General features: G+C 33.7%; 9 protein-coding genes and 1 pseudogene across 11 annotated transcripts; 1 reads left to right on the forward strand and 9 right to left on the reverse strand.

Moving 5' to 3' along the window:
* Positions 1-2,699: 2,699 nt before the first annotated feature.
* Positions 2,700-4,456, reverse strand: LOC114762858 (cytochrome P450 94C1-like). Its single transcript, XM_028952455.1, has one exon. It carries the CDS (start codon positions 4,400-4,402, stop codon positions 2,912-2,914), a length of 1,491 nt encoding a protein of 496 aa, XP_028808288.1. The 5' UTR covers positions 4,403-4,456; the 3' UTR covers positions 2,700-2,911.
* Positions 4,457-16,844: 12,388 nt separating this feature from the next.
* On the reverse strand, positions 16,845-29,561 carry LOC114762825 (fatty acyl-CoA reductase 1-like). The gene is made up of 10 exons (XM_028952419.1): positions 29,433-29,561; positions 28,916-28,970; positions 25,893-25,996; positions 25,580-25,779; positions 24,709-24,809; positions 24,358-24,562; positions 24,087-24,248; positions 23,626-23,707; positions 17,075-17,291; positions 16,845-16,939 (listed from the first exon to the last, which is right to left on the reverse strand). The coding sequence occupies exons 1-10, from the start codon at positions 29,559-29,561 to the stop codon at positions 16,845-16,847; spliced, it is 1,350 nt and encodes a 449-aa protein (XP_028808252.1).
* A 10,034-nt stretch (positions 29,562-39,595) lies between these two features.
* LOC114762827 (probable fatty acyl-CoA reductase 4) lies at positions 39,596-41,171 on the reverse strand. Its single transcript, XM_028952420.1, has 5 exons — positions 41,029-41,171; positions 40,768-40,929; positions 40,562-40,643; positions 39,845-39,972; positions 39,596-39,725 (listed from the first exon to the last, which is right to left on the reverse strand). The coding sequence occupies exons 1-5, from the start codon at positions 41,169-41,171 to the stop codon at positions 39,596-39,598; spliced, it is 645 nt and encodes a 214-aa protein (XP_028808253.1).
* Positions 41,172-48,505: 7,334 nt separating this feature from the next.
* Positions 48,506-60,566, reverse strand: LOC114762816 (fatty acyl-CoA reductase 1-like). 2 transcript variants are annotated; one of them, XM_028952408.1, is made up of 10 exons: positions 60,513-60,566; positions 52,233-52,336; positions 51,925-52,124; positions 51,096-51,196; positions 50,748-50,952; positions 50,477-50,638; positions 50,048-50,129; positions 49,412-49,675; positions 49,169-49,296; positions 48,506-49,050 (listed from the first exon to the last, which is right to left on the reverse strand). In XM_028952408.1, exons 2-10 carry the CDS (start codon positions 52,242-52,244, stop codon positions 48,870-48,872), a joined length of 1,335 nt encoding a protein of 444 aa, XP_028808241.1. In that variant the 5' UTR covers positions 52,245-52,336; positions 60,513-60,566; the 3' UTR covers positions 48,506-48,869. The 2 variants fall into 2 exon arrangements, with proteins under 2 accessions (XP_028808241.1, XP_028808240.1); XM_028952407.1 differs by lacking the exon at positions 60,513-60,566 and adding an exon at positions 52,451-52,541.
* A 2,257-nt stretch (positions 60,567-62,823) lies between these two features.
* Positions 62,824-67,003, reverse strand: LOC114762819 (probable fatty acyl-CoA reductase 4). The gene is made up of 10 exons (XM_028952410.1): positions 66,905-67,003; positions 66,705-66,808; positions 66,388-66,587; positions 65,393-65,493; positions 64,344-64,545; positions 64,082-64,243; positions 63,876-63,957; positions 63,457-63,726; positions 63,164-63,291; positions 62,824-63,044 (listed from the first exon to the last, which is right to left on the reverse strand). Exons 1-10 carry the CDS (start codon positions 66,975-66,977, stop codon positions 62,915-62,917), a joined length of 1,452 nt encoding a protein of 483 aa, XP_028808243.1. The 5' UTR covers positions 66,978-67,003; the 3' UTR covers positions 62,824-62,914.
* Positions 67,004-73,879: 6,876 nt separating this feature from the next.
* Positions 73,880-77,963, reverse strand: LOC114762828 (probable fatty acyl-CoA reductase 4). The gene is made up of 10 exons (XM_028952421.1): positions 77,865-77,963; positions 77,665-77,768; positions 77,348-77,547; positions 76,354-76,454; positions 75,304-75,505; positions 75,042-75,203; positions 74,836-74,917; positions 74,417-74,533; positions 74,130-74,257; positions 73,880-74,009 (listed from the first exon to the last, which is right to left on the reverse strand). Exons 1-10 carry the CDS (start codon positions 77,935-77,937, stop codon positions 73,880-73,882), a joined length of 1,299 nt encoding a protein of 432 aa, XP_028808254.1. The 5' UTR covers positions 77,938-77,963.
* Positions 77,964-80,978: 3,015 nt separating this feature from the next.
* On the reverse strand, positions 80,979-86,869 carry LOC114762817 (fatty acyl-CoA reductase 3). The gene is made up of 10 exons (XM_028952409.1): positions 86,646-86,869; positions 86,417-86,520; positions 85,951-86,153; positions 85,740-85,840; positions 85,085-85,277; positions 82,525-82,686; positions 82,324-82,405; positions 81,961-82,236; positions 81,737-81,864; positions 80,979-81,369 (listed from the first exon to the last, which is right to left on the reverse strand). The coding sequence occupies exons 1-10, from the start codon at positions 86,722-86,724 to the stop codon at positions 81,216-81,218; spliced, it is 1,482 nt and encodes a 493-aa protein (XP_028808242.1). The 5' UTR covers positions 86,725-86,869; the 3' UTR covers positions 80,979-81,215.
* An 8,042-nt stretch (positions 86,870-94,911) lies between these two features.
* On the reverse strand, positions 94,912-102,615 carry LOC114762813 (protein HIRA). The gene is made up of 10 exons (XM_028952401.1): positions 102,359-102,615; positions 100,931-101,206; positions 100,479-100,730; positions 100,006-100,403; positions 98,901-99,900; positions 98,031-98,241; positions 97,605-97,845; positions 96,657-96,779; positions 96,124-96,241; positions 94,912-95,725 (listed from the first exon to the last, which is right to left on the reverse strand). The coding sequence occupies exons 1-10, from the start codon at positions 102,464-102,466 to the stop codon at positions 95,330-95,332; spliced, it is 3,123 nt and encodes a 1,040-aa protein (XP_028808234.1). The 5' UTR covers positions 102,467-102,615; the 3' UTR covers positions 94,912-95,329.
* A 1,728-nt stretch (positions 102,616-104,343) lies between these two features.
* Positions 104,344-108,262, reverse strand: LOC114762829 (subtilisin-like protease SBT5.3; annotated as a pseudogene).
* A 2,080-nt stretch (positions 108,263-110,342) lies between these two features.
* On the forward strand, positions 110,343-111,471 carry LOC114762815 (zinc finger A20 and AN1 domain-containing stress-associated protein 3). Of its 2 annotated transcripts, none has more exons than XM_028952406.1 (2): positions 110,343-110,471; positions 110,693-111,471. In XM_028952406.1, the coding sequence occupies exon 2, from the start codon at positions 110,739-110,741 to the stop codon at positions 111,231-111,233; it is 495 nt and encodes a 164-aa protein (XP_028808239.1). In that variant the 5' UTR covers positions 110,343-110,471; positions 110,693-110,738; the 3' UTR covers positions 111,234-111,471. The 2 variants fall into 2 exon arrangements, with proteins under 2 accessions (XP_028808239.1, XP_028808238.1); XM_028952405.1 differs by lacking the exon at positions 110,343-110,471 and adding an exon at positions 110,483-110,582.
* The last annotated feature ends 1,914 nt before the right edge of the window (positions 111,472-113,385 follow it).

The raw sequence follows: 113,385 nt of genomic DNA on the forward strand, positions 1-113,385 counted from the left end.
CTAATTTAAACAGGTTAAGAAAATTTGTTGAGTTTGTTATTTGTAATAAATAAGAGTTATCTTTCTAAAAATACTATTGTCAATCTTGTGTATTGACTAGAATTACCATTTAATGAAATTTTTTACATCTACAATTACTACAAAGACTTAAAAAAAAAAAAAGAGAAACAAAGTGAATTGATATCTTATATTTAGAACCAAATTGAAAATCAAACTAACTATCCGAAAGTTTTATATATATATATATATATATATCTCAACAATTCAATTGCTTCATTACTAAATATTTATGCCAGGTAGATCAACAGGCATCATATATGTACTTAACAAAAAATGTTATGATTGATAATCAATGCTTAAGATGGCTTTAGTTCCATACGTGCAGGTAAATCTTTAACAATTGAAGTAATTAACATACAAATTATCAGATTGATTTCAAATGTAGTATTGCAGTCAAGATATATGGATCTAAATTGAGCACAAATATTGCCGATCTTCTCACAATAGTAATAATTGAAAAAAATTCAGCTGAACTTCACATCTTCGTTTGCAAAAATGCTTAAATTAATGCAGACCTATGATACATTTCGACCCCAAAAAAATAACGCAGATCATGTGTTTTGTATGAAATTTTGGGGGCAAGCCACATTGACTGTGGTTTACGAATAATATAGTATAAAAAATATAATTAGCCTTAAGGTGTGGCTGAATATTCATTTAGGAACAAGCGATTTTGTGGATAAACTTATAATAACACGAGCTTTTGCGGTGCTAATTCTCGGGGAACTCAAACTTTTGCTGGAGCTTGATATATAATCTCGATAATTTTTTCTAATCACTTGGATATCGTTAAGTATTAGATTGGAGTTAGCTTCGCAGTATTGAGATCCGGATCATGTTGGATTAAAAACCCAGTGAATTGGCCATGGATGATCAGTTAAGAGAATGAGACGAATTGCCTTGAAAAAACAAAGGGTGGACAACTGATCAAAACATTAAAAACCGATGGTGTAGCCGGGCAGTTCAAACTGGTCATTTATTTTAAAAATTTCGATTCAAACCATATTTTTAAGTTGCGTGCTTTATGCACACTTTTTTATTTACAATACAAGTGACTTTAACTGCTTCATTAATGTGACTTGTTAAATCCGTCTGACACTGAATTTTTTTTTTCAACTTTATCATATTAAATGAGGCCGTGAATGAGAGAGAGGAAAACATAAGAAATTATATTTAAACATTAATTACAAAAGTAAAATATATAAATATTAATCTCATCAAGTCCATTCTTCCAATCCAAAGGCAATCCACACCGAGACAGGCATGCAGCTGCTAACTGGACAACCGAATGAACATTAAATTGTGAATTTTAACTCCATCGATTTAATGATGGCTCAAGTTTCAATATACGGGCTCGGTTGATTAATACTGAGCGCATTAATTTAATGGACATGATAATTTTTAAAAAGGATAAAGGAATCGAAAAAAAGAAGGAGAAGCAGCTGGGCAGAGCTTTGAAATGGGCGCCGTTACTTGACGGGGGGAGGTGAGCAACACGTGGAGATAATACAGGAGGACACGTAGTCATTCTTCCCCTCGGCCTTTAAAGCTCATCCTTTGGAATTTGGACTATTGGGATTTGGGCGTGGCTTCCACATCAACAACATGGATGCAACTCTCCTTTTTTTCTTCATTATCAATCCTCCAATCAAATCTAACCTAACATTTCCCCAAATAGTCAACCCATCCCCCACCCTCAGCTATACTCTCTCTTATCTTTATCCTCTCTTTATGAATTATTGTTTTGGTCCTATTTATAGAAGTGACTTTCAACATGTTTTGCATAGGTTAAAAAAAAGATATTATATCTTATATAAATAAAATCAACACAACAATAAATAAAAAATAAAATTATATATTTATATAAAAAAATTCTGTCAGTGTCCTGTAAATACAGTAAAAAAACTTTTTTTTTTCTTCTTATAGATAGGATTAGAAGAGTAGGTTATAGGGAGATTTTGCCCTGTAATATCCTACCTTTAACAAAATTTTCATGTCATTAGGTTAATTGCAAGGTTATTGCCCTTCTCTTTATTCTATGCTGCTTAATTATAACAATTTCGTGTATCTTAAAAAATTGTTAAGCATCGAATTAAGCGTAATGTGCGAGGCAAGTCTCTTTAATTTTTTTTTTTGCCAAGGCAAGTCTCTTTAATTACCGAAGCGGGTTCTTTTTTTTTTGGGGGGGGGACTTTTCCACTTTTTATTTCATTTGGAATGAGACGATTCGTTTGATGATAAGTTTAAACTCTTACATCATGATCATATTCAATCATTCATTATTAAATGAATTGAATTCAAATTTTTAAGAGGTCTCTCTCGTGACTAGTTTGACAGACACTTCAAAAGAGAGAATGCACGCGCTTAACAATTGCTTTATGTGAACAATCCGAAGGAGGCGACAATGAGCCAATTAATTTGGAGCCTTTTTTGCATGGTATCACCCTGATCGCTCTCTCTCTCTCCATATATATATATATATATAAATTAAAATTAAAATAAAGTGCTGGGATTTATAGCCCAACCGGTATCAAACATCTTCTTTAGAGTTTTTTTGAGTGTGAGATTATAAATTTAAACTTTACTATGAGTGTGTGAATTATAATAAAAAATAATTAAAATCATGAGTACCGTAACCATCTCAAAATCGAAAAGGTTTCATTTCTACGACGAGACTAATTATTTACATTATTTAGTTTCCTCGGCTCCTCATTAACTCTCACACCTACGCACCATGTGTTAGTTCACTTGAATTGAACTAAACTAACTAACTTTTCACTGTAGTTGATCAATCCAGTTCCTGCAAATCCGTCTCTCTCCTCAACATTTAATTGAGATCATCACTGCCAAATCACCGTCTTCTTTCACTCACTTGAACCGGCATGCCGCCTCTCACGGTGGCTGTGAGACCCGGCATGAACCGAGGCTCTGACTCTGCTTTCACGACCCGGATATCAAACCTTCGGACCAACGCTGCTATCACAGACTTCGTCTCCACCAGAGCCAACTCCTTCCCCAAACAAATCCGTGCTCCGGCCTGGAAAACCGGGTACTTGAATGGGCACTCAGCCACGAAGACGCCGTCTCTCAACCACCTCTCTGGCTTGAACTCAAGACAATCGGGGCCCCATATCCGCTCCATCCGACCCATTGCGTATGGATGGTACGTAACTCTGGTGCCCTTCCTCACAAACGTACCGTCCGGCAACACGTCGTCCTGCAGCGCGAACTTTGAGTCGAACTGAACCGGCGGGTATAGCCTCATGCTCTCGTGAACCGCGGCGTTCAGGTAATGCATGTCCCGCAATTGGTCAAACCGCGCAACTTCCTGGGCCGGTTCCATAACCCGGTCCAACTCTTCCCGGATTAGAGATTCCACTTGGGGATTTTTGGACAACAACCAAAAAAAGCAGGTCAACGAAGCGGCTACTGTGTCACGACCCGCCAAAAGAAAACTTACTACGACGTCCCTTAGGTACTTATCGTCGTTGACCGAGCTCATGAACCTCGAGAGGAGGTCTTTGCTCGTCGAATGACCCGTCTCGCGTCTCTGCTTTATCATCCCCTCCGCTAAATCACTCACCACTTTGATTGCTTCCTTCAATTTCTTCTCAGATCCTATGTTGAAAAGCCTTTTCATCTTCCATATTATCGGCGACGCCATCATCGCTCTCTCCGCCGACAGCTTCGATGCATCGTCGAACGCCACCGCGAGGTCGGAGACGGGAAGGGACGGTCTGAGACAACCCGGGTCCAACCCGAACGAGAATATGCAAATGTTGTCGAAGGAGAACCGACGAAATATGTCTTGTAAGTCGAAAACTCTGTCGATTTGACTGAAGATGGGAATCAACCTCGATCGGATCTCGTCTGTAACAACCTCCAGCGCGTAGGACCGAATCGCGACGCTTCCGAGCTCAAGGCTCGCCATTTTGCGTTGGAACCTCCAGGCTTCACCGTCAACGTTGAAGATTCCGCGGCCCAAGAGATCGCCGAGGAGGGTGGAAAACTGCTTGCCTTTCGGGTAGTTATCGAATCGGGTCTTGAGGATGTGCTCGACGTTCTCGGGATCGGCGGTTATGATGTTCCCGAGAACATGCATGTGGATGGTGGCAGTGGGTGATTTCCGAAGAAGGTGAGTATACCAATCAGCGAGATTGTTGAACTGTTTGGTCCAGCTCATGGTCAAGTAGGTTCGGCAAGTGTGGCAGTTACACCAGGGCTTCATTCTAAAGAGGAAGACGAGGAAGGAGAAGAAGGAGAAGAGGACCGTGAAGGAGAAGAACAAGAAGGTGAATGTGGCGGCGGCGGCCATGGGATATTGCTCAGCTTCAGAACTCATTGTTGAGAAGGGCTCTTATGAGGATGACACAGAAAGAAGAAGAAGATGAGAGAAAAGTGACTGCAGAAGGGAATTAGGAGTGATATAAATAAAGGAGGGGATTGACAAACAACGGGCAAAACAATTAAAAGTCATTTTCATTTGGAGTGCCGTAGTTTTCTGCTTTTTGGGCTTTTGTATTAATGGCTGAGTAAATAAAATCGGATACAGTTGAGAACCAGAGTGAGAGGGAATATTAAAGTGCATGAAGAACGCGTGCGCAAAATAACAACTAGGCTCCAGAGGCAGGGTATTTAGGCCGCGTGACTAATATTATAGTATTTTAATGCTAATATAATTATTATAAAAGTGGTATTGGGTGGGCCCATGTCATTTCCTATGTTTGTCTGTTTAACAAAAAGGGAACGGTGCTTGCAAGTCGCAGGTCACAGATCAGGTCATGGACGACGTCTCCATGTCGGCCTGCGTGTCTGCCACTTGGGCTTAGTTGATCATAATCGGCCATTGACTGGGAGAGTTAACAAAGTGAATTAGCATTTATTTATTTATTTAGATTTTAGAGTGATAGAACTATACGTATGCAACTTGGACATTCCAAATTGATTCCGGATTTGTAAAACAGCTAGCATGTTTTCGCGTTTCAAGATGTTGGATTTATATATATTCGGGACTTCTGGGCCAGTTGATTAAATGTACATGCATGCGTTATTGCGAACCAGATAATGAATTAATTGAAAGAACATGTGTCCTTTTCACTTTATTAATGTTTTGTTGTGGAATTCCTTGTACATGCATCGTCACGTGTAAGGTTTAATGAAACCATTGCACGCTTTCTTTTATTTTAAAGTACTGGAAAAACCCCATTTGATATTGTTAAAGTGTTCGCGTATATGTGGATTATGAGAATCCCCGCCCATGTCCAATAAAGTTGAACTTAATGCTATGTAAATTTAATATTTCATTGTTGAAGATATTATGAAAATTGAACCTGCTGTAAAATTCAATGATTTAATAGAGTAAAGGGCATTAGAAGGTCACTCCTTTTTTGCATAGAAAATTGGACTACATGCAATCCAAATTAATAAATAAAAAAATCCAAATATACATATTTTTCAGATTTTATTTTATATTGATTCAAAGAAAAAAAGTGATTATTCCCTTTTTTGAATTTAATGAAATTCCACAATAAAGTTCTTACTCTTATATTAAATTTTTTGTTGTATTAATTTACTTAACTCAAGAGGGATAAAGAGATGGATAAATTTAGGGATTTCTTACCTATATCACTATATTTTTGTTTGTCTATAATAATTGATTAATTAAAAAATATTTCAATTGGATTTTTTCAAGTGATATTTTTTTTTATGTTCCTAACATTTCTGTAATGGAAACTCAGGAAAGCTTTAGGTTTCTTCCCGGACTCGTGTGAAGAAGACGTCTTCGAAATTAAAGCTTGTAATTGTGCACTTGTTTCGCCATCAGCAGAGACTTGGAATTTGTGGCGTTTTTTATATGAAGCTGATGAAAAACTCATAGCTGACGGACATTAAAAATTGTCGGGACCGCATCCAAGTGTGAACTGCTTGACATAGAAATCTAGTTAGCTGATTTTTAGGAATCAAATAGACCTTTATTTTGAGGATAACGCCAAATAAGACTACTGATCAAAGAAAAATTAAACCTCTTGCACATTAAACTACAAGATTAGGAGCTAAGGTCAGTTTCACATTGGTCCATGATGTAGATATTTGAGATGCTACATTAATGATCAATTTACCAAATTAATTTGGGTCACTTTTAAAGCTACGAACATCCTAACTTTGTTATGAATTACTAGCCAGTATCAAAAAGAAAGAATATGCAATAATTCGTGATATTTTTCTTGGAAGGAAAATAAATGCTAAAGATTTATTAATACCAGTGATTACAACGTCACAAAGCTATATATATTTTATAAAGATTCGTTCAACCAGAAATCACAGAAAATTTCTTAGGTTCTTATTGAATTTATCTATCCCCCTCCCCTCACCTTTCGTTCCTTCAATATGCAAAACAGCGATTGAAAAAAAAAAGAAGCAATTATTTCTTAGCTCTAATTTTGCTCTTGTATTGATATTTTTTCTTCCTATAATTAATGCAATTTAACTTTTTTTTAATCCCTGGTAAAAAAATTGTTTTTTTATCAATTAGTGCCTATTCTACAATTTACAACGCACCTTAAAATAAAGACTCTACTAAAAACATTTTAAAATGGCATTATAATAAGGAGTATAATAACATAAAATATCGATGCAAAAGTTGGAATGCATTTCAAGGATATCATGTTTGCTAGCCAGACCCTAAGATTTTGCGACATGACTTATGGGGAGTTTGGATAAAAACCAAACCATAGTTTCAGAAGTAATTTTACGGTATACAAAGTAAATATTAGAAGAATTTATCTTGATTTGCAAAAAAGTGCCTTTCAGAAGAACTTCTCATGCTATCCAAACACCCCCTTATTAAAATTAAAAAAAATTGGGATTGAGTCGATTTGAAGTAATTAAAGCCGCAGTCACCCAGATAATACTCTCTCGGCTATCTTTTACGAGGTCCTGTGAACTATTTTCATAAAATTAAAAAAAATTGGTTAAATGTAAGAAAATTTTAACTTTTCAAAAAAATTAGATACCTTTAAATATTGATCTAGTTCATTGTTGAGAGAGAAGGGGTTCGATCGGAGGGTTAATAAGAGGGAATGGCTCTTTTTTAAAAAAAATAAATTACTAATGTTTTATTTAATTTTTTGTAATGAAGGGTTTGACATGAATGATTAATGATGAGTAGGATCTTATAAATATAACGGGAGTGTTTTTGGCTTGACGAGCACGAGGAGTGACATGAAGAGGGTTCAATGTATTTGCGCGGCGGGCGATTTGTCGGAAACGATGAAAACATAAGGTTCATGCAGTGCAATATGGTGAACATATATACAGGTGTCGGTAGGAATCGGCCGGTCTCTCCACGTCCACGACACGGTGCTATCCCCTGCATTGCATGCGTTAACTTGCATTCGTTTTCCGTATTTGAATTCTCCTTAATTCTACAATGCAAATCACTGAAGAAGATGATTAAAAGAGGAAGATGGTTAACAGAGATCAACAAAAAGGCTTTTTACTAAATTCAAATTTTTAAATTGGTCTCATCTCTTTTTCATAAGATATAGTTGTTCATCGCATTATTTTTTTTCATATATTTTTTTCTTTTTTAATTAATGTTAACGGATTTATTAAATTATATAATTTGATGATTTAAATCTTATAAAAAAGGGTGGCCAGAATATTAATTAGCTACAATCATGTAATAATAAAATTCCCGATCTCTAGTTGCATATATTTCATTTTAATTACATTTTATTAAAAGTATTGTGATAATTTTTTTTCTTTTTAATTCTACAAAATAATCATAAAAGTTTAGGCTCCGTTATATAATTATTATTTTTTTTATTAAATACTCCTCCGGTTCTTAATATAGGACCTAATTCTTGAGTTGGTTTTGGTTCTAAATATAAGACCCATTTCTCATATTTATCAATTTTCTCTAAATTACCCCTATAGATACTCATTTAACCATAATCAAATAGAAGAATAAGAGGAGGTATTAAGAAAGATGATTATGGTATTTTAGGAAAAATATGTCATTTTTCTTATAATTAACTAACTTACCTAACTTCCTTAATCTAATCAAATTAGTTAAATATGTCTTATATTAAGGATAAGAAGAGTAGTTACAATCGTGCAATAATAAAATTCCTGATATCTTGTGAGCAGTAATCTTGCTATTGTTGTGTGTCAGCCGCAAAACTGAGGAGTACTGCGGCCGCCGACAAAAAAAGAAAAAGCAGTTCTTGAGGATTGTGATGGTGTTTCCTGGGGTCGACGAGTATACCTGGATAAAGATCCTCTACAGTACAAATGCCAGATTTTCTTGGTTTTGAAAAGACGTTCAAACTTACTCACTCAATTATTAGCGGGCGACTTCTGTTAAGCAAGTTGTGAATTTGAATTAGAACAGTGAAGTTATAGTAATCAAAACCAACGTCAAACTCTCCGTCATTTCATGGTGGAGGTAGAGAGCGGTCAGGAAAAAAATCAAAAAATTTAACTGGAAACACAAACTCCCAGACAAAATGTTTGACTGTAGAAAGATTACGGCAAAAGATGTCCGTCCTCCGAGTGTTTATCTGGAGAAGTGAATCAGACTTGAGAGTAGCATCGCCGTCTCCGAGTATAATTTACTGAAGTTAGATACAGAAATAATTGAAATACTAACTATATAACTAAGGAATTTATAAGGAGGTCATTGACAATCATACATCCTTGAACCTTTGGTTCGAATAAGTATTTGAACCTGTACTTATGCCATTTAAAAAAAAAAAAAAAGATAATACCGTAATCAACATGACTAACAAGACATCTTATAAATTATTTTTTCTAATATTTAATATAAGAACTCGTTGAAATTTGAATTGAGTTCTAAATATAAAATCATAATCCATTTTATTTCTTAAATTTATAAATTTTTTAAAAAATATCTTTACTAATTATTGGTTGTACATGTAAAAAAGGATCAGAAATAATGATAGGTTCAATCGTACATGTGGGGCGAAGAATCATGGATGGCCAACTCCCGGGGGGGGGGGGATTTGGGATGCACATGAATGTAGAGGAAAATGTGAGATAAATTTCTAGTTAAGGTGAGGCCGAAGAGGAACAAGTGGGGAAGAAAACGAGTAAGGTGGAAGGGGAATACAATTGGAGGGTTTGAGGTGGAAGGTGCGTGTGGGATTGAAAGCTACTTTGTGGGGATATGGGATCGTGGACAAGCATCATTCACACACACACACACATATTGGAATAATGATGAAACAGAAATGGGGCCGAGGTTGTCTGGTGGTGTTATGTTAATAGGTGCATGTGACGTGTTGTTGAACTAGTAATGAGAATCCCATCACAACTTCATGATGGCCGCTTTCGGACTACTGGGATTGCGATTGATATAAATATATACACATATATTTATATATATAAAAAAAAATTACAATCAAGTCCCATACAAGAGAGATAATTACTAAAAGGTCCAATAACAACCTGAGTAGTATGTAATGACAAGTTCAAGAGTGAAGAATAACAACCTTTGGGATTTCTTTTGTAATTTTTTTCTTGCATGAGACCTCGTTATAATTCACTCTATATATAAATATATAAGATGCTAAAAAATATATGTATGTATGTACGTACTTTGTTGTCTATCCCATTCTGCGATGCTTGGCTATCGAATTCATTGTACACTGATTTTGCTCTTTCTACAGTTTGCCTGATCAGTATGAAGCTATATTTGGTATGGCCTTTACGATGCGAAAACTGAGTTTTTCAGTAAACAAAAAATGATTCGGGTCTGCAACAATAGTACCTCTGGCACCTGATATATGAGCTAAGAAGAAGTCGAATTTGGTTTTAAATATAAGATTATAATTTATTTTATTCTTTTTATTTAGCCAAACTAATCTTATTAATTACATGTGTCAAAAGTAGCCTGCATCAAAAGTAATTTCAATTCAAATGATTTAAAAAAACATTTTAAGAAAACCAACACTTATTTTTTTATAAATAATTAATTTGATTATTTTTTTATTTAAAATAGATCTTGTATTAAGCACATGAGGTAGTGTTTGATGTCGCATTGAGTGTAAATGACTTTTTACTCAAAAAAAAATCACCAGCTTGCTTTTACTTCTCATTTTTCGTAAAAATCTACACCAACATAAATCATATATTATAATTTTAATTTGTAAAATTCGGCCGCGATGAAATTCAATTTTGCAGCCGTGAATTCAAAGGAGCGGTAAACTGATTATACGTGATGTGATGTGATGTGATGTGGATCGATGGAAATTAAATTTATATAAAAATATATATTTTTTATGGGCGATATCCGGTGAGTGGTAGTCGTCAAACGGGCGCCGATCGACATGGAATCGGAAGCGGCGACATATGGCACGTTTTAAACATAAAGCCCCAATTTATTTTTTGTGAATTGAATGTCAAGAAGGAGAAGTCAACTAATTTCTTTGACATAATTTAATAAACTCGTAAAATTTATCTGGCATGGTAAGGCGGTAACTATAGTAATCATGGTATGAAATAATTGTCTTTGCATCCATAATTTATATATTTATATATAATATAATGAAAATTTACAAAAAAATATTATTCATGAATTATAAATATTATAATTATAACTTATCTCAATTTTTGTTCAAAATATAAACCCATAATCTAAAATGAAATGATCAGTTAATAAAAAAAATATAAATATGCATATTAGTACGAAATTTGGTTAAAAAAGGCATAATTACAATAAGGTCTTAAAGAAGAAAAATAATTATTAAAAAATCCTAATAACAACTTAAGTAGTTTATAATTATAAGTTTTGAGATAGAAGACGAAAGCTTGTTTTGTAATCATTTTCTTTTTTTAAGACCTTGTGGTAATTCTCCCTATATACGTGTGTGTATGAAGTCTAGAAATGGATTTCTCAATGTATACTTTCTTTCCATGTATGCCTCTCTGCGCACAATATTGACTTGATCAGAGGGGTGAAAGATTGTCAGCTGGGACATGCATCAATCTAAAAAATTATTTATTTGATTAGTATCATAAATAAGTATATCGTGATCTTATTTACAAAAGTACTTCACTAACCATTAAACTATTAAATCAAATATTGCTTATAAACTCTTTTCTTAATCATTCAATAATAATTAACGGAAAACATTGTGTACAAAGAGAAAGTAATGAGAACATCCATTTCTAGAACAGAAGACGACTGGACGGGATTAGTGAAGTTACCTGATCTAGAGCCTACAAAAATTGAATTTAAAGCAGAAATTTTTGATTGTATAATACAGATCTAAAAGATACTCATGTGGTTCTAGTTATAGAATAGAGAGAGAAGACTTTTGTTTTTATTATATCTATAGGATAGTGAGAAAATTTTTTTTGCATCAATGTATAACTGTATCATTTATTTATTATTATATTGATTTTGTTTAAATGATGTATAATGTAAAATAAATAAGAATAAAGTTAAAAAATTATTAAATTTTTAGATGAGAGTTAATAAAAGTAACTTATAAATAAAATCAGTCGATCATAGAAGTATTTAATTTAACTATTTATAAAGAGTGGGTTTTACATTCTGTTTTTGTCGGTCCTTCATCCTTTCTTAACTATCAAAATCAGTAAATAAAATTTTCACTCAATTTTTAATATAAGAATTAGATAATAAATTTATAAATATTAAAAAAATGGTTAAATTAGTTGTAATAAATATTTTTTGATTTGTGTATCAAAAATACGCTTTGATCTATTAAGTATTTTCTCTAATAATATACATTGAGATTGCTTCTCAATAGAAATCCTTTCAATCAATAGCAAAAATTTGGAGAAAATCAAAGTAAACCCTTTATCAAATTCTCATATTTAGAACTGACGGTGGTATAAGTAAGTTGGATTGTTCGCAAATAATATTAAACTTAACCTCACTAATAAGAGTTGATTCAGTTGGTAAGGAGTCGACTCATAACTCATAAAATTGTGAGTTCGAATCCCGCTACTAATGTGAGGACCTTGTTGGTGGGCAACCTGTAAGTACTTCTGTAAGCGCTTTTTGAATCTGGAGGCACGCCGTAGCCCTTGTGAGTCCCTGGAATCCAACTCACTTAATTGTTTTTTTTACCCAGAAAAAATTAAACTTAGCTTCATTGTTGTAATAAAATTAAAGTGGGTAACACTCCTAACTTAAATACAGGCGAAAATCGTGCTGGGTCGCCCTTGATTTTGCGCCGTTAGAGGCTGAATTATTAGTGGTACTTCGCTGATAAATTCTGACTTTGATTTCCAGAATAATTCAGCGATTCTAGCAAGTCTTGCCTATGATTTTCGAATTTCGACAGATCGAGTCTGATATAAATCGACTGAATATAGGAGGACATATATTAACGTGGATCGATTTCACTGGGAAATATATTTATATTTTTTTTAACATGATCAGGTGGAATGAATTCGACTGGGTCTGCTAGCTTATCAACATGCTTAAAAATCAAACAAAGAAAAAAGTGACGTAAAAAGGGCAGTTATATTTTTATAATAAAGTTAGAGTTTTGAAGATCGGTCCAAAGATATAAAAGGAAAGAAAAGAAAAGAAAAGAAAAAAATTACTAAAAACCAGGTAATTGGCAAGGCAGCTACTTAAGCCTCAATATATGTGTCTTGGGTGGTGTTTGGCAACAACTTAAATGTATATTTTTTCGTAAAAAAAAAATAAACTCTTTTATATATTTACTTTTTATACTATAAAAATATTTTTAAAATTATAATTTAATTTTTACCCAGATATCCCTGATTATTTCAGATTGAAACAGCCTATGGGTATCGAGTTTGACGGGGAAACAGATCTGGATTCAGGACTAATATATATGCCATGGCCGTCCTTTCTGATTAATCCACGTACTATATACATATACATACATATATTATATTATATATATCAAGTTTCTATGAGGGGATAAAAATAATAAGAATATGTATAGCTCGCCGCCATCATCATTATATTCTTCTTCCACCATTATCAAGATGCTGATTATTTTCATAACTTGAACGGCTGTGCTGAGTTTTCAGATTCAACAAAAATTATATATTTTTGGTTGTGGGAGCTGCTAGGCCGGCTGCCCCGGGGAACATCTCTGGATTAACGTACGGTTGGGAAAGCGCGGGAAGCTAACACGATTACTTATCGTACTAACGTGTGGGATCGGAATTGATGTCCTCCAAGACGTTAGAGGGACATGCATGTGTGGATTAATTAATGACGCGACGTGTCGTTGGAGTTGATGATCATGTCAGTGTTGCTAAGTTATGGAAGTACTGTTAATTTATTTTATACTACTAAATATATATATAATAGACCTAATTAAGGACAATTTTATTAATGATACGGTACACGAAAACACCGACACCCATGCATGTATGCACGTAGATATGAAGGGCTTGAATTTAAATCTTATCAATTTTAAAATTAGCACATCTCTCCCGCGCAAGAATACAAATCAAAATACACAACCAAAGTCGCTTGAAATAAGATCAATATACTACCTCCGATTCTAAATAAGAGTTAGTTGATTAATTTGAGTAAATTAAGAAAATAAATTAAGTTAATTATTTGTAATAAATAGATGTTGTCTTCTCTAAAATATCCTTATTAATTAAGTGTATTGACTAGAACTACTATTATTAGAATGACTACCTTTGGAAAAAATACATAAATATGAGAGACAAAGTTGATTGGGGTTTTATATTTAAAACTAAAATAAAAATCAAATGAAGTTTCATATTAAAGACTGGAGGCAATATTAAATTCGAACTATGTGGCAAAAAGAAAAAAAAAATTGAACTATATATCTATTGACATATGAAAACGGAATACTCACAAAAACAAAACAACAGCTTATACCGGCAGCCAACAAATGGCACCGCAGAGGATGAGATCCCCAATCAATCTGTAGGCCCAAGCCCATTATAGGGCTGAGATTGGGCTTCTGAAGTACTTCCAGCCCATAAAATAGAATGGCCGCAACTCACGCCCAACCTGTTGAAGACACGTTTCTCGAGGAAAGTGTGCGTTGAGCCTAAGCATACACCTGTCCATTTATTACTCGTGTCTTGCAAGGCCTGGTCATCCAAGCTAATATAATACACTAATAAATGTTTAACTTCCTATTTGCGTCAGGCATTTTTCTTTGTTACTATCATAAGCGTCCTTAATAATCAGATAAACAAACTGCAGTTACTTAATTGCCATTTTCCCTAAAATATTTCACATTAAAAGCTGGTATTTTCAACAACCATATATAGGTATAATTAACCTCTTATTTTCCCTTAAAATACTGCTTCTAAGTGATGGCATATAATTGAAGTTAAAAGAAAAAGGTATTTAATTGAGGACAAGAATTGAAAAATAAACAACTTTTTTTGGCATTATTTAAATTTCAATACCGTGTTTGTCGTTGTCCCCCTTTATTGACTTGGGGCGAGCGTAAGATAAGAATTAAGAAGTTCAATTCATTTACGGAGTGACCTTAAATTTGTCATATGTTTAAAATGTTTGTCTCTTTGGAATTGTGTTTTTTTGTAGGAAATTGTCACTTTAGAATTTTAATAATTATTAATTATCTTTTATAATTTCTCCTTAATTGACGACAATAATCATAAACTGTCTAAAATCCCCTCTTTATCATTTTTATCGATAAATGGCGAATGCAAATTCTCTCTTCTCCATTTACTTTTCATATTAAAGTTCAAATTCTCACACGCACATTCGGAAATCACACACTTATATATGGATCATGATATTTAATACATACACATACATACCTATGTATAATATTACCTTTGATCCTAATTATAAGAGGTCTTATAATTAGAATCGGAAGTAGTATTTTTTTCGTTCATGATCAATGCTTGGGCAGTACGGATTATGAACTCAAGACGCAGTTGACAAGGCCAGGGATGGGAACATTCATGAAATTGTCTCTCCAATCGATATTTTTTGGATCAAACTCCAACTCAAATCCCACATCCTTTACCATCTTCGCTGATGTTCTAATTTTTCTGTGTTTGTGTCATCAAAGCTGTTAAATTAAAACATTAATTCGAAGTTAATCATCGCTTCAAATATATACATACGTGCGGATCACAAGCAGGCATACTTTTTAATTAATAGAGAGGGAGGGGGAAGGCAATAAAAAATACCTGAGATTACACAAATTTAAACAATGGAACACACAAGCCCCTCCCCCCTTGGGGGCTCCGGTTCTCTCCTAGGGTTTCCTTGTGAGAGTTTGTTTCTCTCCTTTGTGAGAGTTTAGTTTCCGGCGCTTTCTCCGGCCATCGCCTGGGAAGGATGTTCGGCTGTGTGTGTGTGAGTGCTGGTGTGCATCGTCTCTCTCCCTATTCGCTAGATCTGTTTGCAGATGAGCAGGCTCTGGAGATGTTGAAGAAAGGAAGGAAAACAGAATATACTAAGGTGATAGTGAAGAGATCGAGGATCGGCAATGAGCATCTTGGTTGTGAGTTAGAAAATTCGAAGTACGATATGCAGAACCATAGTAGCATTCAGGGAGGTAAAGATCGCTCTCTTGCAGAAACCGCAGAACAAATAGCAAAAAATTTGAGGATGCATAGTTTAATGATTGAGATGAAGAACCCAAAGGACAACAAATATAATCAGAATTCAAGAGAACGATTGTGGCCGATCGTCGAAGTTTTTTTGATGATTTGTTTCTATCATTCTGGAGGCACTTCTAGATCTTTGTTTAATCAATCATCATAGCTAGTTCTAAGAATGTTTGTTTTCATCTTCAATGCTCGTTTATCTGTCTTTGCAAAGGACAACCATCCAGGACAATGGACTTCGGTGGAGGAAAAGAGCTATCAGATGAGGAATGATGCTATGTTTAACCTGTTCTTAGAATCATCATGGTATGATTTCTTGAAGATTATTTCCCCAAAGTTAATTGAGCATCTATACTGGATTTATTGCTTTGATGTGGCTAATAACATGTGGCGTAATAGAGTCTCTGGCTTTGGATTTTATGAATATGGTGAGGAAACAGGGGATGGCTTGGGTTGTGACTCTAGTATTGATGGTGATTTTCTTGATGTTAAAAATGCTGCTGGTTTGATGTTTCGTTGTTATGGTTGGGATGGAAGACTATTTGGAACTTATGCAGTGATTGTTCGAAGGATTAAAGAGGATTTAAGATGGGTTCCACCAAGAGTAGAGCATTGTTCTGCTATCTCATTACTTCTGTTAAAGTTGATGGTCAACAAGATTTATCCTCTAGTTTTTGGAATAAATCTCTCCCTGTGGATAAGGTTGTGTTGTTGTAGTCCTAGTAAAATCCTTATTGAGCTGAAAGTTTTCAATAACTTTCAGTGTTCTTCTTTCCCTCTTGGTATGAGAGGGGCTGTTAAAGCTGCTAATGAAAATGCAGCATTGGCACATAGAGGGTTGGGCTCAATGTTTGAGCAAGTCATACGACAACCACCCTTTCTCGCCGTTGTCAAGGATTATAGGACAGAACTTTGCAGTCTTATCTTTTGGGAGATCTGTGAATTTGCTTTGCAGTATTGTGGTGTGTTAGGTGGCTCTGTTTGTAGTTTTTAGAGTTAAGTTTGATGTATTTCGGTGGCTAGCTACTTCTTTTAGGTTGGTGTTTGTAATAACTTTGTTGTTTGAATGAATGAATTCTTCTTCTGGCCAAAAAAAAAAAAAAAGGGAGGGGGAAAAAAAAAGTTACGAGACATACGATGCCCTAAAGAATACACAAGGTTTGTAAAGTTCAACCACTCGTATCACCATCTTCATTTTCTTGTGATTTTGGCTGTAAGAATCCTGGAACATCTGGCAACACACTTTGTTCCCCAGATATAATACCTTGCACATTTAAAATACTAATTAGCATTAAAAAAGCCTCATGATATACGAGAGGTTTAGCTCTGTAATTTCAATTAATTACCTTGAGGGGAAGCACATATCGTATCATCAGAAGTGCCCGGAAACTAGTCATACTTGTCAGAAGAACTCCCTTGGGCACAATAATTGGCTTCCCACTTTTATTAGTGCAGGGCTTGTTCTTGAAATAAAGATACGTGAGGTCGTGGACATAAGAAATCCCAAGAGGATTTCTAAACGATGAACCCACATGGTAAATATACTTCTCTGAAGCTTTGTTTGAGTGAATCACCATTGCTGCCAACATGCAGTTTATCACCATATCCGCGGGTATCTGCAAATTTTCATATATATCCTCCGCATTTAATTAGTTCGAATTGAGCCTCGAAATGATTAATTGTAGAAGAATTCTTGGTGAAAGTTAAAAAAGAATACGTTGCAATATAGAGTAATTAGTTAAAAAGCCTATCAAAACTTACCAGATCTATAATGGTCTTGGGATGACCAAGAAAGCATGATAATTTCCCTTTCCCATAGCTCCCAATAACACTATCAAGTGTTCTGTAAAGTTTAAACCAAAACAACAGGATTTCACATTTGCTTAAAATTTAGGACTACTGGAATATATAGATTGATGGAATATCTAATTTACATTTAGTGTATATTGGGGCAGAAGGGAACATATATAGACCTCAAACCTTCGATCCAGGCTGGGAAGGGTTCTTTGTAGGTACTAGTGATCATAGTAGGACGTATGATGACTAAGGGAGTGTCTTGTTTATGTTGTGACAGCAACATCTCTCCCATTGCTTTTGTCAATACGTATGTATTTGGCCATCCATACAAATTTGCTCTGCTTTTTGAAATAATTAACCATTGCTTTTGAAATAACCACCCATTTCATGTAACAAAAAATGGAAGAAGAAAAAGGAAGATTATGTGCGTGATCAAACGACATGGATGACTAGGAGTTTGAAAGACAACCTCTTAATTCCAAATTCTTTCATTGCAGATCTGATGGCCTTTTCGTCGCCAGTATACTGTGATTTGAGTTCTATTCTTTTCTCCATCAATTTCTTTTCTGCTTCAATGTCCAACATTTTTGAGATCCCTTTCAGGGTTTGGCCCATCTCAAAAGGTTCCTCTTTAATTAGTTTCCCTTCCATAACCTCTCCACAAACATAAGCTGAAATTAGCAGCACTAAAAACGTTAGCAGCATGTGGTAAGGCTTTTGACAACCATGGAAATGAAATGCCCAAATAAAATTGAGGGAAACAGATCCTATCTGGCTAGGTGTTTTATGTTGGGATTTCTAAATGCACAAAATGAATGCAACCCCCCCACTTTCAATTTGAGGAGGACTTACCAACTCCTTGCTTGTTCATTAACTTGATATTGAAATTTGAAAGTGACGACACTTGTGTATTTTAATCTTATCTCTCCTAACAAGGATTCATCCCATAAATGATGAGTAGATCTAGCTATATGCCAAGATAAGTTTTGCAGTAAAATAGATGATGCTATGTATCCACACACATACGCACACACTCTTATCCAAACAACCTACCAGTTGAAACGTGGAGAAAAACATGTACTTTATGGCAGCACTTTGAGAAGTTTAAGACATTCAAAGCCCCCATTTTGTTGGTACCCATTGCAATGTCATATCTGCGTGAATAACTTAATCATCGAATTGAGTAACCTCTGGAGAATTATCTCAAATACACTTGAAATTTTCAAGAATCACGAAACAAAATGTAATTAAACCGAAAAAAAAGACACATACACACACACACACTCGTTTTAATCCGAAAAGAAGAAGATGTTTCCTCTAGCTAGTACCGTTCATCAAATCTGGTAGTTGCAGTGAAGTTGACAATAATGTCTATTTCTTGGCACAACTTCTCAAGATTTGCATCATTTAGTCCAAAGTTCACCAAAGGAACATCTCCTGCAACCGCGGCTACCTTTTCCGATATGATGGAATCAAACTTTGCACCCCACTTATCTCGTAGAACCCGAAACAAGTCCTTCATTATAATCTGTATGTATATACCCATCCTCGTTTTTAGCCAGATACTATATCTAGGTTCCCGTTAAAATCCATAAAAAGACTTGAGAGTTTATGTACGTACCTCATCATGCATGCGTTGAGCGGCTGTGTCGGCATCAGAAGATCTTATAAGAAGGTACAATTTCTTCAAATCTGATTGAGTCCTTAACAACTTCTCTACAAATGCTGTGACATTTCAAATTATTACTTTGTTACCTATACGCGACAACTTACATGCACAGAAATTTGAAAGATCCATGGGATTTTTATATATAACCTTTTGCCAAGAAGCCTGTCGCACCAGTCACCATTATGGTCTTTCCCTTGACAAACTGTTACAAACTAGTGAACTCCATTTCGAAGAGGGAGATCGATCGAGCCAATCAAGTTCCTAGCTATACGATCGAAGACTCGTACAAAAATATTTTCTTCCAAAGATTGTACTTATAGCCTGTTGTTTGAAACATAATCTACTCATCAACATTAAATTAGCAAGCTAAGGTTGTTGGAACACACTTTATAGTCGGTTGGGAGACGAGGTCATCCAATCAAATTACTATCATATAACAACGTGCACACTTAAGATATTTTGTCTGTGTTGATACACTCTTACCATGACTGAAATGTATTTAACATTTTTTTTCTAAATACATTTAAAGTATTTGAACCCTAAGGCCTTAGACTCTCCACTTGTACCCCATTCCATCCTTGCCGGCCACCTATGACATACAAATGGCTGAAATGCGTTTAATCTTTCAAAGTTACACATAGCTCTTCGTTTCACTTGCCACGATCATTTTCTTCAATTCTTCCTTGTTTAACTGGCTTTAAAGTACTAATAATTCGTCTAGAATATCTAGAAAAAGCAAATTCTGAATTACAATAATTTTTGTTCTAATTAACTCAGTTGCCTAGTTCTACTTGCGAGCATAAATAGTGGAGAAGTGCGTTTTCAGGCTTTGATGATGATGATTTTCTTGCCTTTTAGTGGTTTGCTGTGTTGTTGGCTCTACCATGCAAATTATTTTATCTGGTTTTAAATATAAAACTCATTTTGTAGTGTAAATTATACTATAAACCCACATCTATAGACCTAATTAAAAGTTGAGATCCCTTCAATAATGAATGCCATGTGAGTGTCGGAGTGAAACGTGTTTGATTAATTGCGTGGTTGCCCTCTCCCTTGAGTTCCTTTCCATTATTAATGGACCACACGTTGTTGATATATAAATGAGGTCTTATAATGAAGATCGAAAATAATGATAATGATAATAATAATGATGATGATGATAATAATAAGAAAAAATTAATATTGCAATCCTTATAATTTTGTCCGGTTTTAAATCAGGTCTTATAGTATTTTTCTTTTTATTTCATCTTTCCTTTTTGCTCCGTTATCTGTGCCAGCCATTTCGTTTACTGATGCTGTTAGTTTTAGACAGGAGTGATCTAACTGAGCAGCTACTGACATGGAAAGAAGAAAAGATTGATTGTGGAAGAAAGAGAGTCCGTAAAAAATAAAAAGCTTCCTTTAATTTCCTTTCCCATGCTCTCTTCTCTATCCCCACTCACCACTCCCCTTACTCTTCCTCCTCCTCCCTTCTCTCTCTAAACCCCCCACAAAATCACATCCCCCGCATCCCATCTTTCCCCTTCACTAAACTGTACGTTATTATAATTGATGGGTGATTGTGAAAATTCCCCACATCCCATCTTTTACGGGTGCAGTTTGGATGAGGGAAGAAAGGAAAAAACCGAGCTCAGTCTCATTTGCCTCCTCTCACTACTGTAAATATCATTAGGCTTATCGACCACGGCAAGACAACTCTACCACTGTTCTCACCATGGCTTTAGCAGTTTTCGAAAACAGTGCTTCTCAGATGGATGTTTGCATCGCCGTCGGTCCAATGCCGCAGACTGAGAAGCATATGCTTTTGGGTAAGCAAGTGGGTGTTCAAAATATATAGGGTCATGTTCCTAAATAAGCAAGACCGGGTTGATGACGAGGAGCTTTTCTGTAGCCTGTGAAATTGGAGGTTCATGTCTTATGAATTCCCAGTAATGATGTTCCCTTGGCTCTCTTTCTTCTGCCATCTTAGTCATTCTCATTCTTTCCTTGTCATGCTAGCAAGTGCTTAGTCAGATCACCACATCACTCTTAGTCAACTCAAACTACGGCGTATGTATGTTTCAGTGACAGAAAGACTGGCACATATAAAGAAACGAACAATAAGGATGAAATAGAAAAAATAATAATAATAAGGACTTGTTCAAAACCCCTTAAAACTATAGGGAATCCCGTATTAGTTTTCCCAAATAATAATAGTCCCTCGACGCTTTGTCCTTTATATGTGTGTGTGTGTGTATAAATAGATGCCAGATGAAAAAAAGTAAATACTGGTAGGAATTCTGAATTTTATTCAGTGTTAATAGGGTTCTAAGAGATTTCATATAATTACACAACTCAACTTAATAAATATGGAAGCTTGATTTATGAACACCAATCTTGTAAATGACGCAATTTAGTTTATAAATATAAAAGTCTCACTTATAAATATTAAATCATTTGGGTCAAATTCGGATCCCCCTTGCATTTGTATTTAACTTTTTTTTTACTTCGTACTTACGTGTAATTTTTTATTTTTTAAAAAAATTATAATTTGATTTTCAATAATAGTATTATAAAAATTTAAAAAGTAAAGTTCTAGTTCGAATTTCGTTTCGTATTTTTACGGGATTTACTGCAACAGTGCAACTGAATACAATTCAAAGCTAAAATAAAAAAAAACACATTAGATAACTATTAACAACTATCAAATTACAATAATAAACGAAAATGAAAATATAATATAAAATTTATAAATCAAAATAAACTTAAATATCGCCAAGGTTCTAACGATTAAAAATGAAATTTATGAAAAAATAAACTGAAAATATACCGTTCCTTTACGGGCGGCAGGCTACTGTGGGCGTAGTCGTTTAAAGCGCGAGTCGACTCGGTTTGTGGCGGCGTTTGCGTTTCTCTACATGAAAATCCAGTGAAATCGCTCACTGAAACGCAAGCTACTCGGACTCGGAGCGACTCGCTTATTCATGTTGTAAGTCGAACCGATTGAACGAGTTATACGCAAATCACCCTTCTGGGATTCCTATTATTACTTCATATTATCTCCGGTCCTAAATATAAAAGCTAAAAAATAAGTTGAGTTAGTTATTTATAATAAATATATATTTTCTTTCCTAAAATATCATTATTTATCAAGTTTATTGGTTAGAACTACCATTATTAGAAAGACTGTTTTGAAAAAAAATAAATAGATATAAGAGATAAAATGGATCATGATCTTATATTTAAGATCAAAATACAAATCAAACAAAGTCTTACATTAAGGACCGAAGGTAGTAGTACTTATAATATATCATTAATTGGTTCTTTTCCCCTCAGCTTCATCAGTATCTGGGCAATCTGGGAGATGAATTAATTGTGTAGTTGACGAGGCCAGGAATGTGGACATTCAGCAAATAGTCTCTCCAATCTATGCTCTTGGGGTCAAACTCCAAATCAAATCCAACATCCTTTAGAATCTTTGATGATTTTTCTCGTAATTCTTCAGTGTGCCTATCATCAAACCTGTTACAATATTATATTAAAACATTAACTCGAAGTTAGCCACTACTACTTACTATTTCAAATAAGTGGGTGCAAATTTGAATGAATAATAGAGAAAAAGCGAACAAGAAACATACAGTGCCTTGAAAAATACATAGGGTTTGTAGAGTTGGGCCATTCGCATCACAGTTTTGATTTTTCTATCATTTCGATTATAAACATCTCGGAAGATCTGGCAAAACACTTGGTTCACCACATATAATACCTCGCAACCAAATCATCATGCCAAAAATGATTAATGGGTATAAAATTAAAAAAACTAAGTACAAGAAGTTAGTTAATTAGGAAGCTCAATATACGCTCGTACCTTGAGGGGGAGAACATATCGGGTCATCATGTGAGCATGGAAACTACCCATAGTTGATAAAAAGAATGCCTTGGATATGATTATTGGCTTTCCACTTTTGTAATCAGTCAAGGGTTTGTTTTTGAAATAAAGGTAAGAAAGATGATGGAAACAGGAAATTGTGAGAGAATTTCTTAATGATGAACTGACATGGTATATGTATTTGTCTGATGACTGAATAGCCATTGCCGACAGCATACAGTTTATCACCATATGCCGCTGGTATATCTACACATCATTAATCATCATATCAACCAAGTCCTAGGAAAAGTAAAGTCCAATGGAAGTATTATCTCATGTCTTTAATATAAGAGCTAGTTGACTAATCTGAATAAATTAAGAAAATTAGTTAAATTAATTCCTGATAATAAATAAGTGTTATCTTTCTTAAAATATCTTTATTAATCAAGTGTATTGGTTAGAACTACTGTTATTATTATAAGAACTATCTTAGAAAAAATAGATAAATATAAGAGGCAAAGTGGATTATTAGGGTCCTATATTTATGAATAAAATAAAAGTTAAAAGTACTCTTATATCAAGGACCGGAGGTAATGGTACATTTAGGTCTTAATAAAAAATATATGATCAAACTTACCGCATCCAAAATTGTCTGGGGATCACCGAGAAAGCATTCTACTTTTCCTTTACCATAGCTACCAATTACAGCATCAAGTGTTCTGTTAACCAAAAAATGTATTATATTACTTCCGGTCTTTAATATAAGAGTTAATTAATTAATTTGAGTAAATTAAACAAATTTATTAAATTAACTATTGGTAATAAATATGTATTATTATTTTTTCTAAACTACCCTTGTATTAGCTAAAACTACTATTTGATGAAATTTTTAACTTGTACAACTACTATAAGCATTACTTTGAAAAAATAGATAAATATAAGAGACAACATGAATTTGGGTCCTATATTTAGGATTAAATTGAAAGTTAAACTAACTCTTATATATGTTAAAGTTCGGAGGTAGTATATTCTACTAGTGCCATTTAATTTGGAGTGTTTAATTTGTGGCGGTTTGGGGGGGGGGGGGGGAATACATCCCTCAAACCTTCAATCCAACCAGGAAAAGGTTCCTTGTAGGTACTTGTGATCATGGTAGGGCGTATGATAACTAATGGAATCTCATTTTTAAAATCCGACACCAACATCTCTCCCATTGCTTTTGTGAATACGTAAGTGTTTGGCCATCCATACAAGTTTGCTCTGTTTTTTGCGTCAAGCAAAGTTCGTAGTACAATAAGAACTGAAGATTATTTTGCAAAAACAAAAACATAAAGATGGATATATATAATGAACATGCATGTGATAGAACCTCTTAATTCCGAAATCTTTCATTGCAGACGTAATAGCCATGTCGTTGTCAGTATATTGTGATCTGAGTTGTTCAATTGTTTTTTGAATCAATGTCTTTTCTGCGTAAAAATCTAAGACTTTTGAGGCGTCGTTTAGGGTTTGACCCATCCGTAAAGGTTCCTCCTTAATCAGTTCTCCTTCCCGAGGCTCTCCACAAATGTAAGCTGAAATCAGTAGCACGTAGCAGAGAGCGAGCACAAATTGTTAGGCTCTTGTAGATCAGAATATGTACAAAATTCTAAAAGGGTGTCCATTTAAATGACATCCAAGTTTCTGAGAAGAAGATGAAAACTTTTATGATTAAGCATACCTGTTGATAGGTGAAGAAAAACTTGGATCTTACGGCAACTCTTGGCGAAGTTTAACACATGTAAAGCCCTCATCGTGTTAATCTCCATAGCGATGTCACATCTGGTTGAAATAGCAAAATACTACTTTCATTTAAAATAGAATTAAAATCTATGTATCTAACCAAAAAATAATAACTGCTAGGCGGTCCAAAATGACAGTTTCATACCAAATACTCCTCCGGTCCTAAATATAAGACCATTATATAAGGGTCTTATATTTAGGACCCTACAAGTATCCAATTTCCGAAGGAGTTTTTTTTTTTCTGCCGCTAGTTTTAGAAGAAATAATAATTAATTAAAGAAGTAAAAGAACAAAAAAGCTATTTTGATGGTTTATGATTCTAATGCAGCATAAAGGGATAGTTGTGTGCGTGTGTGTGTGAGATTAGTTTGAAAGGATTCTAGGCAACGGAAATTCTTTTTTATGATCCAAGTTATTTTCTAGCTTTCTAATGTATTATTTGTCTATTATTTCAAAAGATAATTATTTTAGAACTCAATGAATAATTATTTGCAGCGAAAAAAGATTCCAGTGACTTTATGAATTTAAAATAGTAGAACAATAAATGATATTGAATAATTTTCCAGTTTATTTTGAAATCGACATTAATTCAGTCTCAGTATCTAATAAATAATGCCTCTAATAAACAGTGATTAGTGTAACTCATGTTTTAGAATGGGTGAATTTCATGGCCATGATGATGATGGTGAAAGAGTTTTCATCTCGGAAGAAGAAAATGTAACTCAATTTTCATTCCTTATTCAGTCTGTAATGAAAAAGAGTGAAAATTAAGTTTCCCATTGGTTGCGCGCGCGCGCAGATATATGTACCTTTCATCAAAGTTGGTATTAGCAGCAAAGTTGGCAATGACGTCTATTTCCTCCCACATCTTTTCAAGATTTGCATTTTTAATCCCCAAATTTGGAACAGAAACATCTCCTGCAACAGCAACTACCTTCTCTGCCAGCAGAGATTCAAAATCCGCACCCCATTTTTCCCGTAAAACTCTAAACAGCTCCTTCCTTATAATCTATAAATATATATACACATATGATAGATTTATCAATGTATAAATTACTGAATAAGCTAGGCTGAAAACAACCATAACGATCACTTGATATATATATATATATATATGTACACTTCATCATGCATGCGATGTGTGGCTGCCTCAGAGTCAGAAGCTCTGAGAAGAAGATACAATTTCTTCAAATCTGATTGAATCCTTAATAACTTGTCCACAAATACTATCACATTTCAAATTCATTTGTTAACCCCAGAGTATATGTATATGCAGAAACAATTCATTTCAAAGAGTGTGTGTGTGTGTGTGTGTAGAGAGAGAGAGAGAGAGAGAGAGAGGAAACTAAACCTTTTGCTAAAAAGCCAGTTGCACCGGTGACCAATATAGTCTTTCCCCTGAGAAACTGTGTTACACTTGCCACCTCCATTTTGAAGAAGCAGAGTTTGTTGTTTCTCTTTTGTGAAGATTATATTGACACGATGATATATATTCTCTTCCAATATTATATTATTGTATTTATAGTAGTAGTTGCATATAGCACCCTGTTTCTTATTATAAGTCACTTGTATCCCAAACCCACAAACCAAGAAATACATCAAATTAATCAGTTTTTTTTTCATATTTACCCTTATTAAAAGGTGAGAGAGAGAGGGAGGGGAGGGACTGCATAGAAAATGAAAAGTTGAGAGAAAGATAGAGAGGGAGAGGAAAAAGGACGTGTTTCGAAGAGTCATTACTTCATACTTAAATTATGGACGTACGAGATCGTCTTGGATTACCTGCCCCTGTACAATCGAGAGATTATGGCCGTTGATTTGATCCCTCCGTCCACAGCATGCCATGAGTCTGACTATTAGAAAATTCAAGTCTAATTATTATCCTAGCTCCCAGTGCACAAACTAATTAATGACATTTCGAACGTCTTTTATCTGCTTGCGCACTCTGCAATATACATGAGCCTATAGTAAATAGAGCGATACTGTAACAAGTGATGATTCATCAATTTTTGGTATGTGGTTGTGGTGTGCCGTCACTTTCGATCGACAGGCTGCTTCTTTCATATGCAAAACTACCAGAAACGTGCTCAAATTCTGGATCATGCAGGGCACCGATTTGTTTTGAAAACTACTTCTGGATCTTGTTCAAGTATTGTCAGCTCTAATTAAGGCTCTATTTATAACACCGCAGGCTACTCTCATCTTAAATATTAGAACTAGACAGCCAATTTACACATATTTTAAAAAATTAGTTAAACTGTCTGTAATAAATATGGACTGGTTTTTCTGAAAGACCTTATTTGATAGTTACCCTGGAACTCCCTATTTCATATATGTAATTATTAGAAATAGCTCTAAAAATGCTTATAAATTTTATTACTACCTGCAATTTTAATTATAAGACCTGGTTTGTAGATTATAAATAAGATCTTATAATTAGAACAGAAAGTAATATTATCTTTTTAATTAATTGACAAAAGATCACTATGTGTAAGAGGCACGTCCCTAACTAGTCCTAACGCTAGGGGGCATTTAATTGCCCCATGAAATTAAGATCCCATATATTCATAAATGTTTTTTTTTGGGTATAATTAGGAGTATTAACGTCTACGCTTTATTATTAATGAAGCTACCGATTCATTTACTGGACGTTGACAAAACTTTTGTTGTTTTTTTTTTTGTCCTTGGTTGGGGGGAGGAATTGTTTTAAGACATAATTCTAAACGCATGTAATCTAACTACTCTTTGCTCAAGGATAAAAACACTTTAAGGATTGCAGAAAAAATTGTTGGTGGTGCGATGAGATCAAATAATAAGAACATAAAATTGTGCATTGTATGCTTAATTAATAAAAATTAAATTTTAAGGACTAAATCAATAATTGAGAGAAACTTCAAGAACCAAATCTTTCATTATCCACACACACACATATCCATTTTGGGGAAGGAGTTGTTAGGAGATTCTGTCATCGTAAAAAGAGGATTTTATGGACCTTGCGGCATAGAGAAAACAAAAATTTACGATTATATAAATAACGTTTTTTACTATACCCAAAAAAAGAAGAAGAAATGACATTAAAAAAAATTGAAAATCATAACGTAGTTTAGGCATGTAAGAGGTTGAAATTTCAGGAGATGAAGTAATGTCTGATTTGGTATTTTGCAAATACAGTTAAATATTAAAAATACCCTTATCTCAAAAAGTTTATTAATAAGTTTTGAACGGGTAATGACAAATATTTACCCGAATTAAATATATATCTGGTTAGTAAAAAAAATTTCAGTTATAACCGAAAAACCGAATTAAATATATTATATATTTATATTTAATAAATATAATAATAATAAATATATATGTGTGGGTTTATGTGAACTCTTTAAATATATTTATATTCAACAAATATGGTTAAAATAACTCATATTAAATGATGAAATATTTATTAATTAATGATTTTAATTATATTTTTTAATTATTTTTAATTTAAAATCACTTTTCATATTTATATATTTTGGTTAATTGGTTAACCTAACCAAAATATTTCGGTTAATTCGGTTTCGGTTTCGGTATTTATAATTTGCTTTATTTGGTTATTCGGTTAATTCGATTATCACCAATAACCGAACAAAACAGTCGAATGCTCACCTCTACAGGAAATCACAACATTCTAATTCAGGCATGTAAGAGGTAAAAAATTTTAGGAGAGGAAGTAATGTCTCATATGATATTTTGCAAATATAATTAAATGATAAAAATACCCTTATCTCAAAAAGTTTATTAACAAGCTATGAATGGGTAATCAGAAGTGTTAAATAACAAATGACAAAAAATATATTAGTAATGACAAGTTATTCATTAATAAGTTGTGAATTGGTAATAACAAGTGTTGAACAATCAATGACAAAAAATATACTGATAATAACAAGCTTGATAGGTTTTTTTTTTTTAAAAAAAATCTGATATAAAAACATTTTAGTCGTTTGATTGTATTTTTAAAATACCAGGTCAAATGCCATATCTTCTATTAAGATTTTGATCTTTTAGATGTTTAATATATGTATATGCAGAAACGTACAATTCATTTCAAAGTGTGTGTATATTTATATATATATATATATATAGAGAGAGAGAGAGAGAGGAAACTAAACCCTTTGCCAAGAAGCCAGTTGCACCGGTGACCAATATAGTCTTTCCCCTGAGAAACTGTGTTACACTTAGGGGTGTTCATAGTGCCCGCATGCCCGGTGCGCCCGCTCGAGCCTGGAAAAAAAAAAGCCCGGCCCAGCCCGAAAAAATGTAGCCTAAACAAAAAAAGAGCACTTTTGGGCAGGGCCCAACACGGGCAGGGCCGGGCAACGGGCAAGGTACCCGGCCTTGCCCGTTTGGCCCTGCCCGGAAGTTTTTATTTATTTTTATTTTTTTTTCATTTTCACTCTCCAGAGTCCAGTCTCCAGTCTTGAGTCCACTCTCCACTGATCCACTCCATCAGTCCGTGGTCCGCCTTTCATCACTTCATCAGAAATTCAAAACCCTACCCATTTACCCAACGCGGTTACTTCCCCCCTACTTTCAGTTCTGAGTCGCTCCCCTGCCTGTCGGTCTCGGACTCTCGGTCGCTCCCCTGCCACTCGGTCTCGATCGCTCCCTCCCAGTGCAGTCTCTGACTTCCGCGTGCTGTGACTGCTCACTGTTGTCTCTGATTTGAAGACTGAAGCTCGCTGAATACTCCAGCTCAACGAGTCGTTGCTCGCCTGGATCTTGCCTCTCACCGAGTAGTCTCTTGGTATAGACCATTTCTTCCTCCTTTTTCACTATCTGGAGAAATATTATGCTCTACAAACCTCACCTTGTCGGTCTCGGTCACTCCCAGTCTCCCACCTCACCTTGCTGTCTCTCCGATCTGAAGCTCGTCGAGTAGTCTCTCGGTATCTCTCGGTCGCTGTCTCTTCAATCTAAAGCTCGCCAAATACTCCAGATCAACGCCTCAACCACCATCACGTCTCTCGGTCACTCGTTGCTCCACGGCTCCAATCTCCACTCGGTGAGTTGCGACAGCACGGATTCCTTTCTCCAGTCTCCACGCATGTCTCTGTATCATATGATTGTATTTGATTCTGGTTTGATTTAGTCGCCTGATTGTGCCATTTGATTATGCTTGGATTATTTCTGATTTTCTGTTTCACAATTCATATAATGCTGTTTCTATGGAGGTGCATGAGATATTCACAATTCATGTGTTTTGTAATTGTATCTACAAGCTCAGGCCTGCCGTGTCTATTCAAAAAAAAATAAGTCATGTAATGCCATGTTCGTTTTAGTTTGCAAGAATTTGAGATAACAAAGAAATAAATGGTTCTGCTTCAGTGCTTCTACCGTGAAATAAGTGGCAGAGTTGGAATAGCAGAGTCATCTGTAATTACTGCCATGTTCGTTTTAGTTTCCAAGCATTGCTCAATTTTTTTTTAATAATTTGTTTTAGTATTTGGAATAGCAGAATCATTTTAAATGAATCAATTAAATCAAATGGTATATCGTGAGTTGTACTTCATATCAGTATTATTGTATCAATTCAAATTTCTTGCCATGATTCATTTGTCACAGTATTTCTTCAGTCTCCACTTGTGTTTGTATGATATAATGCTATTTGATTCTACTTTGATTCATTTGAAATTTCTGCTATTTGATTCTGCTCCTATTCATTTAAAATTTCTTGCTATTTGTGTATTGATATATTTTTAAAAAATAATTTGTTCATTATATGATATTGCAACTGCAATGGATGATAAAACTTCTATTACATCACCATCCCCGGTTGTTGGTGGAAGGTCTCAAGCTGCTTCAGCCCCTCTTCAAACACCAATCTCTATTGGACCTAATCAAACACCAAATCCTAATAGACCTAATGAAGTTGCTGCCCCTAGCCCTATTGTTCCTGTTCAACCTCCATCTCATCCTGTCCTCCCTCCCCTTGCTCCTTCTCCTACCCCTACTCCCCCACAAACAAATTCTGTCACACCGGAAACAAGTATTGATGAAAGGGGTACAAAGAGGAAGGCAAGAGAAACTAAGCACACATCAGAGTTTTGGGAATATTTTGTTAGATTGCCAATAGAAGAAACTAATGGAGTTCACTTAGCAGCTTGCAAGTATTGTCATACTACTTATAAAGCTGATCCAAACCGTCATGGGACAAATTCTTTATTAAGGCATATCCCAAAATGTTCAAAGAACCCTCATAAAGCCACTACAGATAAAAAGCAATCTATGTTAACTCTTTTGTCGGGCAAGACTAGGGGTGGGAATAGGCCAGACGGCCTGTCAGGGGCCTGTGGCCTGGCCTGTAAATGGCCTGGCCTGGCCTGGCCTATTTAACCACCAGAACAGGCTCAGGCCTGTGAAAAGGCCTGTTTATCTTATCAGACCAGGCTCAGGCCTGATAATAAGCCTGTTAGGCCTGTCAGGCGGCCTGAGCCTGTTTTCTTTTTTTATTTATTTTAAGGTTAAAATTGTAATTTCACAGGGGTTAGAAATTTAACCTAAGTCACTACTCTCCCAAGTCCCAATCTTCTTCGGCTCGTCCGTTTCTTCTTCGGCTCGTCACTTCGTCAGTCCCAAACTCCCAATCTCCCGTTTCTTCTTCGGTTCTGGACGGTCAGTCCCAATCTCCCATTTCCGTCTCCCATTTCCTTTTCGGCACTCAAGAGTCAAGACCTCACTTCGTCCTTCCAGTTCCAGGGTTCTCTACTCTCCAGTCGGCGCTCGGCAACGGAAAACAGCAGACAGCAGAACTCAGAAGGTAGTCGACGGCGGCGCACGGGCTGACAGCGGCACATTCAGGTACCCAGTAGCTAATTGCACACGCTTCCCTTCTTCCCTTCTTCCATTTTGTTCTTCGATTGATCGCTGCGTTTTTTATTCCGTCATCGTCTCATCGATATAAATTTGCTGCCTTTGCATTTTCGATTCCATCGCTGTGTTTTTTATTCCATTTTGTCAAGCTCTGCCTATTGATTCTTTCATGCAGGCTCTGACTTCTGAATTCTGATCTGCCGATGCCATTTTGAATTTTGATTCCATTTTGTCAAGATCTGCCAACAAGTAAGTCGAGTGTTGTAGCCTTCTTATCTGTTGTGCTTTGAATTTAAACCAAAAAAAACTTGCCTGAATTTTAGCCATTAATTAAATTTGTATAATTGAAAAATTTGCCCTGATGTTATTGTATTTGGTTCTGATAACTTGGTTTGTGATTGATATATAGGTTGGAGTCATTCTTAGTTTGCTGGTATTTGTGATTGATATATCGGTTGGAGACTTGGAGTTATTATTAGTTTTTTGGTATTTCGATCACTCATGTGGATTTAGTGACATAGCTTATGGCATCTCATAGTTGAATTATCACTTATCAGTGTGTATAGATATTAGTACCCTGTAGGCTGTAGCTTTCACTCATCCAAGATAAAGGGTTCTTTAGTTTCAAGTCTACGTTACCTCCTTCGCTCATCAGCTTCATTATTGTCAGTCACCTATGATTTATTGTAGCACTGCTGTCATGAATCACCATGCATGCATGTATTTGGTTTTGTTGTATATATCATCATCTTCGGTCAATATAAATTAATCTTTCATTTTCTTAGTAGGCGTTCTCCTTGTAATATATATCTTCCTCCTTAGTAGGCGTTCTGATTTTTTGTTGTTATTGAGTTCTAGTTAATGTCAACTCCACTTGGAAGTGAAACAATGTCATCCAATTCAGTTCCTCTTAATACAATTGCAACTAAGGTCAATTAACAAGCACCAACAGATTCTAGTCAACAAACTAATGATGAGAATGATGGTGCTGATTGTATCATTCAGAAAAAGAGGCGAAAAACTTCGGGTATTTGGGAGGAAATGGACCAAGTTGAGACTGATAATGGGCTCAAAGGTAGATGCAAGTATTGCAAACAACTATTTGCATACTCAGGTAAGGGAGCTAGCACTTCCCATCTTTGGAGACATGTTGGATCTTGCTTGCAAAGGAAGTTGCACAGTTCTTCACAACAAAAGCAACCCACCATTCCATTCCAACCTTCTAATCAGAGTGTTAATCCATTTATAGCACCTGGTGCTAGATATTCTAATGAAAAGATGAGGGAAATAATGGCTACTGCAATTATGGTAACAAGAACAATTGTGTTAATTTGGTTATTTCATATTTCTTGTTTGTATTTTGGATAATTTGGATTAAGTTATTGTAATTTTGAATGGATTTATTTATGTTTACAATTTGTTAAAAATACAGGCCTCTTAACAGGCCAGGCCAGGCCTATAAACAGGCTAGGCTTAGGCCAAATAAAAGGCCTGTGACAGGCCACAGGCTAGGCTCAGGCCAACAGGCCTCATCACAAGCCTGGCCTGTTAAGGGTGAGGCCTGGCCTGGCCTGGCCTGTTTCCACCCCTAGGCAAGACTAGTGGCCAAGGAAGATCTCTAGTTACACATGTATATGATGAGAAACGATGTAGAAGAGCTTTAGCTGAATTTATTATCTGTGATGAGCAACCATTTAGAATTGTGGAGAAGCCTGCATTTAAGAAATTGTTGAATGAGTTTGAACCTCGCTTTCCAATCCCATCAAGAACAACAATTGGAACAGATGTGTGGCAATTATATCTTGGAGAAGTTAAAGTATTGAAGAAATTTTTGAAACAGAGTACTAAACGTGTTTGTCTCACCACAGATTGCTGGACATCAAATCAGAATTTCAATTACCTATGCTTGACAGCACATTTTGTTGATGATGAATGGAAGCTTCACAAAAGAATTCTCAATTTTGTTATGATTGAAAATCATAGAGGTGATACTATAGGGAGGACTATTGAGCAATGCTTGTTAGATTGGGAGATTGAGAAAGTGTTCACTATCACTGTGGATAATGCCTCAGCTAATGACTCAGCTTTGGGATATCTTAAAAGACGTTTGAGGAGTTGGAAGGGCTTACTTTGTGACGGTGATTATCTACAATTAAGATGTTGTGCACATGTCCTAAATTTAGTGGTCAATGGAGGTATTAAAGAAATGAAAGACAGCTTTGAAGCCATTCGAAATGCTGTGAGATATGTTCGTTCTTCTCCTTCACGCTCCCTAAGATTCAAAGCTTGGGTTGAAGCTGAAAAAATAGACACTAAAAGTCTTGTTTGCCTTGATGCATCCACTCGATGGAATTCAACATACTTAATGTTAGAAGCTGCAATGAAGTTTCAAAAAGTGTTTGAGCGAATGCGTGATGAAGATGATGACTATATTTCATACTTCAGCTCAAGCACTTCAAGCTCTAGGCGTGAGCGTGGGGCTTCTAGTTCTGCTAGGCGTGAGCAGGATAGCTTTTCTGATCCTGTTACTGATGATTGGAATAATGCTCGGATTTTCATCAAATTCTTGAAGGTCTTCTATGACATAACATTGAAATTTTCAAGCTCCCTTTCTGTATCGGCAAATGAATATTTCCACCAGATTGCTCGGGTTCAGAAAATGCTGCAAAGAAATATCACAAATAATGCTAATAGCTTCTTGAGAGAAATGAGCACTAGCATGCAGGTGAAATATGACAAGTATTGGGGTCAAGCAGACAATATGAATCCATTGCTTTTTGTGGCTGTCATTTTGGACCCTCGATATAAACTAGCATATGTGAATCATATGTTTGATCTTCTTTATGCTGATCCTGAAGTATGCTTGATTATGAAGGAGAGGGTTAAAGATTGTTTGTATCGGTTGTTTAATGAGTACTCTGCTGGGGTTTCTATTGACTCAGGGACTACCTCCACAAGCACAGCAGGTGCAACATCATTGCCTTCTTTTGATGATGATGATGATGGTGGTGGTGAAGAGGATCCAGGTCATAAGTGGTTAGAATCTATGAAACAAAGAACCTCAACAGATCCTCAAACTGAGTTAAATAGATATATAACAACTGACTCGAGAGATGAAATCCCTTCTGCAGCTGAGTTTGACATATTGTTATGGTGGAAAGTTAATTTAGAAAAATATAGAATTCTCTCACACATGGCACGAGATGTATTGGCTATGCCAGTTTCTACAGTGGTTTCTGAGTCTGCCTTTAGCACCGGAGGACATGTGGTTGATCATTATAGAAGCTCTTTATCTTCTAAGATGACATAAGCACTAATTTGTAGCCAAAATTGGCTACAACCTGGGCTATCAATGTCTGAATTTGTTGACAAGCTTCGGGAGTTTGATAATTTTGATGAGACAGAACATGTCCTTCAACTTGCTAGTAATCTTTTTTACCCCCAAATCTCAATAACTCATATTTTACTTCATAATTTGTAATGTCATTGTTCTTTGATTTTTTGTCCTAGATTCTGCTACACCTGGAGCTGGAGGGGAGAATTTAATGGCTATTGGTAATTGAAGGGTCATTTTATAAACATGACTAGTTAAGCTGACAAGGTAAATCGGTGCTTCCTTTAAAATCTAGAAGTATATTTTTTTTATTGTTTACTTTGTAATATATTAAACTTTGTTATTTTTATTTGTATTTTTTTCAGGTGTTCCATCCTTTTTGGGAAATTATGGAGATTGATGCAAAGTGCAAACTGTTCAATTTTCTAGGCTCCAATTACAATATTGAATCTTGTTTTGAATGGATTATTGATGTTATTCAATTGGATATTTGTTAAGACTTATTTTGGACTATTTCTGAATGATTTTGGTGTGTTAAAATGTAGAATTATGTAATGTGATTTTCAGATATGGATGGAGTTGTTTTTTTTTTTTTATGATTTGAGCAGGACATCGGTTTTTGGGCAATGAAGCCCGCCCTGCCCCGCCCTGCCCATGCCCTGCCCAAAATAGTTAGGGCTTCTATGGGCAGGGCTGGGCACCGGGCTGTATTTTGCGGCCCACACATAGTTCGGCCTGGGCATCGGGCAGGGGTCGAGCCCTGCCCAGCCCTGCCCACGTGCACCCCTAGACTTACACTTGCCACCCCCATTTGACAATGATAACTGTTGAATAACCAATGACAAAAAATATATTAGTAATAACAAGTTTGATAATTTTGTTTTAAAATTGATATAAGAACATCTTAGTCATTTGACTGTATTTCCAAAAATACCAAACCAAGTACCATATCGTCTACTAATATTTTGATATTTTAGGTGCCTAAATTGAAATATTGCAGGAAATTAGGGATGAGCAAAACCAAACCAAAGCCAAACTGAACCAAATTCAATTTTGGTTTTTCGGTTCGATTATTTTGGTTTTCAATTACATATTCGGTCTTTATTTTTGTAGTAATTCGGTTTCGGTGTTCGGTCCGGTTAGTAAAAAAAATTTCAGTTATAACCGAAAAACCGAATTAAATATATTATATATTTATATTTAATAAATATATATGTGTGGGTTTATGTGAACTCTTTAAATATATTTATATTCAACAAATATGGTTATAATAACTCATATTAAATGATGAAATATTTATTAATTAATGATTGTAATTATATTTTTTTATTATTTTTAATTTAAAATCACTTTTCATATTTATATATTTTGGTTAATTGGTTAACCTAACCAAAATATTTCGGTTAATTCTGTTTCGGTTTCGGTATTTATAATTTGCTTTATTTGGTTATTCGGTTAATTCGATTATCACCAATAACCGAACAAAACAGTCGAATGCTCACCTCTACAGGAAATCACAACATTCTAATTCAGGCATGTAAGAGGTAAAAAATTTTAGGAGAGGAAGTAATGTCTCATATGATATTTTGCAAATATAATTAAATGATAAAAATACCCTTATCTCAAAAAGTTTATTAACAAGCTATGAATGGGTAATCAGAAGTGTTAAATAACAAATGACAAAAAATATATTTGTAATGACAAGTTATTCATTAATAAGTTGTGAATTGGTAATAACAAGTGTTGAACAATCAATGACAAAAAATATACTGATAATGACAAGCTTGATAGGTTTTTTTTATAAAAAAAATCTGATATAAAAACATTTTAGTCGTTTGATTGTATTTTTAAAATACCAGGTCAAATGCCATATCTTCTATTAAGATTTTGATCTTTTAGATGTTTAATATATGTATATGCAGAAACGTACAATTCATTTCAAAGTGTGTGTATATTTATATATATATATATAGAGAGAGAGAGAGTAAACTAAACCCTTTGCCAAGAAGCCAGTTGCACCTGTGACCTATATAGTCTTTCTCCTGAGAAACTGTGTTACACTTGCCACCCCCATTTTGAAGAAGCAGAGTTTGTTGTTCCTCTTTTGTGAAGATTATATTGACACGATGATATATATTCTCTTCCAATATTATTATATTGTATTTATACAAATAACAATAATTTCATTATCCACACACACATATATCCATTTTGTGGTAGGAGTTGTTGGAAGATTCTGTGATCGTAAAAATAGGATTTTGTCAACCTGGGGACATAGAGAAAACAAAAATTTGTGATTATATAAATAACATTTTTTTATTATATTAAAAAAATAACATAAAAAGAAGTTGAAAATTATAATATTTTAATTTATATAACTAAGGTCAAACTTTCAGGCAAGAAAGTGGTACTTGATAATTTTTTTCTTTATTGCCCCTCAAATTATATTTATAAAATATATCTGGCACCATTTTTTTCCCTTAAAATTTTAACTTCTTAAGTTTCTAGATATTTTTAGCTTTTTTTAATGTTATTTTCTTAAAGAAAGGCCGGAGAGGTAATTAATAATTTGACTTTTAGGCACAGACAGTTGGATGTGATCCATGACAATTGATGACCCCGATGGAGCAGGCACACGGCCTGCCAAGTGACAAGCCTCCTTAGCCATCGCATTAATCACACCAACAAATACCACCTCTGCAGCTTCGAACTGGTTAAATTTTTATTTTAATTTTAAATATAAAATTTTAATTTATTTTGTCTCTTATAATTATTTTTTTTTAAAGATATTCCTTATATAATAGTATTTCTAATAAATATACTTGACTAGTAAAGATATTTTAAAAAAGACAATACCTATTTATTGTAAATAACTAACTTAATTAATATTTTTAATATACTTAAATTAATTTACTAGTTCTTATATTAATAATCCGTATAATATTTATGGTTGTCCCCACAAGGGCTAACAGGTATACGCAACACAATAAATAAAATAAATTTAATTTGAAACCATCTAAATTTCTTTGAAACAAATCTGTGTGTGTATACCTAATTCGAGGTCCCTTCAATAATTAACTGGGAAAATTACAGTTAAGTCTTAAAAAAATAATTATTAAAATTTTTTAATAACAATTTGAATAGCGATAAATTTTAAAATGAAGAAAGACAATCTCTAAGATTTATTTTATAATTTTTTTTATTGAGACATAATTAATTTCCAAATATATACGTGTTTTTTATTTTGATAATATATATACATGGTTATTTTGTTTCCAAAAACGTGTAGGAAAAAAAAAACTAAATACCCCGTGGTCCTTTCGTTTTCCAGATGCAATTTTCATGGGCCATATTTGCTGATTTTAGCTCTCAGAAATTTAATCAAATGATATATACGTGGACCTAACTAAGAGGCTGTTAAACAGATTTTGCATCCAAAAAAAATACTCCTCCGGTCCTAATTATAAGACCCAATTGATTTATTTGAGGAGATTAAAGAAGTAAGTTAAGTTGGTTATTTATAATAAATAAGTGTTGTCATTCCTAAAATATCCTTACTAATTAAGTATATTAGCTAAAACTATCATTATTAGAAGGATTATCTTAGAAAAAAATGCATAAATATAAGAGAGAAAATGGATTGGGTCTTATAATTAGGACCAAATAAAAAGTCAAATTGAGTCTTATAATAAGGACAGGAGGAGTATTAAACACTTTTTCTTAAAGACAAAGAATAGAGATAATAAAACAACAAAATAGACGTTGTCATTGTCAAATATTAACTGCGATGATGTAACGCAATGTGTGCAAAGAAAAAACGAGCAGAAATTTTCTTTCAGCCCTTAAAATTAAAATTAAATAGATATTACTATTTTCGGTTTTTAATATAAAAATTGATTATTAATTTGTTAATATTAGTTAATTAATTATTTGTAATAAATATATTTTTTTTAAAAAAATATTTTTATTCATGCGGTACGGGTCATTATAGTCAGAATATACTCCTTTGATTATAAATTTACCCCCACCAAATGTACGAAAAGTTCGGAAAAAGTAAACTATAATATTCAGAGCATCCAAAAAGAGATTTCCCGATGATGATATCTCCTAGTCTTTATAGATAGGCTCATGGCTAGGGGATAGGTTCATGATGCCTTCTGGGTCAGGATCATCTGAGTCATAGTATCTCCTTGTGCAGTAGTAGTCTAGTCGTCCATGATCATCTCAATGACTTCAGAAATGAAAACTTTCCAAAATATCGATGTGATGATTATATTGCATAATTATTTTTCATGCGCGTGATCTTAAAGTTCAAATTCACACATATGCAAATCATCGAGCTTTCCGATCAGCACACATTAATAAATACTCCGTATATGGTTGGTTTCATTTAATATTAAAGCTATCCATAGGAGATGAATTCAATACACAGTGGACGAGGCCAAAATACATCCTCCAGCATGCCGCGCTTTGTAATTTATTTACTTATTTTTCAAATTACTAGAGCTAACTAATTATTGATAATTATTCATGCATGCAATTGCACTTTTTTTTTTTTTTTTCCAATCTTCCCCCAAAACAAACACCTTGGTCTAGTACAATTTATTTTATTGATTTAATCAATTTGGGGAAATCACTTGGAGGGTTACTTAATTGCATACTTGACGAGGCCAGGAATGTGCACGTCCATCATGTACTCACTCCAATCAATACTTCCAACGCCCTCCCACCACTTTGTTGCCTTCCTTAGCTTTTCTGTGTTGCTGTCGTCGAAGCTATTGTTTTTATTTTCATAACATTAATTATTCCAAGTTAAGCTAAGTTTACGCATTAACATAAACAACTACGAAATAATCAATTAAAAGAGAATAATTAAATTTAAAAAAAAACATACGTAGCCTTGAAAAACACGTAAGGTTTGTAAAGCTCAGCCATTCGTGTCAGCATTTTGATTTTCCTGTGGTTGCCACTGTAAGCATCTTGGAAGCCTCCGCAAAGCACTTTGTTCGCTAAATTTAATCCCTTTTGAAATCCACCAAAACGTGCAAAAACATTAGTACATGCAGTTTAATATCTACATATAGATATGAGGTGGCTAGGGTGGGATATATATATATATATATATAGAGAGAGAGAGAGAGAGAGAGAGAGAGAGATTGTTTTGCACAGCTTGAAGTGTACGTAGAAGATGATATACCGTGAGTGGTAGCAGATATTGAATCAGCAAATACATATGGAAATGAGCGTTGCTTGCTAATGTTGCCTTGGATCGAATCATCAAAGGCTTTCCATTTTTGGTGGTCAGTGGGTTATTCTTGAAATAAAGAGACAAGATATTGGGAAGAGATGAAAGTCTAAAAGGATTTCTTGACGAAGAACAAACATGGAATGTGTAATTCTCTGAAGCTTCATTCGAATGATTCGCCATTGCTGCCATCATACAGTTTACTACTATGTCCGCAGGTATCTGCATCATCATCATGAATCACTGGCCGAGAGTTCAAATTTTAAATAATATATATTATGCTGAAATATAGTATAAATCAACCATGCATAGATTGTCCTATAACATGGATATCTAAAAAAGAAAGGAACACATATAAATACTTACCAAGTCTAAAATTGTCTTAGGATTACCCGGAAAGCAAGTTAATTTTCCTTTGGCATAGCCACCGATCACAGCATCCACTGTTCTGTAATCATAAAATATATAATTTTCCAACTTCTTCCTCACTTTTATTATCTCTATATATTGTGAAGATAATGTACATATAATTAGTAATAGAATGTCCAGTGTGTATGCACAGTGATTAATACCTGAAACCTTCAATCCAGCCAGGAAAGGGTTCTTTGTAGGTACTGGTCACCATGGTTGGGCGTATGATGACTAGAGGAATCTGATCCTTGAGATGTGACAGAAACATTTCTCCCAGTGCTTTTGTCAATACGTAAGTGTTTGGCCATCCATATAAGTTTGCCCTGTATCGTTTTAATTAAAATTTACATTCCTAGTTCATTTTATTGATTAGAAAGGATGAAAAAGACAGATATGGGGTTTTAAATTGATAATTAAAGAACCTCTTAAGTCCATAATCTTTCATTGCGGCTGAGATGGCCTTTGCATCAGCATTCTCCTCTTCGAGTTGTTGCGTTCTTTTCTTCATAAAACCCAGTTCTGCGTGAATGTCTAATTCTGCAACCTTCTTCAAGGCACGTCCCATCTTAAAGGGTTCTTCCCGTATTACTTCTTTGTCCTTAGCCTCCCCACACACATATGCTAAGATAAATAATTTGAGTCATAATCCTCAATATCAAAATATATGTGTATATAGTATATAATTTTACAGCAAGCCACAAAATGACTAATTTTTCAGAAGCCATGCAAGACCAAAAAGTATGTCTAATTATAATCCACACAAGTCTAAAGAAGTGTTTGGGTGCAAACCAAATCATGGTTTTAAAAATAATTTTACAAGAAGTAAATCTGTGAGAAAAGTTTTGTCTCGAGTTGTGTGAAAGTATTTTTAAGAGTATTTTTGGGTTTACCAAACACCTCTGGGCCATGAAGATGTTTGGGTGCAAATCAAATTTGGCTCACGTCTGCGTCCATCTGAACATTCGAGGTTTTAGCTGCTGGGCCATGAAGATGGCATGAGGCCGATGGTAGGGCTAGAAAAACTGAAATGCGATTGTCATAAATTAATTAAAATTTAGTTTATTGACTGTTTGCTTCAAATTAATTAAATAGCCAACCAAACTAAACAAAGCATAGTTCTAAACAGCCATAAGGCTGATCTGTTGCCTCTGATCCTAAGTAAAGAAGTCATGTACCAGAGAGATCATTAATTACTTCACCCCATTCTAAATGTGGGAAATAGTAGGTTGAAAGGTTGTTTTGTACCTAAACAAGATAGTTTAGCTTCTTTGGTTAAAGAGAACTTTTTTTTTTCCAAATTTATATTTTTTTTCTTAATTATGCCAATTAATTGCACACATTAAAAGAAGTTTTTAAGCAATATTTAATGTATACTATTAAATAAGGATATCTTAGAAAAATTAATATATATTTTTAAATAAAATTAACTTAATTAATTTTCTTCATCCTTCTAAAATTGTTATGTAGTTCTTATATTTAGAATAAAAAGAAGCAACATGCATGTTTACCAGTTGATACGTGGAGAAGAACTTGTATCTTTTGACACCTCTTTGCGAAGTTTAAGACATTCAGAGCCCCCATCGTGTTAACATTCATTGCAACGTCAAATCTGCATGACCTAGTTGGCCAGAACAAAAAAATCCGCATGATATACATAGTTGGCCGGAGGAGTAATTTGTAATAACACTTTTATGTTACTTATTTTCATCATTGATTTATGATATTAGAATGATTGATTTAATTCATGTTTCAATTTGATATAAAACAAACAAAGAGCGCAGTGTTGATTGGTTCAAACATTTTTGTTCGTGCGTGTGTGTTTGACCAAAAATCAAATTGGGCCTTTACCTGGTTTAAAATTTCGTTTGTGTACCACTCATCTTTTAGCCCTCGTTTGGAAAGGGAAAGAATGAGAGAAAAATAACGAGAGAAATATTAGAAGTTTGCGGCTTGGGACCCCCAATATGTGAAATTATGATTTGGGATCCTCAATTTGAAAAATAGTAACTAAAAACCCGGTCCCATATTATAAACATGAAATCTTAGTGAAATGTCTTAAATGCCCCTCAACTAAGTTGTGATTTGGTCTACTGAAATTGTCATTTGTTAGAGTACGTGGACTTGTCACTTGACTGAGAGGTCCAACCACCCTTATCTTGTTGTATCAACCCTTTAAAAAACAGTAGCTGAGATAGTTAGTGATATATCTAGTTGAGTTGGGTAAAAACCAACATTCAAGCCGTACAAACTCCAAGAAATACCCGTAAAAGCAAAATATGATTTAATAAAAGAAACAAGGTTGGTGAAGATATTTATGCTAATTAACCTGTTGATACGTGGACAAGAACCTTGAGCTTAACACATTTTTTGGCGAAACCCATGACATGCTTAGCTCCGAAGGTGTTTAGTCTTAAAGCAATCTCATATAGGCATGTAAGAGGTTAAAATTTCAGGAGATGAAGTAATGTCTGATTTGATATTTTGCAAATACAGTTAAATATTAAAAATACCCTTATCTCAAAAAGCTTATTAATAAGTTTTGAACGGGTAATGACAAGTGTTAAACAACAAATGATAAAAAATTTATTGACAATAACAAGTTATTTATTAATAAGTTGTGAATTGGTAATGATAACTGTTGAATAACCAATAACAAAAAATGTATTGGAAATAACAAGTTTGATAATTTTTTTTAAAATTGATATAAGAACATCTTAGTCATTTGATTGTATTTCCAAAAATACCAAACCAGGTACCATATCTTCTACTAAGATTTTGATATTTTAGGTGCCTAAATTGAAATACTGCAGGAAATTAGGAGTGAGCAAAACCAAACCGTGACCGAAGCCAAACTGAACCGAATTCAATTTCAGTTTTTCGATTCGATTATTTTGGTTTTCAATTACATATTCGGTTTCGGTGTTCGGTTCGGTTAGTAAAAAAAAAATTTCAGTTATGACCGAAAAACCGAATTAAATATATTATATATTTATATTTAATAAATATTATTATAATAAATATATATGTGGGTTTATGTGAACTCTTTAAATATACTTATATTCAACAAATATGGTTATAATAAATCATATTAAATGATGAAATATTTATTAATTAATGATTGTAATTATATTTTATTATTATTTTTAATTTAAAATCACTTTTCATATTTATATATTTCGATTAATTGGTTAACTTAATCGAAATATTTCGGTTAATTCGATTTCGGTTCGGTATTTATAATTTGCTTTATTTGGTTATTCGGTTAATTCGGTTATCACCAATAACCGAACCAAAAGATCGAATGCTCACCCTTATAGGAAATCACAACATTCTAATTCAGGCATGTAGGAGATTAAAAATTTTAGGAGAGGAAGTAATGTCTGATATGATATTTTGCAAATATAATTAAATGATAAAAATGTCCTTATCTCAAAAAGTTTATTAACAAGCTATGAATGGATAATCAGAAGTGTTAAATAACAAGTGAAAAAAAATATACTGATAATGACAAGCTTGATATTTTTTTTTCAAAAAAATCTGATATAAAAACATTTTAGTCGTTTGATTGTATTTTTAAAATACCATGTCAAATACCATATCTTCTATTAAGATTTTGATATTTTAGATGTTTAAATTAAAATATTGTAATTTTTAATTTGTTTTATGTAAATTTTCAACCAAAACAAAAGATGGAGAATCAATTGACAATTTGACTTTTGGGTGCATCGCGTTGGGTGTGATCGAGGACAATTGATGAGCGGATGGAACGGCGACACGCGCAGGCAAGTGTCAGTAGTACTGGGAAAACGGGCCGGCCCGTGACGGGCTCGGCTTAAACGGGCCGGCCCGTGACGGGCTCGGGCTTAAATGGGCCGGCCCGTTTAAGCCCGAGTTCCAAAAATAAGTCATTTTTTCAAGCCCGGCCCGTGAGATGACGGGCTCAGGCTAGCCCGCGGGCTTTTGGTCTTTTTAATTAAAATAATTTTTTTTATTTTTTTGTATATTTTATCAAAATAATAAAAATGAAACAATAAAAATTACTAATAAAAGGTATAAATATAAATAAAATTAAGTCACAAATATAAACATTATCATGTCTAAACATATATTACAGTATAATAAAGTCTATTGAATAAACAAACTAAATAGAGGACAAACATAAACAACTAAATAAGCATTAAGTTCAGTAGATAATTACAATGCGGATGATCTAGTTTGATTATAAATAATTAACAAAAAAGTTTAACTAACAAACATAGTATACATAAAGAATAATCATTTATCATACCGACAAAAAAGAAAAGAGTCCATCATTCTTAGTTCTAAATTTGTTTCTACTATAAAAATGATATAGATCTTTATTTTAGTTTAAAAGATTTTTTGATCAATTATATTTCAAGTATAAAAAATATGGGAGAATGATAAATAAAAATTGTAAAAATTATAGATATAGTATTTTAATAGGTTTTGACAACTTATAAATAACAATATATTTTTATGAATATACCTAGTTTTAAATTTTGCAATTTTCATGTTTTTTTGGTTATTTTTCCCACAACTATAGTGATTCTTTTTTTCTTTTTGTGAATGCTATCTATGTGAGCTGCCAAGATAAGTAAAACTAAGAGTATGCTATGTTTAAAATGTTAGGGTTTTCTTTTTTAAATTAAGAAAAAAAGACAGAAATTAAAAAAAAATAATTTGGCGGGCCTAAACGGGCCGGCCCTGTATTTTTCGGCCCTACAGGGCTAGTCCTTTTAAGCCCGACTTCCCTTTCAAGGCTCCAAAATACAAGCCCGGCCCTCGACTTAAACGGGCTTAAACGGGCCGGCCCGACGGGCTTGGCCCGTTTTCTCGGCTCTAAGTGTCAGGCCAGCAAATATTAATAAATACTACCTCCGGTCCTTATTATAAGATCCCGTTTGACTTTTTATTTGGTTCTAATTATAAGACCCCAATCCATTTTGTCTCCTATATTTATGCATTTTTTTAAGATAATCCTTCTAATAATGATAGTTCTAGCCAATATACTTAATTAGCAAGGATATTTTAGGAATAACAACACTTATTTATTACAAATAACTAACTTAACTTATTTCCTTAATCTCCTCAAATAAATCAATTGGGTCTTATAATTAAGACCGGAGGTAGTATAATAATTTTGGTTGTGCCCCCACAGCGGGGCCTAACGGCTACCCGCAACATAATAAATACAGACAAGATCATTAAAATAGCAGAAACTGGCCGTGTGGTTATTATTTTGGATGTACTTTTCCTGATTCCACCATCTAAATTTCTTTGAAAAAATCTGTACGTGTGCACCTAACTTGAGGTCCTTCAATAATTAATTTCCAAATATATATCGTGGTTTTTTTATTTTGATAATATATATACGTGGTTATTTTGTTTCCAAAAATGCATAAAAAAAAAGACACGAGGTATCCCGTGGTCCTTTTATTTTCCACATGCATTTTTCATGGGCCATATTTGCTGAGTCTAGATCTCAGCAATTTAATCATATGATACATACGTGGATCTATAAGGGTCTGTCTGGCTTAATAAGAAGAAGGATAGAGGAGGGATTTTAATGGAGGAAAGGAAAAGAGAGGAGAGTGGAAAGATTTTAATATTATTTTGTTTGGATTTATAAAAAAAGAGGAGAGGGGAGGGGAGGAAAAAATATTTTGACATGGACAATTTGCACTTTTTTATTTAAGATTATTTTTGCAAATTTTATAGAATGTTTAATAAAATAGAATTGTAAATAACATTTAATATATTGAACAATACTTATACTAAAATTCTAATATACTGTAGAATATGAAGTATTATTGAAAAGAAGGCTGAAGTAATGTTCAGCCACAACTTATACTATATCTTTGAATGAAATATTTGGTCATACAAAAGAGAGAGCAACATATGGAGATAAGAAGAAAAGAATTTAAGGTAGTATATGGATATTAAAAATAAATACGGGCATAGCTGTCACAACATAGTAAAATATTGCTATTTCCCTTTAAATCTTCCCAATTTTGGAAGGGAGGCTGAGAAGGGGAGGCCCTCCTAAAATCTGTGCGTTGTCAAAAATGATAAAAATCCCTTCTCTTCCCTTCTCCCTCCAAATCCTTCACACCAAACGCATCCTAGAGGTCAATATTCTGTTATTCGGTTCACTTGTATCCCATTATCCTTGCCGGCCCCCTATGACATACAAATGGCTGAAATGCGTTCAATCTTTAAAAGTTATACATAGCTCTTCGTTTCACTTGCCATGATCATTTTCTTCAATTCGTCCTCGTTTATTTGCCTTTGAAGTACTAGTAATTCCTTCATAATATCTAGAAAAAGAAGATTCTAAATTACAATAATTTTTCTGCTAGTTAACTCAGGTGTCCAGTTCTACCTGCGAGAATGAATAGTGAAGAAGCGCGATGTCAGGCTCTGATGATGATTATTTTCTTACCTTTTAGTAGTTTGCTGTGTTGGTGGCTCTACCATTCAAATTATTTCTTTCGGTCTTAAATATAAAATTCATTTTATAGTATAATTTATTTTATAAATTAGCACCGAGTAACTAGGACTGAAAGTAGTAGTAATAATAATAATAAGAAAAAATTAATATTGCATTATCCTTTTTGCTTTTTATTTCATCTTTCCTTGTTGCTCCATTATCCTTCTGTTTACTTAGAGTGTGTTTCGATTAACGGTGATAAAATTGACTTTTATTTTGTCAGACTTTTGGAAACATGAATAAAGGTAAAAGTCAGTTGATTTATGTTTGTATTAACTTTTATAAAGGTTAGTTTAATAAATTGAAACCGGTTTGGGTAAGTAATGAAAAAATTAATTTAGATATAAAATAGCCCAACTTATAAATTTATTTATAATATAGTTATATACATAAATATTTTAGAGAGATCATATAACATATGATATAATTAAGTAATTTATTTAACTTTCATAATCTCTTCAAATTAGTCCATTGGGTCTTATATTAATTAAGCACCTGAGATAGTATATTACATGTATATAATTTGATAAATTTAAGAAATATAATGAATGAAAAATAATTAAATTATTACCGGAAAAAATCATATTATTGGATCAAGACAGGACCTACTTAAATGCTCTTATCATTATTTTCATCTTCATTTTTTCTCTCTCCACGTTAGCAACAAAGAAAGCTAATATTTCTAGCATTGTACTGCATGGCACTTTTCCTCCATGAGTTAGTTGGGTTAAAAACCCACCCAAACAACCTTTAATCTGTAAATGAATCTTGAACCTGTGTTTCAGAGTCCCAAGCTTATTACCTCGATGAATCGGAAATCCAAACACACTGTTATGCAGTTAGTTTTAGATGGGAGTGATCTGACTGAGCAGCTACTGACATGGAAAGAAGAAAAGATTGACTGTGGAAGAAGCTTCCTTTAATTTCCTTCCCCATGCTCTCTTCTCTATCCCCACTCGCCACTCCCCTTACTCTTCGTCCTCCTCCCTTCTCCCTCTAAACCCCCACAAACTCACATTCCCCACATCCCATCTTTCCCCTTCATTAAACTACACATTATTATAATTGATGGATGCCCGTGAAAATTCCCCACATCCCATCTTTTATGGTTGCAGTTTGGATGAGGGAAGAAAGGAAGAAACCGAGCTCAGTATCATTTGCCTCCTCTCACTACTGTTCTCACCATGGCTTTAGCGTTTTTCGACAAGAGTATTATAAAAATTTAAAAAGTAAAGTTCTAGTTCGACTTTCGTTTCGCATTTTACGGAATTTACTGCAACTGAATGCAACTCAAAGCTAAAATAAAAACAACACATTGGATAAGTATTAACTACTATCAGATTATAATAATAAACGAAAATGAAAATCTAATATAAAATTTATACATCAAAATAAACTTAAATAACGCCAAGATTCTAACGATTAAAAATGAAATTCATGAAAGATTAAACTGAAAATATACCGTTCCTGTACGGGCGGCAGGCTACTGTGGGGGAGTCATTTAAAGCGCGAGTCGACTCGGTTGGTGGCCGAGTTTGCGTTTCTCTGCATGAAAATCCGGTGAACTCGCTCACTGAAACGCCAGCGACTTAGACTCGTCGGAGCGACTCGCTTATTGATCATGTAAGTCGAAGCGATTGAACGAGTTATACGTAAAACACACTTCTGGGATTCCTATCATTATTTAATAATACTTATATATATATATATATATATTTATATCATTGATTGGTTTGTTTCCCCTCAGCTTCATCAGTATTTGGGCAACCTGGGAGATGAATTAATTGCGTAGTTGACGAGGCCAGGAAAGTGGACATTCAGCAAATAGTCTCTCCAATCTATGCTATTGGGATCAAACCCCAAATCAAATCCAACATCCTTTAGAATCTTTGATGATCTTTCTCGTAATTCTTCAGTGTGCCTATCATCAAACCTGTTACAATATTATATATTAAAACATTAACTCGAAGTTGGCCACTACTACTTACTATTTCAAATGAGTGGGTACAATTCTGAATGAATAATAGAGAAAAAGCGAACAAGAAACATACAGTGCCTTGAAAAATACATAGGGTTTGTAGAGTTGGGCCATTCGTATCACCGTCTTGACTTTTCTATCATTTCGATTATAAACATCTCGGAAGATCTGGCAAAACACTTGGTTCACCGCATATAATACCTTGCAACCAAATCATCATGCAAAAAAAGATTAGTTAGTATAAAATTAAAAGACACTAAGTGCGAGAAGTTAGTTAATAATTAATTAGGAAGCTCAATTAATATTACGTACGCACCTTGAGGGGAAGAACATACCGGGTCGTCATGTGAGCATGGAAACCAGCCATAGTTGATAAAAACAATGCCTTGGATATGATTATTGGCTTTCCACTTTTGTAATCAGTCAAGGGTTTGTTTTTGAAATAAAGGTAAGAAAGATGACGGACACAAGAAATTGTGAGAGAATTTCTTAATGACGAACTGACATGGTATATATATTTGTGTGATGACTGAATAGCCATTGCCGACAGCATACAGTTTATCACCATATCCGCTGGTATCTACACATCATTAATCATCATATCAGCCAAGTCCCGGGAAAAGTAAAGCCTATACCAAAAGTACTACTTCCAGTCCTTAATATAAAAACTAGTTGACTCATCTGAGTAAATTAAAAAAAACTTAGTTAAATTAGTTATTTGTAATAAATATGTATTGTTTTTCCCAATATATACTTACTAATCAAGTGTATTGGCTAAACTACCATTATTATTACAAGGACTACCTCAGAAAAAAATGAATAAATATGAGCAACAAAATAGATTGGGGTATTATACTTAGGATTAAAATAAAAATCAAATAACACTCTCACATTAAGGACCGGAGGTAGCAGGACATTAAGGACTTAATAAAAAATATATGATCCAACTTACCACATCTAAAATAGTCTGGGGATCCCCGAGAAAGCATTCTACTTTTCCTTTACCGTAGCCACCAATTACAGCATCAAGTGTTCTGTTAACCAAATAATGTATTATACTACTTCCGGTCTTTATAAGAGCTAGTTGACTAATTTAAATAAATTAAAAAGTTTGTTAAATTAGTTAAGTGTTATTTTTCTTAAAATATCTTTGTATTAGTTAGAATTACCATTTGATGGAACTTTTAACTTGTACAGCTACTATAAACACTATTTTAAAATAAATAAATATAAGAAACAAAATGAATTTGTGTCTTATATTTATGATCAAATTAAAAGTCAAACTAGTTTTTATATTAAGATCTGAGGGTAGTATATTGTACTATTGACATTTAATTTGGAGTGTTTAATTTGTGGGGGTTAAAAAAAAAAAAAAACATACCTCACACCTTCAACCCAACCAGGAAAAGGTTCCTTGTAGGTACTTGTGACCATGGTAGGGCGTATGATAACTAATGGAATCTCATTTTTAAAATTCGACACCAACATCTCTCCCATTGCTTTTGTGAATACGTAAGTGTTTGGCCATCCATACAAGTTTGCTCTGTTTTTTGCGTCAAGCAAAGTTCGTAGTACAATAAGAACTGAAGATTATTTTGCAAAAACAAAAACATAAAGATGGATATATATAATGAACATGCATGTGATAGAACCTCTTAATTCCGAAATCTTTCATTGCAGACGTAATAGCCATGTCGTTGTCAGTATATTGTGATCTGAGTTGTTCAATTGTTTTTTGAATCAATGTCTTTTCTGCGTAAATATCTAAGACTTTTGAGGCGTCGTTTAGGGTTTGACCCATCCGTAAAGGTTCCTCCTTAATCAGTTCTCCTTCCCGAGGCTCTCCACAAATGTAAGCTGAAATCAGTAGCACGTAGCAGAGAGCGAGCACAAATTGTTAGGCTCTTGTAGATCAGAATATGTACAAAATTCTAAAAGGGTCTCCATTTCAATGACATGCAAGTTTCTGAGAAGATGAAAACTTTTATGATTAAGCATACCTGTTGATAGGTGAAGAAAAACTTGGATCCTACGGCAACTCTTGGCGAAGTTTAACACATGTAAAGCCCCCATCGTGTTAATCTCCATAGCGATGTCATACCTGGACCAAATAGCAAAATACTACTTTCATTTAAAATAGAATTAAAATCTATGTATCTAACCAAAAAATAATAAATGTTGGGCGGTCCAAAATGACAATTTCATACCAAACGTCCAATTTCCGAAGGAGTTTTTTTTTTCCTGCCGCTAGTTTTAGAAGAAATAATAAATAATTAATTAATTAATTAAAGAAGTAAAAAGAACAAAAAAGCTATTTTGATGGTTTATGATTCTAATGGAGCATAAAGTGATAGTTGTGTGTGTGTGTGTGTAATTAGTTTGAGGGGATTTTAGGCACCGGAAATCATTTTTTATGATCCAAGTTATTTTCTAGCTTTTTAATGTATTATTTGTCTAGTATTTCAAAAGATAATTGTTTTAGAACTCAATGAATAATTATTTGCAACGAAAAAAAATTCCAGCTTCATGTATATATATGACTTTATGAATTTAAAATAGTAGAACAATAAATAATATTTAATAATTTTCTAGTTTATTTTGAAATCGACGTTAATTCAATCTCGGTATCTAATAAATAATGCCTCTAATAAACAGTGATTAATGTAACTCATGTTTTAGAATGGGTGAAATTCATAACCATCATGATGATGAAGAAAGAATTTTCAACTCGTAAGATGAAAATGCAAATCAATTTTCATTCCTTGTTCATTCTGTAGTGAAAATTAAGTTACCCATTGGTTGCGCGCGCCCGCACAGATGTATATGTACCTTTCATCAAAGTTGGTATTAGCGGCAAAGTTGGCAATGACGTCTATTTCTTCCCACATCTTTTCAAGATTTGCATTTTTAATCCCCAAATTTGCAACAGAAACGTCTCCTGCAACAGCAACTACCTTCTCTGCCATCAGAGATTCAAAATCTGCACCCCATTTTTCTCGTAAAACTCTAAACAGCTCCTTCCTTATAATCTAGAAATATATATATATGTACACACACGATAGATTTATCAATATATAAATTAAATTACTGAACAAGCTAAGCTGAAAACAACCTTAACGATCTGTTGATATATATACCTCATCGTGCATGCGCTGTGTGGCTGCCTCAGAGTCAGAAGCTCTGAGAAGAAGATACAGTTTCTTCAAATCTGATTGAATCCTTAATAACTTCTCCACAAATACTATCACATTTCAAATTCATCATTTGTTAACCCCAGAGTATATGTATATGCAGAAACAATTCATTTCAGAGAGAGCGTGTGTGTGTAGAGAGAGAGAGAGAGAGGAAACTAAACCTTTTGCTAAAAAGCCAGTTGCACCGGTGACCAATATAGTCTTTCCCCTGAGAAACTCTGTTACACTTGCCACCTCCATTTTGAAGAAGCAGAGTTTGTTGTTTCTCTTTTGTGAAGATTACATTGACACGATGATATATATTCTCTTCCAATATTATATTATTGTATTTATAGTAGTCGTTGTATATAGCATCCTGTTTCTTATTATAAGTCACTTGTATCCCAAACCCACAAACCAAGAAATACATCAAATTAATAAGTTTTTTTCTACATTTACCCTTATTAAAAGGTGAGAAGGAGGGGAGGGACTGCGTAGAAAATGAAAAGTTGAGAAAAAGATAGAGAGGGAGAGGGAAAGGGATGTGTTTTGAAGAGTCATTGTTTCAGACTTAAATTATGGACGTACGAGATCGTCTTGGATTACCTGCCCCTGTACAATCGAGAGATTATGGCCGTTGATTTGATCCCTCCGTCCACAGCATTCCATGAGTCTGACTATTAGAAAATTCAAGTCTAATTATTATCCTAGCTCCCAGTGCACAAACTAATTAATGACATTTCGTACGTCTTTTATCTGTTTGCGCACTCTGCAATATACATGAGACTATAGTAAATAGAGTAATACTGTAACAAGTGATTTTATGATTCATCAACTTTTGGTATGTGGTTGTGGTGTGCCGTCACTTTCGATCGACAGGCAGCTTCTTTCATATGCAAAACTACCAGAAACGTGCTCAAATTCTGGATCATGCAGGGCACCGATTTGTTTTTAAAATTACTATAATGTACATGGATCTTGTTCAAGTATTGTCAGCGCTAATTAAAGCTCTATTTATAACACCGCAGGCTACTCTCATCTTAAACATTAGAACTAGACAGCCAATTTACACATATTTTAAAAGATTAGTTAAACTATCTGTAATAAATATGGACTGGTTTTTCTGAAAAACCTTATTTGATAGTTACCCCGGAACTCCATATTTCATATACTCCTCTGGTCCTTAATATAAGATCCATTTAACTAATTTGATTAGATTAAGGAAGTTAGGTAAGTTGATTAATTATAACAAAAGTGACACATTTTTCCTAAAATACCATAATCATCTTTCTTAATACCTTATCTCCCTCTTTTATTTGATTATGGTTGAGGGAGTATCCATAGGGGTAGTTTAGAGAAAATTAATAAATATGAGAAATGGGTCTTATATTTAGGACCAAACCCAACTCAACAATTGGGTCCTATATTAAGGACCGGAGGAGTATGTAATTATTAGAAATAGCTCTAATGCTTATAAAATTTATTACTACCTGCAGTTTTAATTATAAGACTTAGTTTGTAGATTATAAATGAGATCTTATAATTAGAATAGGAAGTAATATTATCTTTTTAATTAATTGACAAGAGATTACTATGTGTAAGAGGCACGTCCCTAACTAGTCCTAACGCCAGGTGGCATTTAATTGCCCAATGAAATTAAGACCCCATATATTCATAAATGTTTTTTTTGGGTATAATTAGGAGTATTAACGTCTACGCTTTATTATTAATGAAGCTACCGATTCATTTACTGGACGTTGACAAAACTTTTGTTGTTTTTTTTTTTCCCTTGGTTGGGGGGAGGAATTGTTTTAAGACATAATTCTAAACGCATGTAATCTGACTACTCTTTGCTCAAGGATAAAAACACTTTGAGGATTGCAGAAAAAATTGTTGGTGCGATGAGATCAAATAATAACAATATAAAATTGTGCATTGTATGCTTAATTAATAAAATTAAATTTTAAGGACTAAATCAATAATTGAGAGAAACTTCAAGAACCAAATCTTTCATTATCCACACACACACATATCCATTTTGGGGAAGGTGTTGTTAGGAGATTCTGTCATCGTAAAAAGAGGATTTTATGGACCTGGCGATACAGAGAAAACAAAAATTTACGATTATATAAATAACGTTTTTTATTATACAAAAAAAAAGAAGAAGAAATGACATTAAAAAAAAGTTGAAAATCATAACGTAGTTTAGGCATGTAAGGGGTTAAAATTTCAGGAGATGAAGTAATGTTTGATTTGGTATTTTGCAAATACAGTTAAATATTAAAAATACCCTTATCTCAAAAACTTTATTAATAAGTTTTGAACGGGTAATGATAAGTGTTAGACAACAAATGACAAAAAATTTATTGGCAATAACAAGTTATTTATTAATAAGTTATGAATTGGTAATGATAACTGTTGAATAACTAAGGACACAAAATGTATTGGTAATAATAAGTTTGATAATTTTTTTTAAAAATTGATATAAGAACATCTTAGTCATTCGACTGTATTTCCAAAAATACCAAACTAGGTACCATATCTTCTACTAAGATTTTGATATTTTAGGTGCCTAAATTGAAATATTGCAGGAAATTAGAGGTGAGTAAAAACAAACCGTAACCGAAGCCAAACTGAACTGAATTCAATTTCGGTTTTTCAGTTTGATTATTTTGGTTTTCAATTACATATTCGGTTTCGGTATTCGGTCCGGTTAGTAAAAAGAATTTCAGTTATAACCGAAAAACCGAATTAAATATATTATATATTTATATTTAATAAATATTATTATAATAAATATATATGCGGGTTTATGTGAACTCTTTAAATGTATTTATATTCAGCAAATATGGTTATAATAAATCATATTAAATGATGAAATATTTATTAATTAATGATTGTAATTATATTTTATTATTATTTTTAATTTAAAATCACTTTTCATATTTATATATTTCGGTTAATTGGTTAACCTAACCGAAATATTTCAGTTAATTCGGTTTCGGTTCGGTATTTATAATTTGCTTTATTTGGTTATTCGGTTAATTCGATTATCACCAATAACCGAACAAAAAAGTCGAATGCTCACCCCTACAGGAGATCACAACATTCTGATTCAGGCATGTAAGAGGTTAAAATTTTAGGAGATGAAGTAATGTCTGATATGATATTTTGCAAATATAATTAAATGATAAAAATACCCTTATCTCAAAAAGTTTATTAACAAGCTATGAATGGGTAATCAGAAGTGTTAAATAAAAGATGACAAAAAATATATTACTAATGACAAGTTATTCATTAATAAATTGTGAATTGATAATAACAAGTATTAAACAATCAATGACAAAAAATATACTGATAATGACAAGCTTGATATTTTTTTTAAAAAAAATCTGATATAAAAACATTTTAGTCGTTTGATTGTATTTTTAAAATACCAGGTCAAATACCATATCTTCTATTAAAATTTTGATCTTTTAGATGTTTAAATTAAAATATTGTAATTTTTAATTTGTTTTGTGTAAATTTTCAACCCAAAAAAAAGATGGAGAATCAATTGACAATTTGACTTTTGGTTGCACCACGTTGGATGTGATCGATGACAGTTGATGAGCGGATGGAACGGCGACACGCCCTGGCAAGTGGCAGGCCAGCAAATACTTAGCCATCGCACTAATCATAGTACTCCTCCGATCCTTAATATAAGACCCATTTAACTAATTTGATTAGATTAAGGAAGTTAGGTAAGGTAGTTAATTACTCACTCCGTTCCTTATTATAAGAGACATTTGATGCTTATAGCATGTTCCTAAATATAAGAGACACTTAAAAGTTGTCTCTACTTTTTTGTGTTGATTTCCTATTTTACCCATATTTATTGTTTCCAACTCACACTCTCTCTCCTTCCCACTTCTCTTTCTTTTAAGAATTTACTATTGTTCTCTCTCATGCTCTCTCTCCTTATTAATGAGGGTATTTTTGAAAAAAAAATATACTTTTTACATATTTATTGTTCTTAACTAATTTTAACTGTTTTTTTGATCAACGTAATTCGGTTATTCGTCTCTTATAATAAGGAACGGAGGGAGTATAAAAAATGTGACACGTTTTTCCTAAAACACCATAATCATCTTTCTTAATACCCCTCTCCCTCTTCTACACTTGATTATGATTGAGGGAGTATCTATAGGGGTAATTTAGAGAAAATTGATAAATATGAGAAATGGATTTTATATTTAGGACCAAAACCAACTCACCAATTGAGTCCTATATTAAAGACCGGAGGAGTAATAAATATACTTTTGGTTGTGCCCCCAAAGGGGGGGCTAACGGCGACCCGCAACATAATAAATACAGACAAGATCATTAAAATAGCAGAAACTGGCTGTGTGGCTATTATTTTGGATGCCCTTTTCTTGATTCCACCGTCTAAATTTCTTTGAAAAAATCTGTAAGTGTGCACCTAACTTGAGGTCCTTCAATAATTAATTTCCAAATATATATCGTGGTTTTTTGATTTTGATAATATATATATACGTGGTTATTTTGTTTCGAAAAATGCATTAAAAAAAAAAGACACGAGGCGTCCCGTGGTCCTTTTATTTTCCAGATGCATTTTTCATGGGCCATGTTTGCTGAGTCTAGATCTCAGCAATTTAATCATATGATACATACGTGGATCTATAAGGGTCTGTCTGGTTTTATAAGGGTCTGTATGGTCTAATAAGAAGAGGGATTTTAATGGAGGAAAAGAAAAGAGAAGAGAGTGGAAGGATTTTAATATTATTTTGTTTGGATTTATAAAAAAAGAGGAGGGGAGAGGTTTTAATATTACCTTATTTGATTCATGAGGAGAGGGGAGGGGAGAGAAAAATATTTTGACATGGACAATTTGCACGTTTTTATTTAAGATTATTTTTGCAAATTTCATAGAATGTTTAATAAAATAGAATTATAAATAACATTTAATATATTGAACAATACTTATACTAAAATTCTAATATACTGTAGAATGTGAAGTATTATTGAAAAGAAGGTTGAAGTAATGTTCAGTTACAACTTGTACTATATTCCATCTTTGAATGAAATATTTGGTTATACAAAGGAGAGAACAACATCTGGAGATAAGAAGAAAAGGATTTAGGATAGTATATGGACATAAAAAATAAATACAGGCATAGCGGTCACAACATGGTAAAATATTATTCTTTCCCTCCAAATCTTCTTAATTTTGAAAGGTAGGCTGAGGAGGGGAGGCTCTCCTAAAACGTGTGTGTTGTCAAAAATGATTAAAATTATTTCTCTTCCCTTCTCCCTCTAAATCCTTCGTACCAAACACATCCTAGAGGTCAATATCCTGTTTTTCGGTTCACTTGTATCCCATTATCCTTGCCGGCCCCCTATGACATACCAATGGCTGAAATGCGTTCAATCTTTAGAAGTTATACATAGCTCTTCGTTTCACTTGCCATGATCATTTTCTTCAATTCGTCCTCGTTTATTTGGCTTTGAAGTACTAGTAATTCCTCCATAATATCTAGAAAAAGAAGATTCTAAATTACAATAATTTTTCTGCTAGTTAACTCAGGTGTCCAGTGTTACTTGCGAGAATGAATAGTGAAGAAGTGCATTGTCAGGCTTTGATGGGTATGTTTGAATTAGCGTTGGGCAAGACTGATTTCTAACTCAACTGACTTTTGTAACTGAAGTTAGAGTAAAAGTCAGATAGGGTATGTGTTGAATATGTGTTTTTAAAAAGTCAGTTGAAAAAATTAAAAGTTGTTTGGATGATTAATAGAAAAGTTAGTTTAGTTATAAAATGACTAAAAAGGGTATGAACTTTATTGAATAGTAGTGTTTGAAATTTTATGTTTTTAATGTGATAATTGTTTAAAAAATAAGTAAAATTATTATGATAAAATATAAATAGTTTGTTTGTGAAATTATAAAATAAAAATATTTGTTATGAAGAAAAATTTGAAAACACATTGTAGATAATTAATTAAATATACATAATTGACAAACATGCATATAAATTAAAATTCATTTGGTCTGCATAAAAGCTCATTATACTAACGAAGGAGATGAGGCAAAGGAGAAAATATGAGGGTAAATCTGGGATGCTCATTTTTAATAATCACCGTTTGAAACTGCAGTTTGAAAAGTCATATTTTTCTCCGTTGAGTTCAACTGAGATTGAAAGCCAGAAGTTAGTTGGAAAAGTTAGCCTAGCCAAACAATAGTTTTTGTCCAACTCAATTTGCAACCTCAGTTTCACAAATTCCAAGACACTTTTGCAGTTTCTAACTGCAATCCAAACATGCCCGATGACGATTATTTTCTTACCTTTTAGTAGTTTGCTGTGTTGGCGGCTCTACCATTCAAATTATTTCTTCCGGTCTTAAATATAGAATTTATTTTGTTGTATAATTTATTTTATAAATTAGCACCGGAGTAATTAGGACTGAAAGTAGTAGTAATAATAATAATAAGAAAAAATTAATATTGCAGTCCTTATAATTTCGTCCAGTTTTGAATCAGGTCCTATAATTTTCTTTCTTTTTATTTCACCTTTCCTTTTTGCTCCATTATCCTTCCGTTTACTTAGAGTGTGTTTGGATTAACAGTGACAAAATTGACTTTTATTTTGTTGGACTTTTGGAAACATGAATAAAGATAAAAGTCAGTTAATTTATGTTTGGATTGACTTTTATAAAGGTGAGTTTAATAAATTGAAACTGGTTTGGGTAAGTAATGAAAAAATAAATTTAGATATAAAATAGCCTGACTTATAAATTTATTTATAATATAGTTATATACATAAATATTTTAGAGAGATCATATAACATATGATATAATTAAGTAATTTATTTAACTTTCATAATCTCTTCAAATTAGTTCATTGGGTCTTATATTAATTAAGGACTTGAGATAGTATATTACATGTATATAATTTGATAAATTTAAAAAATATAATGAATGAAAAATAATTAAATTATTACTGGAAAAAATCATATTATTGGATCAAGACAGGACCTACTTAAATGCTCTTATCATTATTTTCATCTTCATTTTTTCTCACTCCACATTAGAAACGAAGAAAGCTAATATTTCTAAGCATTGTACTGCATTGCACTTTTCCTCCATGAGTTAGTTGGGTTAAAAACCCACCCAAACAGCCTTTAATCTGTAAATGAATCTTGAACTTGTTTCAGAGTCCCAAGCTTATCACCTCGATGAATGGGAAATCCAAACACACTGTTATGCACTTAGCTTTGGATAGGAGTGATCTGACTGAGCAGCTACTGACATGGAAAGAAGAAAAGATTGACTGTGAAAGAAAGAGAGTCTGTCAAAAAAAAAAAAAAGCTTCCTTTAATTTCCTTCCCCATGCTCTCTTCTCTATCCCCACTTCCCTTACTCTTCGTCCTCCTCCCTTCTCCCTCTAATATATTTATATGAACTCTTTAAATATATTTATATTCAACAAATATGGTTATAATAAATCATATTAAATGATGAAACATTTATTAATTAATGATTGTAATTATATTTTATTATTATTTTTAATTTAAAATCACTTTTGATATTTATATATTTCGGTTAATTGGTTAACCTAACTGAAATATTTCAGTTAATTCGGTTTCGGTTCAGTATTTATAATTTGCTTTATTTGGTTATTCGGTTAATTCGATTATCACCAATAACCGAACAAAAAAGTCGAATGCTCACCCCTACAGGAGATCACAACATTCTGATTCAGGCATGTAAGAGGTTAAAAATTTTAGGAGATGAAGTAATGTCTGATATGATATTTTGCAAATATAATTAAATGATAAAAATACCCTTATCTCAAAAAGTTTATTAACAAGTTATGAATGGGTAATCAGAAGTGTTAAATAACAAATGACAAAAAATATATTAGTAATGACAAGTTATTTATTAATAAGTTGTGAATTAGTAATAACAAGTGTTGAACAATCAATGATAAAAAATATCTTGATAATGACCAGCTTGATAGGTTTTTTTTTATAAAAAAATCTGATATAAAAACATTTTAGTCGTTTGATTGTATTTTTAAAATATCAGGTCAAATACCATATCTTCTATTAAGATTTTGATCTTTTAGATGTTTAATGTATGTATATTCAGAAACGTACAATTCATTTCAAAGTGTGTGTATATTTATATATATGTGTATATATATATATATAGAGAGAGAGAGAGAGAGAGAGGAAACTAAACCCTTTGCCAGGAAGCCAGTTGCACCGGTGACCAATATAGTCTTTCCCCTGAGAAACTGTGTTACCCTTGCCACCCCCATTTTGAAGAAGCAGAGTTTGTTGTTTCTCTTTTGTGAAGATTATATTGACACGATGATATATATTCTCTTCCAATATTATTATATTGTATTTATATAAATAACAATAATTTCATTATCCACACACACATATATCCATTTTGTGGTAGGAGTTGTTGGAAGATTCTGTGATCGTAAAAATAGGATTTTGTCAACCTGGGGACATAGAGAAAACAAAAATTTGTGATTATATAAATAACATTTTTTTATTATATTAAAAAAATAACATAAAAAGAAGTTGAAAATTATAATATTTTAATTTATATAACTAAGGTCAAACTTTCAGGCAAGAAAGTGGTACTTGATAATTTTTTTCTTTATTTCCCCTTAAATTATATTTATAAAATATATCTGGCACCATTTTTTTCCCTTAAAATTTTAACTTCTTAAGTTTCTAGATATTTTAAGCTTTTTTTTATGTTATTTTCTTAAAGAAAAGCCGGAGAGGTAGTTAATAATTTGACTTTTAGGCGCAGACAGTTGGATGTCACCCATAATAATTGACGACCCGCCTGTAAGGGTTGGGTCCGACTGGTTGCAAACGGGAACGCAAGGCGCCTTCCCTACCATGTTATGGGCTCGATACCTGTGAATGCACCTGGGATTAGTCTGGCCGGTTGTGCTGGGATACCCTGAGGCAGCAATACCATCCTACTAAAAAAAAATAATTGACGACCCCGATGGAGCAGGCACACGGCCTGACAAGTGACAAGCCCACTTAGCTATCGCATTAATCATACCAACAAATACCACCTCTGCAACTTCGAACTGGTTAAATTTTTATTTTATTTTAAGTATAAAATTTTAATTTATTTTACCTCTTATAATTATTATTTTTTAAAATAGTTCTTATATAATAGTAGTTCTAATAAATATATTTAACTAGTAAAAATATTTTAAAAAAGACAATACCTATTTATTATAAATAACTAACTTAATTAATATTTTTAATATACTTAAATTAATTTACTAGTTCTTATATTAATAATCCGTATAACATTTATGGTCGTTCCCATAAGGGCTAACAGGTACACGCAACACAATAAATAAAATAAATTTAACTTGAAACCATCTAAATTTCTTTGAAACGATCTGTGTGTGTATACCTAATTTGAGGTCCCTTCAATAATTAACTGGAAAAATTACAATTAAGTCTTAAAAAAATAATTATTAAAATTTTTAATAACAATTTAAATAGCCTGGAATGATAAATTTTAAAATGAAGAAAGACAATCTCTAAGATTTATTTTATAATTTTTTTTTCTTGAGACATAATTAATTTCCAAATATATACGTGTTTTTTTATTTTGATAATATATGTACGTGGTTATTTTGTTTCCAAAAACGAATAGAAAAAAAAACCAAATACCCCGTGGTCCTTTCGTTTTCCAGATGCAATTTTCATGGGCCATATTTGCTGATTTTAGCTCTCAGAAATTTAATCAAATGATATATACGTGGACCTAGCTAAGAGGCTGTTAAACAGATTTTGCATCAAAAAAAAAAAAAACACTTTTTCTTAAAGGCCTAGAATAGAGATAATAAAACAACAAAATAGACGTTGTCATTGTCAAATATTAACTGCGATGATGTAACGCAATGTGTGCAAAGAAAAAACGAGCAGAAATTTTCTTTCGGCCCTTAAAATTAAAATTAAATAGATATTACTATTTTCGGTTTTTAATATAAAAATTGATTATTAATTTGTTAATATTAGTTAATTTAATTATTTATAATAAATATATATTTTTTAAAAACATATTTTTATTCATGCGGTACGGGTCATTATAGTCAGAATATACTCCTTTGATTATAAATTTACCCCCCAATGTACGAAAAGCTCGGAAAAAGTAAACTATAATATTATTTTTCATGGTTTGTGAACAGTTTTATACCAAGTATCGATGTGATGATTATATTGCATAATTATTTTTCATGCGCGTGATCTTAAAGTTCAAATTCATACATATGCAAATCATCGAGCTTTCCGATCAGCACACATTAATAAATACTCTGTATATGGTTGGTTTCATTTAATATTAAAGCTATCCATAGGACATGAATTCAATACACAGTGGACGAGGCCAAAATACATCCTCCAGCATGCCGCGCTTCGTAATTTATTTACTTATTTTTCAAATTACTAGAGCTAACTAATTATTGATAATTATTCATGCATGCAATTGCACTTCTTCTTTTTTTTCAATCTTCCCCCAAAAAAAAAACACCTTGGTCTAGTACAATTTATTTTATTGATTTAATCAATTTGGGGAAATCACTTGGAGGATTACTTAATTGCATACTTGACGAGGCCAGGAATGTGCACGTCCATCATGTACTCACTCCAATCAATACTTCCAACGCCCTCCCACCACTTTGTTGCCTTCCTTAGCTTTTCTGTGTTGCTGTCGTCGAAGCTGTTGTTTTTATTTTCATAACATTAATTATTCCAAGTTAAGCTAAGTTTACGCATTAACATAAATAACTACGAAATAATCAATGAAAAGAGAATAATTAAATTAAAAAAAATACATACGTAGCCTTGAAAAACACGTAAGGTTTGTAAAGCTCAGCCATTCGTGTCAGCATTTTGATTTTCCTGTGGTTGCCATTGTAAGCATCTTGGAAGCCTCCGCAAAGCACTTTGTTCGCTAAATTTAATCCCTTTTGAAATCCACCAAAACGTGCAAAAACATTAGTACATGCAGTTTAATATTTACAGACATGAGGTAGCTAGGGTGGGATATATATATATATATATAGAGAGAGAGAGAGAGAGAGAGAGAGATTGTTTTGCACAGCTTGAAGTGTACGTAGAAGATGATATACCGTGAGTGGTAGCAGATATTGAATCAGCAAATACATATGGAAATGAGCGTTGCTTGCTAATGTTGCCTTGGATCGAATCATCAAAGGCTTTCCATTTTTGGTGGTCAGTGGGTTATTCTTGAAATAAAGAGACAAGATATTAGGAAGAGATGAAAGTCTAAAAGGATTTCTTGACGAAGAACAAACATGGTATGTGTAATTCTCTGAAGCTTCATTCGAATGTTTCGCCATTGCTGCCATCATACAGTTTACTACTATGTCCGCAGGTATCTGCATCATCATCGTCATTATGAATCGCTGGCCGAGGTTCAAATTTTAAATAATATATATTACGCTAAAATATAGTATGTATCAACCATGCATAGATTGTTCTATAACATGGATATTTAAAGAAGAAAGGAATACATATAAATACTTACCAAGTCTAAAATTGTCTTAGGATTACCCAGAAAGCAAGTTAATTTTCCTTTGCCATAGCCACCGATTACGGCATCCACTGTTCTGTAATCATAAAATATATAATTTTCCAGCTTCGTCCTTACTTTTATTATCTCTATATTTTGTGAAGGTAATTTACATACAATTAATAATAAAATGTCCAGCGTGTATGCACAGTGATTAATACCTGAAACCTTCAATCCAGCCAGGAAAGGGTTCTTTGTAGGTACTGGTCACCATGGTTGGGCGTAGGATGACTAGCGGAATCTGATCTTTGAGATGTGACAGAAACATTTCTCCCATTGCTTTTGTAAATACGTAAGTGTTTGGCCATCCATATAAGTTTGCCCTGTTTAGTTTTAATTTAAATTTGCATTCATTAGTTCATGTTATTGATTAGAAAGGATGAAAAAGACAGATGTGGGGTTTTGAATTGATAATTAAAGAACCTCTTAAGTCCATAATCTTTCATTGCAGCTGAGATGGCCTTTGCATCAGCATTCTCCTCTTCGAGCTGTTGCATTCTTTTCTTCATAAAACCGAGTTCCGCGTGAATGTCTAATTCTGCAACCTTCTTCAAGGCATGTCCCATCTTAAAGGGTTCTTCCCGTATTACTACTTCTTTGTCCTTAGCCTCCCCACACACATATGCTACGATAAATAATTTGAGTCATACTCCTCAATATTAAAATATATGTGTATATAGTATACTATAATCCTCAATATTAAAATATATCTGTATATAGTATACTATCTCCAGTCCTAATTATAAGACTTTGTAGACTACAAGGTTTCAAACGATGTCTTATAATTAGGATAAGAGATTGTATAATTTTACAGCAAGCCACAATATGACTAATTTTTCTGAAGCCATGCAAGACCAAGAAATATGTCTAGTAATGATCCACACAAGTCTAAATCAAGTTTGGCTCAGGTCTGCGCCTATATATGAACATTCGGGGTTTTAGCTGCTGGGCGATGAAGATGGCATGCGGCCGATGGGAGGGCTAGAAAAACTGAAATGCAATAATCAGAAATTAACTAAAGTTTAGCTTATTTACTGTCTGCTTCGAGTTAATTAAATAGTCAACATAGCTAAACAAAACATACTATTAAGCAGCCACGAAGCTGATCTGTTGCCTCTGATCCTAAGTAAAGAACTCATTACCAGAAAGATTATTAATTACTTCACCCCATTCTAAATGTAGGAAATAGTAGGTTGAAAGGTTGTTTTGTACCTAAACAAGATACTTTAGCTTCTTTGGTTAAAGAGAACTTTATTTTCCAAATTTATAATTTTTTCTTAATTATGCCAATTAATTGCACACATTAAAAGAAGTTTTTAAGCAATATTTAATGTAAATCATTAAATAAGGGTATCTTAGAAAAATTAATATATATTTTTTAGATAAAATTAACTTAATTATTTTCTTCATCCTTCTAAAATTGTTATTTAGTTCTTATATTTAGAATAAAAAGAAGCAACATGCATGTTTACCAGTTGATACGTGGAGAAGAACTTGTATCTTTTGACACCTCTTTGCGAAGTTTAAGACATTCAGAGCGCCCATCGTGTTAACATTCATTGCAACGTCAAATCTGCATGACATAGTTGGCCAGAACAAAAAAAATCCGCACGATATATATTACAGTAATGTGCTAAAAGTGGAAATTATTACAAATTAATTTGTAATAACACTTTTATATTACTTATCTTCATCATTGATTTATGATATAAGAATGATTGATTTAATTCATGTTTTAATTTGATATAAAACAAATAAAGGCGCAGTGTTGATTGGTTAAAATATTTTTGTTCGTGCGTTTGTGTTTGACCAAAAAACAAATTGGCCCTTTTTCCAGTTTAAAATTTCGTTTATTTACCACCCATCTTTTAGCCCTCGTATGGAAAGGGAAAGAATGAGAGAAATATTAGAACTTTGCGATTTGGGACCCTCCAATATGGGAGATTACAATTTGGGACCATCAATTTGAAAAATAGTAAATAGAAACCCGGTTTCATATTGCAAATATAAAATCTTAGTGAAATGTCTGAAATTGCTCTCAGCTAAGTTGTGATTTGGCCTACTGAAATTGTTATTTGTTAGAGTAAACTTGTTATTTTTCATAGTCAACTTGTCACTTGGCCGAGAGGCATTTCAAATATTTTATTAAGATTTCATATTTACAATATGGGATCAGATCTTTATTTGCTATTTTTTAAATTGATAGTCCCAAATCACAATTTCACATATTATGGGGTCTTTATTTGCTATTTTCCCTTTTAATCATTTTTTGGAGTTTTCCTTCCTAATTCTTTCTCTATATCAAAGGAGGGGTTATACTACTCTCTGAACAATACCAAGCTTTTGCGAGAACATTAGTGTGGGTAAGTCGGTGACACCACACCGAAAAGTTTAGACAAGATGTGAATATAAAACAAATGGTGTTGAAGCGCACATGCAAAAAGGAGGCATAAACTAAGTTAATTACCTTTCATCAAATTGGGTAACTGCAGCTGAGTTCACAATAACTTGTATTTCTCCCAACAGCTTTTCAAGGTTTTCATCATTAAGTCCCAAGTTTCCAGCAGAAACGTCACCTGCAACTGCAGCTACCTTTTCTGATATGTAAGAATCAAAATCTTCTCCCATCTCATCTCGTAGAACCCTGAACAAATCCTTTCCTATGATCTATATATCCATCAATCAATTTATGCCCAAAAATATACATACGTTAGTAAGGGGTGTGTGTGTGTGTGTGTACACTATAAAATGGACGAATAATAATAACTTTAAGATTTGACGTACATCATCACAGAAACGTTTTGCGGCTGCATTATCATCTGATGCTCTGATAAGAAGATACACTTTCTTCACATCTGATTGAATCCTTAATAACTTCTCTACAAAAACTGCATAGGCAAACATAAACAGTCACTAAAATGATCATTGTGTACTGTGTTGTGTGGATATAGATGAAAGTTACAAGTAATACAGAGAATACGAACCTTTTGCTAAGAAGCCGGTGGATCCAGTAACTAAAACGGTCTTTTGTTTGAAAAAGTGGTGTACGCTTGCCATATCCACATATACTGTAGGAATGAAGTGGTAGCTATAGTACTATACGGTGAATTGGTGAGTAGTATGCAAGGAATTATCACCAGGCATTTATAATGGAGATGATAATATTAATTCGTTCTATATTTTTGGTGAAAGTAGCGGGCAGATTGTTATTGATTCAAATGAATTGCATAAACTGCATGCACGTGGTCTCTCACAGATCACCAATAAATTGATATGGAAGTTTTGGATGGTGTGATAAGAATTTATATATTTTTAATTTTTTAATTCCTTACCGGTCTAATCCTGTGTCAACTTTGAGTTGACCCACTAACTCTTGACTTGCTGTTTTGACCGGTTCAGTTGCTGGTCCAGTTTTCAGTACCTTGGTATTTATACCACCATGGTCTCCTCTCATCTTAAAGTATTAAAATTAGATAATCAACTTATACATATTTTAAAAAATTAATTAGTTAAAATAGTTATTTGTAATAAATGTAGATTGGTTTTTGTAATTAAAGCTGTGTTTATACCACCGTGGTCGTGCTCTCATCTTAAAGTATTAGAATTAGATAATCAATTTATACATATTTTAAAAGATTAGTTAAAATAGTTATATGTAGTAAATGTGGATTAGTTTTTCTGAAAAACTATCTTATCTGGTAATTATCCTGGAACTCCCTCTTCTGTGTATGTAATCACTAGAAATAGCTTGAAAAATGCTTATAAATCTTATTACTATTGTCTTTCTAACTAATCGACAAAAGATCACTGTGTGTAAGAGGCACGCCCCGAGCTAGTCCTAACGCGAGGTGGCACTTTAATTGGCCAGTGAAATTAAGATCTCACATATTCAAAAGTTTTTTGTTGGATAATTCAGAGTATTTAGGTCTCATTATTAATGAAGCCGCCGATTCTTTTACTGGACGCTGGCAAAACTTCTGTTTTTTTTTGGGCTGGGGGAGGAATTGCTTTAAGACATAATTCTAACTGGTCTTTTTATAAGTAACTTTCAATATATTTTACACATATAAAGAAAAATTTTAAATTTTATTAACTCTTATTTAAAATTCAACAAATTTTTAATTTTATTCTTATTTAATATATGTTATACCTTATGTAAATAAAATTAACACAATAATAAATAAAGAGTAAAATTATACATTCATACAAAAAATTTCTCTCAATATCCCATAAATAGGATCAAAAAATATTTTCTTTCTACTTTATAAATAGGATAAGAGAAGTAACTATTTAGGGTCTGTTTGGATAACATCCCAAACCATGGTTTGGATAAAAAAAATTACGAAACAGGGGACAAAATTAACAAATTATGGTTTTGGACTCAAAATCATGATTTCAGAAAAAGTGAATCCATTCTGCTTCTGGCTCAAATTGGAGGGTATAATTATGCATGTTAGAACGAATCTCAACTATAACATGATTTTAACACCCCTTAATTATTTTTTATAGACATATTTAATCTTATATTTTATAAATATATATACACATATTAATTAATTATTAATGATATTATCTTATATGTCATTAATTATGTTGGTAAAAAATATATTATTAACAATCTTATTCCTTCAAATTAAAATATATTATAAAATCAATCTTTTATGTAATTATCATATTAATTTATACTTTTTTTAGTAATTAGCACATATAAAAAATACTTCTGATGACAACTATCCAAACACTATCACGTTATCAGAATCATTTTTTTATAAAATTTATTCTTCACAAAATTTATTTTTCAGAAACTATTTTTGAAATTATAGTTTGGTTTTATCCAACACTTTTCGGTCAAGGATAAAACCACTTTAAGGATTGCAGAAAAAAGTGCGATGGGATCAAATAATAAGAATATAAAATTGTGCATTGCATACTTAATTAATAAAAATTAAATTTTAAGGACTAAATTAATAATTGAGGCAAGCTTGAAGAACCAATACTTTCATTATCCAGATGTCTCCGTCATCGTAAACACAAAAATTTATGATTATATAAATAATATTTTTTATTATACTGAAAAAGCAAGGGACGGAGTATTAATTAATAATTTGACTTTTGGACGCGTAAAGTTGGATGTGACCGACGATAATTGACATGGCTGATGCATCATCAATTAAGGCGGTTGGAACAGGTACACGCCCTGGCAAGTGGCGAGCCAGCAAATAACTTAGCCATCGCATTGGGATACATTAGAATCGGAGATAGGGAAAAAAAAAAATTTTAATCTAACTTAAAAAAAAAAGAGATTTGCTAAAAATTAAATTTGTTAATATGATTTATACTTGGATCAGTTTCTATAAAAATTAGTTTATAAAGTAAAAAAATTATTTAAATTATAATTGAATAAATAAATTTAGTTGTAAAATGGTGAAAAAGGGTATAACTCTCATTAAATAATAAAAAAAATATAAGTTTTCATCGTATAATAATTTTAAATTATTATGATAAGAAATTATATTTAATAAATAAAATATATTTAAATTAAAAATTATAGTAATGTGAAAATTTATGAACCAAATAATATTATATAATTAATTAGATGATATACTTTACATAATTTATATAAATATAAATAAAAATAATATTAAAATTAAAAATATTGTCAAAAATTATATTAAAGATTATTTTTATTTAAAAGAACATTAAAAATAAATAACTAAAAACTGGTTAAGAAGCATAAGAATAACATAAACATAAAGATAAAAATATCTTTTAATTTTAAAAAATTAATTTTACATAAATCATAAATAAATTTCATGTGTTTTTTTTATGATCATGATTAAAAAATAAGCTTTTCAGCTCATAAGTAAAATTGACAACAACAAAAAAACTAATCCAAACGCCTCTAAAAGTGCCGGACATGCTTTTGGCTTTCAAAAGCTGCTTTTCATCATCCAAACAGGCTGTTAATCATACTAATATTCTTTGAAACAATCTGTTCGCGTACGCCTAACTTTAGGTCGTTGCGCATATGTACGAGATCGTCTTGGATTACCTGCCCCTGTACAGTCGAGAGATTGTGGCCGTTGACTTGATCCCTCCATCCACAGCATGCATGCCGTGAGTCTGATTTTCATCTTGGCTGCTAATGCTCAGAACTAATTAAGGTCATGTTGTCTTTTATTTGTTGGAAAAATTATATTGAAGGTACCTATACTTTCTCTTTATTTTTAATTTGGTACCTATGTGTTTTTTCCTTTAATTAAACATTTAATTTTATCTTTTTAGTAACATTAGCTCTTATAACTTTGTTCTATTGATATTTTTAGTCTCTACATAAGGATTAATGATGTTAATAGAGGAAAAATAAAGATTTAGTTTAAGAACAAAAAACATATAGGTACCAATTGAAATTAAAAAAAAATATAGGTACTTCCAATATGGTTTTCTCTTATTTTTTTGCGCATTTCACAGTATACTCTTTTAGACTTGTTTATAAATCATTTTGAACTAGTTTAACATAAATCAAGAAAAATTTTAAATTTTGTTAACTCGTATTTAAAATTTAACGATTTTTTAATTTTATCCTTATTTAATATTACTATACTTCATATAATGTAAATAAAATAAACACAATAATAAATAAAAGGTAAAATTGTATATTTATATATAAAATTTTTCTCAGTATTTTATAAATATGACAAAAAAATATGACCAGAGGAGCATGAGATAATTTTATTAGTGTGCAGTAATACCATAAGTCCACAACAGAACTAATTTTATGATTCATCAAATTTTGATACGTAGTTGTGAGTGCCGTCACTTTCGATGCACAACCTGCTTCTTTATAGGATATCAAGTCATCAGCAATTATATACTCCTCCGGTCCTTAATATAGGACCCAATTCTTGAGTTGGTTTTGGTCCTAAATATAAGAGCCATTTCTCATATTTATCAATTTTCTCTAAATTACCCCTATGAATACTCCCTCAACCATAATCAAGTAAAAGAGGAAGAGGGGGTATTAAGAAAGACGATTATGGTGTTTTAGGAAAAATGTGTCACTTTTTTATAATTAACTAACTACCTAACTTCCTTAATCTAATCAAATTAGTTAAATGGGTCTTATATTAAGGACCGGAGGAGTATTAGTTTTGGTTTTAATTATAAAATTTTGTTTATAATCTATAAATAAGATATTATAAATGAACCGGAGGTATTACCTTCTTCATGTGCAAAATATCTGCCTGATGCTAACCTCTACCAGAAACGTGCTCAAATTCTGGACCATGCTGGGTACCGACTGGCTTTTTAAAATTACTATTATGTACATAGATCATTTTCAAGTATTGTTAGCCCAATTAAAGCTGTATTTATACCACCTTCGTTTCCTCTCATCTTAAATATTATAACCAAATAACCAATTTATACCTATTTTAGAAGATTAGTTAAACTATTTATTTGTAATAAATGTGGATTGGTTTTTCTGAAATTTCTTATCTGATAATTGCCCTGGAACTCCCACTTTCATATATGTAATAACTAGAAATAGCTTGAAAAATGCCTATAAATTTTATTCTTATCTTTTTAATTAATTGACAAAAGATCACTATGCGTAAGAAGCACGTCCCCAGGTAGTCCTAAGTCCTAACGCTAGGTGGCACTTAATTGGCCAATGAAATTAAGATCCTATATATTCATAATTTTTTTAGTATTTCACATTTAGGCCTTATTATTAATGAAGCCACCGATTCATATGCATGTAATCTAACTACTCTTTGCTCAGGGATAAAAACACTTTAAGGATTGCAGAGAAAATTGTTGGTGTGATGAGATCAATTAATAATAAGAATATAAAATTGCGCATTGTATACTTAATTAATAAAATTATTACATTTTAAGGACTAAATTAATGATTGAGACAAACTTGAAGAACCAATAGTTTCATTATCCACACACACATATCCATTTTGGGGAAGGAGTTGTTAGAAGATCCTGTCATCGCAAAAATAGGATTTTATAGACCTGGTGGCATAGAGAAAACAAAAATTATGATTATATAAAATAACATTTTTTATTTGTGAAATCGAGAAATTTCTACTAAAGCAGGTGCTATCTGAGAGTAATTAGCCGACCTGCATTTGAGGAATCTTACAGAGTGGAGGTGCGGGAGAGAGAAGATGAAGGCGTAGGTGTTACAGGTGAAATGAAAAAGATGATGCTAGTCAGATGTTGAACAGTGCGACGTCAGTGTTGTCAACTTAAGGTAACGACAATCGGAAGGACTTCCGTTACTGGCTGAGTAAAGAATAAGGATCTAATAAAATGTAAAAAAAAAATTACAGGTCAGATAAAAAAAAAAAAATTACAGGAACCTGATTTAAATTTTGATAAAAGTATAAGGACTGTTAAATTAATTTTTTCTTATTTTGGATGCACTTTTCTTGGTTCCCCATCTAAATTTCTTTGAAACTATCTGTACGTCTACACCTTGAAGGTGACCCATTTTAATATCAATCTATAATCATTTTAAATTTATTAAATATGAACTGTCTATATATAATTTGAATAGTTTAAATTTAAAATTTTTAATTAAATATTTTTAAATAAAAATTATTTTTTGAAAAAAATAATAGTTAATTATCGCTATTTTAAATTCTACACATATTAAAATAATTATTTTAAATAAAAAAAATCATATTTGAACCATCCAAATAAGATATGAATGATTAAGATCTAATAAGTTTAGGGTGTCTATTAAAGTGATGTACTGAAACTACTTTCAACTTATGGTCCCTTTAATAATTAATTTCCAAATATAAACGTTGTTTTTTGATTTTGATAATATATATATATATATATATATATATGCGTGGTTATTTTGTTTCCAAAAATGCGTAAAAAGGATACGAAATACCCCGTGGTCCTTTTATTTTCCCGATGCATTTTTTCATGGGCCACATTTGCTGAGTTTAACTCTCAGAAATCTAATCATATGATATATACATGGACCTAACTAAGAGGCTGTTAAACTCATTTTGCATCCAAAAAGAATCGAAGTACTTTCGGTTTTTAATATGAAAATTGATTATTAATTTATTAATATTAAAAAAAAATTTATTCATGCAGTGCAGGTCATGAGAGTCAGAATATACTACTGTGATTATAAATGACCCCCCCGGGCCAAAAAACAATCTAAGAAAAGCTCAGGAAAAGTAAACTATAATACTCCCTTTGCTTCTAAATATAAAACCAGAAGAGTATTATTGTTCATGATTTGTGAATAATTTTATACCAAATATCGACGATGATTATATTGCACAATTATTTTTCAGATTCCCTGCCTTGAGCATCCTCGTCATCTTAGAGTTTAAATTCATACATATGCAAATCATCGAACTTTCCGATCAGCATATATTAAGAAATACTACCTCTGTTCTTAATTATAAGAGCTAGTTGATTAATTTGAGAAGATTAAAAAAATAAGTTAAGTTAGTTATTTATAATAAATAGGTATTATCTTTCCTAAAATATCCTTACTAATCAAGTGCATTGGCTAGAACTACCGTTGTTAAAAAGACTACCTTGAACAAAAATGCATAAATATGAGAGACAAAATGAATAGGGATCTTATATTTAGGATCAAAATAAAAATTAAACAATATTTTATATTAAAGATCCGAGGTAGTATATGGTTGCTTTCATTTAATATTAAAGCTATCCATGGGAGATGAACCCAATACATAGTGGACGATAGTGGACGAGGCGAAGATACATTCTCCAGCATGCCGACCTTCGTAATTTATTTACTTATTTTTCAAATTACTAGAGTTAACTAATTATTGATAATTATTCATGCATGCAATTCCACTTTTTTTTATTCAATTTCCCCAAAAAAATACCTTGATCTGGTACAATTTATTTTATATGATTTAATCAATTTGGGGAAATCACTTGGAAGATTATTTAATTGCATACTTGACGAGGCCAGGAATGTGGACGCTCATCAGGTACTCACTCCAATCAATACTTCCAACGCCCTCCCACCCCGTTGTTGCCTTCCGCAGCTTTTCTGTGTTGCTGTCGTCGAAGCTGTTATTTTTATGTTCATAACATTAATTATTCCAAGTTAAGCTAAGTTTACGCATTAACATAAATAAGTACGAAATAATCAATGAAAAGAGAATAATTAAATTAGAAAAAAAAACATACGTAGCCTTGAAAAAGACGTAAGGTTTGTAAAGCTCAGCCATTCGTGTCAGCATTTTGATTTTCCTGTGGTTGCCATTGTAAGCATCTTGGAAGCCTCCGCAAAGCACTTTGTTCGCTAAATTTAATCCCTTTTGAAATCCACCAAAACGTGCAAAAACATTAGTACATGCAGTTTAATATTTACAGACATGAGGTAGCTAGGGTGGGATATATATATATATATATAGAGAGAGAGAGAGATAGAGATTGTTTTGCACAGCTTGAAGTGTACGTAGAAGATGATATACCGTGAGTGGTAGCAGATATTGAATCAGCAAATACATATGGAAATGAGCGTTGCTTGCTAATGTTGCCTTGGATCGAATCATCAAAGGCTTTCCATTTTTGGTGGTCAGTGGGTTATTCTTGAAATAAAGAGACAAGATATTAGGAAGAGATGAAAGTCTAAAAGGATTTCTTGACGAAGAACAAACATGGTATGCGTAATTCTCTGAAGCTTCATTCGAATGTTTCGCCATTGCTGCCATCATACAGTTTACTACTATGTCCGCAGGTATCTGCATCATCATCGTCATTATGAATCGCTGGCCGAGGTTCAAATTTTAAATAATATATATTACGCTAAAATATAGTATGTATCAACCATGCATAGATTGTTCTATAACATGGATATTTAAAGAAGAAAGGAATACATATAAATACTTACCAAGTCTAAAATTGTCTTAGGATTACCCAGAAAGCAAGTTAATTTTCCTTTGCCATAGCCACCGATTACGGCATCCACTGTTCTGTAATCATAAAATATATAATTTTCCAGCTTCGTCCTTACTTTTATTATCTCTATATATTGTGAAGGTAATTTACATACAATTAATAATAGAATGTCCAGCGTGTATGCACAGTGATTAATACCTGAAACCTTCAATCCAGCCAGGAAAGGGTTCTTTGTAGGTACTGGTCACCATGGTTGGGCGTAGGATGACTAGCGGAATCGGATCCTTGAGATGTGACAGAAACATTTCTCCCATTGCTTTTGTAAATACGTAAGTGTTTGGCCATCCATATAAGTTTGCCCTGTTTAGTTTTAATTTAAATTTGCATTCATTAGTTCATGTTATTGATTAGAAAGGATGAAAAAGACAGATGTGGGGTTTTGAATTGATAATTAAAGAACCTCTTAAGTCCATAATCTTTCATTGCAGCTGAGATGGCCTTTGCATCAGCATTCTCCTCTTCGAGCTGTTGCATTCTTTTCTTCATAAAACCGAGTTCCGCGTGAATGTCTAATTCTGCAACCTTCTTCAAGGCATGTCCCATCTTAAAGGGTTCTTCCCGTATTACTACTTCTTTGTCCTTAGCCTCCCCACACACATATGCTACGATAAATAATTTGAGTCATACTCCTCAATATTAAAATATATGTGTATATAGTATACTATAATCCTCAATATTAAAATATATCTGTATATAGTATACTATCTCCAGTCCTAATTATAAGACTTTGTAGACTACAAGGTTTCAAACGATGTCTTATAATTAGGATAAGAGATTGTATAATTTTACAGCAAGCCACAATATGACTAATTTTTCTGAAGCCATGCAAGACCAAGAAATATGTCTAGTAATGATCCACACAAGTCTAAATCAAGTTTGGCTCAGGTCTGCGCCTATATATGAACATTCGGGGTTTTAGCTGCTGGGCGATGAAGATGGCATGCGGCCGATGGGAGGGCTAGAAAAACTGAAATGCAATAATCAGAAATTAACTAAAGTTTAGCTTATTTACTGTCTGCTTCAAGTTAATTAAATAGTCAACATAGCTAAACAAAACATACTATTAAGCAGCCACGAAGCTGATCTGTTGCCTCTGATCCTAAGTAAAGAACTCATTACCAGAAAGATTATTAATTACTTCACCCCATTCTAAATGTAGGAAATAGTAGGTTGAAAGGTTGTTTTGTACCTAAACAAGATACTTTAGCTTCTTTGGTTAAAGAGAACTTTATTTTCCAAATTTATAATTTTTTCTTAATTATGCCAATTAATTGCACACATTAAAAGAAGTTTTTAAGCAATATTTAATGTAAATCATTAAATAAGGGTATCTTAGAAAAATTAATATATATTTTTTAGATAAAATTAACTTAATTAATTTTCTTCATCCTTCTAAAATTGTTATTTAGTTCTTATATTTAGAATAAAAAGAAGCAACATGCATGTTTACCAGTTGATACGTGGAGAAGAACTTGTATCTTTTGACACCTCTTTGCGAAGTTTAAGACATTCAGAGCGCCCATCGTGTTAACATTCATTGCAACGTCAAATCTGCATGACATAGTTGGCCAGAACAAAAAAAATCCGCACGATATATATTACAGTAATGTGCTAAAAGTGGAAATTATTACAAATTAATTTGTAATAACACTTTTATATTACTTATCTTCATCATTGATTTATGATATAAGAATGATTGATTTAATTCATGTTTTAATTTGATATAAAACAAATAAAGGCGCAGTGTTGATTGGTTAAAATATTTTTGTTCGTGCGTGTGTGTTTGACCAAAAAACAAATTGGCCCTTTTTCCAGTTTAAAATTTCGTTTGTATACCACTCATCTTTTAGCCCTCGTCTGGAAAGGGAAAGAATGAGAGAAATATTAGAACTTTGCGATTTGGGACCCCCAATATGGGAGATTACAATTTGGGACCATCAATTTGAAAAATAGTAAATAGAAACCCGGTTCCATATTGCAAATATGAAATCTTAGTGAAATGTCTGAAATTACTCTCAGCTAAGTTGTGATTTGGCCTACTGAAATTGTTATTCATTAGAGTAAACTTGTTATTTTTCATAGTCAACTTGTCACTTGGCTGAGAGGCATTTCAAATATTTTATTAAGATTTCATATTTACAATATGGGATCAGATCTTTATTTGTTATTTTTTAAATTGAGAGTCTCAAATCACAATTTCACATATTATGGGGTCTTTATTTGCTATTTTCCCTTTTAATAATTTTTTGGAGTTTTCCTTCCTAATTCTTTCTCTATATCAAAGGAGGGGTTATACTACTCTCTGAACAATACCAAGCTTTTGCGAAAACATTAGTGTGGGTAAGTCGGTGACACCACACCGAAAAGTTTAGACAAGATGTGAATATAAAACAAATGGTGTTGAAGCGCACATGCAAAAAGGAGGCATAGACTACGTTAATTACCTTTCATCAAATTGGGTAACTGCAGCTGAGTTCACAATAACTTGTATTTCTCCCAACAGCTTTTCAAGGTTTTCATCATTAAGTCCCAAGTTTCCAGCAGAAACGTCACCTGCAACTGCAGCTACCTTTTCTGATATGTAAGAATCAAAATCTTCTCCCATCTCATCTCGTAGAACCCTGAACAAATCCTTTCCTATGATCTATATATCCATCAATCAATTTATGCCCAAAAATATACATACGTTAGTAAGGGGTGTGTGTGTGTGTGTGTACACTATAAAATGGACGAATAATAATAACTTTAAGATTTGACGTACATCATCACAGAAACGTTTTGCGGCTGCATTATCATCTGATGCTCTGATAAGAAGATACACTTTCTTCACATCTGATTGAATCCTTAATAACTTCTCTACAAAAACTGCATAGGCAAACATAAACAGTCACTAAAATGATCATTGTGTACTGTGTTGTGTGGATATAGATGAAAGTTACAAGTAATACAGAGAATACGAACCTTTTGCTAAGAAGCCGGTGGATCCAGTAACTAAAACGGTCTTTTGTTTGAAAAAGTGGTGTACGCTTGCCATATCCACATATACTGTAGGAATGAAGTGGTAGCTATAGTACTATACGGTGAATTGGTGAGTAGTATGCAAGGAATTATCACCAGGCATTTATAATGGAGATGATAATATTAATTCGTTCTATATTTTTGGTGAAAGTAGCGGGCAGATTGTTATTGATTCAAATGAATTGCATAAACTGCATGCACGTGGTGTCTCACAAATCACCAATAAAACATGATACCACCTGTAATCCTAATTATACGACCTCATTTATAGTTTATAAATAAAGTCTTATAATTAGAACAAGAGGTAGTATCTAATGTTGAACTCATGTGTTTTGAATTCTTTTCAAATGAAATAATGTTCACGACTTTAGAATTTGTTTGCTTAGGAAGTCACAAAAGCTGGTTGGCACGAGAAAAAAAATGCAGCTGGATTGGAAAAAAATCATGTTTGGCATGGTTTTGTGGGTAACTGATTTTTTTTTTCCCAAAAATCATTTTAAACTTGAATTGTGACAAAGAAAAATAAGATCTTTACGTTGTTTCTAAACTCTATTATTGATATCATTATTGATATTCACCTCCTTGACATTAATTTTGACGGGACCGAACATAAGATGGATATCAACTAGATGCTTGTTTGGTAGGGCGTTTCATTCAACAGCCAAAAAGTAGCTTATAGGTGTGATACAGTTTCTAATTTCCAAACTTAGTAGTTATTTGAAACAGCTTTTGGATAATTTAACTTATAAGCTAAAACCTGCTTTTTTAAACACAATAACAAAAGTACTTATAACTTATGCAAAAGCAATATTTTAGAATTAGAAGACATTTTTACCCTTATGTTTATGTTATGGTTATGCCTCCCTCTACGTATTCCTTACGGTTCCCATTTAGATTTTAGTTTTTTATTTTTATTATTCTCTTAAGTGAAAATAATTTTTCACAGTTTTTATAATATTTTTTATTTTTGATATTATTTTTATTTTATATTTACATAAATTGTGTAGAGTACATCATCCAATTAATTATGTAATATTAAATGTTTCAAAAAATTTCACATTACTATGATTTTTAATTTAAAAATATTTTATTTATTAAATATAACTTCTTCCTATTATAATAATTTAAAATTATTATATTTTGTAAATTCATATTTTTAATCATTTTTTACTATTTAATAAAAGTCATACCCATTTTAGTTACTCTACAAACTAAACTTAGTTATTTAATTATAATCCAAACAACTTTTTTACTTTACAAACTAATTTTTATAAAAACCAATTCAAATATAAATCATATTACTTAATCTAATTTTTCTAAAAGTTAGATTGAAATAAATAAGTTATTTTTTCTACTGCCAATTAAAAATGACCTAGATGGTTTGTATTTTTCGCTTTTGCCAACTGAATAATAAAATTTGTTTCGTTCAAGGTGAACATGGACGCCGAAAACCCATACACCCCAATAAGTGCCGCCTGCCTACCTTAAAAAAATTTAAAAAAAAAGTTGAAAGAGCACACTAAAGTACAGGTCAAAAAATGTTATCACAAAATATGAAATTTGTGATGAAAATCGAAAAAAAAAAAACTGTTGTAAATTGCTTTTGCAACAAACTTTTTTGGATGCAACTAAAGGCATTGCAAAAATTTTGTGGCATATTTACAAAGGAATTTATAATTTATTTTCCGTGCCAAATTTCATCTAAAATTTTTGAAAACCATCCGGGACAGCGGGATGGCGGATACATAGCGATAAATGAGCGAGCGATATGGGCAGCGTGTCAACTTCCCTGGGCCCATGGAATAATTAAACGATCAAAGTAGCTGCAGAGGATAGACATGGAAGGGAGCTATGATCTGACAACATTCTTGAAAAAATTGAGAAATCAGTATTATATTTGCTGATAATATATATCATCGATCACTGAAAGCTGCTTATAAATCTTTAGAAGAGAAGGTAAGCATGATATGAGGCATCTGGCGACTGGCAGTCGCAGGGAAGCTGTTTGGAGTAAAGTGTGGAAACTATAGGTTTTCCTGAGAAACGGTTGATATATTACGAACATTCTGCGTGAAGAATGGATCAGAGTTAAGGTGGATGGAGCCTACAATGTAAAACTGTGTGGCAGCGAGTGATGGGGATCATAATGGTACGTACGTCCCTCATATGGCTTTATGATGCAGGTGGAGTTCTAGCTTGAAGATTGGCTTGGCGTCATAAACGCGTGCTGGAGGAAGTTGGCCCTTCAAGTTAACACTTATAATACGTGTGATTTCAAATTGAATCTTCACGTTCATGACAGTGAATCATGAACTCGTGCTTTCTTCTTATTAACATTCAAATTACCTGAAGGTAAATTTAACTGCATTCAAAATCTAAATTCTTTTCCCAAATTTTAGCCACTTATCATGTTCTCGGGACAAGTTTCACAACCCAAATTCATGCTCCTATCAAATATTATATGAAACTTTGGAATTTTACAAACAATGGTTTGGGAAGTTTTCTTTTACCAATAATACACTCAACAAGTTGAAGATTGGGACAATGAAAATTGCCAACGCAGTATCAAGAAATTTGTTTTTTTTTTTACAATTATTTTTCTATTAGAAGCAATCATATTTGAGGCAACAAGGTCCTCACATCAGTAGAAGGATTCAAACTTACAATCTTATAAGTTATGAGTCGATTTCTTACAACTAGACCAATTCTTGTCGGTCAGTATTGAGAAATTGAACAAACATTAGTACCTCCATCACTCTTGGGCCCGAAGCCCACAGTGCAGCCGCGGCAGTGTCCACTCACCCGGGCCTTGGTTCGAACAAGTTCTCAACTCACAGCTAGTTTCTTTTTGTCATTTAATGCATATAATTTTATTATTTTTAATATGAGCATTAAGTGTGCAATTTTTCGGGGGATAAAAGAGAAAATCCATGTTTTATCTCACGTATTCACGCATCTTTCTCTCTCTAGTAGTTTTCAGTGAAGGGTAGCTAGATTTTCGTTATGGTGTTCCAATTTGAAGCAAAGAAATAAATTAAAGAGAAGCAGGAACAGAGAAGATAAAAATTAGGCAAGATTGCTTTTATATATATATGAAGTACACTTGGTAGAATAAATGATGTAACACTAACATGTAATGTAGCGTCCGTATGTTGGGCACGACTTAACCTTGAACTTAAGACAGACACAAGTTTCAGAAACGAAAAGCTATGTATTATATTATTTATTATGATATGAAATGAAATATAAATATTATATATGTGGATGATAAAACAGCCAGCAGTGTCGTCATCGTCACTTGAAGATGTACTTAACGATGCCAGGGATATGAATGTTCATAAAATAATCCTCCCAATCGATGTCTTTGGGGTCAAAGTAAAACATATCCGTCTCTACTCCGCCTTCTCTTGCTGCCATTCTCAACTTCTCTGTTTTCATATCATCAAACCTGTTTTCCCAATGTATACAAGACAAATTAAATTTGATCGATCTGTGGAAGAATAATAACAGTGAAAAGAAGGATATCAAAAGTATATACTCCTCTGATCCTTAATGTAAGATATACTTAATTAATTTTATTAGATTAAAAAAGTTGGGTAAGTTAGTTAATTATAATAAATATGACATGTTTTTTCTAAAACACCACAATCATCTTCCTTAATATCCTCTCTCTCTCTTACTTACTTGATTATAGTTGAAAGAGTATCTATAAGAATAATTGATAAATATAAAAAATAAGTCTTATATTTAGAATCAAATTAACTCAACAATTAGGTCCTATATTAAGAACAAGAAGAGTATATATCTATACTTACGCTCCATAGAAGAACAAGTAGGGCTTGTAGATGTCGACCAAGCGCATGACAACCTGGATTTTCCTGTTGAGCTCCGCATAGGAGTCGTGAAAATACTGGCAAAACGCCGTGTTTGCCAGTTCCAGGCCCTGTTATCAAAATGAAACCGTGTTAATCAAAGCACATGAATTGAGTAAGGTAACAGAAGAGCAGGAGATTTGGGAGTAATGAATTGAAGGAGGAACCTTTAAGAGGAGGAGGTAACGGATGAAAACGTATCTGCGAAAGCTGGCCATGTTGCTCAACACGGTGACTCTGCCGACCTTGATGGGCTTGCCGTCCTTGTTGATCCATGGTTTTGCGGTGAAGTATTTTAAGCCGTAGTCTTGCAGATTCTGGTATCTCAGTGGATTCCTCACCGACGAACCCACCTGATATATGGCATCACCGTCATCATTTGCTTGCTTTGCATGAGCCGCCATCGCCACCAGCATCGCATTCACCACCATATCCGCCGGTATCTGCACATCTCCGTCATTCATCATTCATTAAAGCCATCACAGATAATTAATGCAATGTTTCATTTCATCGTGAGCATCTTATCTCACCACATCAACAGGTGACTCCAAGTCCCCGAGGAAGCATGTCAACTTTCCTTTCCCGTATGCCACTGCTAAACTGTCAATGGTCCTGTTTCCATCATAATTATGATCACAACAGATTCAAGACAATGAAGTGACGATACGTGCATGCATACATACATTTATATATAACCAGAGAGATGTGTGTGATACTCTAATGCAACGTACCTGATACCTTCAGCCCAACCAGGGAAAGGTTCTTTGAGGGTACTGGTGACAATGGTGGGACGCACAATCACAACGGGCATGTTGCCTTTCAGATCTTCCACTACCATTTCTCCCATTGCCTTGGTGAACACATACGTGTTTGGCCATCCATACACCTTTGCCCTGATCATTTTAACATTTAATATACAACGTAACACACGTTTAATTATCATGACTTTTACATAATCAAATCAGATAGTAATGAGAAGGGAGGTATAATAATAATAATAATAATAATAATAATAATTATTATTATTATTATTATTAATGAGCGAATTAGGAGGATATTGGTTTTTGGTTTAAGCTTGATGATTCCATATTATATTGTATGATTTGCTAAGGAAAAGAGAGGGGAGGGGGACAAGGGCAGTTAAGGAATTGAAAGGTGAGGGTGAAGGCAGGGGACATTAATGGGGTGACCAACTCCCCAGAAAATTTATGCACGAGAGAGAATCATATGTCCTTTTCAATTTATAACTCTCCCTTCTTGTTTCCATCCCCGACCTACTTCCCCCTCTTCACGTTCATCTCTACCTACAAATCTTCCTTCTCTTTAATTCATCATATGCCTCTTCAATTCTTCTACTTCCAAAAATATCCTTTTTTTTTGGGTAAAAAAATGTTTGGCGAGTAGCTTTGGTTTGGATTTTAAATAATGTAGTTTTGCTATCTTGTAACGTATTTATAACAAATTCAAAAGCTTCCATATCTACAAAAACCAATGGCAATAAATACACTTGGTTTCAAAATCAAGCCAGCTAGCAACGCAATTCGTCGAATCTTTATTTTACCTGGTGTGTGTTGGCCTTCTGTCTCTCAACTAAGCTTAGAACAATGATGAGACCCACCCAGCATCGACAATGCTTCACAATATCAGAGGGATCAAATAATGTCTGGGACTTCCCACTTTATTCGATTTTTATTACTACCTCCAGTCTTAATTATAAGAGTTAGTTGACTAATTTGAGGAGATTAAAGAAAGAAGTTAAGTTAGTTATTTATAATAAATATATGTTGTCTTTTCTAAAATATCCTTGCTAATTAAGTGTATTGACTATAACTACCATTGTTAAGAAAACTATCTTGGAAAAAAATACATAAATATGAGAGACAAAGTAGATTGAGGTTTTATATTTAGGACCAAAATAAAAGTCAAACCAGGTCTTATAATAAGGACCGGAGGTAGTATAAGATATTTCTAATTATCTTATCGAAATTAAGTATTAATTTTGTTTGAAAATACAACAAATTTTTAAATTTAGCTATATTTGTACTAACAATGAATAATGAAGAGAAGTATTTGTAGCCAACAAGACTAATTATGACTTTCTGGTTCTACCTGGGCCACATTCATATATTAACCTATAAATAAATCGAATGTGGAAACTCTACTACTCGAAATGACTATGATTAGCTCGCTATAGCTTCTTAATTCTTTTATTAGAATAAATTTGAATATACATTCATGTGTATATATAATGAATCAATTAGGAACTAAAACTAAATTAGTTTTATATCCAGTCCTACCCATCCATCAATTCTTGCTTTGTGCCTCGTGACGATGGAGCTTAATATTTGAGCAAATTCAATAAGCACCCACATTAGAGGATGACGTGTCACTTGTGTGGCTGAAGGCACAATAATCCTAAATGCCCCTTTCACTTTCTCATCCACCAGAAGTTTCCCATGATAAGCCAAGTGACATCGTGACATATATATACTTTTTTTGACCAGCATGACATTTATATACTAATATTATAATATTAAACCCATTTAATCAAATGTTTATTCAATGTCACTGGTGAAATTGCATGCACAACAAGGTTTCTTGTACACAATTACATAATATTTCATATTGAATATAGGGGTCAACTTATGATGCTGCACAAGTCTTTAAAAATTGATCCTTGATTTCCGATCCTATATTTTATCATTTAAAATATATATTTTCATATAAATAGGGCCAATCCTACGACGGAGCTGGAATTTTGGTTAACACGATAACCCTTGAAAACATGAAATCAGGATTCTGCCTTTTCAGAAGTTCTGATCTCCCACTGGTGAAAATAATGCCCCCTCATGCCATATAAGGTGAAAATTTTAAATAGATTAAAAAAATTAGTTAAGTTAATTATTTATAATAAATATGTATTGTTTTTTTGAAATATCCTTATTAGTCAAGTATATTAAAATAAATATACAAATACGAGAGACAAAATGAATTATAATTATATATTTAGAATCAAAATAAAAATAAAATGAATCCTTATATTAAGAAACGGAAGTCGTATATTCAGTTTAAAACAAAGAGCTAGCTTATTATTGCCAATCTTTTTCTTTCCCAATACACGAACACGTACGTCAGTTTTTTCCATAAACTAATAAAATTTAACCAATCGTTTAAGCGAAAAACCAGGATGGGAGTAACTGTTTATAACAACTTGTCGTGCAAACCCAGAGAAGATTTTGTCGCAACATTTTGCAAATCCAGAGAGAAGAAAAGCATAATAACGTTACGAACCTGGCAATACCTAAGTCCTTCATGGCCATTTTCACGTCATCTGGGCTGGCTTTCTCTTCTCGTAGTTCATTCAATTTGTCTTGAACCACTTTGTTCTCTACATCGATATCTAAACCAGATACTCCGTTAAGTGAATCACCCAAGTGATATGGCGTCTCTAATATCAGCCCTCCTCTCTCACCAGATACATAAGCTGAAAGCAAGTCGACGAAGCATTAATGATGCTAATTAATAAATGTCAGCCCCCCATAATTTATGACAAGTGGTACCAATAACGGAAAAGCAAGTCATCTTTCTCAGCGGAAAGGCACAGAAAATCATTAATGATCATTGTAGACCTCATAAATTTAATTACTTGGATTTTCCACCAAAAATGTTCACATATACATTATTATATTTTTATAGAGAAATTTGATGGGAGTAACAGTGAACCCAGTCTGGTAATTGTCTCAATAAAGTGGAAAAGGTCCAACCACCCTTTATCTTGTTGTATCAACCCTTTAAAAAACAGTAGCTGAGATAGTTAGGTGATATATCTAGTTGAGTTGGGTAAAAACCAACATTCAAGCCTTACAAACTCCAAGAAATACCCGTAAAAGCAAAATATGATTTAATAAAAGAAACAAGGTTGGTGAAGATATTTATGCTAATTAACCTGTTGATACGTGGACAAGAACCTTGAGCTTAACACATTTTTTGGCGAAACTCATGACATGCTTAGCTCCGAAGGTGTTTAGTCTTAAAGCAATATCATATCTGCATTCAAAAAGAGAAGACAAAACAAAGGAAGAAATTTATAAAATTGTATAAAGATCGTTAAAAGAAATCAATGATTTGATCCACCCATGCATGTTAATTATATACACCTCTCATCAAAATTAGTAGTTGCAGCTAAGTTAACGATAACGTCTGTTTGACTGAGAATCTCTTCCCTTAAGATGGAATCCTTCAAGCCCAGGTCCTCGCAACTTATGTCTCCAGGCACAAGAACCAACTTTTCCGAAACAAAAGAATTGAAGTTTGCACCCAATTTCTCCTTCAGCAGTTTAAACAAGTCCTTCCCTATGATCTGAAGTTAGGCATAGCGAGAAATGAAAGTTAGCCACAAGCTTAACGATAATATACTTCAAAAAGAATGTCCGTGCCCACATATATTTATTGAGGGAAGAAGCTTGTAAATGATATGAAGTTAAGCATCATGCTGGTGCTGATATTATTCTATGATTCAGGCTAATTGGATGAAAGAGAATTTTTGGCAAATGAAAGTGATCAAAAGTATGAAGCAAATTGCCCATTTAGCTGGAAGTGGAAGTTACATTCGTACGGATATACCTCATTGTGCAGGCGATGGGTGGCAGATTTGGTGTCTGCTGCTCTTAAAAGAAGAAAAAGCTTCTTCACATTTGGTTGAACCCTTAATATCTTCTCCAAGAGAACTGTAAACCATACAAACAAAGATATATCACCGCCTATAATATATATATCACAGTACACACACTGATATACAGAAGCAGCCTTTGAGGAAGGAAATGATGAGAGAGAGAGAGAGAGAGAGCAATACTTTTGGCCAGAAAGCCAGTGGCGCCAGTGATTAAAATGGTCTTATCCTGAAGGAAGTGGAGTATACTTCCCAACTCCATTGGAGAAAAAGCGATGAGAGAAGGAGAGAGAGGTACCAAAGTGATGTTTGCAGGTGAAGCGAACAGACACTAAGGTATGGGCGAAGTCTAATGCCCGCTTATATCATATAGGCAGAGAAATCAAGCTGCGCAATTACAGTAGTAATTGGGCATTCTCAATTATTTTCTCTAAAACGGGGAAAAAATTAAAAGAAGTAGAGGGCAAAAAAATCATATATTTTTCTCCCACTGCGCATCACTCTCTTTCTAATGTCAAAACCATTTTATAGACTCCACGTATAAGTTCTACATTATCTAATTTCGTCCTAATCGACAATAATATGATGGTGGAGTGCACGCAAGTTTTTAATTATCTCCCTCAGATACAAAGAGTAAAGTTTTTTTTCTTTCTCTCTTTGTTTTTTACCAAAGTATTTTTCTTCTTCTTTAATGATCTCTTCTGCGTGTAGTTGAGGCATATAAATGGCTTATATAATATAAAACTATAATAATTGTTGCACGGAAAATTTGGCTTTGAGCTATAAACATGTGACTCATTAATTCTCAAACTTAATGTAGTAATAGACTGAAATACAAATTAGTTTATATTTTATGGAGAAAACATATATATACTGATTAACTAAATTTTATGGAGATCGAAAGCCTGTATATTGTTTTACTAATTGGTTTTCTCTCATAGTTTTGCTACTTGGCGTATAAAATGTGTGTGTGTGTGTGTGTGTGTGTGTGTGAGTGAGGCTCTTGACCAAAATCACCAAAAACCCAAATTTGTCGTACGTATATTGATTCAGCGGTGTCTTTTGAAGAGTGTGAAAGTGAATGTAAGACTTACAAGTGAAAAGTCGCCGCCCAATAACCGACACGCAAACCTATCTATCACTTGATTTCTACACCGTTGACTTGGTATATGCAGTGTACATAGCAAGTACCGTAAATACTGATACCAGAGTAACTGAGTAAGTAGTTTAAATTGGGGTGAACTGGAGATCATTATCAAAATAACATACTCAAAATATATAAAAATATTGTTTCTGGTATAAGTCTTAATTGATTAATTTTAAAAAATTAAAGAAGCTAAATAAATTACTTATAAATTAATTTATAATCCAATAAATATTTCAGAGAGATTATATAACATACATATATGCCATCAAAATTAGTCAATTAAATCTTATATTAAGGACATGAGATACTATTTAAACAAGAAGATATTAAGTCACAAGTAAATAAAAGATTCATGTATAAAAACCACACATAATCCAACAAAACAGAATTATCAAAATGCAAATATGATCAACTCATTTTTTTTTTAAAGTAAGAACGTACGTTGTCATTTTCAGGCTCGAAAAAGTATAAAACTCAATTAACACAAGTCCAAAACTTTTCACTAAACTAATCAAAGAACTGATTTACTAGCGAGACCGGCTGACGGCACAGGTTGAATTTTAACACCACGCTACATAAGCATTTGATACAGAGAAATGTCTTAAAACTATTCCATCGCAGCTTTGCAATTATAAGGGCGTGTACAGGGAATAGATCCCTGGACAGCAAAGTTTAATTAATCTCCCCTAGTATTGAAACTAAAAGGTACACCCCTCCTAACTATAACTAATTGCTACGTACAAATTCGAGCCTATTACATTTTGTATCAAATATAAAATATTTTTTGTGCGCCCATAGTAAAATATCTCTGCGTGTTGAATGCGATGGAAGGGCATTAATTCCACGATGTCCTACTCCTACGGTAAACCCTATATATCCATTTCCTCAATTTCTTCTCATTATCACTTTTAGTTTGCTCCTTCAATTTTAGCCGCCTCGTTTGACTCAAATGGGTTAGCGCGTAAATAGTCGGTTATGACAAAGAGTATCTCCTTGTCTTATTCCATTTTTTACCCTTAAAAACACGTCTCTTTTTCTTGAATTTTCAGTGGTGGGGTTTCCGTCTAAAACTGAATTATGCTATTAAGTGTTAATACTAAAAAAAAAATTCAAGGTTTTATATATATAAATTCTCAGTTTGTATTATAAGTTTGTAAAATTAATGGAGAGTCCATCTTGATTAAAAGAAATTTTTTGAAAGATTAAAATAAAAGGAGGAGGAATAGGAGGAGGAGAATACTTTTTCAAAAATTAAACCACTATTATGATGAACTTATTAATAATTTAAATTAGTCGTAGTTGTCATTTATGTATAACTCTAAATTCATTTTAATCCCAGTCATATACATAGCTTGAAATTAATCTGAGTTAGAATGTACATTCTATTTATACAGAAACAATTTCATATTTTAAAAACACATTACTTATTTAATATAAAAATGGCAAAGCGTGTGAAATTTTGAGTATATACATACCTGTGCTATAAATTTTAATTCAATATATATATATATATATAAAAGAAAGACCACTCCTCGCAATCCCAGCAAGTATATATTTATGTAAAGTTATTTCACTGTCACCATAAATGTTTGGCATGAATATATCTTTCATGCGGCCGAACCGATAGTTTGAATAATATCACAAAATATATCTTGCATGCGTAGATATAGTTGAAACCAAATGTGGAAGATAAATACACCTATATCATATATATGTATGTGTATGAAAAACACGTCAACCTCTGCATGCAATCCAAGACAAGGACGTCATAAAGTGGTCATGAATTCGATTTGGAAAAAGTTGGGGAATCCTGTTATGTGTCACTGTTCAGCCAAACTTCAATTTATGAAGGGCAAGCAGTAATTGTTTTTTATTTGAACAATTTAAAAAGATACAGAAAAGAAATAGTACACAAGAGGGTCGTCTATATGGTAAGTCAGATTCGGAGTAGGAGGATTAATTCAAATAAATAATCTTGTATTGTCACATGCATGGTTAGGAGTTGACTGTTGAACCACCATCGGCCCAATAAATGTGTTCACTTATAAACTTTATGAAAATTATTTTCAGAAGATTAATAGTCGCATGTACTATATATAGTATAGTAGTTAAATATTAATTCTCCAAGCTAACATGTTATCAATGGCGTGAGTACGTGGAAGTGCGTCTGTGTCAGCTAGCCATTTGATGTTTTACTGTGTGATTTATCTTTATTGTTTCGGGTGTATAATTTTAGCTAATAAAATTTTGCCTCAAGTGATGCGAGAGAAACCAAAAGCACGTATATGTTGTAATGTTTTCTTTAGCAAACATCAAAAGCTCTCCTCATTAGGGTTGTTAGATCAGATGAAAACAAGGTCCCTTTTCAATGCTACCAAACTCTACCCAAAAATATTGCAGATACAATTAACCACGCTCGATCAACTCAATAACTCAGTAATAAAGATGTTAGCAGAGAATAATGATCAAGCTATAGAGACAACTAATATATATGAAGACACAGCTAATTAAATTAGAAGAGGTCGTTTTCCTCAATCCCAAATCAGAAAACGCAGAGGTGTTCGTTTTCCAGCTTAATTAGCTATGCCTTTGTTATACTTCATCGTCTAAAATTCCAATAACTAAACATTAATGGTTCTACTTTATTCGGCAAATGCCTAGAGGGTTCAAGGCCATAAACATGGATAAGCCAGGTGAGGAAGTAAGCAGGAACGCAGAACCCATTATTATTAGTGACTGTAGCATGAAGTGCAATACAAGAAAGTGGGCGGTGAGATTAATTAGGGCATTTTGGTGAGAAGTCGCTTTTGAATTAATTTTTAATTTGAAGCGGTTGCCAAACAGATGAAGGCCAATATATATAACATTAATTAATCAAACAGTCGCATGCCCCAGAATCGTAAATTCATCAGAACACTTTTGTGGGGCAAACGAAATTAATTTATATGCTTCGGCGTGACATTATCTATATTGCCCTAGCTGAAGATTTTGAGGGAAACAAATTAGCTGGATGATCGCGAGTCCCTGTTTTTGATTTACTGTGACCATGTGCTCTTAGAAGGGTAGGTGATAAGGGCGTTGGGCAAGCTGGATTTGGAAAACGATAGACATGTTCAAAATTAATTAGCTAGGGTTTTGTGTGTACAGCGAATGAGTAATAAAGGGTTTTCTTCTTCATTAGAGCCAGCTGTGAAATATATATGATGTTAGTGATGGGAAGTGGCAGAAAGTGCAGAACACGTTATTGGATATATGTGGTGTAGTGTTTGTCTAGTGAAACAAGGAAAGGCATAAACAAGCAATAATGTCTCCCAAGTCTCACAAAGTTCATTTTTCTTATAAAGCTCGTCGATCCGTCGTGTCAATTTGCGTTGGACATTCTTAGATTCATTCCGATAAGGAAGTTGTTCGGTTCAACTAGAAAATCATCACACTATAGTTGTATATAAAGTTCTTTCACAATATGATTTGGAGCTTGAATTTGGCGAAAGGTAAAAAATTATTGAATGAATAATGGCCCTTGATTCAAGTAGTTAGTTTTGACGCTTATTATTTTTCATTACAGTCTAAGTTCGAGTTCGTATACGTATAGAAGAATTATATCATATATTTCAACTTGTTTCGACTCACATCAACATAGTTGAGACTCAATATATGACTTGTAAAAATCATTTAATATTATTTAACAAAACCTTGTTATTGTGAATTGTGCACCGTGTGTTTTTGAATTGATTTGACCAGAATTAGTGTGACTTTCAGAAATTGGATCTTGTAAAAATATTTACTTTTTATTGAAGAATGTTGTAATATTTAAGTTTAATAAAAAAAAAGTTTGATCCATAAAAATGCTGAATAGTAGCTATCTCCCATTGTATTGTCTTAAAGTACATTTAATGTCAAATTTAGATCTTTTTCAACATGAAAGGGGGTCCCATTAGATAGACTATTGAATGGGCCCAACGAAACTTACGGCAGACAGTTTATCTTTTGTAAATAACCTTTTTAATGATGTTATAGAGATGATCTTAGGGGAAATGAAATCTTAGGACTTTGGTCCTTAAACAAGTGTAGGTAGAAGATCTAACAGTTGCCTTCCACAATTTATACTAAAATATGAAAATTTGCAAATGAAGTTTCAAACTTCGACACGGAACATTTAAAAAATTTCGCCAATATATCTAAATGTAGAAAACTTCAAAGTTAGCTTTCAAAATTTAACATTATTATATGCGATGATTTGCAATTTACATTCCAAATTTTAATATGGAAAATTTATAAAACTTGTTCAACTTTTTTTTTTCCTGCCAACGTACAATAAAACTTGGTGAACTAGCCAACACATTTGTGTAAGGATTTCATAATTACCTTCCAAACTTTGACATTGGGACATGATAATAAGTTGCAACTTATACTTCAGAATTTGACTTAGAAGGTATTTGAAAAAAACTTATTATTTAGCCCGTAAGTCCAGGTGCAGGGATTTGACAATTGCCTTCTCAATAATTTGACATTAATAAGGTGAGAGAATTTACAATTCACGATCCGAATTTTTTTGTCATGAAATATCAAAAGTCTTATATTGCAATTTTGCAATGTCCTAAGTCTGAAAATGAAGTTAATTTATTTATTAGTCCGAAGCTGACATATTTATGTGACAGATACGACAATTATCCTCTTGTATACATTATCATAGTAGGTCAAGTTATTATCTTATGTGATAAGACCAAACAAAAGTCATCATCTTACTTGACAACTTTTTCTGATTTTTAGATTATTAATCTTCTAATGGGACAAGAAAACTACTCTTTGATGTGATTTACAAAGTATCAAACAATCCAAATTAAAAAAATAAAAATAAAAGATGTCTTCATACAACCAATAACGAGGAAACGTACCAAGGTGTGTATGAATTTTTCTTTTTTGATATATATCTTCGTTACACTGTGTACTAATGCTTCTTCTTTCTTCTTTTTGTTTTCTTTAATTATTATCTTATTCATCAAAACCAGTGGCTGGGTGAAGGGAGTGATGACAGAGAACTTCTCGCTTTATTTCTCTTTGGGAGCAGGAAACCATCTCTGTCACGAACATGGAGGATTGCCTTCTTCGTCCTCCTTTGATTTCCTTCCTGTTTACTCCAATCATCTATAAAATTATAAAAAAGTTATATTATGCATAACCTATATAAATAATATGATTATGATTAATTTCCGCCAGTTTCTCCCTTCTCTATAAATGAGCTAACTTTTTTTTTTGGCATCCATAAATCCTCTAATTAATTATTCATTCTTTTTATAGTGCACACCAAGTCGAACCAAAAGACTTTCCGCTGTCATCAGTAGCTATAAATAATACTCTTCATGTCTTTAATATAAAACCTATTTAACTAATTTGATTAGATTAAAAAGTTAGATAAATTAGTTAATTATAAAAAACATGATATGTTTTTCCTAAAACACCATAATCATCTTCTTTAATATATTTCCTTTCTTTTTTATTTGATTATGCTTGAAGGAGTATCAATAGGAATAATTTAGAAAAAAACTAATAAATATAAGAAATAGGTCTTATATTTAGGATCAAAATTAACTTAACAATTATGTCCTATATTAAAGATCAGAAGAATACTGATTTATGTTATTATTTGTTCTCTGATGTACTAAATGACTAAAAATATTAAATCTAGTGGTTAGTATTGAAGTCAGGGGATGATTTCTTAGGAGATCGTTGGTGAAGATTATGTGACAATAATTATGTCACGATGGTATTATAAATATAAGACCAGGTTAATTATAAATTTATAATCGAAGGATAAGTATTTTAATTTGATCCAGCTATTATTATTTCATTAGTATCATCACGAAACACACCGACACTAGTTCATTCATACTGGTTAATATCAGCTTCAATAAAATACAAGATTGATCTGAATCAAATACATTTGTTTGACGTTGTTTAATGCTGTCTCTCAACAAAGGAAAAAGAAAAGGTTTCTTCCAGAGATTAATTTTGATTAGCCAGATCAAAGGACAAAAAAATGAGTCCACCAGCATCAATCAGGTTAGTTGCAACCTTTTCATTGCTTGATCTAATTAATGAATAAAATATAACTACTTTAACTTCAGAGAATCATACCAAAAACGCCATCAAATCTTCGGAGAAAATTCTTTCGTGTAGTTTACTTTTAACACAACAGGAGAAGATTAAGCCCATGATTTGTCACTTAGCCATTTCAGGTGGCTTATGACATATTGTAATCTACCCAGCAACAAACAAGTCTAGGCATGAAGCATATTTTAAAAGATGAAACCCAGAATAATCATCTCCAATATCCGACATACAAGTCTGCAAGTCATCCGATTAGGACACACCAAGGGTTCGACAGCCATTAATGAAGATTAAGTACAAAGACTGGCCTTCAAATTAAAGATCTGTTTTTTCTGTCCTTGTCATATTTTCCCTTCATTTCAGTCCACTAGTTCAGGCACAGAACTCATCTTCTGGTCCGCACCACGCCACATCGAAATTTTCACTTCTGGATAAGACTGAATCCAATCAGATCACAAAACCTATTGATGGCTGGTAGTGAATCAAATTGATTCATCTACTGTAGACAATTGTTTTTTCATGACCATGATTGTGACCTCTCAAAATACTTGTGTTGGAAATGAAACGGAAAACCAATGACAGATAATATGTGACATGACCTCAATGAATGATTATGTTGAACTTTCTTTGCAGTTACCACCAGTAGTGAGGGCTTGGCTAAGAGAAATAAATCTTATGAATGGAAAAAAAAATTCCCATTGAGAGATTCATTATCAATCATACTTCACATATATTTAAATCTAACTTGATAATATGATTTATCATATAGTTGTATGCTTGCATTTCTTCTGCTCAATCTGATGCTATCTACTGCTTTTTTGAGTTATTCGGGAATATATAAAAAAGATGAAGCTCTCTCTCCGTAATCTTGTTTTCAAAAAAGAGGGGGGGGGTCTTACGGCCATAATCAATGATATGGTAACGAACCGTAAAACATCACATGCTACATTTTTCTTCAAGAATCTACTCAAAATGCTCAAAATTTACAAGGATTACATTACAATATTTTGGATAAATCTTTTTTTCTTTGGGCATCACAATGAATTACAAAGTCCACCCACTAGGTGGGATACAAAAAAGTGCACCAGCGAAAGAAAAGGCCCAAGCAGAGGACTGGGTGACTAGCATGCTACATGAGAGCAAGAGTGGGATAACTCTCTTTTAAAACGGTAACAGAAAGAGCTAATTGTCAGCTTCAAATCAAAAAGGGCCAACAAACTTACCAGGCAAGACCTATTATACAGAAATGGATATTCCACAGTTGTAAACGAAATTAACAGTATATTTTGGATTTTACAGCATCCAGTGAGAGGTGAGATAACTTTGAAGTAATCACATTGCTTGACATTGTACACGAAGTCAAGCTCCAAGTTCAAAGGAGAAACTAAGGATCTGACTAAGTTTAATTTTTGCAACTACACAAGTGTTTTGTTAGTGAGATCATCTTCAGGCGAGAGCTCCATGTTTCAACCACCCATTCCATTGGGGTATTAGGGTGGAATACCTGAAGTATCATGTACGCGGGGGGCTTGAATCATCAATGATTCATCCATGACACTTTCACATTCCATGTTGATCCTCCTCTAATGTCAGACATTACTGGGATGCAAGGTCAAGAATCTGATTCTTTTGCTTGCCCATCCCGTCTACCTGGATCAGTCATGGGGGAATCTGGACAAATTTCATCAGCAGGCAACAAATCAGCGTTTCTTTGATCTTTACCAATCATCGTACTTTCATTGAGGTCAATGGCTGCAACAGAATCCTTTCGATCTACTTTTGGTTGACTGCTGTCCATTTGAACAGTTGATTTCAAGCCACATTCTCGTTGGTTTGTTGCCTGAGAAGATGACTTCAGCATCACAGAATTTCTTTGGTCTTGATTAACTTCAGTAATTTCATATTCAGATAAAAGATCCATGAATTCATTGAGCAGTCTCTGGACTTTCCTGTTAGAGGCCATAGATGGAAGAATATCTTCCCTGAGGAGTTTGTGTTTCTTCATTCCCTGCAAAGATCCAAATGGATCAAGAAAAAGAAGTGATGATTGTGGTTTCGTAATAACAGCAATTCTGCCGGTCAATAGAGAATCCAACGTCTTTTGACCATTGACAAACTTTTGTAAACCACTATTACAGATATAACCACCAACCAATGATGATTTGTTCATTCTACGTCACTGAACCATTTCAGGGGTAATCTAAAAGAGAGCACTTTTTCCTTGTGATGCTCTCAAGTCACCAATAATTTGCCATAGAAATCTATTCCTCTGAAAAAGAATTTAGCTCTTGCTCTGCTGTTTCACAATCTCTTAATTTTTTTTTTTTAAAAAAAAAAATAAATAAATAAATTGAAATTGAAATGCGTGCACTAACTGTTTATTGACGAGACTAGATCAGGTCTTACCAGTACAAAAGGATCCCATGCTAAGTTTTTTGCACCTGAAGATGATTCCTCACCCATACCAGTTGGAGGTCCAAGAAAGCTCTCACATACTTCTCGCAATCGAGATTCATCTGCTTCTCTGAAATCATATTATTACCCTTTTCTGTCAGTAATAATTCCATGGTAACAAAGACCAAAATTGTGCATGCAAAGTGAGCCAGGATAACAAAACCCCACATTTCGTGAACACAGATGCCAACCTTCCTAAAACACTGATGGGTGACGACCACTGACTGGGAGTCAAGTTCCATTAACCTCAAGAAATTATGCAGATTAACACACAAACATAAACCAACTAACTAATCGAACAGGAAAATTCTGCCTTCCTTTGATCTTATGTCAGACTCAGGCCCACATTATGGGCATTGTATTTCCATTCTCTCTCCTGTATGAAAGACTTGATTTTTCTTTCTGGCCCCTTTTGTTTATTTCAATTATTTTCAGCCATCATGAGATTCTTGTCAGATGTTAATAGATTGAGAAAGGAACTTCACCTTGCTAGAAAGCGCACATATGACAACAGGCACTGGCGATATTCATTAGGGGATCCTAAAGCCAAAGAAGAAGCCAGCTGCGCTTCCAAATGAGCACGTGTCTGCACTCCATCGTCAGTCACTCTGCATCCACAAATTCACAAGAAAACTAACATACATGCTTCACAATGATATCAACAAGTAACAATCCAACAATGATATTAAGATGAAAATTACTCTTCTAAAGGACCCGATTGTTTAAATTGTGGAGAAAAGTGATTTTGAGATATCTTTAAACTTGCCATGATTTTGAGATCATCAAAAAGTCATTCATTGTCTAGAGATTATATGAAAAGCAGAAGTTAGTTTGAGTTTGGTTATACATATCATAAAAAGCACTTTCTACTTGAAAGTGCTTTTTAAAATAATCAAGCTACCCGTAAGAGCTTCCCAAAATAACAGAAATCAGATTTTTATTTTTATTTTTAATATTTTGATTGCTTCAATAACTTAAACAAACATGCAAAATTTTTATAAAAAAAAGAAACAATCAGGTTCAAAGTCGATAGACTATTACCAGAAAACAATTAAAAGGAGAACATATCTCAGAACAAGAAGAGAGGTCTAAGGAAAAAGTATGCTCCCTCTTTTTTTCTTTTGGGAAAAAAAAAGGTACTAGTAGATATTTTCAAAATTCATTAATAATTATTGCTCTTTTATATTATGACTCAGTAAACATATTCTCAAATAACAAGATATGCTTAGCAATAACAGGAAAATGAATATATTTCTGTTAAAACTTGATTAAAAAAAACTAATTAGACAAAGAAGCTGAGACAAAATATCAATAACTCGGGCTCTAAGGCTAGACAAAAATAAAAATTCTTCACATTATCCATATCCCTAAGGTCTCTTCTAATCAAAGGTCAATTAAGGCAATATACATTATCGATGTTCATAAATACACACCTGGTCCAACCTGGCTTTCGAGCCAGATATTTCCTAACATCAACTTGCAAAGCTGCTAGCTCACCACTTTGAATTGAACCCAAACTCCAGGAGCTGGCAAAATTAGATGCAGGAAAGCAGTCATCTGCAACCCTTAGCCAACACTTGAGACCCATGTCAAACAGGAAAGCATGGCGAGTGGCCAGAACAACAAGAGGAGAACCAGATTTTGACAACTTTGCAGATATAACTTTAATAGTACCTGGGAGAAACAAAAATTTCAAAACGAACTCAGGCAAAAAGATCATTAGTATAAAACAAGACATCTTCCGTATCAAAGTGTCTGAAACTTGAATCAGACACAACCTGTGAATTGATTGTGCTGCAGTGTCTCTGTTGTGCTAATTTCTGTGCTTAGATATCAAGAATGTTGGCAATATATGATACCTGCGTCTTTACTAGATGAGCTAAGACTAGGAGAAACGAGAGAAGCCAATGAATCCTGCAGGAGGCACTGACGATTGAATAAATCCCATAAATAAAGGGATCCTTTTCTTGTAACCAACAACAATTTCCAGCACTCATCACAGTCTATAAATGTTGCTGCAGATCCCATCATCATGGTAGGCATTGCTCGTCTCCCACACTTTGTGTAAATCTTCAAGAAAGAAAGGGGGCAGATACTTTAAGAGTGTAACTTTTACTCCTTGCCTATTATGTCTAGCGCATGAACCGTTACAAGTTGATAATGATCACTAGAAGTACATAACCAAATCTTGTAATTAAAGATTACAAAAATTTTATTTGCAGAGCTAAAGGTGAAAGGGGTTGGAGAGAATGAAGTTTAAGGAACACGATACACACATGACACCAGCTGCAGATATTTGGATGGAATTATCCTCATGCAATGATGGGTCAGTTTCACCCCCTAAGATCTGAATGTTGATATAGACTAGACTAGCCAATCTAACATTACTAAAGGGATTTTAGAACCTCAGCAATTTTCCATTAATCAAAATGATCTTCTGCCAGAGTGTTTATGTGTGCACACGCATTAAAAACTTCTCAAGCCTTGATAGATGAAAAAGAAGGTCCTATCAATATAAAGACTTCTAGCAAAAGCAGAACAGGATTAACTCAAGAATTAAAACTGTACACCAGTGAAACCTTGCAGATATAGTATGGAAGGACTTCGCACACGCGTACAAAAGAAAGAGAGAAAAAAATGATACCTTTTCTCGTTTTATTCAACAAAAGTTACTTGAAAATGAGTAGAGAAAAAGAAAAACATTTAAATAAGAAAATGATGTCACTTACCTGCAGACATCCATCTTCACAACCAACTGCCCAGAAATTTGCGTTTCCCGCTAAAACGGTGACTTTTCCTGATATCCTATCAGACCAAAGTGTCTGGGACCCCCTCGTGCAAGCAATTTCTGTTTCCCTCATCGTGGATGTGTTTCCCATCCCCATAATGTCATTTACAGCATGTTCTCTTGGGCATGCTTCTAAACAAATAGGTGCATTATCTTCCCCACCTTTCTTGTCAAACACCCTTAGAGAAAGCGTAGCACTACAAGCAGCTAAAGAACTAGAACTCATCACATTTCCCAACTGCTCAACATCAATGCTTCCATCTCTGCCAGCAGGTGGTGGAACCTTCTCAATCACTAAGCTCTCAGAAATTGTTGCCCTAGCAGTAATTCCAGAACGCTCCTTAACATCAGAACTTCTGACAAGTTGTCCTCCTAAATTATTTGCTCTTGCACCATCATCAGTAGAAACAACTCCATTGTTAGATGACATTAGAGGAAAATCAAGTGATTGAGACTGAACTGTGCCAGATATGTTTTCCTGCTGAGAAGGCACCCCAACTGCTTCTGGAATAATTCTTTTCCTGCCATCAGGACGTCTATATTCTCTTTGCTTGACAGGACTAGAAATTCGGCCAGAGGTTGCAACTTTGTTTATCCCATCACCAACAGGGCCCCCACTCTTTTTAATGTCAACTTGAGGCTCAGAAATTTTTATAGCAGCCCTTTCATCAACATAAGCTTTAGTAATAGTCTGGTTTTGCTGGACATCAGAAGTGACTTTTTTGCTAGGTGCTTGCTTCAGAGAAGTTGCTTCAAGTAATAACTGTGCTGGACTTTCTGCTAAGGTTGCTTGACGACCCCTCACATCACCGTAACGATTTTTCTTCAATTCGTCTAGCTCATCATCACTTAGTCTCTGGCCAAGTTCTTTGACCTCAAAATGAAATGTAGCAACAGATCCATCCAAGGAACATGCAAAAAGTGAATATCCATCAGGGCTCCTGTTTTAAAAGGAGCGCCCAATGATCAGAAAAGTTTAGATAAGACACTTGCACTAACTACAAGGTCAAAATAAAGAGCATATAAAGCACAGCCAGGGAGCATACCAGGATAAATCAACAACACTTTGAGTGAAAAAATGCTTGGCCACAAAGAGGGGCCGAGGACTCGCAGTAGTCCATACTGTTATAGTACGATCCTGACTTCCGATAGCAATAACATTGTAAGGCTGTGGCTCTTTGCTTACGGTCTTGGAAGCACCATTACTCCACCCGACAGGTACAGCCTTCACTTCCTGCGCATTAGAAGAATTCCTCCTGAACATCGAATGGTTAAACTTCACCACAATCACTGGAGCATTGTGCCCTAAGAAGTCAAATGTTGCAGACCATTCCCCTCTCTCTAGGACAGGAGCAGAGTGCCTTGGCTTCTGGAACCCATGAGTGGTAGTAATAAAATGACCACAGGGAGACCATCCAAGCCGCCTAAAAAAGGTAGACCCAAGCTGAAAGAAACAAACTAGAATTAAGAAAAAGAAACTGATTAAATTTGAATAGATTTTTTAGATAACGAAACTTACTGATTTTGTCCAGTGACCATCCGTCCTGTGAGCAAGACTCCAATCACTGGTTCGCCAAATAATGACAGTTTTATCATCTGATTGACTTGCTATGAAAGATCCAATGGGATCCCAAGCAACACCCTTAACCAGGCTAGAGTGTCCCCTGAGAACAGCAGTGCAGATCCCATTGCTCATATTCCAGATATGGATGGTATTGTCCAAACTAGCACTGCCCAATGTGGAGTCATCAGGAGACCAATTAAGATCCACCTACTTTAAGCATGGATAAAAAGACCCCTAGTTAATGGTGCTCGGTTAGAACACAAAAGCATTTAGATGAGCAGTAAATAAGGCAAGAAGCACACTTAGTTCTCAGGATTCCCAAGATAAAAATATGTACTTCAAATTAATTAGTTGCAAGGCTTCTTGAAAAAGGCAAGAGGCTAAAATTGTAAAAGCAATTGCATTACCACGTCTGCAGTATGCCCTCTCAAAGTCAATGCAACTTTCCAGTTTTCAATATCTGGGGGCTCTCCACTACCAAACTCAGTGGTTCCTGAACCAGGCTTTCTCTCATGCACTAATATCGCCTGATCATCAGACCCTGATGCAACATACCTTCCATGCTTAGCCCATCTGACACAGTTGACTGATCCAAAGTGATCTCGCAGGGTAGCAAGAAGTCTCTGGGACGACTCATCATTTGTCATATCCCTACTAACAGATTTCATGTTCCATATGCGAACCTATATGAAATAGAGTCAAGAGTAAGTATTGTGAGGACGATTGCACCTAATTATAACCATTAGCAAAGTGAAATACCAAAATAGATCAATAAAGTAATTAAAACCATAAGAACTCCGCTGAAAAATCCTCCCCAGCGTGGTATACAGCTCACGCACAGTGAACACATTTAAGAGTGTACTCAGAACAAAGTAAGAAATAGAAGGGGCTTAAGTTATTGTCTTAGTTAACACAAGGTTGGTAGTATTACCATGTCTTGTTTTTATCTTGGAATGAGAAGTAATTCGCCACAAGATACCAAGAGAACACAAAATTGATTCATAAAGTTGAATTATTTATCAAGAACAGCAACAACAGAAAATGGAATGAACGGATAAGCTTATATCAACTAACAAACATTGATGAAATGTTCGTATTGATTTTGAATTCAAGGAAAATGATAATCCAATCTTCAGAAAATTTGGATTCAATACTTTCAAACAGGAGATCCAGATGTGAATAAATGGAGAAGCTTCAAAAAGCATGTGCCAGATGCGTATGAGATATGAAAATGCATAGAAAGACCGCATCAAAGTGTTCCATCACCAAGGGTAGAATCAGCACTGACTAGTGGCTAGACAACATGTTATCTTCGGGCACAAATTTTAGAAGTTTTCAATCAATTATGAGTAACTAGCATAGCAACATTCATATAATTCTACAAACTAAGCCATGTATATATAATATCTTCTAGGCTTCTTAACAAGCACTGCGGCCGCAAAAATAGACGAAACAAAAAATTCCATAAATCACTGCTTTTGGAAAGAGAAGCAGAATGTCAAAGCAACTGCGAAACCAACCATAGCCGCTCAGTTTTAAACGCCTGCAAACAAATAATGGAGTTTATTCACCCAATCCTGGCCAAAATACAAGGTAATCAAGAATCCACCAGCTCGAGCAAATGTCTAAACTTCTAAATGAAACTCCTCCTTCGGCAACAATAAGAAACGAAATGGCGCAGAAATATTCCACTCACTCGTCAAAATAAATTCAACAAGTTACTGATGTGCCGAGCCCCCGGGCACCACCAACTGGCGCACCCTAAGATTCAAAATATCTCCAAATTGAGACTCTAGTCTCTGACACGTTAGAAGGATGAGAGGAAAAGACCATACCTTGTGGTCGCCACCGCCAGTAGCGAACCGAAGCCCACCAGGTTGTACATCAATGGAGAAAATTTGCATGCCCTCATGCCTAACCCAACTAGGTTTCTCTGCAATCATCCTCGAAAGTGTCTTCTTTTGAACCCTGAGCAGCCTTCTTCACTCTTTTTACCCCCTGAAGATCCAATCTCTTATTTCCGAGGCTTCACCAACTGAGTTCAAAGCCTAAGAGACGCTTATACAAAAACTAGCCGTAAACCCCCCCCCCCCAAAACACTGTGAAAACCGGCGTCAGTAAAACCCTACGAAGATGAAGTCGAATCGCGGTTGGAAATTTTTTCTGGTGGGAAAAGCTGGGGAGACACGGGGAAAAACTTAAAAAAAAAAAAACCCTAAACTGATGTGGTAATTCAATACTCGTTGAATTAGCCGCAATAACTCTCAATTAATGAAGAACCTTTGAAAACACTTTCATTTTTTCCTTAATATTTTTCAGGGGGAAAATGGAAACAAAGGTGAAAAGGACAAAGCCCCTAGCTTTTGGGGCACTTGAGGAAAAACCCTCCAAGTGATGGGACCTGAGAAGAAGATCGAGGACCTAACCTCCTCGTTAACGGTCAAATCCCCGAGAAGCTAAAATGCGTATAGCAAAGAACTGAAAAAGAAGAAAAAGGAAAGAAAAAAAAAAAGATTCCCAAAAAGAAAAGAAAGCAGAAGGTAAAGAGAAAGACAGTAGCAGTTAGAACTTCGCCGCACGTAAGAGGGAAGTCAGTAAAAGAGTACTATGGACGGAGACAAACAACAGATTACAGATCTGAAGGATTTTCAAAGATGGGCAATTGGTCCCTAAGACCTTGGTTTCTAAGACATGAACTGAATGTCCAAACATACCATCCAAAGTCCTCTGATGATCATAGCAAAACAGGACACAAGAAAATTTTAAGCAGAGGAGTAAGAGAAAATAACATTGTTTATTTTTTTTACTTTTCTCAGACCAAAATGGAATTCCAATCTCTTATTCTTGTAATGCAGGTACTTAACTATTTAGCTATGGATTAATAATCACGTAATTGCCTTAAAGAATAGTATCTTTTTTGTCAATTAGCAATACATTTGTCGACACAAACGAAAGTATATTAAATCTGATAGTGCCATTATGAGGAATCTGAGGAAAACAAGTGGAGCAAGAAAGCCTATCCTTTGAAGCCTCAAAGCCCTCGTACCCCCACTAGCCTCAAAGCTTTCCCATATTACATTTTAAATTTTTCATATTTAAAAAAAAAATAATCAGAGTGAAAAATGAGATGTAATGCAATTACTCATTTGAACTTTTTTTTGTTGGTATTTTTCTGTTTTTTCCTTTAAATTAATGAATAAATATTAAATGCAAGCACGTCTACGATGGGGAAAATGTGCCTTTCATAGGCCGCGTTGTACCGATCGGAAAAATGACGACAAAAAATATTTATAATAACGCGTGATTTTGACTAATTCCTCTTCCTTTACGTTACGGGTAATCATTCTAATATGAATTTTAATTTGTTGTCTCTTTCAACCTTCAAATAAACCACTAACCAGAAAAAAGACCCTTTTTTGGTAATACAGGAAAAAAGGCTTTTTTTTCTCAATAAAGATTGCACGTTGATTTTTTTTAACCCATTATGAAAATATAAATAACTTGATAGGTAAGATCCCCCCCATTAAGTGAGAATCCTAAAGCAAAGGGATGAAAGAAAATAATTCTCATTCATTAACACGTGCACAATGCTTAATTGAAATGGTACAATGCATCTATGTAAGAGATACACTCTATCAAGTATTCACGTATTCTTTATATATATGTATAACTAGATTTCATGTACTTGACATGTACAGAAAAGATAACTATCTTCAAGATGAAGATGAGCATAATTCCATTAAATTTAAAATGGGAAATACCTGCACATAAACGCAATTGCACAACGTGGAAACTCTTTTATTGAGGACAAAAGGCACTTCTAAATAGCCAACACTTTGAGAGCAATAGGACTTCTAACGCTATGCATCCCATTGTTCCATATCAAGGCCCCAAACACAAAATTCCCATTGCTACTTTGGTATGGAGTGAAATCTATCCTGAAAGTTACTTTCTCACCTGTTTTCCTAAACTTAATTTCTGCAGGTGTAACCTTGACTTTCACACCTGCTGGATCCTCAACACTCGCTGCATATGCTGTTGGTTCCCTACCATAGTACGTAACCGTCCTATAAACCGACAAACTTCCATTCAAGTTGGATACCCCAATTGAAGGGTAATTGAAGTTGTAGGACGCAGGAGGAGATCTCTGACACACAAGTAGTTCCCCAGTGAGGTTCTTAAGTTGAGCTGGACTTGCACCAGCACTGCACAGAAAATTGAGAACATCATGGGAATCAAAATCATATACTAGTCTGGTTTTTAGTGCTGCAACTGGGTTAATATGGCCAGATCCATAATCAAATGGTGTGGCTTGTGTTCCGTTTGGATCTCTTCCAATTAGGCCATGAATGTTATCCATGGTTGTTGCTGAAACATTAGAACAAACAACATTAGTCATGGGATCCGGAGAATATAGCAGACAAGTATTTTCAGGTTAACTTACCAGATGTAATTATTGCTGACATTATGGCTGCTGGACCCCATGAGGGTTGAGAGGACTTCAAAAGTGCAGCAACCGCAGTAATGTGGGGACAAGCCATTGATGTTCCAGAGATAATGTTATAGTCAATGGATCGGTGTTCGACTGTTTCTTCAGTTGCTAGTGGAGACCACGCTGCTAAAATATTCAAGCCGGGGCCTGTGATGTCAGGCTGCATAGTGGGACAAAGAAGAACACAATTTTTATCAATCAATTTCTCTTAAAGAATAGCAGAAAAGTTATCATTTTCTTGTATGTTATAGTCTTGAGTCCCTTTTGAAAAGAAGAAGAAGCAAGTAAACTGTGTGTGCAGACCATTGACTTCATAATGTTATGTTTTTTGTGATGCTTTTGGTCATGTCAGCAGCAAAACTTGTGTTCTTGTATGCCAATGCAATTTTATTTAGAAGGTTGAGTAGGCTTGCCTTAATAATATCTGGCGTAATTATATTTGGTCCCACAGAAGAAAAAGCCGCCACTTCTGGTGCAGGTTTAACATCCGCAACAGTTATTGTCGACAAGATCCTAGCACTTGGGTTCCTGATACAATAAAAACATGAGCAGCAAGTTTTTCAGTCACTCTTTTGATGACGAGTAACATGATTCCGTTATGCATATCTTCTTTTTATTTCCTTTTTTTATAATAAGGGGAAAAAAAAGGTGAAGTTAAAACTCACCTGTCTGTCTTCATGTATGCCTGTAGCTCTTCTACAGCTCCCTGACCAATAATGGTGCTTGGGATGACAAACTGAAAGCCAAGATCTTTAGCATTGTGATCAATTAATATCATTCCAACACCCCCACCTTGCTTTATAGTGATAGCCTTTGCTCGTCGATCATCAGCAAAAGTCTCAATTGTACAGACCACAATTTTTCCCTCGATTAGGGCAGGATCTAGAGTGTTGTGGTGGCAGAAGCTATAAAAAAAATGGTAAAACAGAATTAATCGTAGATCACATTTCTTGGGTTCAATCATCATCCCAAAAAAGCTTCATGGTCAAATTCAGCTTTTACCATGCCACGAAAAAAACTTTTGTGGAGTTTAAGACCATAGAATCCATTTGTCTTTGAGAGATAAAAGACAGAGTTTGATGTTTAATACTATGGAACATTATTAGGATAATGTTATAAAGTCTACAAATGAATTTTGTCTATTTCGGACTAATAGTGGAGATACCTTGCATTTCTTGATGGAATAGCAGGTGCTGCAGCATTCTTCCCGTCTATCAAGCTATACGACTGCTCCATTTTAATTGGATTCAAAGAGAAACCCTGACAACAACTTAGCGTACTTTAGTTGCCATATTAGTCATGAACTATATAGAAATGATGTGTGCTTTTGACCTCACCTTTAAAACTTTTGAGTTGCCAAGTAAGATGTTTGAATGGAATTCTCTGTCTATTGAGCCAGCAGCAACAGTGAGGATCCAAGGAGCAACATTGCATGCTGTGCGTGGAAAAACCGAGTTCCCTACAGAAGCAGAAATGAGAATATTCCTTTGAAATGCATGGAATGTTCCTATGGACACTGCATCTTCGAAATAAATTGGCTGTGGTGGTTTTGGTCCGAGGGAAAGTGATAAAATATCAACATCATCATGAATAGCATCATCCATGGCAGAAAGAATATCAGCATCACTGCACATATCAAACCAACAAGCCTTGTAAATGGCAAGTCTGGCTCCTGGAGCTCCTCCTCTAGCAGTTCCCTTAGCCATACCAAATAAGCTAGCGTCAGTGACAATGGACCCTGCAATTGTGGACGCAGTGTGGGTTCCATGTCCATCACTGTCTCGAGCTGACATAAAAAAAGTTCGGTTCTGAGATTGCAGAGGACCAAAATCTGTTGTGAAACCTTTTGAATAGAACCGAGCACCAATTATTTTCCTGTAAAATCCAAATTCCAGATGACATGGTCGGTATGGACTAAGGTTTGAGTGATGAGAAATATGTTGTTGTATTAGTAAGGGACAAGTTCGTGTGTTGTTTTAGTTCTAGACTATGGTCGCGAAACATGAAAGAGTATCTTTACTTGTTACAATGGGCTTGTGTAAAGTTTTCTCCATTGACACACTCTCCCTTGAATTTTTCGGGCACAGGACCTAATCCGTCATCATTGAAGCTTTTCGATTCTGGCCATATACCTAAAGATCAAAGTTAAATCAATTTAATCAAAATGAAATACTATAAATAGGAAAAAAAAAAAAATGGTCGCATCTGGCAAGTGAGATTCTGTGAGTAGACCTTATCTGAAAAAACGGATAAACCATATCAATTATGGAGATGCGCATAAAAGTGTCAAAAGTGAATTCAACTAAAAGAATATTTAACTGCCTTTATGTCTCCTTATAATTGATTTAGTTTGCCAAATTTTCATAGACCAAGTCTGTATAATTATTTTTCGACGTTTTTCTGTGCATTACAGTGAGTTGTATTGTCGTTATAGATTTCATCATATACCTGAGTCAACAACACCAACAATGACATTGGATCTGGGGTCCATGGGCAGATAATCGCCATTGTATACAGAGTCTGATCCAAGAAAATGCCATGAACGTGTAGTATGGAGCCGATTCATTTTGCTCTCAAACACTGACACGACTGAATCATGTTCTGAAACATAAATCAGAACATCAGAGGAGATAAATGTCTTAGGGGTGTGATACAGATTATGCATGCACGTGTGTGTGGGAATAACGAGTTAATTAGTCATCTAATTTGAAGTGCTTCCCTGTCCTACATGAAGAAATGGGAAAGAGATCAAGACATGAGAGTAAAGTACTTTACCAGCAAGTTCATCAGCTTGCTCTGGTGTGAGCATTGCTGAGAAACCTCGGAAGCTTTTAGCGTAGTGATGAACTGCCGCTGCTTTTGCTTCGTCGAAACTGAGAAAAATTCAAACACTTCTTAGACAACCTAAGAAAGAACACCACTAGCATAAGGAACATATGCTAAATTGAAGGGTCTTACCTTCCAGAGACTGAAGCAAGTATTTCATGGTTTGCTCTGACTACAGATTCTGAATTGGGATGTGAATGCTCTCCCATGTATACTATATAATGCTTTTGCTGCGTCCAAACATGTCACCAAGTTACATTAGTTTCCTTGTACACAAAGCCCATGGTGCGGGCAAATAACAGAATGTACCTGACAATTATTACAAGGCTTTGGTCAATTCTTACCTTAGGAGTGCCCCCATGAACTAAAGTAATCCAATAAACAGGAAAAGAGTGATCTTGAAGACTTGAAGAAACCTCATGATATGGCAGGAGGGTGAAGAAGCTGGTGACAGATGAAGCTAATATTTGGATGCAGTAGAGAGTAGTGGGTGATTGGCCCATTTTATAACAGGTCAAAACCTGTATTATGTAATGCACGTCTCATGATATTAAATTCTGGAGCCGGCTAGTTTTGTTTCTGATTATGACTTGGCACCTATCAAATTCTTTGAATAAGTAACATGGAAATAAAGAAAGAAGAAGAGACCAACCATATAGTAATTCTTTTAATTAATGGGGTTTGTGCCATATGGAAGAATTTTCTAAGGAAACAGAGAGCTTATGCTTACAAACAAACACTAGGGTGCTCACATTTACGTAGTCTTGAAAACATGATATAAACCACAGCTAGAAGCACAATCAATGTTAAGATGCTGGGTAGATGAAGATTCTTTAATTGTTTGATTCCTGATACGGACATTGGTTCGTGAAAGCAACAATACATTATTCGACTGCTATTTTCCTGACTAGGCCTGTTATAGGATTGGAATTGAAGAGGAAAGGGGACTGTTAACCCAAAATATTGAGGCACATGACCAAACGAGCAAGGAATGGTGACCAAAGTAAATACCACTCAGTACTTCAGAAGTATAGTTTACTCATAATTTAATGCGCCGACAAAACGCCACGGAGCTTTGTAGGTAAGAAATTTGAGTTTAAAAATAGCATGTTGATTTTTTTTTTTTTTTGGGTGTGACAAGTTGAATTATGTGTTGACCCAAAAATATCTCAGTAAATGAAATTGGGTTTGAGATTCTCTGAAAATGGGAGGGCCACCACCTCCGGGAATGGAGTTTACGGCCCAGCCCAGATGAAATGTCTCGAGATGGTGAATTGAGGCCCAATCCAGTTATTACTTCTTCTTCTTCCTTTGGGAATACAAAAGCAAGCAGAGTTTAACAATACAAAGCTAGGCAAATCCTGGGATAACAGAGACGACAATTCGGTTATTAATGAAGAGTACGTTCAACTGTTTAAGAGCCGAAAGAAAATCTAATTTTATCGTAAACAATATATTAAAAAAAAAGTGAAAGTATCCCAATCAGATCATTTGTTTACCATTTGTGCAGCCACAAATAAGGATTTTACTTATTATATGCTTTTTTTTTCCTAGATATAGTTGCATTCCGGATGATATTATGCTTGGAAGAATATTTTGACAATCAAACCAGAACAAAATTTCTAATTAGTCCGATGGGAAAAAATTGTTTGCAATAATTTTTTATTTTTAATTACTATTCCTTAATATATGATATACTTTATAAATTTAGATAAATTTATAAATTAGTTAAATTAGTTATTTGTTAAAAATATACATTGATTTTCTGTATATTAGAATTAGAGTTAACAAAAATAAGAATAATATTTAAAATTAGAATGAAGTGCTTTGTTGCTTTTTCTTTATTTTGTTGATAAATCATCAATCCATTAATTAATATAATATATTTACACTCTGCTTTGTGAATTTTTCGGGATTAAAAAAAATTAAGAAAAGAGGAAAAGATTAAGAGGATCTAGGAGAGAGAAGAAAGAAGGAAATCCATATATAGATTTTAGTTGACCAAAAATATCCAAATAAGGATTTTACCCGCCTTGTTTATATTTTGAAATTATGTTTTTCTAGGATCTAGGAGAGAGAAGAAATAAGAAAATCCATATATACCCTCCTTGTTTATATTGTGAAATTCTGTTTTTCTTTTCTCTTTTTTATGCTAGTAAAAAAAGATTCTGATAAAACGAACATCATGAGGTAATGATGTCTAGGTTCAGTGAATTGACAGGAACTAATAGATGTCATTTTTGCTTTGGCCAAACGAGGAATTAAATTAAATAAATAAATAGCAAGAACAAAGGATGAATAAATGAGAGAGAGAGAGAGAGAGAAGGGGGGCGTGGCGTGGCAACAACGGCTTCCAGAAGGTAATCACGGCCTTAATAAACCAAAAAAGAGGCACTCATATTAAAAACCGTTTGGGGGGCGCGTAACAAATTAGCAATAGACGTGGTCACGCCGTTTCTCCCCTTATTAATAAATAAAAAAGCAATTCACGCCCAAAAAAAAAAAAGAAAAAGAAAAGAGAGAGTCGCAGACATATAGAAAAGAAGAAGGCCTCTGGAATTTTCTTCACCCTCCAGCAATCCTATACCCTAGCTCCACATCTCTCATCCTCCCTTTGCGTTCCTCTTGAGGTGCTTTTCTTTTCCTTCTTTATTTCTCTTCTGCAGATTCCCCTCTCTGTCCCCCCTTCTAATCCCCCAAACCCTTCTTCTCTCTTCCGCGTTTTTTTCCTCCTTTCGCTGGTAATCGTCCTCCTCCTCTACGTGATGTTCCTTCGTCTTTGGAAAATTCTTCCTGCTTGTTTAGGTTTGAAAATATACTGATTGACGTTGTTTGGCGTTTCCTTTTGCAGATCGCTAGATCTCTCGGCGGGATTGGACCGACATCGATCAAAGAAAATGGCGGAAGAACATAGATGCCAAGCTCCGCGCCTTTGTGCCAACAACTGCGGCTTCTTCGGTAGTCCTGCGACGCAGAATCTCTGTTCCAAATGCTACAGAGATTTGCAGCTCAAGGAGCAACAATCCTCTTCGGCCAAGCTGGTTCTCAATCAGTCCATAGTCCCTCAGCCGTCCACGGCGGAGAAATCGGAGTCATCTTCGTCGTCGCTGGAACCTGTTGCCGATCTTTCGTCTTCGGTTGCTGTTGCGGCTGATCCGGCGCCTCAGGCGGAGGAGCCGAAGAGCGCTTCACCGGCTCAGCCGAATAGGTGCATGACGTGCAGGCGGCGCGTGGGGCTCACCGGGTTCAAGTGCCGGTGCGGGTCGACGTACTGCGGGGCCCACCGATACCCGGAACAGCACGGGTGCGAGTTCGACTTCAAGACGATGGGCCGGGAGCAGATCGCGAAGGCCAATCCAATAGTGAAGGCCGATAAGCTAGAAAAGATCTGAGGAGGAAGGGTGTTATGGTCATGTCGCGTGTGTGATTATATTTCATTTGGGAAAGGTATTCGGATCTGAAATTTGGGTCGGTCATCGGGTCATTAGTGGTTGGAGGGTCGTGGTTCGGACGCTGTTGGCGGTTGGTTGTTGGTGGATTGGTGGGTTGGGGAGCATTATTCTCACGCCGTTGAGCCATGATGTAAATTTCAATGAATTAATAAATGTTTAATTAAATACATTTGTCTAATCCTTTTCTGTGTTTTATTCATTATAGGTGCGTGCGTCATTGAGGCAGTTTTATAAATTAATTAATTATAAAAAATATGATATTTTTTAAAATATTAATTATTTTTTAATATTTTATTTTTTTTCTACTTGATTAGGAATTATGATTGAGAGAGTATTCATAAAGATAATTTTAAAAAATTGATAAATATCATAAATTTTATATTTAGAATCAAAATTAATTAATAATTAAGTCTCATATTAAAGATCAAGAAAATGGTATGAAATAAAATATTTTAAAACACCAAAATATGCGGATTTCTTCCGGCGGAATAAATAAAATAATATTATTTTATAACACTTATTTGATTAATTTAAAAAACCAAAAAAACTACTTGCTTATATAGCATATATTATATAATCTTTTTATTAAAAGTAGCAATGAGTAAAAAAAATATTAAAAAAATTAACTCATATTTATTATAAATAATTAAATTAATTAATTTTTTAATATATTTAAATTAAGAGAAAATGACACAAAAATGATATTTGAACTTAAAAATATCAAAATAGTCACTTGAATTTGCAAAATCCCAATTTAGTCATAAGTGACCAATTTGATATTTGTAAATTTACTGAAATAACTATATTGCCCTTTATTTTATTTATTGTTTTTTAAAAAACCAAATGTTCCCGCTAGCCGGCGGTCGTTGGAGCTCCGGTGCCATCAGCGGCAGCGGAGCTTAGGTGGCTGCAGTCACCGAAACTCCAGCAGTCGCCACCAATCAGTCACCGAAACTCTAGTGGCCGACAACAATTTTTTTCAAAATTTTTACAATTTCAGTAAAACAGTTAACAATTTTTGCAACGCTATTAATAAATTTAATATAACAGTTAACAACAAGTTTTTCAGAAAATTCAAAAAGTAGTATTTTTACAACTTCAGTAATGCCATTAACAAGTTCCGTGACTCTATTAACAACTTTGGTATAGCATTTAACAACAGGTTTTCTGAAAAATTTAAAAAGTAGCATTTTTACAATTTTAATAACATGATTAACAAGTCATGTAATAACTCTCGTGAAGGTTGATCTTAGCTCCTTATGAACGTTGTACAGTAAAAAAATTTCACTTATTAGGCAACCATTATGGTCATGAGAGTTGTTAATATCGTTATATGACTTGTTAACCGCGTTACTAATGTTGTAAAAATACCACTTTTTGAATTTTTCAGAAAACCTGTTGTTAATAAAGGTACAAAACTTATTAACAGCATTACTAAAGTTGTAAAAATACTACTTTTTAAATTTTCTGAAAAATCTGTTGTTAACTGCTAGGGGTGTTCAAGGCCGACCCGTCCCGGTCAGCCCGTTCCAGTCCCGGTCTTATTGGGACGGGACGGATCCGTCCCGAAATTTTCCGAGATGGGACAAACCGGGACGGGACAAAAAAGGGACCGGGACGGGACGGGACACGAGACAGGGTCGTCCCGTCCCGGTTCCTTTTATTTTTTATTTTTATCCTATTTATATAATATCATTTTTTTCATATTTTTTTAAGATTTGAGACTATTGTATAGAACTATGGATATATTTATTTAGAGTTTTTATATTTGTTAATGATTTGAGATTATTGATGATTAGAATTTTTAGCAAGTTTTTATTGTGTTAAAAGCTTTTGTTTAGAGTTTTTAATGACTATTATATGTAATATTTTGAGATTTTGTTTAAGGGTGCCCAAACAAATAAAAAAGAAAATAAAAAATGTTTTTTAAAAATTTAAGCTCAAAAAAATATAATTAAAAAAATCAGATTTTTTTTTAAAATTAAAAAAATTAAAAAAATATTTTCGGGACGTCCCGGATCCGTCCCGTCCCAAATTCGTCCCATCCCAACCGAGAAAAGGACAACCCCGGGACGGGCCGGGACACGGGACA

This window comes from Neltuma alba, unplaced genomic scaffold (assembly GCF_004799145.2).
Source record: "Neltuma alba isolate B1F8T4 unplaced genomic scaffold, ASM479914v2 tig00011243_pilon, whole genome shotgun sequence".
Lineage (NCBI taxonomy): Eukaryota > Viridiplantae > Streptophyta > Magnoliopsida > Fabales > Fabaceae > Neltuma > Neltuma alba.

Coding starts and splice junctions, on each gene's coding strand:
- LOC114762858 (XM_028952455.1), bottom strand. CDS start 4,402: ATGAGTTCTGAAGCTGAGCAATATCCCATGGCCGCCGCCGCCACATTC.
- LOC114762825 (XM_028952419.1), bottom strand. CDS start 29,561: ATGGTCTATACCAAGAGACTACTCGGTGAGAGGCAAGATCCAGGCGAG. Junction 28,971..29,432: donor AGCAGTCACAGCACGCGGAA/GTCAGAGACTGC, acceptor AGTGTAACACAG/TTTCTCAGGGGAAAGACTAT. Junction 23,708..24,086: donor GGTTGGATTGAAGGTTTGAG/GGATGTATTCCC, acceptor TTTGGTTAACAG/AACACTTGATGCTGTAATTG.
- LOC114762827 (XM_028952420.1), bottom strand. CDS start 41,171: ATGGGACGTGCCTTGAAGAAGGTTGCAGAATTAGACATTCACGCAGAA. Junction 40,644..40,767: donor GGCTGGATTGAAGGTTTCAG/GTATTAATCACT, acceptor TTATGATTACAG/AACAGTGGATGCTGTGATCG. Junction 39,973..40,561: donor CTAAGACAATTTTAGACTTG/GTAAGTATTTAT, acceptor GGATTTCAAAAG/GGATTAAATTTAGCGAACAA.
- LOC114762816 (XM_028952407.1), bottom strand. CDS start 52,529: ATGGAGGTGGCAAGTGTAACAGAGTTTCTCAGGGGAAAGACTATATTG. Junction 50,953..51,095: donor TTTTCTTCACCTATCAACAG/GTATGCTTAATC, acceptor TACTGATTTCAG/CTTACATTTGTGGAGAGCCT. Junction 49,051..49,168: donor TATGTATTTTTCAAGGCACT/GTATGTTTCTTG, acceptor ATATTGTAACAG/GTTTGATGATAGGCACACTG.
- LOC114762819 (XM_028952410.1), bottom strand. CDS start 66,977: ATGGCAAGCGTACACCACTTTTTCAAACAAAAGACCGTTTTAGTTACT. Junction 63,958..64,081: donor GGCTGGATTGAAGGTTTCAG/GTATTAATCACT, acceptor TTATGATTACAG/AACAGTGGATGCCGTAATCG. Junction 63,727..63,875: donor CTAAGACAATTTTAGACTTG/GTAAGTATTTAT, acceptor ATGATGATGCAG/ATACCTGCGGACATAGTAGT.
- LOC114762828 (XM_028952421.1), bottom strand. CDS start 77,937: ATGGCAAGCGTACACCACTTTTTCAAACAAAAGACCGTTTTAGTTACT. Junction 77,548..77,664: donor CAAAACGTTTCTGTGATGAT/GTACGTCAAATC, acceptor ATGGATATATAG/ATCATAGGAAAGGATTTGTT. Junction 74,534..74,835: donor CTAAGACAATTTTAGACTTG/GTAAGTATTTAT, acceptor CTTTATTTCAAG/AATAACCCACTGACCACCAA.
- LOC114762817 (XM_028952409.1), bottom strand. CDS start 86,724: ATGGAGTTGGGAAGTATACTCCACTTCCTTCAGGATAAGACCATTTTA. Junction 85,278..85,739: donor TCTTGTCCACGTATCAACAG/GTTAATTAGCAT, acceptor ACTTGCTTTCAG/CTTATGTATCTGGTGAGAGA. Junction 82,237..82,323: donor TGGAGTCACCTGTTGATGTG/GTGAGATAAGAT, acceptor GGAGATGTGCAG/ATACCGGCGGATATGGTGGT.
- LOC114762813 (XM_028952401.1), bottom strand. CDS start 102,466: ATGATTGCAGAGAAACCTAGTTGGGTTAGGCATGAGGGCATGCAAATT. Junction 101,207..102,358: donor CTGGCGGTGGCGACCACAAG/GTATGGTCTTTT, acceptor TATTTCATATAG/GTTCGCATATGGAACATGAA. Junction 97,846..98,030: donor CTCATCTAGTAAAGACGCAG/GTATCATATATT, acceptor TGTTTCTCCCAG/GTACTATTAAAGTTATATCT.
- LOC114762815 (XM_028952406.1), top strand. CDS start 110,739: ATGGCGGAAGAACATAGATGCCAAGCTCCGCGCCTTTGTGCCAACAAC.